This window comes from Oncorhynchus kisutch, linkage group LG1, assembly GCF_002021735.2.
Source record: "Oncorhynchus kisutch isolate 150728-3 linkage group LG1, Okis_V2, whole genome shotgun sequence".
Lineage (NCBI taxonomy): Eukaryota > Metazoa > Chordata > Actinopteri > Salmoniformes > Salmonidae > Oncorhynchus > Oncorhynchus kisutch.
The window spans coordinates 75,448,613-75,583,612 of record NC_034174.2 but is presented as its reverse complement, the minus strand read 5'-3'; the positions used below and the strand labels follow the sequence as shown (position 1 = coordinate 75,583,612).

Here is a 135,000-nt window from a genome sequence, read left to right as displayed (position 1 = left end):
TTTACATGTTGTATTAACTTTATTTTATTAACTTTATTTAAATGTTGAATTAACTTTACTTACATGTTGTATTAACTTTATTTACATGTTGTATTAACTTTACTTACATGTTGTATTAACTTTACTTACATGTTGTATTAACTTTATTTACATGTTGTATTAACTTTATTTACATGTTGTATTAACTTTATTTTATTAACTTTATTTAAATAAAGTATAAACTTGACCTAATAGTGGGACTGGTTACTAATGATCATAAGCTCTTATTTCGTTAATTTAGTCTGTCTATTAAACGTTCTACATCTCCTCCTCTTTCCAACGGTCTTTTGATGCTGGAGCAGCTAATGCCTAGATGTGTGGGGGTGTAGGGCTGTAGGCTATGGCACTTCAGCAACAAATCCTTTGATGTGTGGTCTTTCTTTCATACAACACACATTTTCATTGCTTGCCAGTAAATAAATAAATCGATCTTCTTTAAAAAGAAGGTTGAATGTTATTCAACAGCAGTCGACAAGGTTCTGGCTCTGAGGCCTATAATGCACTAATGTTGTGTCAGATGGACAATGAGCCAATCCTCTTCAACCTGGCCTGGTGTAGTTTGATACGGACTCTTTTCTTAATTAATAGCCTGATCACGCCTGGTCCTGGCCGATATGCCTCCCTGGTCCTGGCCGATATGCCTCCCTGGTCCTGGCCGATATGCCTCCCTGGTCCTGGCCGATATGCCTCCCTGGTCCTGGCCGATATGCCTCCCTGGTCCTGGCCGATATGCCTCCCTGGTCCTGGCCGATATGCCTCCCTGGTCCTGGCCGATATGCCTCCCTGGTCCTGGCCGATATGCCTCCCTAGGTGAGACAAAAAAAAGTGCCGCCCTCCTATCCCGCAAAGTAGAATAGTAGCTTAGGCTATATACAGTGTCGCCTACCGTTTGTAAAAAAGGCCACTGTTAATCCCGGTCATTTGGTTACAATCATTTCTGTTAATGCATGTATTAATTACAGTAATTTACCGTTCCCATTCTCAGAGTGGAAACAATGTTTGCAGAGTTCACAACCTGCTACGCTTGTGAGAAACAAGTTTTGGTTTATTTCATACCATCATTTACGCGTTACATGTGAGAAATGAGCATCTGGTTTCTCTGTCCTTTTAATGGTGACGGAGGGCGCATGCCTGAATCACGCGTAGAAATACCTGGTCAGCTTCTCGTAAGTCATATGTAGGTGAGTGCCCAGCTGGCCTCCTTTTTTTCTTCACCTCACACACTAAGTCAACACTTTTTTAAGTCTTTTTTTTACAACCATTCAAATTATAATAAATAATAAATAAATAGTTCCTCGCAGTATTTGATATACATTACTTCATACATTACTTGTCAATTAATTATCTTTAGCCTACTTTCAGAAAGGCTAAGGTAGGCCTAGGTTTTGTAATATGTTTTGAGAAAAATAATCATTTTTGCTCGTGTCTGAAATACGCTGGTGGCTTTAATTGACGGCTGTTTTTACGGTGTGTGAGTTCGCTAATTCTCTCTGTAGACCTATATGTGTATTTATAATGTTTCCTAAAGTAGCCTGTCTGGACGTCATCTCTTTAATGAGAATCAAACGCTCCTGTCATGATTTAATCTGTAAAAATGCCTATTTTCAGTAGTTTGGGCGACATTTCTCTCATTACGACGTCCTCTATTTGAAGGACATATGCCAATGCCATCGAATGACTGCAGTAGCAGGATTTGTGACGTTATGAGAATATTTCGGGAAAGGTGAGCGAGAACCCAATCAGACTTTGTTTGAATGGTTTTGTGTGTCGGATAAAGAATATTTACAGAAAAGCCAACAGACCAGAACAAGGAAGGCACATCTTTATTTTGACTTAATGTTGTCAATACGAAAATGTGACAGATTCCCTCCAACCTGGCATTTCTAAATGTGTTGATGAATATTTAAGTAATGACAAAATGAAATGCCATAATAATAACAAAGTGTAATGGTTTGTTTCGGGACGTTTTGTATAACTAATGGTACTGAAAATGTAAGTGTTATATAAACAAAAAGTATCTATTCAGAGAGTGTGTGTGTGTGTGTGTGTGTGTGTGTGTGTGTGTGTGTGTGTGTGTGTGTGTGTGTGTGTGTGTGTGTGTGTGTGTGTGTGTGTGTGTGTGTGTGTGTGTGTGTGTGTGTGTGTGTGTGTGTGTGTAAGGGTGTGTGTGTGTACGGGTGTGTGTGTGTGTGTACGTGTGTGTGTGTGTGTATTTTAGAGCCGAGCGAACATTAGGTTGTTTAAATATCTATGTATATTATGAGTAGTGACCTTGTGTACAGTAGTGTGTGGGCGAGGTGTGTGTGTTTCTCGACAATTTGGAGAGCTCTTACTCGGTAACAGCTGCTCAGAGCCGACAGGGGGAGGTGAAGAGAGAGAGAGATGTAAGAGAGAGAAAATAACTAAGAACATAAATATATACATTACAATTAAAGACTACTAGCACCCATTGGATTATCCAATTACATTGATTTAACTACAGGACAAAATACAAACCCTCCAACCCAAAATTGCATGTGGTTTTGATGGCATACTAAATTAAACAAAATATACACACCACAAATTCAAGTTGGCTATACTCAAACTCTTCAATATTATCCTCAGCTCTGGCATCTTACCCAAAATCTGATCACCCCAATCCACAAAAGTGGAGACAAATTTGGCCCAAATAATTAACGTGGAATCTGTGTGATTGGGAAAATCTTCTGCAGTATCAACAGAAGCCTCCAGCATTTCCAAGGGTGAAAACAATGTGCTGAGCAAATGTCAATTTGGCTTCTTACCAAAATACAGACCACATATACGCCCTAATTAACAAACAAACAAACCAAAACAAAGGCAAAGTCTTCTCATAGTTTGTTCATTTCAAAATGGCATTCGACTCAATTTGGCATGAGGGTCTGCTATACAAACTGGCATGAGGGTCTGCTATACAAACTGGCATGAGGGTCTGCTATACAAACTGGCATGAGGGTCTGCTATACAAACTGGCATGAGGGTCTGCTATACAAACTGGCATGAGGGTCTGCTATACAAACTGGCATGAGGGTCTGCTATACAAACTGGCATGAGGGTCTGCTATACAAACTGGCATGAGGGTCTGCTATACAAACTGGCATGAGGGTCTGCTATACAAACTGGCATGAGGGTCTGCTATACAAACTGGCATGAGGGTCTGCTATACAAAGCTGTGAACGAGCTGAGACAAGGCAAGAAGGGCCTTCTACGCCATCAAAAATAACATAACATTCGACATACCAATTAGGATCTGGCAAAAAAGACTTGAATCAGTTATAGAACCCATTGCCCTTTATGGAAATGCATGCAGAGCAGAATTAGGCCGATACCCGCTAAATATTAAAATCCAGAAAAGAGATGTTAAATTCTACAAACCAAATTTTCTTACTTGACACATTGGAAAGAATCAACAAAAAAACTGTGCAAACTAGAATGCTATTTGGCCCTAAACAAAGAGTACACAGTGGCAGAGTACCTGACCTTTGACTATGTACAGACTCAGTGAGCATAGCCTTGCTATTGAGAAAGGCTGCCGTAGACAGACCTGGCTCTCAAGAGAAGACAGGCTATGTGCACACTGCCCACAAAATGAGGTGGAAACTGAGCTGCACTTCCTAACCTCCTGCCCAATGTATGACCATATTAAAGACACATATTTCCCTCAGATAACACAGACTCACAAAGAATTCGAAAACAAACCCAATTTTGATAAACTCCCATATCTACTGGGTGAAATACCACAGTGTGCCATCACAGCAGCAAGATGTGTGACCTGTTGCCACAAGAAAAGGGCAACCAGTGAAGAACACTGTAAATTGTAAATACAACCCATATTTATGTTTATTAATTTCCCTTGTGTACTTTAACTATTTGCACATCATTACAACACTGTATATAGACATGATATGACATCTGTAATGTCTTTATTCTTTTGGAACTTGTTGTGTAATGAAGAGTGGTTAGTGTAATGTTTACTGTTCATTTTATATTGTTTATTTCACTGTTTATTATTTGTTTCACTTGCTTTGGCAATGTAAACATATGTTTCCATGACAATAAAGCCCCTAAAATGTAAATTGAATAGAGAGAGAGAGAGAGAGAGAGAGACTTTATTCACTTTGTATGTTGTCTACCTCACTTGCTTTGGCAATGTTAACACATGTTTCCCATGCCAATAAAGCCCTTGAATTGAATTGAATTGAATTGAATTGAATTGAGAGAGAGAGAGACACACAGAACAGGGTGAAATACCACACTGAGGTAGGTGACTGTGGAGACTTCTCGCAGACTCATGGTTGGTGACTAAGCAACGAAACACACATTCCTTGTCTCTTACTTCTTTAGATCGTCAGAGGCTGTACCTCTATACCCCCTAAAGCGCAGTGACACAACCAGGCACCAGCTCATCCAGCTCATCCACCCACCAACACACACACACCATCAGTACCCCTCATAGATGAAGAGAGGGGGTGGAGAGAGAGAGAGAAAGAGAGAGAGAGAGAGAGAGAAAGAAGCAGAGTGAATAGCTATTGAGTGAGAGAAAGCTTGTTCTGGAGCTCTTTTCACAAACAGAACCTCAGGACAGCAGCACAATCAGACCCAACAAAATCATGAGAAAACTAAAATATAGAAACTGAGAACTAGAATGCTATTTGGCCCTAAACATAGAGTACACAGTGGCAGAATACCTGACCACTGGGACTGACCCAAAATGAAGGAAAGCTTTGGCTATTTCCAGACTCAGTGAGCTTAACCTTGCTATTAAATCGAGGCCGCCAAAGGCAGACCTGGCTCTCGAAAGATGACCAGCTTTGTGGCCACTGCCCGCACAATGAGCTGCACTTCCTAACCTCCTGCCAAATGCAAGACCATATTAGAGACACATATTTCTCATAGACCACACAGACCAGCAAAGAATTAGAAAACAAATCAAACATTGATAAAGTCCTATATCTGTAAGGTGAAATACTGCAGTGTGCAGTTACAGCAGCAAGATGTGTGGCCCGTTGTCATGAGAAACGGACAACCAGTGGAGAACAAACATTATAAACACAACCTGTTTATTTATTTTCCCTTTTATACTTCAACTACTTGCACGTTGTTACAACACTGTACATAGGCAATAATATTACATTTGAAATGTCTAGATTCTTTTCAAACTTTTGTGTGTAATATTACTAATGTTTCCACTGTTTATTTCCCTTTTGTGTGTAATATTACTCATGTTTCCACTGTTTATTTCCCTTTTGTGTGTAATATTACTCATGTTTCCACTGTTTATTTCCCTTTTGTGTGTAATATTACTCATGTTTCCACTGTTTATTTCCCTTTTGTGTGTAATATTACTCATGTTTCCACTGTTTATTTCCCTTTTGGTGTGTAATATTACTCATGTTTCCACTGTTTATTTCCCTTTTGTGTGTAATATTACTCATGTTTCCACTGTTTATTTCCCTTTTGTGTGTAATATTACTCATGTTTCCACTGTTTATTTCCCTTTTGTGTGTAATATTACTCATGTTTCCACTGTTTATTTCCCTTTGGTTTATTGTCTATTCCATTGACAAAGTAAACATATGTTTCCCATGCAAACTAAGCCTTTTGAATTGAGAGAGAGAGAGAGAGAGAGAGAGAGAGAGAGCGAACCAAAGGCTTATGTCGAAGACAACTATGTTATATACCTCAGAGGTGGGAGGGGGGAGGAGAGAGGCCTGCTATTTTCACCCAGATTTCACTACCCAAAACCACTAATAGCAAAACCAACTACATGTTTATGTCACTATGCATGGGGGTTTTGTGTATCCCAAATGATATCCTAGTCCCTATGTGCACATTGGTACTGGTCAAAAGTAGTGCACTAAACAGGAAATAGGGTGCCCTTTGGTACGGAGCCGTTCACTTTTATGCTAACATTACAGTCTAAATAGGTCATGATAAATGTCTACATGAATTGTGAAACGGCGCATCAAGTCAGGTTGGATATCAAACTTGGAATGACAGCGAACCCCGACACAACACTGACTCGGTAAGTACTGCAGTTTGTGTCATGTTCATTAGGGCACAATGTTTAAAACTGTTTTGCAACAGAAAAAGACAATGAGTTGGATAAGTCCAGGTAATCACTCCCTGTTTCTGTTTTCTTTCCGTTCAGTGCTGATTGAACACGGCCCATGTTTAATTGAATTGGACACCTAATACCAGTACAGAGCTTTCAGTCAACCATTGTAGTCCACTCAGAATCCATTAGTGTCCCACTGTCAATGTCCAGTAGGACAGTCAGCCATTGAAACTGGTCTCCCACTCTCCACTTCCAACACTACACCTGGCAAAATCCCCATGTTTTGCTCTACACCCCGAAAGATATGAAATTGGCTCGGCTGTTGATCCAAAATGGCTATGTTTAATCATAACTGATTTGCAGGTGAGGACCATCACAGATCCGAATGCAACTGCTGCAGTAGAGAAAGCGAGAGAACCCTGACATAACACTGGCTGAGTAACTACTGCAGTGTTGGGTCTGGGATTCTCTGCCTCTAACCCTATTACAGGGGCTGAGTCACTGGCTTACTGGGGCTCTCTCATGCCGTCCCTGGAAGGGGTGCGTCACCTGAGTGGGTTGATTCACTGTTGTGGTCATCCTGTCTGGGTTGGCGCCCCTCCCTTGGGTTGTGCCGTGGCGGAGATCTTTGTGGGCTATACTCAGCCTTGTCTCAGGATGGTAAGTTGGTGGTTGAAGATATCCCTTTAGTGGTGTGGGGGCTGTGCTTTGGCAAAGTGGGTGGGGTTATATCCTTCCTGTTTGGCCCTGTCCGGGGGTGTCCTCGGATGGGGCCACAGTGTCTCCTGACCCCTCCTGTCTCAGCCTCCAGTATTTATGCTGCAGTAGTTTATGTGTCGGGGGGCTAGGGTCAGTTTGTTATATCTGGAGTACTTCTCCTGTCCTATTCGGTGTCCTGTGTGAATCTAAGTGTGCATTCTCTAATTCTCTCCATCTCTCTTTCTTTCTCTCTCTCGGAGGACCTGAGCCCTAGGACCATGCCCCAGGACTACCTGACATGATGACTCCTTGCTGTCCCCAGTCCACCTGGCCATGCTGCTGCTCCAGTTTCAACTGTTCTGCCTTATTATTATTCGACCATGCTGGTCATTTATGAACATTTGAACATCTTGGCCATGTTCTGTTATAATCTCCAACCGGCACAGCCAGAAGAGGACTGGCCACCCCACATAGCCTGGTTCCTCTCTAGGTTTCTTCCTAGGTTTTGGCCTTTCTAGGGAGTTTTTCCTAGCCACCTGCATTGCTTGCTGTTTGGGATTTTAGGCTGGGTTTCTGTACAGCACTTTGAGATATCAGCTGATGTACGAAGGGCTATATAAATACATTTGATTTGATTTGATTTTGGGTCGTGACTCGTGTTCATTAGGACACGTTTTAAAAAGTTTTGCAACGGAAAAAGACAGTATTTCTTATTGGATAAGTCCAGGTAATCACTCCCTGTTTCAGTCTGTTTCATTTCCGTTCGGTGCTGATTGAACACGGCCCATGTTAATTAAATAGAGCACCTAATACCAGTACCGAGCTTTCAGTCAACCATTGTAGTCCACTCAGAATCCATTAGTGTCCCACTGTCAATGTCCAGGCAGTCAGACATTAAAATCGGTTCTGCTTTTCAGCCAAAATGACATCTCTCCAGACACCCATGAAAGAAACGTATATACGACCAATGCAAAACTGCATCTTGAAACAACATTTCATCAGGGAACATCAGTCACTAACTGCCATCACTTGATCACCTTGATTGAATGAACCACTCAATATCCATTAGTGTCCCGCTCTTCCAAACACTGACATGTTTCAGACTCCACCAACCAGGGTGAAGCACACCGCTCAGTGTCTATTTCCCCTGTCAAATCCCAATGTTTAGGTGAGCACCCTGACGACTAGGAAACTGGCTCTAGTGTAGTGTTTTTGGATCCAAAATGTCCACCGTTCCATGTGTCCTCCTAGGAGCGATGTGGCTCAGTGCAGAGCCCAGGGGACTGTGCAGTCGCTGGAGTGAATAAGCCACCCCAGTGACCCACAGTAGCAGCTGGAGCCTAGCATCACCCAACCTGGCCAATGGACAGAGCACACACACTCAGAGACAGAGAGACAGAGAGAGAGAGAGAGAAGAGTAGAGGAAGAGGAGAACAAGGGAGGAGAGCGAGAGAGAGGTGAATGAGTACACACACAGAGAGAGTGAGAGAGAGAGAGAGAGAGAGAGAGAGAGAGAGAGAGAGAGAAAGAGAGAGAGAAGAGTAGAGGAAGAGGAGAACAAGGGAGGAGAGCGAGAGAGAGGTGAATGAGTACACAGAGAGAGAGAGAGAGAGAGAGAGAACAGAGGGGGAGAGAGATAGGAAGAGAGAGAGAGAGAACAAAGGGAGAGAGAGATGGGAAGAGAGAGAGAGAACAGAGGGGGAGAGAGAGATGGGAAGAGAGAGACAGAACAGAGGGAGGGAGGGAGAGAGATGGGAAGAGACAGAGAACAGAGGGGGAGAGAGAGAGATAGGAAGAGAGAGACAGAACAGAGGGGGAGAGAGAGAGATGGGAAGAGACAGAGAACAGAGGGGGAGAGAGAGAGATAGGAAGAGAGAGACATAACAGAGGGGGAGAGAGAGATAGGAAGAGAGAGACAGAACAGAGGGGGAGAGGGAGAGAGAGAGATGGGAAGAGAGATTGAACAGAGGGGGAGAGGGAGAGAGAGAGAAATGGGAAGAGAGAGAGAACAGAGAGGGGGAGAGAGAGAGATGGGAAGAGAGAGAGAGAAGAGGGGGAGAGGGAGAGATGGGAAGAGAGAGAACAGAGGGGGGAGAGAGAGAGATGGGAAGAGAGAGAGAAGAGGGGGAGAGAGACAGATTGGAAAAGAGAGAGAAGAGGGGGAGAGGGAGAGATGGGAAGAGAGAGAACAGAGGGGGGAGAGAGAGAGAGATGGGAAGAGAGAGAGAAGAGGGGGAGAGGGAGAGATGGGAAGAGAGAGAACAGAGGTGGGAGAGAGAGAGAGATGGGAAGAGAGAGAGAAGAGGGGGAGAGGGAGAGATGGGAAGAGAGAGAAGAGGGGGAGAGGGATAGATGGGAAGAGAGAGAGACAGAGAGAGAACAGAGAACAGAGGGGGAGAGAGATGAAGAAGAGGAGCAGTAGAAGAGGCTGAGGGCTCAGATGGGTCCAATAAGTACAACATTCATAGCTAAAAGAGAAAAGGGACAAACTGAGCTTGTCCCAGTAGGTAACAATGATCATTCATGTGTTCTGCTGGAACAACTTTGATCCCATTTGGCCATATTTGTTAGTGAGAGAGAGGCGGAGGGAGAGAGGAGAGGAATAGAGACCGACAGATGAGGGGGGAGAGAGGGGGGGGGGAGGAATAGAGAACGACAGATGAGGGGGAGAGAGAGAGAGAGAGAGAGAGAGAGAGAGAGAGAGAGAGAGAGGGGTGGACGACTCAGTCAGTGAGATCAATCAGTGAGTGAATACATTCAGAGAGAGAGAGAAGGAGAGATATGAAAAAGGGGGAGGAGGAGACCAGGGGTGGGGAACAGATGCAGTTGGGTCAGAAAGGGACAACCTGAGCTGGCTTATCCCTGTAGGGAGGATGATTCATACACACACACAGGGCCGGACACACTCACACCGTTTGAAGTCGTTAGATCTCATTTAGCCATAATGGACTGTGAGAGAATGAGACAGACAGACTGACGGACAGACAGTGAGTCAGTGAGTGAGAGAACAAATTCAGCGTGGATGCAGGAGAGAGAGAGAGACAGAGGGAGACAGAGAGCGCGAAAGCAAGAGCGAGAGAGAGAGAGAGAGAGAGAGAGAGAGAGAGGGCCTGAGCAGGGCATCTTCCTCTCTCTCTACCTGTCAAAACTAATACCTCTCATAAAGGCAACAGAGCTGTATATGTCAGGCCCAGTGTGTGTGTGTGTGTGTGTGTGTGTGTGTGTGTGTGTGTGTGTGTGTGTGTGTGTGTGTGTGTGTGTGTGTGTGTGTGTGTGTGTGTGTGTGTGTGTGTGTGTGTGTGTGTGTGTCTGTGTGTGTGTGTGTGTGTGTGTGTGTGTGTGTGTGTGTGTGTGTGTGTCTATGTGTGTGTCTGTGTGTGTGTGTGTGTGTATGTGTGTGTGTGTGTGTGTGTCAGGCCCAGGGCCCCAGACTGGTAAATGGGTCAGGGTCCTCCTGTGCTGCCTGTCTATCTGTCTGCCTGTTTGTCAAAACAACACTATAAATCCACCCCTAAGGCCCCTAATAGCTAGCAGCTAGTGACTGACTGTCTAGGGTCTGGTTGTCCTCGTGGACTAGACAGCAGCACACAGATGAGAGAACAGAAACATTGATTCTAGAGTTACAACTCATTGTTGAGAACATAGAGGCAGTGTTCCACAGTTCTTCTACCTGTACACTGGGTCTTCACCGGTGTACGCTACAGTAGTACACCTACCTACTGACGGCCTGGGCCAGGGTGATGATGATGATGATGAACTAGACAGCAGCACAGTACAGACGGTTACAACTCAGACGCAAGGGCATTGTGTGAGTCCCAAATGGCTCCCTATTCCCTATCTGTGTATTGTGGCAGGCAGCGAGGTGTGATGAGGTGCTAATGTACTTGGCTAAGGGGAAGAACAGCCATGCGTGAGGCAGCTCATATTTAGACATGAGGACCATGGGGTTATTAGGGGTCTGGCTGCACTTGTATATCAGCTACTGACGTACAGACAGACGGATAGACTGACTGACTGATTGGTTGGGATGACTGACTGACTGGTTGGGATGACTGACTGACTGGTTGGAACGACTAGCATCACTACTCTGGACAGTTCTGACTTGTGGACAACTACAAATACCTAGGTGTCTGGCTAGACTGTAAACTCTCCTTCCAGACTCATATCAAACATCTTCAATCCAAAATTACATCTAGAATCGGCTTCCTATTTTACAACAAAGCCTCCTTCACTCACGCTGCCAAACATACCCTCGTAAAACTGATCATCCTACCGATCCTCGACTTCGACAATGTCATTGACAAAATAGCCTCCAACACCACTCAGCAAACTGGTTGCAGTCTATCACAGTGCCATCCGTTTTGTCACCAAAGCCCCATATACTACCCACCACTGCGACCTGTATGCTCTCGTCGGCTGGCCCTCCATACATATTCGTTGCCAGACCCACTGGCTCCAGGTCATCTATAAGTCTTTGCTAAGTAAAGCACAACCTTATCTCAGCTCACTGGTCAACATAGCAACACCCACCCATAGCACGCGCTACAGCAGGTAACCAGCCAGTCCTTTGGCCGCCTTTCCTTCCAGTTCTCTGCTGCCAATGACCGATCGTTGCAGCTGTACACAGCCCATCTGTAAACTGCCCATCCAACTACCTACCTCATCCCCATATTGTTTTATTAACTTTAAAAAATATATTTTGCACACCAGTATTTCTACTTGCACATCATCATCATCATCTGCTATTTATCACTCCAGTGTTCATTTGCTAAACTGTAATTACTTCGCTACTATTGGCCTATTTATTGCCTTTCCTCCTCACGCTATTTGCACACACTGTATATAGATTTTTCTATTGTGTTATTGACTGTATGTTTGTTTATGTGTAACTCTGTGTTGTTGTTTGTGTCGCACTGCTTTGCTTTATCTTGTCCAGGTCACAGTTGTAAATGAGAACTTGTTCTCAACTGGCCCACCTGGTTAAATAAAACATAATGAATACATACAAAATGAAACAGAAAGGTGTGTGTGCATTATAGTGCAATGTATCTCAGTGATGGTGTGTCTGCCTATTGCACTGATGATTATGTATAATGTATAATTCCAGAACACTTCTACCAGAACAGTCCATCCCTCTGCATCAATAACAGGAGGCTAAATGTGTCACTCGTTCCAACACTTCCACCCAAATGATACTCCCACTGCGTCTGGCATGGGGTACAGTCTACAGCCCTCAAATTTAAATATGGACCTGGAAGCCAGATCCACTGTTGTTTTTTTTCTCTTCTCCAACCAGGGACTGATTTAGACCTGGGACAACAGGTGTGTGCTATTAATGATCAGGTAGAACAGAAAAGCTGCAGTAGTCTGGACTTCGTAGGGTCAGATCTGAAAAGCCCTGGTCTACAGTAACCACCCCAGATCATTTTCTTTAATAACTAAACCAAGGAGCTAGTAGCTAGTCGTATCACTCAGACATGTAACTACTGTCAGAACAGAAATGACAAGAGTCTGTTATAATGCTGTTATTGCATCAAATGGTTGTTTTATGCAACAGAATAAGGGGTTGTTAGAAGGCTCCTCTGTGTGTGTTCTACTGAGGATGGGCCTCTGGGAGATTTAGCATGTCTTTTGGGTGATAAAACCTAAAGAGACCACATTCCAGATGATGAGGTACTGTTTCTGTTCTATAAGGGAGAGATGACTCCAGGGCCAGACCCTGGTCTCTACACAATGACATACTGTCTGCTGCGAATTAGAAGCATCTTTCATACTAATCTTAACCTTGTGACCCATTCCATACATCTGTTGTTTGTCATGTAGGTTGAAAGGGGTGTATCTTAGCTATAACACACCTCTGTACTTTTGTCTCTGGGCTTCGTTGACCAGCCAGTATTATCGTAGAGCCCTCAATCGATTCACTTTATATATGTATGTTGTTTGACCTGCTCCCTTATTAATAAGTGAATAAAGATTTAGTTTAAGTATAACTCTGACTTGTGTGATATGTTTGTCTCTCCTCATTTGGTAGTAAAGAAATGAACCACCGCACTACACAAAACTCTCCACCAGGTCATTTAGTGATAATAGTGATAATAATCAGTGATAATAATGAATACTCAATCCTACTCCTTGCGTCAATAAATCCTTTTCATAAAACACAACTTAAATTGGTGTCAGAAGTGGGATTTAGCTATAATCATTCTGACTCCAATTTAGGTCTACTTTGTGTGTTGTGTTTTCCAAAGTTTCTCATCAAGTAACACTCCCTCCCTAGTCCCTACACTCAGTCAGTAACACTCCCTCTCTAGTCCCCACACTCAGTCAGTAACACTCCCTCCCTAGTCCCCACACTCAGTCAGTAACACTCCCTCCCTAGTCCCCACACTCAGTCAGTAACACTCACTCCCTAGTCCCTACACTCAGTCAGTAACACTCCCTCCCTAGTCCCCACACTCAGTCAGTAACACTCCCTCCCTAGTCCCTACACTCAGTCAGTAACACTCACTCCCTAGTCCCTACACTCAGTCAGTAACACTCACTCCCTAGTCCCCACACTCAGTCAGTAACACTCCCTCCCTAGTCCCTACACTCAGTCAGCAACACTCCCTCCCTAGTCCCTACACTCAGTCAGTAACACTCCCTCCCTAGTCCCTACACTCAGTCAGTAACACTCACTCCCTAGTCCCCACACTCAGTCAGTAACACTCCCTCCCTAGTCCCTACACTCAGTCAGTAACACTCCCTCCCTAGTCCCTACACTCAGTCAGTAACACTCCCTCCCTAGTCCCCACACTCAGTCAGTAACACTCCCTCCCTAGTCCCCACACTCAGTCAGTAACACTCCCTCCCTAGTCCCTACACTCAGTCAGTAACACTCCCTCCCTAGTCCCTACACTCAGTCAGTAACACTCCCTCCCTAGTCCCTACACTCAGTCAGTAACACTCCCTCCCTAGTCCCCACACTCAGTCAGTAACACTCCCTCCCTAGGCCCTACACTCAGTCAGTAACACTCCCTCCCTAGTCCCTACACTCAGTCAGTAACACTCCCTCCCTAGTCCCTACACTCAGTCAGTAACACTCCCTCCCTAGTCCCTACACTCAGTCAGTAACACTCACTCCCTAGTCCCCACACTCAGTCAGTAAACACTCCCTCCCTAGTCCCCACACTCAGTCAGTAACACTCCCTCCCTAGTCCCCACACTCAGTCAGTAACACTCACTCCCTAGTCCCCACACTCAGTCAGTAACACTCCCTCCCTAGTCCCCACACTCAGTCAGTAACACTCCCTCCCTAGTCCCTACACTCAGTCAGTAACACTCACTCCCTAGTCCCCACACTCAGTCAGTAACACTCCCTCCCTAGTCCCTACACTCAGTCAGTAACACTCCCTCCCTAGTCCCCACACTCAGTCAGTAACACTCACTCCCTAGTCCCCACACTCAGTCAGTAACACTCACTCCCTAGTCCCCACACTCAGTCAGTAACACTCACTCCCTAGTCCCCACACTCAGTCAGTAACACTCCCTCCCTAGTCCCCACACTCAGTCAGTAACACTCCCTCCCTAGTCCCCACACTCAGTCAGTAACACTCCCTCCCTAGTCCCCACACTCAGTCAGTAACACTCCCTCCCTAGTCCCTACACTCAGTCAGTAACACTCCCTCCCTAGTCCCCACACTCAGTCAGTAACACTCCCTCTCTAGTCCCCACACTCAGTCAGTAACACTCCCTCCCTAGTCCCCACACTCAGTCAGTAACACTCCCTCCCTAGTCCCTACACTCAGTCAGTAACACTCACTCCCTAGTCCCTACACTCAGTCAGTAACACTCCCTCCCTAGTCCCTACACTCAGTCAGTAACACTCCCTCCCTAGTCCCTACACTCAGTCAGTAACACTCCCTCCCTAGTCCCCACACTCAGTCAGTAACACTCCCTCCCTAGTCCCTACACTCAGTCAGTAACACTCCCTCTCTAGTCCCCACACTCAGTCAGTAACACTCCCTCCCTAGTCCCTACACTCAGTCAGTAACACTCCCTCCCTAGTCCCTACACTCAGTCAGTAACACTCCCTCCCTAGTCCCCACACTCAGTCAGTAACACTCCCTCTCTAGTCCCCACACTCAGTCAGTAACACTCCCTCCCTAGTCCCTACACTCAGTCAGTAACACTCCCTCCCTAGTCCCTACACTCAGTCAGTAACACTCCCTCCCTAGTCCCTACACTCAGTCAGTAACACTCCCTCCCTAGTCCCTACACTCAGTCAGTAACACTCCCTCCCTAGTCCCCACACTCAGTCAGTAACACTCCCTCCCTAGTCCCTACACTCAGTCAGTAACACTCCCTCCCTAGTCCCTACACTCAGTCAGTAACACTCCCTCCCTAGTCCCTACACTCAGTCAGTAACACTCCCTCCCTAGTCCCTACACTCAGTCAGTAACACTCCCTCCCTAGTCCCCACACTCAGTCAGTAACACTCCCTCCCTAGTCCCTACACTCAGTCAGTAACACTCCCTCCCTAGTCCCTACACTCAGTCAGTAACACTCCCTCCCTAGTCCCTACACTCAGTCAGTAACACTCCCTCCCTAGTCCCTACACTCAGTCAGTAACACTCCCTCCCTAGTCCCCACACTCAGTCAGTAACACTCCCTCCCTAGTCCCTACACTCAGTCAGTAACACTCCCTCCCTAGTCCCTACACTCAGTCAGTAACACTCCCTCCCTAGTCCCTACACTCAGTCAGTAACACTCCCTCCCTAGTCCCCACACTCAGTCAGTAACACTCACTCCCTAGTCCCTACACTCAGTCAGTAACACTCCCTCCCTAGTCCCCACACTCAGTCAGTAACACTCCCTCCCTAGTCCCTACACTCAGTCAGTAACACTCAGTACACAGTAATCACTCCCTCCCTAGTCCCCACACTCAGTCAGTAACACTCCCTCCCTAGTCCCTACACTCAGTCAGTAACACTCCCTCCCTAGTCCCTACACTCAGTCAGTAACACTCCCTCCCTAGTCCCTACACTCAGTCAGTAAACACTCCCTCCCTAGTCCCCACACTCAGTCAGTAACACTCCCTCCCTAGTCCCTACACTCAGTCAGTAACACTCCCTCCCTAGTCCCTACACTCAGTCAGTAACACTCCCTCCCTAGCCCCCACACTCAGTCAGTAACACTCCCTCCCTAGTCCCCACACTCAGTCAGTAACACTCCCTCCCTAGTCCCCACACTCAGTCAGTAACACTCCCTCCCTAGTCCCCACACTCAGTCAGTAACACTCCCTCCCTAGTCCCTACACTCAGTCAGTAACACTCCCTCCCTAGTCCCTACACTCAGTCAGTAACACTCCCTCCCTAGCCCCCACACTCAGTCAGTAACACTCCCTCCCTAGTCCCCACACTCAGTCAGTAACACTCCCTCCCTAGTCCCCACACTCAGTCAGTAACACTCCCTCCCTAGTCCCTACACTCAGTCAGTAACACTCCCTCCCTAGTCCCTACACTCAGTCAGTAACACTCCCTCCCTAGTCCCTACACTCAGTCAGTAAACACTCCCTCCCTAGTCCCTACACTCAGTCAGTAATAGTAATAATAATAATCATAATACTCACCCCCCATTCCTTACATTAATACTTAGTAATACACAGTAATACTTAGCAATATGCAGTAATACTCAGTAATACTCAGTAATAATACTCACTCCCACTCCTTGCGTCTGGCCTGTGGCGTGCTCTGCAGCTTGTGTGACTGGTGAGCCTTAATCACATCCCTGTGATCCACCAGTCCCCCTCGTCGCCTCACAGGGGGCGCTAACGGGTCGCCATCTGCCGCCACCAGAGCCAGTGACCCCCCGGGACCCCTCCCCGCCTTGCCGCGCCCACTGAGAAACGGGGCATCCCGGCATTTGTCGACCCGCACGTCATAGACGGCGTGGTAGTAGGTGGGGTTGGCACAGACGCTGGACCCGCTGGTGGGCGGTGGGTGGCATCGGAGTGGGCGATGGTTTTGGGAGGTGGGTGGCATACCGTCAGCTGGCCACAAGGCCGGCGCTGGTACTCTTCTCTCCACGATGACGGAGCCATCTGCATACAGCGGGGACAGCATAGAGCTGGAGGGGGGAGAGGGGGGAGGTGTAGGGGGAGAGATGATGGGGGGAGAAAAGAGATGTAGGGTGAGAGAGATGATGGGGGGAGAAAAGAGGTATAGGGGGAGAGAGATGATGGGGGAGAAAAGAGGTGTAGGGTGAGAGAGATGATGGGGGAAATAGGAGGTGCAGGGTGAGAGAGATGATGGGGGAGAAAAGAGGTGCAGGGTGAGAGAGATGATGGGGGGAGAAAAGAGATGGGGAGAGAGATGATGGGGGGAGAAAAGAGGTGTAGGGTGAGAGATGATGGGGGAGAAAAGAGGTGCAGGGTGAGAGAGATGATGGGGGAGAAAAGAGGTATAGGGGGAGAGAGATGATGGGGGGAGAAAAGAGGTATAGGGTGAGAGATGATGGGGGAGAAAAGAGGTGTAGGGTGAGAGAGATGATGGGGAGAGAAAAGAGGTGTAGGGTGAGAGAGATGATGGGGAGAAAAGAGGTGTAGGGTGAGAGAGATGATGGGGAGAGAAAAGAGGGGGTTTAAAAAAATAGGAGGTGCAGGGTGAGAGGGGGAGTAGAAGGACAGAGAATATATATTGGGTGAAGGGGAGAGGGAGGAAGAGGGGATGGGTGAGTAAGCGAGTGAGTGAGTGAGTGAGTGAGTGAGTGAGTGAGTGAGTGAGTGAGTGAGTGAGTGAGTGGGGAATATGAAGGTGAGAGATATGAACGAGGGTGTGGGGAAGGTGAAAGATAGTGAGAGGGGATAGAAAGGAGAAAGATATAGAGAGTGAGAGAGAGAGAGACAGAGAGACAGAGAGAGAGACAGACAGAGAGACAAGAGGGGGGGAGAGAGAGAGAGGGGGGGGGGGAGAAAGGGCAACAAGGCCAGAGGGGAAATGAAGAAGAAAAGAGGGTTGATGAAGGGATGGAGTCATAGAAGATTAATAGGGGTTCAAAGGAAAAGAAGGATGAAAAATGGGATGAAAAGGTAGAGGACAAACAACAATGGAATTAATGGAAGAGAGAAAGAGGGAGAGAGAAAAAACACTTCATTAAACCAGTACAGATTAGAACACAGCAACACAGCAGCAAGTAATTGAAATCAACACGGGTCGTATGTCTGTGTGTGTTCGTACCTGTGCCTTTGTGTGTGTGTGTGTGTGTGTGTGTGTACAATGTGTGGTAGTGCATTTTCCCCCACAATGATCTGCTGAGGGAGCGTTACACATGACTTCTTCCGGACATGTATTAGAGTAAACTAATTCATACAGACAAGTGAACACACACACAGAGAGAGAAAGAGACGAGGCAGAGTGCTACAGTAAGGAGTTAGTGGGCTTAGTGTGTGTGTGTGTGTGTGTGTGTGTGTGTGTGTGTGTGTGTGTGTGTGTGTGTGTGTGTGTGTGTGTGTGTGTGTGTGTGTGTGTGTGTGTGTGTGTGTGTGTGTGTGTGTGTGTGTGTGTGTGTGTGTGTGTGTGTGTGTGTGTGTGTGTGTGTGTGTGTGTGTGTGTGTGTGCGTGCGTCATGTGCCGCAGGGCCTGATAGCACAGGTCTGGTTGTATTAAAAAGATGAGGGGGATTCAGGGCAAGGACAATCTAGGGCCCTAACAAGGAGACCCAGGAGTCACACAGGGAGAGAGGGATGGAGAGAGAGAGAGACAGAGGTTAAGTGAGAAAGGAGGAGAGTGATAGTCAGGTGGTATGATACCAGCAGCATGGAAGAGAGAGCGGTGGAGCATAATGCCAAAGAAAGAGGGATGTGGAGCTAGAGAGGATGAGAGCCAGCGAAAGAGACAAGACAGTGATTGTGTAGAGACAGAACGTCTCTCTCTCTCTCTCTCTCTCTCTCTCTCTCTCTCTCTGAATTAAAGAAGAGTGCGCTCAACTGGAAAAATAGAGAACTTCTGACTCATGCAACAGCACTACAGCAGCACTTCTAAAGCTGACACACACACACACACACACACACACACACACTCACACACACACACTTGCTTTCCCTGTTTCTACTCCAACACTTACTTCTGACACTTTGTATAACAGCTCTCTGACTAGTGAAGTAGACTCCTGTATGAATTGAAGACAAAACAACATCCTCTCACACAAACAGACCTTTGAAGCTGTAACCGCTGCATGTGTTAAAGCCAGAACAACATGTTCCATCCTGTAGTCAGCCTGTGGGCCAGACTGAGGCAGCATACTGAATGGAACCCTGTCCCCTGTATAGCGCACTGTTTTTGACCATGGTCCTATGTGCCCTGTTGTAAAGTAGTGCACTGTTTTTGACCATGGTCCTATGTGCCCTGTTGTAAAGTAGTGCACTGTTTTTGACCATGGTCCTATGGGCCCTGTTGTAAAGTAGTGCACTGTTTTTGACCATGGTCCTATGGGCCCTGTTGTAACGTAGTGCACTGTTTTTGACCATGATCCCATGGGCCCTGTTATAAAGTAGTGCACTACAGAGAACAGGCTTCCATTTGAGATGCAGACTGGTAAATATGTTGAGCCTTCAGCACTATCAGGACAATGAACGATAGAACTGTCTGCCTGTCTGCCTTTCTGCCTGCCTGCCTGCCTGCCTGCCTGCCTGTCTGTCTGCCTTTCTGCCTGCCTGCCTGCCTGCCTGCCTGTCTGTCTGTCTGTCTGCCTGCCTGCCTGTCTGTCTGTCTGTCTGTCTGTCTGTCTGTCTGTCTGTCTGTCTGTCTGTCTGTCTGTCTGTCTGTCTGTCTGTCTGTCTGTCTGTCTGTCTGTCTGTCTGTCTGTCTGTCTGTCTGTCTGTCTGTCTGCACATACAAGTGCGCATGCGGGAACTCTTCCTTCCTTGTCGCATTAGTGTGTGTGTGCGCATGCGTGTGCACGTGTGTCTTTCACAGCATCATCAGTGTATTACGTATTCATAGCACAATGCCCCCAAAACGGCCATCATTTATTTACAACAACAATACTCTTCATTATTCAGGCTGGCCCAGGCCAAACACCAGGTAGGTGGCCTCAGGGCCCAGGAAGGAGAGCATCTTTAAGTAGGACGATACCAGTAGTGTCTGGTTCATACCAGTAGTGTCTGATTCATACCAGTAGGGTCTGATTCATATCAGTAGGGTCTGATTCATACCAGCAGAGTCCGATTCATACCAGTAGAGTCTGATTCATACCAGTAGAGTCTGATTCATACCAGTAGTTTTCTGATTCATACCAGTAGGGTCTGATTCATACCAGTAGGGTCTGATTCATACCAACAGAGTCTGATTCATACCAGTAGAGTCTGATTCATACCAGTAGAGTCTGATTCATACCAGTAGAGTCTGATTCATACCAGTAGAGTCTGATTCATACCAGTAGAGTCTGATTCATACCATCAAGTTTGTGATGTGTTGACACAAGGAGTTTGTGTTATTGCCTGATTCATGTGTCTGACAGGTGTCTGACGAGTGTCTGATGAGTGTCTGATAGATATCTGATGAGGATTTGAGTGTCTGATGAGGATTTGAGTGTCTGATGAGTGTCTGATTGTGGTTTTCTGTGCAGCTTATCGGGTAAGAAAGATGTCCCTCGTCAAAACAGGGCCTGGAACAGGGTTGGAGTGGAAACCTACAGGAGGGTATCTCTCCAGGAACAGGGTTGGAGTGGAAACCTACAGGAGGGTATCTCTCCAGGAACAGGGTTGGAGTGGAAACCTACAGGAGGGTATCTCTCCAGGAACAGGGTTGGAGTGGAAACCTACAGGAGGGTCTCTCTCCAGGAACAGGGTTGGAGTGGAAACCTACAGGAGGGTATCTCTCCAGGAACAGGGTTGGAGTGGAAACCTACAGGAGGGTATCTCTCCAGGAACAGGGTTGGAGTGGAAACCTACAGGAGGGTATCTCTCCAGGAACAGGGTTGGAGTGGAAACCTACAGGAGGGTATCTCTCCAGGAACAGGGTTGGAGTGGAAACATACAGGAGGGTATCTCTCCAGGAACAGGGTTGGAGTGGAAACCTACAGGAGGGTATCTCTCCAGGAACAGGGTTGGAGTGGAAACCTACAGGAGGGTATCTCTCCAGGAACAGGGTTGGAGTGGAAACCTACAGGAGGGTCTCTCTCCAGGAACAGGGTTGGAGTGAAAACCTACAGGAGGGTAGCTCTCCAGGAACAGGGTTGGAGTGGAAACCTACAGGAGGGTCTCTCTCCAGGAACAGGGTTGGAGTGGAAACCTACAGGAGGGTCTCTCTCCAGGAACAGGGTTGGAGTGGAAACCTACAGGAGGGTATCTCTCCAGGAACAGGGTCGGAGCCCTGTTTTAGGCTGATCAAAACAAGAGCTCAGGACTGAAGGAGGATGCTGGTGACTGAGGAGAGTCATCTTTAAACATCACTGCTTTAACTAGGTTTGGTCAGTATTGACTAATTTGAGTGTTTGATTTATTTTGCAGTAGAACTATAGGGATGTGAATCAGGAGATTCTCAAAGGGCTCTGTGTGACTCAACAACGATCAGTTAGATCAATTGGCCAGAGACTTCATACTAATTCAGAGATCATTTTTCAACTCGTTTTGATGAGTTTATTATTGAGTTTATTTTCATTATGACGAGTTTACATTTCAGTCGTGTGAGTCAGTCAGTGTATGTTGTTCAGCCAACCCATCTAGCCCTGTGTGTGTGTGTGGGCCGTGAGGTGAGTCTGCCACTGTCTGAGAGGACAGCTATCTACTCCTCACATATTACTGCACATCCATCCACTACTCAACACACTGCTGGTAGAATGCATCACTGCTCTGCTGCCTCTCTCTCTCTCTCTCTCTCTGTGTCTCTCAGAGTTGACATTCACTTTGGTTTCTCCCTACCACACCCTGATTGTACGCCCCAAATGGCACCCTATTCCCTATATAGTGCACTACTTCTGACCAGGGCCACATATAGTGAATTGGGTGCTATTTTGGACACACCCTGACACTCTGACTCACTTTTTCGCTCTCTCTCGACAGATGCTGTATCTCAATTTGATTATCCTGTTGTTGCAGGAAATGCAAACTTGTAGTGTATTCCGGGTTTAAAAAAGGCTTCTAAAGTTTGTAATTCCCACTTTAATATTTCAGAATTGATTTGCCCGAACAAAAAAATGATCAACCCCTACAAAAAATGTCCATTAATTTTCTATCACATTTCCTGTTAGTGCAGGATTATTTTCCTGCTGTACGAAACTGGATCAAATTAAGAGCTTACATCTGTATTTCTATCTTGCTTGCTTTTTGTATCTCTCTCTCTCTCTCTCTCACTCTCCCCGTCTATTTCTATTATGTTCTCTGTATCTGTCTCTCTATGTGTCTATAATTTATCTTTCTCATGCCTACAAATACATTCCATCTCTGCTCTCTCTTTCTTTCAAATCCTCTCCAAACACATACTCTCAAACCCCTGTCTCTCTCTCACTCTTCCCCTCTACACACTGCCTGCTACTCACACACACACTCTGTCTCTCTCTCTTCCCCTTTTCCTCTCCACACAAATAATGTCTCCCTCCCCTCCTGTAGGTTTTCACTCCAACCCTGTTCCTGGAGAGCTACCTCTCTGTCTTCCATTCTCTCCCTCTTCCTCTCTCTCCAACCCTGTTCCTCTGTCTTCCATTCTCTCCCTCTTCCGCTCTCTCCAACCCTGTTCCTCTGTCTTCCATTCTCTCCCTCTTCCGCTCTCTCCAACCCTGTTCCTCTGTCTTCCATTCTCTCCCTCTTCCTCTCTCTCCAACCCTGTTCCTCTGTCTTCCATTCTCTCCCTCTTCCTCTCTCTCCAACCCTGTTCCTCTGTCTTCCATTCTCTCCCTCTTCCTCTCTCTCCAACCCTGTTCCTCTGTCTTCCATTCTCTCCCTCTTCCTATCTCTCCAACCCTGTTCCTCTGTCTTCCATTCTCTCCCTCTTCCTCTCTCTCCAACCCTGTTCCTCTGTCTTCCATTCTCTCCCTCTTCCCCTCTCTCCAACCCTGTTCCTCTGTCTTCCATTCTCTCCCTCTTCCTCTCACTCCAACCCTGTTCCTGGAGAGCTACCTCTCTGTCTTCCATTATCTCCCTCTTCCTCTCTCTCCAACCCTGTTCCTCTGTCTTCCATTCTCTCCCTCTTCCGCTCTCTCCAACCCTGTTCCTCTGTCTTCCATTCTCTCCCTCTTCCGCTCTCTCCAACCCTGTTCCTCTGTCTTCCATTCTCTCCCTCTTCCTCTCTCTCCAACCCTGTTCCTCTGTCTTCCATTCTCTCCCTCTTCCTCTCTCTCCAACCCTGTTCCTCTGTCTTCCATTCTCTCCCTCTTCCTCTCTCTCCAACCCTGTTCCTCTGTCTTCCATTCTCTCCCTCTTCCTATCTCTCCAACCCTGTTCCTCTGTCTTCCATTCTCTCCCTCTTCCTCTCTCTCCAACCCTGTTCCTCTGTCTTCCATTCTCTCCCTCTTCCTCTCTCTCCAACCCTGTTCCTCTGTCTTCTATCCTCTCCCTCTTCCTCTCTCTCCAACCCTGTTCCTCTGTCTTCCATTCTCTCCCTCTTCCTCTCTCTCCAACCCTGTTCCTCTGTCTTCCATTCTCTCCCTCTTCCCCTCTCTCCAACCCTGTTCCTCTGTCTTCCATTCTCTCCCTCTTCCTCTCACTCCAACCCTGTTCCTGGAGAGCTACCTCTCTGTCTTCCATTCTCTCCCTCTTCCTCTCTCTCCAACCCTGTTCCTCTGTCTTCCATTCTCTCCCTCTTCCGCTCTCTCCAACCCTGTTCCTCTGTCTTCCATTCTCTCCCTCTTCTGCTCTCTCCAACCCTGTTCCTCTGTCTTCCATTCTCTCCCTCTTCCTCTCTCTCCAACCCTGTTCCTCTGTCTTCTATTCTCTCCCTCTTCCTCTCTCTCCAACCCTGTTCCTCTGTCTTCCATTCTCTCCCTCTTCCTCTCTCTCCAACCCTGTTCCTCTGTCTTCCATTCTCTCCCTCTTCCCCTCTCTCCAACCCTGTTCCTCTGTCTTCCATTCTCTCCCTCTTCCTCTCTCTCCAACCCTGTTCCTCTGTCTTCCATTCTCTCCCTCTTCCCCTCTCCAACCCTGTTCCTCTGTCTTCCATTCTCTCCCTCTTCCTCTCTCTCCAACCCTGTTCCTCTGTCTTCCATTCTCTCCCTCTTCCTATCTCTCCAACCCTGTTCCTCTGTCTGCCATTCTCTCCCTCTTCCTCTCTCACCAAACCTGTTCCTCTGTCTGCCATTCTCTCCCTCTTCCTCTCTCTCCAACCCTGTTCCTCTGTCTGCCATTCTCTCCCTCTTCCGCTCTCTCCAACCCTGTTCCTCTGTCTTCCATTCTCTCCCTCTTCCTCTCTCTCCAACCCTGTTCCTCTGTCTTCCATTCTCTCCCTCTTCCTCTCTCTCCAACCCCGTCCATCTATCAGCCTGAGAAAAAGACAGAAGATAGAGAAGAGGAAGACAAGAGACCAGAGAAATCTGCAGTCCATTAACCACACTAATGATGATTAACTCAATAGTTTATCTTTTTTTAATCGTTCTCTCCATCCCATTCCCTAACTCCTCCTCCATGTTTTCCCCTCTCTCCATCCCATTCCCTAACTCCTCCTCCATGTTTTCCCCTCTCTCCATCCCATTCCCTAACTCCTCCTCCATGTTTTCCCCTCTCTCCATCCCATTCCCTAACTCCTCCTCCATGTTTTCCCCTCTCTCATCCTATTCCCTAACTCCTCCTCCATGTTTTCCCCTCTCTCCATCCCATTCCCTAACTCCTCCTCCATGTTTTCCCCTCTCTCCATCCCATTCCCTAACTCCTCCTCCATGTTTTCCCCTCTCTCCATCCCATTCCCTAACTCCTCCTCCATGTTTTCCCCCTCTCTCCATCCCATTCCCTAACTCCTCCTCCATGTTTTCCCCTCTCTCCATCCCATTCCCTAACTCCTCCTCCATGTTTTCCCCTCTCTCCATCCCATTCCCTAACTCCTCCTCCATGTTTTCCCCTCTCTCCATCCCATTCCCTAACTCCTCCTCCATGTTTTCCCCTCTCTCCATCCCATTCCCTAACTCCTCCTCCATGTTTTCCCCTCTCTCCATCCCATTCCCTAACTCCTCCTCCATGTTTTCCCCTCTCTCCATCCCATTCCCTAACTCCTCCTCCATGTTTTCCCCTCTCTCCATCCCTCTCTTTTATTTGTCAGACTTACATTAAAATGTATGCCTCATCTAAAATGGGGGTCAGGAGAGGAGAGTCACTCCCTAAATAATACAAATCTGTCTGGTAAGTGTGTGTGTGTGTGTGTGTGTGTGTGTGTGTGTGTGTGTGTGTGTGTGTGTGTGTGTGTGTGTGTGTGTGTGTGTGTGTGTGTGTGTGTGTGTGTGTGTGTGTGTGTGTGTGTGTGTGTGTGTGTGTGTGTGTGTGACTAACCTTGTGCATTTACTTTTTCGGAGTGTAGGTTGCAATGCCCAGGGTGCGACCCAAATGGCACCCTATTCCCCGTAGAGCTCCGGTAAAAGTAGTACACTATATTAGGTCTAGGACTGCTTTCCTTGCACAATGGAGCACAGCACAGTGTGAGTGTGTCAGCAATATATGTGCGAGCGCCTAAGTTATGATTCTTTATTTATGTTACTTGTTAAAGCCACTTCAGTGTAGATGAAGGAGAGGAGACGGGTTAAAGAAGGATGTTAGAGCCTTGAGACCTGGTTTGTGTGTGTGTCCCATTCAGAGGGTGAAGTGCCTTTGAATGGGGTATGCTGGCAGGTGTCAGACACACTGGTTTGTGTCAAGAACTGCAACGTTGCTGGGTATTTCACGCTCAACATTTTCCTGTGTGTATCACGATTGTTCCACCACCCAGAGAACATCCAGCCAACTTAACACAACTGTGGGAAGCATTGGAGTCAACATGGGCCAGCATCCCTGTGGAACGCTTTCAACATCTTTGAAAAGCCCCAACAAATTGAGGCATCTACCTCCCCCTATCTATTTCTCTCTCTCTCTACCTCCCCCTATCTATTTCTCTCTCTCTACCTCCCCCCTATCCATTTCTCTCTCTCTACCTCCCCCCTATCCACTTCTCTCTCTACCTCCCCCTATCCATTTCTCTCTCTACCTCCCCCTATCTATTTCTCTCTCTCTACCTCCCCCTATCCATTTCTCTCTCTACCTCCCCCCTATCTATTTCACTCTCTCTACCTCCCCCTATCTATTTCTATCTCTACCTACCCCCTATCTATTTCTCTCTCTCTACATCCCCTATCTATTTCTCTCTCTCTACCTCCCCCCTATCTATTTCTCTCTCTCTACCTCCCCCTATCAATTTCTCTCTCTCTACCTCCCCCCTATCTATTTCTCTCTCTCTACCTCCCCCCTATCTATTTCTCTCTCTCTACCTCCCCCTATCTATTTCACTCTCTCTACCTCCCCCTATCTATTTCTCTCTCTCTCTCTCTACCTCCCCCTATCTATTTCTCTCTCTCTCTCTCTCTACCTCCCCCTATATATTTCTCTCTCTCTACCTCCCCTTATCTATTTCTCTCTCTCTCTACCTCCCCCCTATCTATTTCTCTCTCTCTCTACCTCCCCCTATCTATTTCTCTCTCTCTCTACCTCCCCCTATCTATTTCTCTCTCTCTACCTCCCCCTATCTATTTCTCTCTCTCTAACTCCCCTTATCTATTTCTCTCTCTCTCTACCTCCCCCTATCTATTTCTCTCTCTCTCTACTTTCCCCATCTATTTATCTCTCTACCCCCCATCTATTTCTCTCTCTACCCACCCTATCTATTTCTCTCTCTACCCCCCCATCTATTTCTCTCTCTACCTCCCCCCATCTATTTCTCTCTCTACCCCCCCATCTATTTCTCTCTCTACCTCCCCCCTATCTATTTCTCTCTCTACCTCCCAATATCTATTTCTCTCTCTACCTCCCCCTATCTATTTCTCTCTCTACCCCCCCTATCTATTTCTCTCTCTACCCCCCCTATCTATTTCTCTCTCTACCCCCCCCTATCTATTTCACTCTCTACCCCCCCTATCTATTTCTCTCTCTACATCCCAATATCTATTCCTCTCTCTACCTCCCCCTATCTATTTCTTTCTCTCTACCTCCCCCCATCTATTTCTCTCTATCTACCTCCCCCCTAACTATTTCTCTCTCTACCCCCCCCATTGATTTCTCTCTCTCTACCTCCCCCCTAACTATTTCTCTCTCTACCCCCCGATCTATTTACTTCTCTCTACCTCCCCCCATCTATTTCTCTCTCTCTACCTCCCCCCTAACTATTTCTCTCTCTACCCCCCCATCTATTTCTCTCTCTACCTCCCCCCTATCTATTTCTCTCTCTACCTCCCCCCTATCTATTTCTCTCTCTACCTCCCCCCTATCTATTTCTCTCTCTACCTCCCCCCTATCTATTTCTCTCTCTACCTCCCCCCTATCTATTTCTCTCTCTACCTCCCAATATCTATTTCTCTCTCTACGTCCCCCGAATCTATTTCTCTCTCTACCTCCCCCTATCTATTTCTCTCTCTCTACCTCCCCCCTATCTATTTCTTTCTCTCTACCTCCCCCCCTATCTATTTCTCTCTCTACCCCCCATCTATGTCTCTCTCTCTACCTCCCCCCTAACTATTTCTCTCTCTACCTCCCCCCCATCTATTTCTCTCTCTACCTCCCCCCATCTATTTCTCTCTCTACCCCCCATCTATTTCTCTCTCTACCCCCATCTATTTCTCTCTCTACCTCCCCCCTAACTACTTCTCTCTCTACCTCCCCCCCATCTATTTCTCTCTCTACCTCCCCCTTTTCTATTTCTCTCTCTACCCCCCCTATCTATTTCTCTCTCTCTATCTCCCCCTATCTATTTCTCTCTCTACCCTCCCATCTATTTCTCTCTCTCTACCTCCCCCTAACTATTTCTCTCTCTACCCCCCATCTATTTCTCTCTCTACCTCCCCCTATTTATTTCTCTCTCTACCTCCCCCCCATCTATTTCTCTCTCTACCTCCCCCTTTTCTATTTCTCTCTCTACCCCCCCTATCTATTTCTCTCTCTCTCTACCTCCCCCTATCTATCTCTCTCGCTACCTCCCCCCTATCTATTTCTCTCTCTACCTCCCCCCTATCTATTTCTCTCTCTCTACCTCCCCCTATCTATTTCTCTCTCTACCTCCCCCCTATTTATTTCTCTCTCTCTACCCCCTATCTATTTTGCTCTGTCCGTCCATTTCTATCTTGCTCTCTGTATCCTCTTCACTCTACCTGGCTCTTTGTATATATTCTCTCTCCCACGCTCTCTATTTCTATCTTGTTCTCTGTATCTGTCTCTCTGTCTCTCTGTCTCTCTCTCTCTCTCTCTCTGTGTCTCTCTGTGTGTCTCTCTCTGAGTTTCTCATTCTCTGTGTAGATCTATGTCTCTCTGTATGTCTCTCTGCATCTTTCTCTGTGTGTCTGTCTATCTTGTTCTCTGCATCTGTGTCGGTCTCTGTGTCTGTCACTGTATCTGTGTGTGTCTGTGTGTCTTGTGTCTCTCTGTATACCTGTCTCACTGTGTGTCTCTCTTGTTCTCTGTGTCTCTGGATCTCTCTGCATCTTTCTCTCTGTGTGTCTGTGCATCTCTCTGTGTCTGTCTCTCTGTATATCTGCATGTCTCTGTGTGTCTGTCTCTGTGTGTGTCTGTGCATCTCTCTGTATGTCTCCTACATTCTATCTCTGCCCTCTCTCTCTTTCAAATCCTCTCCAAACACTCTCTCACTCTCAAACCCACTCCGTCTCTCTCTCTCACTCTTCCCCTCTACACACTCTGCCTGCTACACACACACACACACACACAGTTCCTCTCTCACTCTCAAACCCACTCCGTCTCTCTCACTCTTCCCCTCTACACACTATGCCTGCTACACACACACACACACACACACACACACACACACACACACACACACACACACACACACACACACACAGTTCCTCTCTCACTCTCAAACCCACTCCGTCTCTCTCACTCTTCCCCTCTACACACTATGCCTGCTACACACACACACACACAGTTCCTCTCACACTCTCAAACCCGCTCAGTCTCTCCCTTTCTCTTTCCCCATCTACACACTGCCTCCACACAAATAATCTCTCTCCCCAGTCACTATTCCATTCTCTCCCTCTTCCTCTCTCTCCAACCCCGTTCCTCTGTCTTCCATTCTCTCCCTCTTCCTCTCTCTCCAACCCTGTTCCTCTGTCTTCCATTCTCTCCCTCTTCCTCTCTCTCCAACCCCGTCCATCTATCAGCTTAAGAAAAAAACAGCCGATTGAGAAGAGGAAGACCAGAGACCAGAGAAATCTGCAGTCCATCAACCACACTAATGATGATTGACTTAATCACTTCTCTCTTCTTTTTTGAAACTCTTCCTCCAGGTTTTCCCCTCTCTCCATCCCTCTCTTTTTAAGTCAGACTTACAGTAAAATGTAGTTCTCATCTAAAATGGGGGGCAGGAGAGGAGAGTTGAGTCACTCCCTGAATAATACAAACCTGTCTGGTGTGTGTGTGTGTGTGTGTGTGTGTGTGTGTGTGTGTGTGTGTGTGTGTGTGTGTGTGTGTGTGTGTGTGTGTGTGTGTGTGTGTGTGTGTGTGTGTGTGTGTGTGTGTGTGTGTGTGTCTCTGAATAATACAACTCCTGCTTAGCCAAGCTCTCTGACTGGCAATGGCCTTCACACCTTGGGGAAAAAGAGAGAAGCTATTCCTCTCCCTCCATTCCTCTTCCTTGGCAGCAGGCCAACAGCTATGGGACATTGACTCAGGTAAACTGCCCGTACGTCAACCCCAACGTTATGAGGTTCCACATGAATGATGTCATAAGTAGGATGTCTATCTTTCTATATGATCCATCTTTCTAAACGTATGACCCCCTAAGGCTTCCTGGTTGTGTGTGTGTGTGTGTGTGTGTGTGTGTGTGTGTGTGTGTGTGTGTGTGTGTGTGTGTGTGTGTGTGTGTGTGTGTGTGTGTGTGTGTGTGTGTGTGTGTGTGTGTGTGTGTGTGTGTGTGTGTGTGTGTGTGTGTGTGTGTGTGTGTGTGTGTGTGTGTGTGTGTGTGTGTGTGATTGGGTTTAGTCTTTTGTGTTTTTCATCTCGTTGCAGTTTTTATTTTTATTAATTGAGGACTCTCCGGTCCAGTCGCACATTTTTTGATTTCTGTTTATTGTCGTTTGTCTCTGATGGGGATGGACATGCACACCCACATGCTCGGACACACACGCACTGTTTGTCGTTTGTCTCTGATGGGGATGGACATGCACACCCACATGCTCGGACACACACGCACTGTTTGTCGTTTGTCTCTGATGGGGATGGACATGCACACCCACATGCTCGGACACACACGCACTGTTTGTCGTTTGTCTCTGATGGGGATGGACATGCACACCCACATGCTCGGACACACACACACTGTTTGTCGTTTGTCTCTGATGGGGATGGACATGCACACCCACATGCTCGGACACACACGCACTGTTTGTCGTTTGTCTCTGATGGGGATGGACATGCACACCCACATGCTCGGACACACACACACTGTTTGTCGTTTGTCTCTGATGGGGATGGACATGCACACCCACATGCTCGGACACACACGCACTGTTTGTCGTTTGTCTCTGATGGGGATGGACATGCACACCCACATGCTCGGACACACACGCACTGTTTGTCGTTTGTCTCTGATGGGGATGGACATGCACACCCACATGCTCGGACACACACGCACTGTTTGTCGTTTGTCTCTGATGGGGATGGACATGCACACCCACATGCTCGGACACACACACACTGTTTGTTGTTTGTCTCTGATGGGGATGGACATGCACACCCACATGCTCGGACACACACACACTGTTTGTCGTTTGTCTCTGATGGGGATGGACATGCACACCCACATGCTCGGACACACACGCACTGTTTGTCGTTTGTCTCTGATGGGGATGGACATGCACACCCACATGCTCGGACACACACGCACTGTTTGTCGTTTGTCTCTGATGGGGATGGACATGCACACCCACATGCTCGGACACACACGCACTGTTTGTCGTTTGTCTCTGATGGGGATGGACATGCACACCCACATGCTCGGACACACACACACTGTTTGTCGTTTGTCTCTGATGGGGATGGACATGCACACCCACATGCTCGGACACACACGCACTGTTTGTCGTTTGTCTCTGATGGGGATGGACATGCACACCCACATGCTCGGACACACACGCACTGTTTGTCGTTTGTCTCTGATGGGGATGGACATGCACACCCACATGCTCGGACACACACGCACTGTTTGTTGTTTGTCTCTGATGCGTATGGACGTTGACGGGCGCCACTGTTTTGTCTCATGCCAATAAGAGGCAATAAGCAGCATAAATTGAATTGACAGACTAAAGGGAAGGGATGGAGAGATTAGGGAGGAAGGGAAGGAAGGGTGGATGGATGGATGGAGGGAGGGAGGGGTGGATGGAGGGAGGAGTAGACTGAGACAGAGTTCTCCAGGGAGGAGTAGATTGAGACAGAGTTCTCCAGGGAGGAGTAGACTGAGACAGAGTTCTCCAGGGAGGAGTAGATTGAGACAGAGTTCTCCAGGGAGGAGTAGACTGAGACAGAGTTCTCCAGGGAGGAGTAGACTGAGACAGAGTTCTCCAGGGAGGAGTAGACTGAGACAGAGTTCTCCAGGGAGGAGTAGACTGAGACAGAGTTCTCCAGGGAGGAGTAGACTGAGACAGAGTTCTCCAGGGAGGAGTAGATTGAGACAGAGTTCTCCAGGGAGGAGTAGACTGAGACAGAGTTCTCCAGGGAGGAGTAGACTGAGACAGAGTTCTCCAGGGAGGAGTAGACTGAGACAGAGTTCTCCAGGGAGGAGTAGACTGAGACAGAGTTCTCCAGGGAGGAGTAGACTGAGACAGAGTTCTCCAGGGAGGAGTAGACTGAGACAGAGTTCTCCAGGGAGGAGTAGACTGAGACAGAGTTCTCCAGGGAGGAGTAGACTGAGACAGAGTTCTCCAGGGAGGAGTAGACTGAGACAGAGTTCTCCAGGGAGGAGTAGACTGAGACAGAGTTCTCCAGGGAGGAGTAGACTGAGACAGAGTTCTCCAGGGAGGAGTAGACTGAGACAGAGTTCTCCAGGGAGGAGTAGACTGAGACAGAGTTCTCCAGGGAGGAGTAGATTGAGACAGAGTTCTCCAGGGAGGAGTAGATTGAGACAGAGTTCTCCAGGGAGGAGTAGACTGAGACAGAGTTCTCCAGGGAGGAGTAGACTGAGACAGAGTTCTCCAGGGAGGAGTAGACTGAGACAGAGTTCTCCAGGGAGGAGTAGACTGAGACAGAGTTCTCCAGGGAGGAGTAGATTGAGACAGAGTTCTCCAGGGAGGAGTAGACTGAGACAGAGTTCTCCAGGGAGGAGTAGATTGAGACAGAGTTCTCCAGGGAGGAGTAGACTGAGACAGAGTTCTCCAGGGAGGAGTAGACTGAGACAGAGTTCTCCAGGGAGGAGTAGACTGAGACAGAGTTCTCCAGGGAGGAGTAGACTGAGACAGAGTTCTCCAGGGAGGAGTAGACTGAGACAGAGTTCTCCAGGGAGGAGTAGACTGAGACAGAGTTCTCCAGGGAGGAGTAGACTGAGACAGAGTTCTCCAGGGAGGAGTAGACTGAGACAGAGTTCTCCAGGGAGGAGTAGACTGAGACAGAGTTCTCCAGGGAGGAGTAGACTGAGACAGAGTTCTCCAGGGAGGAGTAGACTGAGACAGAGTTCTCCAGGGAGGAGTAGACTGAGACAGAGTTCTCCAGGGAGGAGTAGACTGAGACAGAGTTCTCCAGGGAGGAGTAGACTGAGACAGAGTTCTCCAGGGAGGAGTAGACTGAGACAGAGTTCTCCAGGGAGGAGTAGATTGAGACAGAGTTCTCCAGGGAGGAGTAGATTGAGACAGAGTTCTCCAGGGAGGAGTATCTTCTTCCCCAGCGTACTTTATGTTAATGGATGGCCTTATTTCAATGAGTACGTTTACATGCACACTAATAATTTGATATTAAACTGATTATGGCAGTAGGCTGAGTATGTCATTAGTCATGTAAACACCTTACTCTGTTTATCTTAATCGGCGTAAAGGTGATAATCAAAGTAAGCATACACTGATTAAAACATCTGGTTTTCTGAGCAATCTTTTGAATGATTAGGACGTGAACAGCTAAATCGGCGTTCCAGCGGTGCATTTGATCGGCGCATGTGCCAGTACCAGCCGAGAGCCTTCCTCATTACAGCGAATGAAGTGAGTTCGGAACAACAATGTATACGTCTTAGAAGTAGTTTTCACATAAAACTTTATATGTCCAAACTCAGAATCAAATATGCTTCCCAAAAAATAACATGTTCGCTATAGCAGAATGTGTATTTTGGTTAGCGATTTTCTGCATTTATCAGTGCCATCAGGTAACCTGATTTCAGATGTCAAACAGGATTATTAGGGGAATTGTTCTTCTTGCAAAGCATGTAAACCTTTTAATCAAACTATTATATACATCTGACTATCCACAATAATCGCATTACCGTGTGCATGTAACCCTATTCAATGTTTAGAGGCTGATGAGCCCCAAGATGGTTCAACTCGACATTTCCTTCACAACGCTAAGTTTGAAAATCACTTGGAGATAGTCAACATGATAACTTTTCAGCTGGCTAAGACATGGCAAAGTTACCAGAGAAAAGACGTCGACTTATCTGAGGACAATGACCTTGAGCCTTCTTGGAAGGCCACTGCAACTCCATGGCAGCACACAAGGGGGCAGAAGCTGCCTAGCCCTCAGAGGACTGTCCCAGTAGGTGCTGCGGTGTTGTGAGTGACATCACCCTGAGCCAGTCATGGGCAGCCAGAGAAGATGAACGACGCCAGTGAGGATGAAACAGCCGCCTTCCTCAAAGAAAATTCACCAAAACAATAATACGACAAGGAAGAGTCGCGCTGCTTTATTTACTCAAGCAACGATATTTCGTCATGCAATGCTCCTGAAGTAACGTAGCTAGCTAACTCTTTTCTTGACGGAAGGTCCCGTGACCTTCCGTCTCCCAGGGTAGGCCTGAGTACTCCATCATCACTTTCCACCAAACCCTTTCTGGAGTCAATTTCACTGGCTGGCTGTCCATCAAATGCCACTGGGAACTTCATCTACCAGGTCTTCCTCCCTGAACATAACTTAATACCTGCTCTCCTCTCCTTTTCCTGTCCAAGTTCTGTAAATGCGACCATTGGGATCTGGCACAATTACTCACGTCACAGGCCCACTCACCCTCACCGTGGGACCCAAGCACCAGGAAAGCCTTCCCTTCCTCATCATCACTGCACATGTCCACAAAGTCATCCTCGGCCTCCCGTGGCTCCAACTCCATAACCCCACCATCTCCTGGTCAAAGATGAGAATCAGCGCCTGGGGACCAAGATGCCGGAGGACCTGCTTTCCCACACACTGTGGTTCCATGTTGTTGGAGGGTCCTGTGAGTGTCCTCCAGCCCATCAAGCGGTCCTCCCATATTGTTGGCCCTGTATTTTGGGACGTAGATGTGGTAATCCACCAGGCTCTGGAGAGGGAACCCACTCCTTCCACTTGCCCTCCAGGGTGCATCTACGTCCCCACAGGGTGAGAGATCGTCTGTTTAACTGGGCACACACATCCCTCGCTGCTGGACACCAGGGTATCACCTGCACCATCCAATCCCGCTCCGATAAATACTGGTGGCCCACCATGGGCAGGACTTCGCCTACTATGTCAACATGTTCGTTATGTACTCAATCCAAATCTCCCCAGCAGGCTCCTTTCAGGTAAACTACTTCCACTTCCCGTACCTCAGCAGCCTTGGTCACATCTGTCCATAGACTTTGTAACGGATCTCCCCCTTTCTGATGGTTTTACCACTGTTCTGGCTGTTGTTGACAGATTCTCTAAATTGTACCGCTGTATCCATCTCTCTGGTCTGCCTACCACTCTACAGGTCACTGAGGCATTATTCCATTAGGTCTTCCGGCACTATGGCCTTCCGGAGGATATAGTCCCCAATTCATGGTGCGGGTTTGGAAAACCTTTATGGAGAAGCTGGTGGCCACGGTCAGCCTCACATCCGGGTACCGGCCTCAGTCTAACGGGCAGGAGGAGAGGACCAAACAGGAACTGGGGAGATTCCTAAGGAGTCAATGCCAGGACTGGCAGGGGGAGTGGGCCCGGTTCCTCCACGGGGCTGACTCCCAATGCGTCCTGGGATATCAGCCGGCCCTGGCTCCGTGGACTCCGAGCCAGACCGAGGCCCCTGCAGTTAACGAGTGGTTCAGGCATGCAAAGGAGGTGTGGAACAGTGCCCACCTGAGGCTCCAGCGCACCGTCCACCGTCAGAAGTATCAGGCGGACCACCACTGCAGTGAGGCTCCTGTGTTCCATCCGTACCTGGTGGACTGGGAGGGGTACAGGCCAGAGGAGCAGTGTTGGGTTCCGGTGGATGACATTCTAGATCCCAACATCATCCGAGATCTCTGCCTTCGCCGACCGGCCCGCTCCTTGCTCTCAGGGCCGTCCACCTGGCCGGCATCGTCCTACGGCTGGAGCCGCACGTCAGGAAGGGGGTACTGTCACATCTACTCCCACTCCGGAGCTCGACAGCACCGATTTACTAACCATCGGTCCTGGCAACCCATCATAACGCACACCTGGCAACCCTCATTATGCACACCTGCACCCCATCATGAGGCACACCTGGACTCCATCACTACCCTGATTTCTTCCCCATTATATAGCACTCCCTAGCATCACTCTTCAGGCATTATTGATTCAGTTTTCATGTCCAGGCACATCTCTTGTTTTGTAACTCTCCATGGTCGTTATTACTAAACTCACAATCTGCACCTGCTTCCTGACTCCCTGCGTCTACGTTACACTATCACACCACTCTCTAACACACTACTCAACCACAACATATCTACAATACAACACACTACTCAACCACAACATATCTACAATACAACACATTATTCTACCACAACATATCTACAATACAACACACTATTCTACCACAACATATCTACAATACAACACACTATTCTACCACAACATATCTACAATACAACACACTATTCTACCACAACATATCTGCAATACAACACACTACTCTACCACAACATATCTACAATACAACACATTATTACTCTCTACCACAACATATCTACATTATTACAGACTACTCTACCACAACATATCTACATTATTAGACTAATCTACCACAACATATCTACAATACAACACATTATTACACACTACTCTACCACAACACATCTACAACACAGTATTACACACTACTCTACCACAACGCATCTACAATACATTATTACACACTACTCTACCACAACATATCTACAACACAACACATTATTACCCACTACTCTACCACAACACATCTACAATACATTATTACCCACTACTCTACTACAACATATCTACAATACATTATTACACACTACTTTACCACAACATATCTACAATACATTATTACACACTACTCTACCACAACACATCTACAACACATTAATGCTAACACTGCATGTGTTTGCAAATGCTATGTGTCTCATCACAGTCCCCACTGTTCCATAAGGTGTAGTTTTATCTGTTTTTCAAATCTGATTTTACTGCTTGACTGAGTCACATGATGTGGAATACAGTTTCATGTAGTCATGGGTGTATGTCGTACAGTGCCTTTCCCGTAGTCGGTTCTGGACTTGGGGACAGTGACGCGCCCTCTGGTGGCATGTCTTGTGGGGTATGTCTGGGTGTCTTAGCTGTGCGCTACTCGCTTAAAACAGACAGCTTGGCGATTTCAACATGTCAATACCTCTCACAAAGACCAGCAGTGATGAAGTCAACCTCTCCTCCACCATGAATCAGGAGAGATTGACATGCATATTACCAGTGCTGGCTTTCTGTGTACATCATGCTGCTCTGTTCTGGGCCAATTGTCATTTGCAAATGTCCCTTTTTGTGGCACTGGACAGTAGTCATATGCGACAAAACTAGGACCTGCAGGACTTTTGTTGATAATGATGTCAAGAAATCAGAGCGGTGCTTTATCACAGACAGACCTCTCCCTGTCTTAGCTACCGTTGCATCAATGCATTTTGACCACTACTTGATTAATCCCCAAGAAATTGCAGAAAATGACTGAGTGAAGGAAATGTGACCTGTGTAACAGAGTACTGGTGATTGCCCTTGTTGCTACTCCAATGACTGAGTGAAGGAAATGTGACCTGTGTAACAGAGTACTGGTGATTGCCCTTGTTGCTACTCCAATGACTGAGTGAAGGAAATGTGACCTGTGTAACAGAGTACTGGTGATTGCCCTTGTTGCTACTCCAATGACTGAGTGAAGGAAATGTGACCTGTGTAACAGAGTACTGGTGATTGCCCTTGTTGCTACTCCAATGACTGAGTGAAGGAAATGTGACCTGTGTAACAGAGTACTGGTGATTGCCCTTGTTGCTACTCCAATGACTGAGTGAAGGAAATGTGACCTGTGTAACAGAGTACTGGTGATTGCCCTTGTTGCTACTCCAATGACTGAGTGAAGGAAATGTGACCTGTGTAACAGAGTACTGGTGATTGCCCTTGTTGCTACTCCAATGACTGAGTGAAGGAAATGTGACCTGTGTAACAGAGTACTGGTGATTGCCCTTGTTGCTACTCCAATGACTGAGTGAAGGAAATGTGACCTGTGTAACAGAGTACTGGTGATTGCCCTTGTTGCTACTCCAATGACTGAGTGAAGGAAATGTGACCTGTGTAACAGAGTACTGATGATTGCCCTTGTTGCTACTCCAATGACTGAGTGAAGGAAATGTGACCTGTGTAACAGAGTACTGGTGATTGCCCTTGTTGCTACTCCAATGACTGAGTGAAGGAAATGTGACCTGTGTAACAGAGTACTGGTGATTGCCCTTGTTGCTACTCCAATGACTGAGTGAAGGAAATGTGACCTGTGTAACAGAGTACTGGTGATTGCCCTTGTTGCTACTCCAATGATTGTTGGGGGTTTTGTTTTGTCTTGCTTCTACCTACTAAACATGGAATCTGACTGGCTGGTTTGCATGGCTTGCTTATGAGAGGCGTGTTTGAGTTAGAGTCGTCCCAGCCAACAAGCACCAAACCAGCCGTAAGTTAACTGTTGCAAAGCACTATACATCAAAAATGATTTTTATATTCCTAAGTGCAGAGCGGAATGTACAAGTGATATCAATGTGTTTGTAAACATAGCTGGAATATTATACGTGAGAAGTGGTGTTTCTTTTGAATATTTCTGGTGTACTTTGTTGAATATCATTTCAACTAACGCTAGCTGGTTCTTCACTGTGTCTGGGGGTGTTTGGTGTACTTTGTTGAATATCATTTCAACTAACGCTAGCTGGTTCTTCACTGTGTCTGGGGGCGTTTGGTGTATTTTGTACAGTGAACTCGTACTACAATGCATGACGTGCTATACGTACTATTTCCCTATCAGGTACATTTGTGAAATGATTAGTATATTTTGTGCATTGTAATTTTCATCTATTCTTGCAGTGGAAAACATGTATTATTGTTGGGTAACTGTGGTTACCACGGTCACAAGCGCCTAACCAGCTGTAATAAATATGTGACTGGTGCTACATGCTGGAGCCCTTGTTGAGGATCGTTCACAACACAAAGCAAGAACAGTCCTGTTACACATGTCAAACTGCTTCAGTACGACTCCACACTGAACTACAGCCAGAGGAGAGGGACATTACTACTCCACATTGAACTACAGCCAGAGGACAGGTACATTACTACTCCACACTGAACTACAGAAAGAGGACAGGTACATTACTACTCCACACTGAACTACAGCCAGAGGACAGGTACATTACTACTCCACACTGAACTACAACCAGAGGACAGGTACATTACTACTCCACACTGAACTACAGCCAGAGGATAGGTACATTACTACTCCACACTGAACTACAGCCAGAGGACAGGTACATTACTACTCCACACTGAACTACAGCCAGAGGACAGGTACATTACTACTCCACACTGAACTACAGCCAGAGGAGAGGGACATTACTACTCCACATTGAACTACAGCCAGAGGACAGGTACATTACTACTCCACAATGAACTACAGCCAGAGGACAGGTACATTACTACTCCACACTGAACTACAGCCAGAGGATGGGTACATTACTACTCCACACTGAACTACAGCCAGAGGACAGGTACATTACTACTCCACACTGAACTACAACCAGAGGACAGGTACATTACTACTCCACACTGAACTACAGCCAGAGGACAGGTACATTACTACTCCACACTGAACTACAGCCAGAGGACAGGTACATTACTACTCCACACTGAACTACAACCAGAGGACAGGTACATTACTACTCCACACTGAACTACAGCCAGAGGATAGGTACATTACTACTCCACACTGAACTACAGCCAGAGGACAGGTACATTACTACTCCACACTGAACTACAGCCAGAGGACAGGTACATTACTACTCCACACTGAACTACAGCCAGAGGACAGGTACATTACTACTCCACACTTAACTACAGCCAGAGGATAGGTATATTACTACTCCACACTGAACTACAGCCAGAGGACAGGTACATTACTACTCCACACTGAACTACAGCCAGAGGACAGGTACATTACTACTCCACACTGAACTACAGCCAGAGGACAGGTACATTACTACTCCACACTGAACTACAGCCAGAGGACAGGTACATTACTACTCCACACTGAACTACAGCCAGAGGACAGGTACATTACTACTCCACACTGAACTACAGCCAGAGGATGGGCACATTACTACTCCACACTGAACTACAGCCAGAGGATGGGTACATTACTACTCCACACTGAACTACAGCCAGAGGACGGGTACATTACTACTCCACACTGAACTACAACCAGAGGACAGGTACATTACTACTCCACACTGAACTACAACCAGTGGACAGGTACATTCCTACTCCACACTGAACTACAGCCAGAGGACAGGTACATTACTACTCCACACTGAACTACAGCCAGAGGATGGGCACATTACTACTCCACACTGAACTACAGCCAGAGGACGGGTACATTACTACTCCACACTGAACTACAGCCAGAGGACAGGTACATTACTACTCCACACTGAACTACAACCAGAGGACAGGTATATTACTACTCCACACTGAACTACAACCAGAGGACAGGTACATTACTACTCCACACTGAACTACAGCCAGAGGACAGGTACATTACTACTCCACACTGAACTACAGCCAGAGGACAGGTACATTACTACTCCACACTGAACTACAGCCAGAGAAGGGGTACATTACTACTCCACACTGAACTACAGCCAGAGGACAGGTACATTACTACTCCACACTGAACTACAGCCAGAGGACAGGTACATTACTACTCCACACTGAACTACAGCCAGAGGATGGGTACATTACTACTCCACACTGAACTACAGCCAGAGGACAGGTACATTACTACTCCACACTGAACTACAGCCAGAGGACAGGTACATTACTACTCCACACTGAACTACAACCAGAGGACAGGTACATTACTACTCCACACTGAACTACAACCAGAGGACAGGTACATTACTACTCCACACTGAACTACAGCCAGAGGACAGGTACATTACTACTCCACACTGAACTACAGCCAGAGGACAGGTACATTACTACTCCACACTGAACTACAGCCAGAGGACAGGTACATTACTACTCCACACTGAACTACAGCCAGAGGAAGGGTACATTACTACTCCACACTGAACTACAGCCAGAGGACAGGTACATTACTACTCCACACTGAACTACAGCCAGAGGATGGGCACATTACTACTCCACACTGAACTACAGCCAGAGGACGGGTACATTACTACTCCACACTGAACTACAGCCAGAGGACAGGTACATTACTACTCCACACTGAACTACAGCCAGAGGACAGGTACATTACTACTCCACACTGAACCACAACCAGAGGACAGGTACATTACTACTCCACGCTGAACTACAACCAGAGGACAGGTACATTACTACTCCACACTGAACTACAGCCAGAGGACAGGGACATTACTACTCCACACTGAACTACAGCCAGAGGACAGGTACATTACTACTCCACACTGAACTACAGCCAGAGGACAGGTACATTACTACTCCGCACTGAACTACAGCCAGAGGACAGGTACATTACTACTCCACACTGAACTACAGCCAGAGGATGGGCACATTACTACTCCACACTGAACTACAGCCAGAGGACGGGTACATTACTACTCCACACTGAACTACAGCCAGAGGACAGGTACATTACTACTCCACACTGAACTACAGCCAGAGGACAGGTACATTACTACTCCACACTGAACCACAACCAGAGGACAGGTACATTACTACTCCACGCTGAACTACAACCAGAGGACAGGTACATTACTACTCCACACTGAACTACAGCCAGAGGACAGGGACATTACTACTCCACACTGAACTACAGCCAGAGGACAGGTACATTACTACTCCACACTGAACTACAGCCAGAGGACAGGTACATTACTACTCCGCACTGAACTACAGCCAGAGGACAGGTACATTACTACTCCACACTGAACTACAGCCAGAGGACAGGTACATTACTACTCCACACTGAACTACAGCCAGAGGACAGGTACATTACTACTCCACACTGAACTACAGCCAGAGGATAGGTACATTACTACTCCACACTGAACTACAGCCAGAGGACAGGTACATTACTACTCCACACTGAACTACAGCCAGAGGACAGGTACATTACTACTCCACACTGAACTACAGCCAGAGGACAGGTACATTACTACTCCACACTGAACTACAGCCAGAGGACGGGTACATTACTACTCCACACTGAACTACAGCCAGAGGATGGGTACATTACTACTCCACACTGAACTACAGCCAGAGGACGGGTACATTACTACTCCACACTGAACTACAACCAGAGGACAGGTACATTACTACTCCACACTGAACTACAACCAGAGGACAGGTACATTACTACTCCACGCTGAACTACAACCAGAGGACAGGTACATTACTACTCCACGCTGAACTACAGCCAGAGGACAGGTACATTACTACTCCACACTGAACTACAGCCAGAGGACAGGTACATTACTACTCCACACTGAACTACAGCCAGAGGACAGGTACATTACTACTCCACACTGAACTACAACCAGAGGACAGGTACATTACTACTCCACACTGAACTACAACCAGAGGACAAGTACATTACTACTCCACACTGAACTACAGCCAGAGGACAGGTACATTACTACTCCACACTGAACTACAGTCAGAGGACAGGTACATTACTACTCCCCACTGAACTACCGCCAGAGGACAGGTACATTACTACTCCACACTGAACTACAGCCAGAGGACAGGTACATTACTACTCCACACTGAACTACAGCCAGAGGACAGGTACATTACTACTCCACACTGAACTACAGCCAGAGGACAGGTACATTACTACTCCACATTGAACTACAGCCAGAGGACAGGTACATTACTACTCCACACTGAAATACAACCAGAGGACAGGTACATTACTACTCCACACTGAACTACAACCAGAGGACAGGTACATTACTACTCCACACTGAACTACAGCCAGAGGACAGGTACATTACTACTCCACACTGAACTACAGCCAGAGGACAGGTACATTACTACTCCACACTGAACTACAGCCAGAGGACAGGTACATTACTACTCCACACTGAACTACAGCCAGAGGACGGGTACATTACTACTCCACACTGAACTACAGCCAGAGGATGGGTACATTACTACTCCACACTGAACTACAGCCAGAGGACGGGTACATTACTACTCCACACTGAACTACAACCAGAGGACAGGTACATTACTACTCCACACTGAACTACAACCAGAGGACAGGTACATTACTACTCCACGCTGAACTACAACCAGAGGACAGGTACATTACTACTCCACGCTGAACTACAGCCAGAGGACAGGTACATTACTACTCCACACTGAACTACAGCCAGAGGACAGGTACATTACTACTCCACACTGAACTACAGCCAGAGGACAGGTACATTACTACTCCACACTGAACTACAACCAGAGGACAGGTACATTACTACTCCACACTGAACTACAACCAGAGGACAAGTACATTACTACTCCACACTGAACTACAGCCAGAGGACAGGTACATTACTACTCCACACTGAACTACAACCAGAGGACAGGTACATTACTACTCCACGCTGAACTACAACCAGAGGACAGGTACATTACTACTCCACACTGAACTACAACCAGAGGACAGGTACATTACTACTCCACACTGAACTACAACCAGAGGACAGGTACATTACTACTCCACACTGAACTACAGCCAGAGGACAGGTACATTACGGGCACATTGTTGTTTTACAGTTCTCATATATTACTCATATGGTCAGCATGTATTTGTTGCAGGAGAAATCTAAGAAAAGCTATTACTGATGCCAGTACAGGCATTGTGAAAAACACTAAGCGGGGTACACTAAGTGAGGTACACTATAAGCAGGGTACACTAAGTGAGGTACACTATAAGCAGGGTACACTAAGTGAGGTACACTATAAGCAGGGTACACTAAGTGAGGTACACTCTAAGCGGGGTACACTAAGTGAGGTACACTATAAGCGGGGTACAATAAGTGAGGTACACTATAAGCGGGGTACACTAAGTGAGGTACACTCTAAGCGGGGTACACTAAGTGAGGTACACTATAAGCAGGGTACACTAAGTGAGGTACACTATAAGCGGGGTACACTAAGTGAGGTACACTATAAGCAGGGTACACTAAGTGAGGTACACTATAAGCAGGGTACACTAAGTGAGGTACACTATAAGCGGGGTACAATAAGTGAGGTACACTATAAGCAGGGTACACTAAGTGAGGTACACTATAAGCGGGGTACACTAAGTGAGGTACACTATAAGCAGGGTACACTAAGTGAGGTACACTATAAGCAGGGTACACTAAGTGAGGTACACTATAAGCGGGGTACACTAAGTGAGGTACACTATAAGCAGGGTACACTAAGTGAGGTACACTATAAGCGGGGTACACTAAGTGAGGTACACTATAAGCAGGGTACACTAAGTGAGGTACACTATAAGCGGGGTACACTAAGTGAGGTACACTATAAGCGGGGTACACTAAGTGAGGTACACTCTAAGCGGGGTACACTAAGTGAGGTACACTCTAAGCGGGGTACACTAAGTGAGGTACACTCTAAGCGGGGTACACTAAGTGAGGTACACTATAAGCAGGGTACACTAAGTGAGGTACACTCTAAGCGGGGTACACTAAGTGAGGTACACTCTAAGCGGGGTACACTAAGTGAGGTACACTCTAAGCGGGGTACACTAAGTGAGGTACACTATAAGCAGTGTACACTAAGTGAGGTACACTCTAAGCAGGGTACACTAAGTGAGTTACACTATAAGCAGGGTACACTAAGTGAGGTACACTCTAAGCGGGGTACACTAAGTGAGGTACACTCTAAGCGGGGTACACTAAGTGAGGTACACTCTAAGCGGTGTACACTCTTAGAAAAGTGTGTTCCAAAAGCGTTCTTCGGCTGTCCCCATAGGAGAACCCTTTGAATAACCCTTTTTGGTTCCAGGTATAACCCTTTTTGGTTCCAGGGAGAACCCTTCTGGGTTCCATGTCGAAACCCTCTGTGGAAAGGGTTATACCTGGAACCAGAAAGGGTTATACCTGGAACCAAAAAGGGTTATACCTGGAACCAGAAAGGGTTATACCTGGAACCAAAAAGGGTTATACCTGGAACCAAAAAGGGTTATACCTGGAACCAAAAAGGGTTATACCTGGAACCAAAAAGGGTTATACCTGGAACCAAAAAGGGTTATACCTGGAACCAAAAAGGGTTATTCAAAGGGTTCTCCTATGGGGACAGCCAAATAACCTTTTTAGGTTCTAGCTATCTCCTTTTCTAAAGTGTACTGGGATTGAGCCTAGATTGAGACAGAGTTCTCTAAGGCTGGATGGAGTGATGGTGGAGGAGAGAGGGATGATGGAGTCAAGAGAAATGGCCCCTAAGAGGTGTCCAGAGGCTAGTCTATATAAAAGGCACTTTAATGTGTGTGAGTTCAATCTCACACCTTTGAGGGGGAGAAACATAGACATACACACACAATTGAACATGTACTATATGACACACTTGTGTACACATACTGCATACGCACACAATTTGAACATACAATATGATAGACACACACAGAGGCACACACAGAGATACAGAGACACACAGAGATATAAAGACACAGAGAGAGACAAACACACACATAGACAAACACACATAGACAAACACACAGAGACAAACACATACACATGCAGAGACAAACACACACACACAGACAAACACACATAGACAAACACACACAGACACAGAGACAAACACACACAGACACAGAGACACACACACACAGACACAAACACAGACACACACAGAGACAAACACACACAGACACAGAGATGAACACACACCCACACACACAGAGAAAAACACACACACACACACAGAGGCAAACACACACAGACACAGAGACAAACACACACACACAGAGACAAACACACAGAGACACACACACACAGACAGACAAACACACACAGACAAACACACACAGAGACACACGCACAGAGACACATAGACAAACAAACACACAGACAAACACACACGCACACACAGACACATAGACAAACACACAAACACTCAGATACAGAGACAAACACACACACACACACAGAGACAAACACACAGAGACACACACACACACACACACACAGAGAGACAAACACACACACACAGACACATAGACAAACATACACACACAGACACATAGACAAACACACACAGACAAACACACACAGAGACACACACACAGAGACACATAGACAAACAAACACACAGACAAACACACACACACAAAGACACATAGACAGACAAACACAAACACACACACAGAGACAAACGCAAACGCAAACACACACACAGAGACAAACACACACACAAATAAAGACACACAGAGACAAACATTTGGGCCTGAGTTGAACAGACAAAGGAACAAACCAGAGCTTGCTGTCTTGACAAAGTAAGACCGTACTTCTTCTAGGATGACGCATGGGTTTTTACATAGCTGTCATACAATAGCTAATTAACACTCTCTCGCTTTAGACTGTGTATCATAATTATATGTGGCAGGGGAAAGCTGTGTGTCACACACTGTGCTTCAAAAAGTGAGCTGAGAGGGGGGTCTGAGGTATCGGAGTGTATGAAGAAGAATTCCCCTTTACAATAAAGCACTGCATGATCACCACTTGTACATATTGGCATGGAGCAGTATAGAGGTACTTGTACATATTGACATGGAGCAGTATAGAGGTACTTGTACATATTGACATGGAGCAGTATAGAGGTACTTGTACATATTGACATGGAGCAGTATAGAGGTACTTGTACATATTGACATGGAGCAGTATAGAGGTACTTGTACATATTGACATGGAGCAGTATAGAGGTACTTGTACATATTGACATGGAGCAGTATAGAGGCACTTGCACAATGCACACACATGGGGAACATTAGTGTAGCTGAAAGGTCAAATGTGGCCTTTTAAAATCGCATTTCATGCAATTCTACATCATTTTTTAATACGTCACAGATGATGGAAATGACAGGGTGCTTTAACACTGACAAACTGACAAACTGAGGTCAATAAAAAGGACCTTCCATCAGTAGTCTATATGTGATGACACATATTCTACAATATGAGGAGGAAATTATAGTTCTGAAAATGCTTTCCAGTTTCACCCAATGATGCACAGTTCACTCACCCGCGATGGCCGATGCGTCCTTGCCAAAAGCTTCTCTCTATCTCGCTTAACTTTGTAAAAGAATGGTGTTCGCTCAATAGGTCTATTTGTTAGTTGATAACCTACAGACAGATTAGTCTTCACTTTTCAGCAGGGTCCATTTGCTTTCCATCCTGTGTTGACCCACGATTGCATTAGAAACACTGCGAAAGGCCTGAGACATGCTGCGTGTTTCTGACCATAGACATGCCTTGTGATTGGACAACACCCATTCCACCAGCTGAATGATCAGCCTACTCCTGGTGTACCATTCACAGTGATTTCATTTACTTCGCAACACATTCTACAACTTTGGAAAATTCAAATCATCAGGGGAGATACGGCACCTCCAGAGCCCTTCCCGCGGCTGGGATTCAATTCGATAAATAAATGATGAAGTGCAAATTGGAGAGATGAGAGCTGCAGGCTCCTAAAAGGGTTCCTCAGCTGTCCCCATAGGAGAACCCTTTGAAATACTATTTTTGCTTTCAGGTAGAACCCTTATGAGTTCCATGTAGAACCCTTTCAATGCTGGGTTGCTTTCAACAGAGGGCTCTACATGGAACCCAAATGAGTTCTACCTGGAACCAAAAAAGGGTTCTCCTGTGGGGACAGCCGAAGAACCCTTTTGGAACCCTTTTTTGTAAGTGTGTATCAGAGCAAAGAGAGGTCATAGAAGATGATTGTCATCCTAGTTCTGTGACAGATACAGACTCTCTTCTCCTTCTCACCACAGTAATGGCCACACGTGGGTCTATATAGAAACCACGACCCAAACACAAATCAATTCTTAGAATATCAGTTTTCACATGACGTTGTTTAGGGGTCCGGCCAGGACAATTACAGAGGAGGCAACTTGAATTCAACTTTGCTTGCTTTTATGATCATGTTCACATGGTAACGAGATGAACCGGATCCTGGAAAATGGGTTCCTGAACCACACAGTCCAAAACTGAGAGGTGCCGGATCCTGTTCTGCCAGGATGCGGTTCAAATTAAGCACTGGTCTCTCTCTCTCTCTCTCTCTCTCTCACTCACACACACACACACACACACACACACACACACACACACACACACACACACACACACACACACACACACACACACACACACACACACACACACACACACACACACACACACACACACACACACACACACACACCTCCACAGGAAGAGGACAGCCCAGTGGCTCTCCAAACTTGACCCTAGTGGGTGGAAGAGAAATCTAGTGGGAATAAGAGCAGTAGACTAGCCTACATTGTTCTTCATGTCCTTTTCATATGCATAAAGGATACCAATCCTATCATTATTGTGTGGGTTGTAAAGGGTTGCAATCATTTAAATGGATGGTTGAGGGGACATGATATAAATATATATAAGCAGTGTGTGTGTGTGTGTGTGTGTGTGTGTGTGTGTGTGTGTGTGTGTGTGTGTGTGTGTGTGTGTGTGTGTGTGTGTGTGTGTGTGTGTGTGTGTGTGTGATGCAGTTTCAGATAACTGCTGTTGAGTTCATTCTCAAGAGGGTCTCTCTCTCTCCCCATCTCCCTCTTCCCCTCTCTCCCCGTCTCTCTCTCTCTCCCGTCTCCCTCTCTACCTCTACCTCTGTCTCACTGAATAGGTTAGCAGTCTACAGTACCTCAATTCACTCCATGCCATGTTCATTATGCACTACCAACACACCGAGGTGGCCTTGCCCTAAAACCAATCACAAGGGGTTCTGAATCGACGTGTAGCTTTTTCTTCTTTTACCGCAATATTGGTTTTGCCTATTGATGTCGAAGTACAGTCAAATGTGTATTTTGTTCCAACCTATCATCTGAAACTTGTAATAGTTTTCCCAGCCTATCGTCGTTTAAACACGTTCCAATATATCGCGTGCTACTGTCTTCTAGCCAAATCACAATTTTCACATTGAATACTTGTGTGGTCGAATCCATCAAAATGCCGTGTGACAGGCGATAGAATGGTGTCAAATTGACAATAGTGGACGGTTCGGTTCAATGTTGTGTCGTAGAATTACTGAAATGAACATTTGAATGTAATGCCTTCTTACCTTACAGTTAGTGGTTATCGTCGAACCAGAATGGAGAGTTTTGGAAGGGTCCTGACCTGACCTCGCCGCGTGGAGGAGGGGTCTACAGCAGGAAGAGCGCACCTGTGGGATAATAAATGCGGCTCGTAGCGCGGGTGGCGGGGTGCAGTTGTAACTGACCGTAGGACCTTGAGATGAACCGGAGGACGAGACGAGGAACAGCACCGTATCCACTACAGGGGAGGAAAACTCCATCTTCAAATTCCGTAACACATCCCGTAACGTGCCAGTCACTGACTCAAAGAGCAAACAACCGAGAAATTGTAATCAAAATGTTGGTAAAAATAAATAAATAAAAGGACGAGCATGTAATCAATGGGCACGCAGGCGGACCTCCGAAAATGGCTTTTAAGGCATATTTGGTCAAATGATCTCCAGTTCCCCTCTCTCTCTCTACTCTATAGTCCTCCTCTCAGTCGCTTTCTGGTCCGTGCTTCAGTGTCAGACAATTGTTCGTTCCGTCACTCTCTCGCCTCGATCTCTGGCTGGAATCGTAAGCTTGAGAGAGCCTGCAGCATGTGTGTGGTGTATGATGGAAAATGCGATGTGCGTTCACTCCTCTCTTGTTCGAGAGAAATCAACGTACGTGCTCCGGCTACCTCTCGATGCGCGTACCCGCGCCGAGTAGGAGAGACATTCACACAAGGAACAGGTTGCATAGTTCATATACCTCAGTGATTGAGCCTGGGGAGAGCACATGAAGGATTGTGTGTGTGTGTGGACGTGTTTAACCCCACAGGAATAGTAAACGAACAAAAATGGACCAACTGGGGAGATCAAGGTCAAATGCTATTTCTAGGGGGTTTAGGGTTAAGGTTAGAATTAGTGTTGGTGTTAGAATAATTTGTTTTTTTGGGGTTAAGGTTAGTCTTAAGGTTAGGGTGAGGGTTAGGTTTAGGTTAGGGAAAATGAGATGTTGAATGGGACTGAATTGTGTGTTATACAAGTGTGTATGTGCATGGGTACGTGCGCGCGTGTGTGTGTGTGTGGGGGTGTGTGTGTGAGGATGAGAGACATGAGAGAGAAATAATACAAATAGCAAGCCTGAAGAGAAAGATAGATGCAGAGAATACGAACCAGGCTAATATAACAATAACAGGCTAATGTACCAATAACAGGCTACTATACCAATAACAGGCTAATATACCAGTAACAGGCTACTATACCAATAACAGGCTAATATACCAATAACAGGCTACTATACCAATAACAGGCTACTATACCAATAACAGGCTAATATACCAATAACAGGCTACTATACCAATAACAGGCTACTATACCAATAACAGGCTAATATACCAATAACAGGCTAATATACCAGTAATAGGCTACTATACCAATAACAGGCTACTGTACCAATAACAGGCTACTATACCAATAACAGGCTACTATACCAATAACAGGCTACTATACCAATAACAGGCTACTATACCAATAACAGGCTAATATACCAATAACAGGCTAATATACCAATAACAGGCTACTATACCAATAACAGGCTACTATACCAATAACAGGCTAATATACCAATAACAGGCTACTATACCAATAACAGGCTACTATACCAATAACAGGCTACTATACCTATGGGTAATGTTTAACTATGATGGTGTATGTTGCAGTTGTTCTAGTCTAAATGTGTCCACCTTATTGCCAGTTGTTTCCATATCCACACAGTTGTTTCCATATAGACACACAGAAGGGACTCGCCCACATCCACCCTCTGTTGAATATCACACGATCAAAGACCTCCCGGAAACCCTTTAGTGTGGTATACATCCCAAATGGCACCCTATTCCATATGTAGTGCACTATTTTTGACCGGGCCCATAGGGTTGTGCACTATAGAAGCAGTGTACAAAACATTAGGAACACCTTCTCTTTCCATGACAGACTGACCAGGTGAATCCAGGTGAAAGCTGCAGTATGATCCCTTAATGATGTCACTTGTTAAATTCACTTTAATCAGTGTAGATGAAGGGGAGGATACAGGTTATAGAAGGACTGTTATGCCTTGAGACAATGGAGACATGGATTGTGTATGTGTGTTATTCAGAGAGTGAATGGACAAGACAAAATATTGAAGTGCCTTTGAACGTGGTATGGTAGTAGGTGCCAGGCGCACCGGTTTGAGTGTGTCAAGAACTGCAGCAATGCTGGGTTTTTCACACTCAGAAGTTTCCTGTGTTTATCAAGAATGGTTCACCATCCAAAGGACATCCAGCAAGTTGACGGGGGAGGGGATTGGAACTCAATATTAGGAATGTGTTCCTAATGTTTTGTACACTGTAGAATAGTGTGCCATTTGGGACACAGTGTGCTCTCTGAAGTGTTGTGATCTGTGTTGTTTGAATCACTCCATATAATCCAAGATGGCGTAGCAGTAAGTCGTCCTGTCGTGTCGTGTCCCTGTATATTTTGTTTATTTTTCGTTTTTTACATATTTTTCGTCTTTTACATAGCTATCCCTTTTTAAAAACATTTTGCTAAACCTAAGCTTCCAAATACGCTGGATCTTCACAACTAGCTATCTAGCTAAACCGCAACCCTGGACGACTACCCCTGGCTAGCGTTTCCACCCACTTAGCTTGAAGCTAGCCCGGCCTGCGCTACCACCGTAGCATACTCCTGAGCTACAATACCCGGGCCCACGACCGGTCTATCGATGTCACCGCATGAAGAGGAATAAACAGACTCACCCCATCGCGACGTCCCCCAAAGGCTAACTCTCTAGCCCTCGCTATCTCCCTGCTTGCTAATTCGGCCTGCTAACTGCTAGCCTGTCCAGCTCCGGTCCGCTAACTGCTACCTTGTCTAGCCCGGGCCTACAAACTGTTAGCTTGTTAGCACAGGCCTGCTAACCGCCTGAATCGCCGCGTCCCAAACGCCCACCGGACCCATATTTACTTTCTATCTCTTTTGACTTTTAATTTGTTTATACCTTCCGGAAACCTGCCTCACCCAATGTGATACGGAATCGCTATTATTTTTTATTTATTTTTAGAACACACTCAAGAACCTCCAGAAGCTAACCAGCTAACTAGCTACAAGCTATTTAGTCATTGTTCATTTTTTTAACCTGGATAACACTCGCCAGTCCAGCTTCCCTTCCCCATCCACCGCTGCCCCCTGGACACTGATCTCTTGGCTACATAGCTGATGCACGCTGGACTGTCCATAAATCACGGTACTCCATTCTGCTTGTTTGTTTTATCTGTCGGCCCCGTTGCCTAGTCTACGCCATTTTACCTGCTGTTGTTGTGCTAGCTGATTAGCTGTTGTCTCACCTACTGTTTTAGCTAGCTTTCCCAATTCAACACCTGTGATTACTGTATGCCTCGCTGTATGTCTCTCTCAAATGTCAATATGCCTTGTATACTGTTGTTCAGGTTAGTTATCATTGTTTTAGTTCACAATGGAGCCCCTAGTTCCACTCTTCATACCCCTGATAACTCCTTTGTCCCACCTCCCACACATGCGGTGACCTCACCCATTACTACCAGCATGTCCAGAGATACAACCTCTCTCATCATCACCCAGTGCCTGGGCTTACCTCCGCTGTACCCGCACCCCACCATACCCCTGTCTGCGCATTATGCCCTGAATATATTCTACCATGCCCAGAAACCTGCTCCTCTTATTCTCTGTCCCCAACGCTCTAGGCGACCAGTTTTGATAGCCTTTAGCCGCACCCTCATACTACTCCTTCTCTGTTCCGCGGGTGATGTGGAGGTAAACCCAGGCCCTGCATGTCCCCAGGCACCCTCATTTGTTGACTTCTGTGTTCGAAAAAGCCTTGGTTTCATGCATGTCAACATCAGAAGCCTCCTCCCTAAGTTTGTCTTACTCACTGCTTTAGCACACTCTGCTAACCCTGATGTCCTTGCTGTGTCTGAATCCTGGCTCAGGAAGGCCACCAAAAATTCAGAGATTTCCATACCCAACTATAACATCTTCCGTCAAGATAGAACTGCCAAAGGGGGAGGAGTTGCAGTTTACTGCAGAGATGGCCTGCAAAGTAATGTCATACTTTCCAGGTCCATACCCAAACAGTTCGAACTACTAATTTTGAAAATTACTCTCTCCAGAAATAAGTCTCTCACGGTTGCCGCCTGCTACCGACCCCCCTCAGCTCCCAGCTGTGCCCTGGACACCATTTGTGAATTGATCGCCCCCCATCTAGCTTCAGAGTTTGTTCTGTTAGGTGACCTAAACTGGGATATGCTTAACACCCCGCCAGTCCTACAATCTAAGCTAGATGCCCTCAATCTCACACAAATCATCAAGGAACCCACCAGGTACAACCCTAACTCTGTAAACAAGGGCACCCTCATAGACGTCATCCTGACCAACTGGCCCTCCAAATACACCTCCGCTGTCTTCAACCAGGATCTCAGCGATCACTGCCTCATTGCCTGTATCCGCTACGGAGCCGCAGTCAAACGACCACCCCTCATCACTGTCAAACGCTCCCTAAAACACTTCTGTGAGCAGGCCTTTCTAATCGACCTGGCCCGGGTATCCTGGAAGGACATTGACCTCATCCCGTCAGTTGAGGATGCCTGGTCATTCTTTAAAAGTAACTTCCTCACCATTTTAGATAAGCATGCTCCGTTCAAAAAATGCAGAACTAAGAACAGATACAGCCCTTGGTTCACCCCAGACCTGACTGCCCTCGACCAGCACAAAAACATCCTGTGGCGGACTGCAATAGCATCGAATAGTCCCCGTGATATGCAACTGTTCAGGGAAGTCCGGAACCAATACACGCAGTCAGTCAGGAAAGCTAAGGCCAGCTTCTTCAGGCAGAAGTTTGCATCCTGTAGCTCCAACTCCAAAAAGTTCTGGGACACTGTGAAGTCCATGGAGAACAAGAGCACCTCCTCCCAGCTGCCCACTGCACTGAGGCTAGGTAACACGGTCACCACTGATAAATCCATGATTATCGAAAACTTCAATAAGCATTTCTCAACGGCTGGCCATGCCTTCCGCCTGGCTACTTCAACCTCGGCCAACAGCTCCGCCCCCCCCGCAGCTCCTCGCCCAAGCCTCTCCAGGTTCTCCTTTACCCAAATCCAGATAGCAGATGTTCTGAAAGAGCTGCAAAACCTGGACCCGTACAAATCAGCTGGGCTTGACAATCTGGACCCTCTATTTCTGAAACTATCTGCCACCATTGTCGCAACCCCTATTACCAGCCTGTTCAACCTCTCTTTCATCTCGTCTGAGATCCCCAAGGATTGGAAAGCTGCCGCAGTCATCCCCCTCTTCAAAGGGGGAGACACCCTGGACCCAAACTGTTACAGACCTATATCCATCCTGCCCTGCCTATCTAAGGTCTTCGAAAGCCAAGTCAACAAACAGGTCACTGACCATCTCGAATCCCACCGTACCTTCTCCGCTGTGCAATCTGGTTTCCGAGCCGGTCATGGGTGCACCTCAGCCACACTCAAGGTACTAAACGACATCATAACCGCCATCGATAAAAGACAGTACTGTGCAGCCGTCTTCATCGACCTCGCCAAGGCTTTCGACTCTGTCAATCACCATATTCTTATCGGCAGACTCAGTAGCCTCGGTTTTTCGGATGACTGCCTTGCCTGGTTCACCAATTACTTTGCAGACAGAGTTCAGTGTGTCAAATCGGAGGGCATGCTGTCCGGTCCTCTGGCAGTCTCTATGGGGGTGCCACAGGGTTCAATTCTCGGGCCGACTCTTTTCTCTGTGTATATCAATGATGTTGCTCTTGCTGCGGGCGATTCCCTGATCCACCTCTACGCAGACGACACCATTCTATATACTTTCGGCCCGTCTTTGGACACTGTGCTATCTAACCTCCAAACAAGCTTCAATGCCATACAACACTCCTTCCGTGGCCTCCAACTGCTCTTAAACGCTAGTAAAACCAAATGCATGCTTTTCAACCGGTCGCTGCCTGCACCTGCATGCCCGACTAGCATCACCACCCTGGATGGTTCCGACCTAGAATATGTGGACGTCTATAAGTACCTAGGTGTCTGGCTAGACTGCAAACTCTCCTTCCAGACTCATATCAAACATCTCCAATCGAAAATCAAATCAAGAGTCGGCTTTCTATTCCGCAACAAAGCCTCCTTCACTCAAGCCGCCAAGCTTACCCTAGTAAAACTGACTATCCTACCGATCCTCGACTTCGGCGATGTCATCTACAAAATGGCTTCCAACACTCTACTCAGCAAACTGGATGCAGTCTATCACAGTGCCATCCGTTTTGTCACTAAAGCACCTTATACTACCCACCACTGCGACTTGTATGCTCTAGTCGGCTGGCCCTCGCTACATATTCGTCGCCAGACCCACTGGCTCCAGGTCATCTACAAGTCTATGCTAGGTAAAGCTCCGCCTTATCTCAGCTCACTGGTCACGATGGCAACACCCATCCGTAGCACGCGCTCCAGCAGGTGTATCTCACTGATCATCCCTAAAGCCAACACCTCATTTGGCCGCCTTTCGTTCCAGTACTCTGCTGCCTGTGACTGGAACGAATTGCAAAAATCGCTGAAGTTGGAGACTTTTATCTCCCTCACCAACTTCAAACATCAGCTATCTGAGCAGCTAACCGATCGCTGCAGCTGTACATAGTCTATTGGTAAATAGCCCACCCTTTTCACCTACCTCATCCCCGTACTGTTTCTATTTATTTACTTTTCTGCTCTTCTGCACACCAATATCTCTACCTGTACATGACCATCTGATCTTTTATCACTCCAGTGTTAATCTGCAAAATTGTAATTATTTGCCTACCTCCTCATGCCTTTTGCACACATTGTATATAGACCCCCCCTTCGTTTTCTACTGTGTTATTGACTTGTTAATTGTTTACTCCATGTGTAACTCTTTGTTGTATGCTCACACTGCTATGCTTTATCTTGGCCAGGTCGCAGTTGCAAATGAGAACTTGTTCTCAACTAGCCTACCTGGTTAAATAAAGGTGTTCTCAACTAGCCTACCTGGTTAAATAAAGGTGTTCTCAACTAGCCTACCTGGTTAAATAAAGGTGTTCTCAACTAGCCTACCTGGTTAAATAAAGGTGTTCTCAACTAGCCTACCTGGTTAAATAAAGGTGTTCTCAACTAGCCTACCTGGTTAAATAAAGGTGTTCTCAACTAGCCTACCTGGTTAAATAAAGGTGTTCTCAACTAGCCTACCTGGTTAAATAAAGGTTAAATAAAATAAAAAAATAAAAATATATATATAAAAAAAAATATATTAAATAAAAATATGAATCTCTCTATATGAACCACTCTATATGAACCACTCTATATGAATCACTCTACATGAATCATTCTATATGAATCATTCTATATGAACCACTCTATATGAATCACTCCATATGAACCACTCTACATGAATCACGCTATATGAATCATTCTATATGAATCATTCTATATGAACCACTCTATATGAATCACTCTACATGAATCATTCTACATGAATCATTCTATATGAACCCCTCTATATGACAAGAGCAAGATAAGATCAATTGGATAAACAGAGGGGAAGAGGGAAAGAGTGTGTGTGTTTTATGTGAGTGTGTGTGTCGTTACATCTAGTGTGTGTGTATGGCCCACATAGCTAATTTCCAGAGTGGAGGTTACATCTCTGCCCTGCTGGCAGTGAGCGGAGCGGCAGAGGGGGTGTGTGTGTGTCGGCAAGACGCTGAGTCAGGCTCTCCTCGTCATCAGCCCTGTCACCAATCACTCACCCTGTAAGGGCCCTCTGACACACGGACACACACGACCAGTAGTTTACGGGCCTATTTAGATGATGTACGTAAGTGGGCCGTGTCCCACAATAGGATCCATTAGGGGGACCAAGAGAAAAGAGTGCCAGAACACGAATTTAAGACAAATATCACGATTCACCTTCATTCATTCTTCCTCTGTGGTCACATCCCTAATGGCACCCTATTCCCCTACGGGCCCTGGTCAACAGTGGTGCACTGTGTAGGGAATAGGATGCTATTTGGGACAAACCCTGTGTCAGTCTGACTCATCAGTCTCTCTTTGGAGCAAAGAGAGAGATGAGAAGAGAATGAGAGATAAAGAGAGTATTGTATGGTTTGATAAAAGAAGGTGAAGCAGAACGGTGGTATTGCATGTACCTGTTACTACACCGTAACCTTCAGTAGGACTCTATAATGTACGCGAGAGAGAGAGAGAGAGAGAGAGAGAGAGAGAGAGAGAGAGAGAGAGAGAGAGAGAGAGCAGAAACAGTGATAGGGAGAGACAGAGAGAGAGAGAAAGAGAGAGAGAGAGAGAGAATGAGAGTGTAGACAAAGAGAGAAAGAGCAGAAACAGCAAGAGGGAGACAGCAAGAGAGAGAATGAGAGAGAGAGGGGATAGAGGGAGAAAGCAAGAGAGAGAATGAGAGAGAGAGGGGATAGAGGGAGACAGCAAGAGAGAGAATGAGAGAGAGAGGGGATAGAGGGAGACAGCAAGAGAGAGAATGAGAGAGAGAGGGGATAGAGGGAGACAGCAAGAGAGAGAATGAGAGACAGAGAGGGGATAGAGGGAGACAGCAAGAGAGAGAATGAGAGAGAGAGGGGATAGAGGGAGACAGCAAGAGAGAGAATGAGAGAGAGAGGGGATAGAGGGAGACAGCAAGAGAGAGAATGAGAGAGAGAGGGGATAGAGGGAGACAGCAAGAGAGAGAATGAGAGAGAGAGGGGATAGAGGGAGACAGCAAGAGAGAGAATGAGAGAGAGAGGGGATAGAGGGAGACAGCAAGAGAGAGAATGAGAGACAGAGAGGGGATAGAGGGAGACAGCAAGAGAGAGAATGAGAGACAGAGAGGGGATAGAGGGAGACAGCAAGAGAGAGAATGAGAGACAGAGAGGGGATAGAGGGAGACAGCAAGAGAGAGAATGAGAGACAGAGGGGATAGAGGGAGACAGCAAGAGAGAGAATGAGAGACAGAGAGGGGATAGAGGGAGACAGCAAGGGAGAGAATGAGAGAGAGGGGATAGAGGGAGACAGCAAGAGAGAGAATGAGAGAGAGAGGGGATATAGGGAGACAGCAAGAGAGAGAATGAGAGAGAGTGGGGATAGAGGGAGACAGCAAGAGAGAGAATGAGAGACAGAGAGGGGATAGAGGGAGACAGCAAGAGAGAGAATGAGAGACAGAGAGGGGATAGAGGGAGACAGCAAGAGAGAGAATGAGAGAGAGAGGGGATAGAGGGAGACAGCAAGGGAGAGAATGAGAGAGAGAGGGGATAGAGGGAGACAGCAAGAGAGAGAATGAGAGAGAGAGGGGATAGAGGGAGACAGCAAGAGAGAGAATGAGAGAGAGAGGGGATAGAGGGAGACAGCAAGAGAGAGAATGAGAGACAGAGAGGGGATAGAGGGAGACAGCAAGAGAAAGAATGAGAGACAGAGAGGGGATAGAGGGAGACAGCAAGAGAGAGAATGAGAGACAGAGGGGATAGAGGGAGACAGCAAGAGAAAGAATGAGAGACAGAGAGGGGATAGAGGGAGACAGCAAGAGAGAGAATGAGAGACAGAGAGGGGATAGAGGGAGACAGCAAGAGAGAGAATGAGAGACAGAGAGGGGATAGAGGAAGACAGCAAGAGAGAGAATGGGAGAGAGAGGGGATAGAGGGAGACAGCAAGAGAGAGAATGAGAGAGAGAGAGGGGATAGAGGGAGACAGCAAGAGAGAGAATGAGAGAGAGAGGGGATAGAGGGAGACAGCAAGAGAGAGAATGAGAGACAGAGAGGGGAGAGGGAGACAGCAAGAGAGAGAATGAGAGACAGAGAGGGGATAGAGGGAGACAGCAAGAGAGAGAATGAGAGACAGAGAGGAGATAGAGGGAGATAGCAAGAGAGAGAATGAGAGACAGAGAGGGGATAGAGGGAGACAGCAAGAGAGAGAATGAGAGACAGAGAGGGGATAGAGGGAGACAGCAAGAGAGAGAATGAGAGACAGAGAGGGGATAGAGGAAGACAGCAAGAGAGAGAATGGGAGAGAGGGGGGATAGAGGGAGACAGCAAGAGAGAGAATGAGAGAGAGAGAGGGGATAGAGGGAGACAGCAAGAGAGAGAATGAGAGAGAGAGAGAGAGGGGATAGAGGGAGACAGCAAGGGAGAGAATGAGAGACAGAGAGGGGATAGAGGGAGACAGCAAGAGAGAGAATGAGAGAGAGAGGGGATAGAGGGAGACAGCAAGAGAGAGAATGAGAGACAGAGAGGGGATAGAGGGAGACAGCAAGAGAGAGAATGAGAGACAGAGAGGGGATAGAGGGAGACAGCAAGAGAGAGAATGAGAGACAGCGAGGGGATAGAGGGAGACAGCAAGAGAGAGAATGAGAGAGAGAAGGGATAGAGGGAGACAGCAAGGGAGAGAATGAGAGACAGAGAGGGGATAGAGGGAGACAGCAAGAGAGAGAATGAGAGAGAGAGGGGATAGAGGGAGACAGCAAGAGAGAGAATGAGAGAGAGAGGGGATAGAGGGAGAGAGATAGAAAGAAAAAGCAGAAACAGAAAGAGAGGAGACAGAGGGAGAAAGAAAAGAGCTGAAACAGAGACAACGAGAGAGAAAAAGAGAAAGTGCAGAAACAGCAAGAGAATGAAAGAGAAAAGAGAGAGAGGAAGAGAGAGAAAAGAGTGGAGACAGCAAGAGAAAGAGTTATGTGCTAGGAGTTTTGCGTGTTTTAATCCATACTGTCTGAGATCAGTACTAAAGTGAGCCAGTTCCTTCATCAAGGATTTGTCCCCAATAGCACCCTATTCCTTACATAGTGCACTACTGGACTGGTCAAAAGTGGTGCACTATATAGGGAATAGAATGTAATTTGGGATGAAGCCAGACCATGAGATGCACATTGCTTACTAATTTGTAAAGCAACTCCTCCCTCTAGTGGTCAATGGTAATCAACCATCATTGTTTTCCAACACATCTCCAATCAGGCAAGATTAGGCAGAGGAGATAGGCCTACAGCAGTAGCACAAGTGGTCATTTGGAGCATATTCAGTGTGCGGGCCTTTCTGTTCTATTCAAGATTTTAATAACCCAAAAAATACACCCACCCCACTGATCAAACAAGGAGATAACTGCAGATGCAACAAATTCAAAATCTTCTCTTTCTTCTGTCGGGGCAGCAGGTAGCCTAGTGGTTAGAGCGTTGGGCCAACAACCGGAAGGTTGATGAATCGAATCCCTGAGCTGACAAGGTAAAAATCTGTTGTTCTGCACCTGAGCGAGGCAGTTAACCCACTGGTCCCTGTAAGCTGTGGATGTTGAGTAAGGCAGCACCTCTCTAATTCAGAGGTGTTGGGATAATGCAGTTGGACAACTGAATTTGATACAATAAACAAGATTGGGAAAGTCAGAGAAATAGTTAGTTAAAGTACCTTCCAAAAACAGTCCAATTTGTGTTTTGAAAGCCCACATGGGAACAACAAGGGGCGATAACAGCAATGAACTACCAAAGCAGAAAAACTCATTTACTCCCTTTCAAAAAGGTGCCTGTTGGCATTTCTATCCCCCCACCAAGTCAGTGCAAAATCAGGAGAAAAATTCAGTGGAGTTTGTTGAAACCGGTTGTCTCTGGCGCGTGTCCCGAACACAGAAGTGCCCACAACACAGAAGTGCCCACTCTGCTGGGGCTGATCCGCCTTAGGCTGGTCGGACGTGAGTTATAAGTCCACTAAATCAGCTCCAGATCCGGCTGACTCCCCACTCTGCCTTTCCCTCTGCTCTGTCATTAGCAGGCACACACACACAGTCTGGAGGCAGAGAGCGTGTGGTGGAGAGCAGTGCCTAGATAGTGATTAGACAGGGACAGACTGAGGGCTTGAGTGAGGGTTTATGTTCTGTGTGTGAGTGTGGTGGGGGGGGGGGACCTTTTAGGACTGAGGTAGCTATTCCCAGAGCTAAACTGCAGAGTGAGATTTTTACACATTACTGACTGCCTAGAGAGGCACACAGTCACTTTCATAACAGTTGCTCAATGTAAGCTCTTGGGTCAGATATTGGAAGGCAGTGGTGTTTGGGCCTAAAGATCCAAGACGTTATCAGAACATGCATGTGTAACAGACCTGAATTGGTTAAACTCCTCAGCTTGGAATACGAATCCAACTTGTACCTTTTCGGTGGCACAGCTGGCTAAAGGTGTTTCATGAGGGTGGTCACGGTACAGCTAAGCACAGTGACCCCCGTCACATGTAACAGGACAAACAAAACACAGTGCCTTCATAAAACCTTCCATCTTTATTTCCAACTAACAGACCTCAGCTTACAGCGGGTGAATCAGACAATTCAATAGAAAACCTGCAATATCTCCAGGAAGAGAGAGATTTTGGAGAATAACCAGGACCACCTGGTCTTCTTGTTCTTGCCTCATGTCCACCATTGTGTTTCCTCTCAATACATCCATCTTTATCCCTCCTCCCTCTCTTTCTCCATCCATCCATCCATCCATCCCTCTCTCTCTCTCCCAGATGGTCAGTGGGCGAGTCAGGAGTCAGTCTCCCACTCTCAGTCTGGAACCGCCCCTCTCCTGCAAGGCCCCCCTGCCATTGGTCCTTGGTTACCACGGTGGCGACATGGGCTGGGGGTTCTGGAGGTATGACATCACCACGGCTGAGATGGACAGCCTGATCGAAAGAAGAGATTGAAGAAAAAAAAAGGATGAGAGAAAATAAAAATTAATTAGCAATAAATATTGAAGAGATTGCTCAGCAGAAGCATCAGTGCCTTCAGGTTCGGTGGTTACAGTGTCCTCTTTTTCACAGATCTAAGATCAGCTTACCATCCCTTAGGTCTTAACCTTCACTATAAAAGAAAAACCAAACCGACCTTGGATCAGTGTGTGTGTAATATATATATACATACACACACACAATAAAAACAGTAGGGACTCGCCCACATCCATTGTGATTAGGCCTATATCGCAGTTGCTGCATATAACACTTCAACATTTTGCTGATCCACACAGTTTGTGTTACCAGCCAGGACGGCATAGAGACAATCTTTAATAAAAAACTAATCTAGGTGATGGACTGAGAGGCATCTCCTACTGATGTCCTGACACACTCTACTTTACCTGCAGAGCCACACACACTACTTTTCCTGGAAAAATGCCACACAGACACACACGCTCCCACAAAGTAAGTGGTATTATCTGCTGTAGTTAATTGTTATGGGTAAATGCAACACCTGGAGGTCAATGTTAAAAGCTTTTGGCCATTAAAGCTGAGCCCATCGCATGTCACAATGCCAGGTAGAGCCGAGCATTGCCAAACTAACTTCCGGTGTCTTTAGTTTTATTGCCAGGAGTGCATTCATTAGCGCAACCCGTAGCAAAACATTTAGCAATGAAAAGTGTTTTTTTATTGGACACATTCCGGTTAGTCCCTCCTCCGTTTGGTTCCTAGGGAATTACACCCCAGGCAGAATAAGAGCTGCCAAACTAACTTCCTGCTGCGTCCTGGTATTACAGTTAACACATTAACAGTGAGCCATTATGAGACAGATAATAGATAACTCTGCATTTTGGCATAATAGCAGACACTTTTTACACTTTTCTTTCACTCGCCCTCATAGTCGCATACAGACCCTGGGTAGGTTACCTGGGTAGGTTGGAAATATGAGACTTGATAAAAGAGACAGAACACATACACACACAGACAGAGAGACACAGAGAGAGAGAGACACACACACATTTGTTCTACTCACATAAAGCTGCTCATCATCTGTTTGGTGTCTTCGGAGCTGCGTGAGTTAGCGAAGCTGATGAAGGAGCAGTACACTGCTATCCACGCACACCACTTTAACTGAAACACACAACACAGAAGGTTAAGGACCACAGAATGACCCACATACTATACTTTATAATGCGCTGTGTGTGTGTCAGCTTTTCTGCATGAGGCTGTAGAAGTGCTGTGGCATAGCCAGACAGTTACTAATGTATGGGGTGTAAGATAATGTGCCTACGTGTAACAGGTTAAGATCATACTGCAATTTCAATCCACTGCTTGAAATGTCACCATTAGCATTGCTGAATATGTGCCTTTTTCGATGGCGCAACTGGCTAGTATGTTGTCAAGCGGGCGGTCATGTGTGTTTGAGAAGCAGAGGATCACTAGTTTGAGCTCAGTAAGACGACAGGGAGAGTGAAGGAAGATACGTTGCTATGCTAGCACAGGGACACCGGTGCCCTACATAACATTTTAGGACTGATTTCAGGGGCAGCAGAGGGAAAGGTGTTGATTAAAAGAGCCATTAAATAGTTGGTAGCGTCAAGGTTACCGGTGTGCTGGACTTTTCATCAACTCCATTATCGGACGTAGTGACAATTCATCCAATCGTAGAGTAGTAGACCGTCACATTACCTAGGTGGGTGTAACGGTGTATCACCCAGCACCACACACAGTCAATTAGGGATATGTGACAGAAAGTACTGGCTCCAGTTGATTTGGGGGCACACACCCTTCTAGGATAAACCACTCAGTTGAAAGGTTGGAGTTGGTCCCCAAGTGGTAGACTTTAGTCCCGTAAATGGGAACACAGTGGGGCAACTTCTCCTTTGGGAGGTTCTCTCTCTCACACACACACACACACACACACACACACACACACAATGGGGGAGGGGCGAGGTCGTCTGTGTGTGTGTGTGTGTCAGTGTGGTAAAAACAGATGTCTCTGGGTCACCTTCAGCATCAGGCCACACATGCTGAAGATCATGCCGAGTAGGTTCATGTAGTCTGGAGTCGGGTCTTCCAGGGTGGGGTTTGCTTCCGTGCTGGGGGGCTTGTATCTGTAACAACAACAACCAAGATATGAATGACCCTACCACAAATAACGCAACTAGCTACCTTACTTAGCTATACGTCAGTGTAACAACAGCTTCTCCAAGGTGGCATAGCAGTTCAGACGTCTTTTGTCCTCGTCTTGTCGTGTCCTGTATATATATATATTTACAACTTTTTCACATACATTTTATTTTTATTTTCCATCAACTCATCTTCAAAACACTCTCCTGCAACCCGCCTCACCAATGTATATTTATAAAAAAGTATTATTTACCTCAGATCTGTAATCCTCCAAGAAGCTAGCCAGAAACTCCAAGAAGCTAGCCTGAAACTAGCCAGAAGCTAATCCAGAAGCTAGTTCAGAAGCTAGTTAGCTCCTTTACTGGCAAATCGTTAATATTCAGCTAACCACGGTTTGTGGTCATCAGCTATCCTTTAGCTCGAAAATCTATCGCCAGTTCTGTACGGCGCAGCGCGGCTCGGAACGGAACATACCGGACCAATTTTTCTCTCCATGTCCCTGGACATTCATACCCGGATCTCACAGCTAGCTAGCTGCTATCCGTGTGACCATCGGAGCTAGCAAGCTCCGTCAATCACTCCTGAGTTCCATCAATCACACCTGGGCTGCAGTCACCTATCCGGACCCGTTTTACTGCCTTCGCGGAGCCCCACCGGGCCTTCACAACTGGACTGCCGACGTTATCTACCCGAAGGAGTTATTCGGCCGGCTCCTCCGTCGCGACGTTACCTGAACGCCCATCTGCGGCCTGCTAACCGTTAGCTGTCTTACCGGCTGCTATCTGAATAGACAATCGGACAATTTTTTTATTATTATTTTTTTTAAATTATTTTTTTAATTATTATTATTATATTTTCTTCTTGGGCCTCTATAACTATATCTATTGTTTTTATTTTTGTTGTTGTTGTGTGATTTGGATTAATCCCCTCTACCACACGGAACCCCACTAATCTACTGACGGAACGTAAGGGGTGGCTAACAGACTTCCATCCTATGCTAGCTTGCTACCGATGCCCTGGCTAGCTGTCTAAATCACCAACCAACCTCTCCACTCACCGGACCCTTTTGATCACTCGACTAAGCATGCCTATCCTTAATGTCAATATGTCTTGTCCATTTCTGTTCTGGTTAGTGTTTATTGGCTTATTTCACTGTAGAGCCTCTAGTCCTGCTCACTATACCTTATCCAACCTATTAGTTCCACCACCCACACATGCAATGACATCTCCTGGTTTCAACGATGTTTCTAGAGACAATATCTCTCTCTTCATCACTCAATACCTAGGTTTACCTCCACTGTATTCACATCCTGCCATACATTTGTCTGTACATTATACCTTGATGCTATTTTATCGCCCCCAGAAACCTCCTTTTACTCTATGTTCCAGACGTTCTAGACGACCAATTCTCATAGCTTTTAGCCGTACCCTTATTCTACTCCTCCTATGTTCCTCTGGCGATGTAGAGGTGAATCCAGGCCCTGCAGTGCCTAGCTCCACTCCTATTCCCCAGGCGCTCTCTTTTGACGACTTCTGTAACCGTAATAGCCTTGGTTTCATGCATGTTAACATTAGAAGCCTCCTCCCTAAGTTTGTTCTATTCACTGCTTTAGCACACTCTGCCAACCCGGATGTTCTAGCTGTGTCTGAATCCTGGCTTAGGAAGACCACCAAAAATTCTGAAGTTTTAATTCCAAACTACAACATTTTCAGACAAGATAGAACTGCCAAAGGGGGCGGTGTTGCAATCTACTGCAAAGATAGCCTGCAGAGTTCTGTCCTACTATCCAGGTCTGTACCCAAACAATTTGAACTTCTACTTTTAAAAATCCACCTCTCTAAAAACAAGTCTCTCACCGTTGCCGCCTGCTATAGACCACCCTCTGCCCCCAGCTGTGCTCTGGACACCATATGTGAACTGATTGCCCCCCATCTATCTTCAGAGTTCGTGCTGCTAGGCGACCTAAACTGGAACATGCTTAACACCCCAGCCATCCTACAATCTAAACTTGATGCCCTCAATCTCACACAAATAATCAATGAACCTACCAGGTACCTCCCCAAAACCTTAAACACGGGCACCCTCATAGATATCATCCTAACCAACTTCCCCTCTAAATACACCTCTGCTGTCTTCAACCAAGATCTCAGCGATCACTGCCTCATTGCCTGCATCCGTAATGGGTCAGCGGTCAAACGACCTCCACTCATCACTGTAAAACGCTCCCTGAAACACTTCTGCGAGCAGGCCTTTCTAATCGACCTGGCCGGGGTATCCTGGAAGGATATTGATCTCATCCCGTCAGTAGAGGATGCCTGGATATTTTTTAAAAATGCCTTCCTAACCATCTTAAATAAACATGCCCCATTCAAGAAATTTAGAACCAGGAACAGATATAGCCCTTGGTTCTCCCCAGACCTGACTGCCCTTAACCAACACAAAAACATCCTATGGCGTTCTGCATTAGCATCGAACAGCCCCCGTGATATGCAGCTGTTCAGGGAAGCTAGAAATCATTATACACAGGCAGTTAGAAAAGCCAAGGCTAGCTTTTTCAAGCAGAAATTTGCTTCCTGCAACACTAACTCAAAAAAGTTCTGGGACACTGTAAAGTCCATGGAGAATAAGAACACCTCCTCCCAGCTGCCCACTGCACTGAAGATAGGAAACACTGTCACCACTGATAAATCCACCATAATTGAGAATTTCAATAAGCATTTTTCTACGGCTGGCCATGCTTTCCACCTGGCTACTCCTACCCCGGACAACAGCACTGCACCCCCAACAGCAACTCGCCCAAGCCTTCCCCATTTCTCCTTCTCCCAAATCCATTCAGCTGATGTTCTGAAAGAGCTGCAAAATCTGGACCCCTACAAATCAGCCGGGCTAGACAATCTGGACCCTTTCTTTCTAAAATTATCTGCCGAAATTGTTGCCACCCCTATTACTAGCCTGTTCAACCTCTCTTTCGTGTCGTCTGAGATTCCCAAAGATTGGAAAGCAGCTGCGGTCATCCCCCTCTTCAAAGGGGGGGACACTCTTGACCCAAACTGCTACAGACCTATATCTATCCTACCGTGCCTTTCTAAGGTCTTCGAAAGCCAAGTCAACAAACAGATTACCGACCATTTCGAATCTCACCATACCTTCTCTGCTATGCAATCTGGTTTCAGAGCTGGTCATGGGTGCACCTCAGCCACGCTCAAGGTCCTAAACGATATCTTAACCGCCATCGATAAGAAACATTACTGTGCAGCCGTATTCATTGATCTGGCCAAGGCTTTCGACTCTGTCAATCACCACATCCTCATCGGCAGACTCGACAGCCTTGGTTTCTCAAATGATTGCCTCGCCTGGTTCACCAACTACTTCTCTGATAGAGTTCAGTGTGTCAAGTCGGAGGGTCTGCTGTCCGGACCTCTGGCAGTCTCTATGGGGGTGCCACAGGGTTCAATTCTTGGACCGACTCTCTTCTCTGTATACATCAATGAGGTCGCTCTTGCTGCTGGTGAGTCCCTGATCCACCTCTACGCAGACGACACCATTCTGTATACTTCCGGCCCTTCTTTGGACACTGTGTTAACAACCCTCCAGGCAAGCTTCAATGCCATACAACTCTCCTTCCGTGGCCTCCAATTGCTCTTAAATACAAGTAAAACTAAATGCATGCTCTTCAACCGATCGCTACCTGCACCTACCCGCCTGTCCAACATCACTACTCTGGACGGCTCTGACTTAGAATACGTGGACAACTACAAATACTTAGGTGTCTGGTTAGACTGTAAACTCTCCTTCCAGACCCATATCAAACATCTCCAATCCAAAGTTAAATCTAGAATTGGCTTCCTATTTCGCAACAAAGCATCCTTCACTCATGCTGCCAAACATACCCTTGTAAAACTGACCATCCTACCAATCCTCGACTTTGGCGATGTCATTTACAAAATAGCCTCCAATACCCTACTCAACAAATTGGATGCAGTCTATCACAGTGCAATCCGTTTTATCACCAAAGCCCCATATACTACCCACCATTGCGACCTGTACGCTCTCGTTGGCTGGCCCTCGCTTCATACTCGTCGCCAAACCCACTGGCTCCATGTCATCTACAAGACCCTGCTAGGTAAAGTCCCCCCTTATCTCAGCTCGCTGGTCACCATAGCATCTCCCACCTGTAGCACACGCTCCAGCAGGTATATCTCTCTAGTCACCCCCAAGACCAATTCTTTCTTTGGCCGCCTCTCCTTCCAGTTCTCTGCTGCCAATGACTGGAACGAACTACAAAAATCTCTGAAACTGGAAACACTTATCTCCCTCACTAGCTTTAAGCACCAACTGTCAGAGCAGCTCACAGATTACTGCACCTGTACATAGCCCACCTAAAATTTAGCCCAAACAACTACCTCTTTCCCAACTGTATTTAATTTTTATTTATTTATTTATTTTGCTCCTTTGCACCCCATTATTTTTTTATTTCTACTTTGCACATTCTTCCATTGCAAAACTACCATTCCAGTATTTTACTTGCTATATTGTATTTACTTTGCCATCATGGCCTTTTTTTGCCTTTACCTCCCTTCTCACCTCATTTGCTCACATTGTATATAGACTTGTTTATACTGCATTATTGACTGTATGTTTGTTTTTACTCCATGTGTAACTCTGTGTCGTTTTATCTGTCGAACTGCTTTGCTTTATCTTGGCCAGGTCGCAATTGTAAATGAGAACTTGTTCTCAACTTGCCTACCTGGTTAAATAAAGGTAAAATAAAATAAATAAATAAAAATCTAGTTAGTTCACAAAATGACAGGCGTTCTAGCTAGCTTGTTAGCTAGTCTATAATCGCGTTAGAATAGTGCTGAAGACGTGTGATTTAGCTAAGTAGCTATCTCGTTAGCGCGCAAACCCAACCACATTTACTCAATTGTACTCACCGGATAATTTTGTTTACCCTTTGTGGGCCTGACATGTTGTTTGCGGACATAATGTCCTTCTTGTTGAGATATTTTTAAGGATTAATTTAGTGGCAAAACGGTGTTGAGCGGGACCCGTCAGCTAGCTCGGCGAATGAAGGGGCGGGGCCTATAATTTCCGCCGTGCGATGGATGTATTTCAAAATAAATGCTTTAAAGGACGCGAAGGACTCTATCAATGCGGAGGGAGAATGTTCGGACTTTTATTTTGACACAAATACTTTTACCCGGAACGAAACGATTATCACAGACAGGAAGTAAACCACACATTTGCAAAAATATTAACATTCTGGAGCATAAACTGTAGGGGGAAAAAAGTACGTTCGTTTGCTGTTAGCTAACAGAAATCAATATGAGTCAGTTAATGATTGCTCTCTCATCAAACTAAAGCGAACAAGCAAGGTATTTCAGGTAGATATCATTCCAAGTTCCATAATGCTCTTTCCATAGCACTTGCTCTTTCCACTACTAACGTTAGCGTAGTTGATGCTCAAGTCAGGAGAAAAATAATAGCCAAATGTTTCAACCTCTCTTTCTACAGGCAGAAGTGTGAAATGTCGTTTCCCCAGCCCAAACCTGAGGTCCCTCAGCTCCCCCAAAACCTTCTCAGGACCATAGACTGCCAACAAGGGGCTGTAAGAGCTGTGCGATTCAATGGTGAGAACTCAAACAAACACCCATACCGTGAGGTATGACTGTTGCTCTACTTGGAGCTGCTTGTGTATCTACATAACGCGTTTCAGGTGTTTTTCATCCTCTCATTTTCTCTCGACCCACCTCTCTCCCCCACCCCTCTCCCTCTCTTTCTCAGCTGATGGTAACTACCTGCTGTCTTGCGGCAGTGACAAGTCTCTGAAGTTGTGGAGTGTAAGTCGAGGGACACTGCTGAAGACGTACAGTGGCCATGGATACGAGGTTCTAGATGCTGATGGGTCAGTGTCTGTATTATTACACAAACCTATATCAGAAAGTAAGCTGGCCCTCTTTGAAGTCTTGTAGATCGATGCATTGCGCTCTTTTTGGTTGTAAAGCCCTCTTGCATAAACTTAACTACGTTACTTAATTGTTAACCTGCAGAGGTACGAGTTACCAGACCCAGTCTCAGGGATGGCTTACTCTGGAGATCCCTTTCATCTCCACTGAGTTAGGTACAGTTTTTAATCTGATTTAACCAAAAAGGGTGTAAAACGTGATGATTTGGTGTCTACAGCAGGGGTCTCCAACCTTTTCTGTCACGAGACCTGCAACTCTTCCCGGGGTCCTAGGTGTTCAACAGATGTGTTTTATGTCAATATACCTCGTAAAATCATTTTTAAAACTACTCTCAATATTACAATTATTCAAAGAGAAACATCGTAAATTGATGTTTTGAGTCCATGTCAGTGCTTAAATCACATCTGAAGAAAAGAATTGGTCTGAAAAAAAAACAATTAATTTAAACGTTTTAGTGAAGAGGGGAATGTGTCAGTTGAGCAATGTTTCTGCTGAGACAACTGCTGCAGCACGTCATGGCAGGGTTTGCAAAACAATCGCCACCCAATTGATACAAATAATCAAAATATAGTTCTGTCAGGTAAGCCTACTTTGCACTTAACATTTAATTGAGAAGGTTTTGGGGGAAAGTCTTTCTGTCTACCCACAAGACGGTTATCATCATTGCTAACTTTCCTGCAAACAGAGTGATAGATAAACACGTGCACTAAACAGACAGCAATATTGCTGGAAATGAATTGTCAGATATTGTGCTACGTTTGGATTTTGAAGGAAGTGGTGGCTAACCAGGAGAGGGATAATGTCACTGTGGATTTGATTGGATAGTAGCAGGGAGCTTTATGTCTAGGACCGTTTGCGATGGAACACATTTAAAAAATGCACTTTCAGAACTGATTGGCGAGCTACTCACAGGTGGGCTGAGAGCTACTGGTAGATCTGCCTGATGGAGACCCTTGCTCTAGAGCAATACAGACAGCTGATTGAGGAACACTTTATTGAAGAATGTGTTTGGTAAAGGCCAAATTTGGGTTAAATAAAGCTGATCCTAGATCTGATTGAGTGGGAAGCACTTAACTTCACTAAGCGTTCTCTTTCAGTGTGATAGCTAGCTTATATGCAGACGCCAAAGCCTGTATGTTCCCCTATATGAAGTAGGAGATATGCATTAGAAATGATACATACGGTATAGTTGATAGATAAGAAGCAGCACATTTTTTACTCATTCAGTATTCTTGTTTAAGTTCCCCTATCCATCCATCTGCCTTCTGTGTCCATTACTCTCTGTCTGTCTTGCCTCTGCTGGTCATTCTCTATGTGATCAATCTGCTTGCTTGTGTAGTCTTCCTCTCTCCATCTGCCTGCTTTGTCCTTCACTGTCTCCCTGCTGCCTCTGGGCCCCTGGGGGAATATGATCTGAGGTAGTGGTGTGTGTCTTACCATTGATTCCTTCCCTAGTTCCTATGACAACAGCCAGCTGTGTTCCTGCAGCTCGGACAAGACGGTGATCCTCTGGGACGTCGCCACGGGACAGGTCACCCGGAAACTCAGGGGTCACGCTGGGGTGAGAGAAAACAATACAACTATATTTTCCTGTGTCACAGAGAGAGAGATGGAGTTTTAGAGAAAGAGGGGAGGGGGAAAGAGGCGGGTAGGAGAGGTCAGGTGGGTCAGAAAAAAATATAGAAAGAGAAGTTGAGATGTTGAAGGAATAGAGACAGGAAAGAATACAACAACTAAACCTCTAACTGGAGCCATTTATTAACATGGATATGGCTCTGCCTCTGGTCTGTCTCTCTGTTTGCAGAAAGTCAACTGTGTCCAGTTCAATGAAGAAGCTACAGTCATTTTATCTGGTGAGTTTTCTCGTTCCTCCGTCCTTCCTCAGCAAAGTGCATCTCAGTCACCTCTACAACCAGGTTTGTGGCTTCAGCATTGTCCTGCTCATCCACAACAGGACCCACCTCAAGTGTGTGTGTGTGTGTGTGTGTGTGTGTGTGTGTGTGTGTGTGTGTGTGTGTGTGTGTGTGTGTGTGTGTGTGTGTGTGTGTGTGTGTGTGTACTCGTGTCGGTCTCTAGGCTCCATAGATGGTACAGTGCGCTGCTGGGACACCAGGTCCAGAAAATTTGACCCCATCCAGATTCTGGACGAGGCTCAGGATGGTGTCAGCAGTCTGAAGGTGTCTGAACACGAGCTGCTCACTGGGTCAGTACCAAGTCTGAACCTTTCTGTTCATTTCAGTTTGATTCTTATAGAAGAGTCCTCTAAGCATCTTTTCTATCTCATGTCTTTCTCCAGGTCAGTGGACGGGAGAGTGAGACGGTATGACCTGCGGATGGGCCAGCTGCATGTGGACTTCATCAACAGTCAGTATCTAGTCTTACCAACTAGTTGTTGTACTAAATATCACTAACTTCTGTACCTAAACCACGCTGAGTCGCATTGATTTGTTATGTGTTTGTCTCTGTGTTCCAGGCCCCATCACGTGTGTGTGTTTCAGTGCGGACGGCCAGTGCACTCTGACCTCCAGCCTGGACTCCACCGTGCGTCTACTGGACAAGAGCACAGGGGAGATGCTGGGAGAGTACACAGGACACAAGATGAAGGGCTACAAGCTGGACTGCTGTCTGTCTAGTAAGGATACTCACGTCCTGAGCTGCTCTGAAGACGGACACGTGTACTGCTGGGACCTGGTAGAGGTACGAGGGATGGATGATTTGTTCATCTAATAGATAGTTCCACTACCTATCAAAATGAATTGATTTGATTGGTTGATTTTGCTAACTGGATGCGTATTTGAAACGGAATAGCACAGCAGTATCTGTAAATGTCAACAGCTGCAGATTCAAGGACTTGGTATGTGTGTCTATTGGTGTTAGATTCTTTCCCTCTTTGAACATCTCTTGTTTCTCTCTCAGGGTTCTCTGATGCTGAAGCTGCCAGTCGGGAAGGCTGTCGTCCAATCGCTGTCTTTCCATCCCTCGGAGACCCGCCTCCTCACAGCCATGGAGGGGCGTGTCCAGGTGTGGGGGGCGGAGCCAGAGGAAACTGAAGAGGAGGTGGTGGTTGTTCAACAGGAAAAAGCATAGTAATCATTAGGTGGACATGACAGAAAGGACAAGAGTCATGATATCGTCAGAACTGATGAGTACTACTGTACTGAACTGCCTGTTCTTCACTAAGGGTTAGGGATCGGATTTTGGTTCAGGGAAATGGTTGTGTGGTTGAAAAGTGCCGTTGCTTCCATGGCTAAAATATGGAATAAATCAATGAAAGTACTGCTGATGTCCCAGCATTATCAATAATGTTTTTTAAAATATTCATTGTAAATATTTTGTAAATGATGAGTTTTGAATAAACCCTTTGTATTTTCCAAATGAACCATAGGCTCTAATATATATTTCTTAGTAGCCATGAGGGAAAATGTAATTTCACTCACCAACATTGGTCATAAAACATGTAGATATGGTTGTCTTTATTACGAGTTGTACATATGAATGTGGCACATGGACAAAATAAATTAAGTAGCATCATACAGTTAACATCTCAAATAAATAAATAATTTATTTTACATAAATACCTTGTTGGTTTGCTGAGGACCTTTTTTCGAATTGTAACAGTTTTACTCAACAATCAACCATAGTGTTAACCACTATTCATTTAATCTATGCAGCAAAATAAGATCCATTCAACGTCATTGGTATAATAAAAAAACTCCCCCAAAGCAACTTTAAATAAATATAAATATATACATACGCAAAATGAATGCATTTCTTTCTAGCAAATTATAGCTACATCTGTAATCTCTTTCCTCCTGATTCTCCTTTTGTACAGCCTGAGCCTCTATGCCGCTCCCATTGCATTCTGAACAGCCAATGGCCACGGCCCAAAAGTCAATGTTCAGGCCCTCCCCCTTCACGTCCAGCTCCTCCCCATTAACCCACACAGGTACACCCTGCAGCCGACAGCTTCTCCACCTTGTGCCAGCGATGGGTGTTATCCAAAAAGGCTAGATCTTCGTGGTGGGTGGGCCTGCAGCATGGTCCATTCTGCCACGGCTCTCCATTCTGCTCGGGCAGGGCCCCCCTCAGGAGCAGGTTGGTCAGGGTCAGATCATGGTTGGAGCGGACACGGGGACAGTCTCCGCTGCAGTACTTGAAGAGGACGGTCTCGTCCGCGTCGTAGCCCAGACCCAGCTCTCGTACCTGGAGGAGGATGGAGCGGAGACGACATTGGGTTGAAGAGCGGCGGGACCGGATTGGGATGATTGGGGATGGGACGGAACCCCTTTGGTCTTCTACTGCATATCCGGAACCTTCTGTGTTCTTATTGTTGTTGTTCCCTTTGTTGGATTCTCCTCCTCCACCTCTCCTCTCCTCCTCTGATGGGGAGGATGATGCTTGCCCTCGCTGCTCTGAAAGATGGTGATAAAGAGAGAGGGTTATTAAAAAACTCATCACACCAGCTTGGACCAGATGGCATTACACTCTAGACTGCAGTAGACTGATAGTCAGTGCTACCCTACAGAAAAACTCCAGAACAGAAATCACACAATATGCTCTCAAAATTCTCCAGTGACTGTGTATGCCTTGTCACTCAAGTCCCAGTGTCAAACATCATCCTGATGTAAACCAATCTCAAAGTACACAACAATATCTAGACACATATAACCCAGTACAAAACTGAAGAAAATAGGAAGAAATTCTATCCTGTCCCATCTCCAATGTCGAAGGTCGTGAGTCGTGACCCCCATCCATCCTTACCGAGTAGTGAGCGCAGCCAGTGTCCCTCTCCTCTCTGGACACAGAACAGCAGAACAAACAGCTTCAGTAGAGACCTCATATCTCCCCTCTTCTCTTATGTTGATCCCTCTTCCTCTCTAAGTAAACGATTGAACAGTGGATGAGTGTCTACGAGTGATGCTGAGATGCAACAGAGTCCCAACCTCCATTATATATCCCTCCGAAAAGAAGGGGGGATGAGACAGGATGTGGGGGGCGGTGAAACGGAGGGGGGGGGGGGGGGGGGGGGGGGGGGTACACTAACCCGTTCCTCGCCAAAGCGCCAAGCCCGTAGACTCACTTGAGTTTTGACGGTTAGCGGTTTGATTGTTGGATGGGTGTTTGACCAAGAAATGTGTCATATTGGGATTATATTTAACAGGTATAAATTGCATTCTGAGGGCCCAGGTGTTTTCCGATGGATGCAAAGGCTGCTTCATGGGAAAAATGAAATCTGGAGGCTAATAACTTAAAGCTGTTTTGAAGTTGAATGGCGGGCCAGGCTGGTCAGAGGTTGAGCTGGTTGGCAATTGATGCTAGGCAGAACTACCACTTGAACAGTTGAAGAAAGAGAGAGAGAGAGGGAGCGAGAGGGGGGGGTGTAATATAAACAAAGACCTGGGGGATTGACACTGACTTGAGGACATAGAGACAGTTAAAGTCAAAAGTCCACCAGGTCAATGTTCAAATGAGACAGAAAGCGAAGAATGCGTTTCTGTCTCTTTCGGGCCAGTAAAGAAAGAGTTGAAATAAAAGAGGGAAGGGATGGTCGTAATTAAAAAAGAGAAGAAGGAAAAAAACACGACAGGAGATATTTTAATGGACATTCCGAGACTGGCGACTGACATTCCCAGATCTTCAGTAACTTCTTCCATAAATTCAGGGATTTGGTTGGAAATGTGGGCTTGTCAGGTCACATTATCAGACCAAATAATTTAACTGGGCTTGATTGAGATTGCCAATGGAATAGCCCCATAACCCTGCCCATCTGGCCCTCTAACACACACACACACACACACACACACACACACACACACACACACACACACACACACACACACACACACACACACACACACACACACACACACACACACACACACACACACACCTACCCATAGAGCTCTCTCTCTCTGCTTGTGTGGGTGGGTGGGTGGGTGGGTGGGTGAGTGAGTGAGTGAGTGAGTGAGTGAGTGAGTGAGTGAGTGAGTGAGTGAGTGAGTGAGTGAGTGAGTGAGTGTGTGTGTGTGTGTGTGTGTGTGTGTGGGTGTGTGAGTGAGTGTGTGTCAGTCAGTATCTGTAACATGGAAAAACACTGGGCGCCCAAACCGTCTTTTCACAATCACAACCAAATAAGCCCATGGGCGGAAGAAAGCATGTAGTCTAGGCCTAATATGACACTGTATCAAGATGACATCAGCTATCATTCCTTCATTCCTTCTCTTTTGTGTGTGTGTGTGTGTGTGTGTGTGTGTATGTGTGTGTCCACGAGGGATATTGAGAAACAGCTCACCTGCCAATACAGCTCTCTCTCTGCTTGTATGTGTGTGTGTGTGTGTGTGTGTGTGTGTGTGTGTGTGTGTGTGTGTGTGTGTGTGTGTGTGTGTGTGTGTGTGTGTGTGTGTGTGTGTGTGTGTGTGTGTGTGTGTGTCAGACTGCATTGATTCAGAGGGTTTATTCAGTGACCAATTCAGACAATAATCTTCCAGACTGTTAAGAGTTTTCATGAATGCTTTGATGCTGCTGACCATCATGTGATGACTGTGACACAAACCACATCTAACTGGTGACTAACCCTCCTGGTGGGAAAGTGAAGCTAATGATGTTTGAGGATATGCGTTCAAGTCTCTTGTCTAAACTCTCAATGACGTCTTTAAGCCCTCACGGACCGTATGACTGGACATTTCTCACTAGGTGAACATCCTGATCATCAACAGTGACAAGACGACTGAGTCGATTCCACTCTCTACTACTTTTGCTCTTCACTTTTTCTCTCCTTCCATCATCAGCCATCACTTTACCCAGAATACCTGTCCCTGCATCTCTGTGCACCATTCATGTACTGTCTCCATGATGACATACTGTACATACTCCAGGCCTGATGCAGCTCTAAGCCCTCTCCTGCCTCTGAAGAGAGAGACAGACTGTTTAAGGTTTAAACATAGCTCCTGTAAAACCTACACATTATACACATTCTGTTTTTTTACATCAGTCATCTCCGCTCCACGTCTCTCCATCCTCCTCTACCCGGAGAAGTTCTTTCTGTGATTTAAGGCAAGGTAAATACACGCTACGCAATTAGTAAGAACCCTAATTACCGAAAACTGACTTTAGGACAACACCATGTAAGAAATTGAATGAATTGGGCTTCTAACGTGTGATGGTAGGTCTATGTAGTGAAGCACTAGGTCAGGGGGGGAGAATACCTCAGTAACAGCTAAGGTGTGATGGTAGGTCTATGTAGTGTAGCACTAGGCCAGGGGAGGGAGAATACCTCAGTAACAGCTAAGGTGTGATGGTAGGTCTATGTAGTGTAGCACTAGGTCAGGGGAGGGAGAATACCTCAGTAACAGCTAAGGTGTGATGGTAGGTCTATGTAGTGAAGCACTAGGTCAGGGGGGGAGAATACCTCAGTAACAGCTAAGGTGTGATGGTAGGTCTATGTAGTGAAGCACTAGGTCAGGGGGGGAGAATACCTCAGTAACAGCTAAGGTGTGATGGTAGGTCTATGTAGTGAAGCACTAGGCCAGGGGAGGGAGAATACCTCAGTAACAGCTAAGGTGTGATGGTAGGTCTATGTAGTGTAGCACTAGGTCAGGGGATGGAGAATACCTCAGTAACAGCTAAGGTGTGATGGTAGGTCTATGTAGTGAAGCACTAGGTCAGGGGGGGAGAATACCTCAGTAACAGCTAAGGTGTGATGGTAGGTCTATGTAGTGTAGCACTAGGCCAGGGGAGGGAGAATACCTCAGTAACAGCTAAAGTAAGGCAGAAAATCCGAAGTACGATCAGATACAATCTGGTGTATTTATGTTACTGTCTGGAATCAGTGACGACAGAATTAGGAAGATTTGAGAGGCTTTGGGATTGAACATGCTGACCGTGCAGGAATGTGTAAATGCCCACAGCTACAGAATGGTACATGGTGTAGACAGTGACTTAGCCTACAACTCAGAGGGAAATATGATGTGAGTAAGCATGGTTACGGAAAACCATGTGTCCAATGTTCTATACTGAGAAGGAGCACAGACACAGACAACACCCATAGACATTGTCGTCCGCTGGTTGGTGTCTTTCTGCCTTTTGGTATTCAAACAAGCAGCCAAGACATTTGTCAATCAAACCTAGCTGACTCTATGGCCTTGCTGGGCTAAAAGTGATCATTTCCAAATACCCTATGCGAAACATGAAGTGCAATATACATTTGTTTCATACTATATGCATGATACACCATTGTCTGTATAGGCCTAAATGAGTTATTTTTTCCTGACATGACACTGTTGTCAGATTCTTCTCATTCCTCTCTACCTGAGACATCTTTAAATTCCAGACCATATCTTCAAGAGAAATACCAAGGGGATTGTTCTATCACTGTATCCCTCCTCCTCCTTCTCCTCCCTCTTTCTCTCTCCATCTTCATCCTTTCTCCGGGCGCGGAGGTGGAAGGAATGTGTCAGGCCCTTTGCCCTCTCACGCTCCATGTTTTCCGAGAGGATTAACCGGAAGATGAATGTGTATTGAGAGCTTCTTTCTGTATTCCGTCTCTTACCCGGAGTGCTGATGTCTCACCTGGAGAGAAAGCTCTGAGTTAAACGGCGGTCATCCCGATTCGATATGATGCCTTCATCACAAAAGCATCTTGGACGGCCAGTCACTGCAGTGTCAAATCCTTACTCCTTACACCGAGCCAATGGTTGATGGTGTTACTAATTGTGCACTGTAGTAATGATAACAATGTTGAGCATTGCTTATTGGCTACCTTGTGTCCAGCCTCTACCTTACGCAGCTGATCTACTGTGAAGGTGACTTGTTTATAGGGGATCTACAGACCTTTCAATATCAGATAATGCCACTCTGGATCAGTCTCACTCTGCCAAACCATAACCATTAACCTCAGAGAAACATACTTCAACTGATCTTAGAGCAGTCTTTCTCCCTGCAACTACCAGACTGCTTGGCCCAGGTTCAAAACACAACTGGATCAGGCCCTGTAGGGATCAGTGGAAACACATTTGTTTCAAATCTCTTCTCCTAACGTTTGGTGTAGAGCAGTAAATAAAGATAAACTCTCTTGGAAGGGTTCAGAGTCTGCCTGTCTGTGTCTGATGGGCTTACAGTGTTGTTTGATGGTGTAACAGGCTCTCTAAGCACAGTTCTAGGACCAACTGAGCTAACGTCCCCCCAACATGGCCTGCTAACTTGAACCATTAAGGGAGAAAGGTGCAAAACTGACCATGACTAGGGGGAACTTATCCTATTCGCTAAGGGCATCTACTGGTTTAAGAGATCCTGAGGTTGCTGTCTGTAAATTCCTGGCAATAGACATATCACTCTCTGAGATGTCCCATTGATAGACTGATAGGCCCATTTAGGCCTAGAGTAGGAGGGATCCTTTCTATCAGACTGATAGAATTATAGAGTAATCTAGGCCTAGATCGCGGAGGGATCCACTGGACAGACTGATAGAGTGATAGAGACATGTACTGATGGAGGGATGAAGGGATGGATCCATGGTACTAACAGACTGATAGACAGATAGGTCAGATCGATGTCTCTTCCTGAGCATTGCTGGCTTGTGCATTCCTGGTGGTGGTTGGACCGCGGAGAGGGCTCGTCTCTCTGGGTCAGCCCAAATAGGGCTTGTCTGTCTGTGCCGGGCAGGAATGTTAGATGGGAGCAACGTTCCTGTAATGGGAAGCATTCTAAGGGGATTTATCCACGGAATGTCAAACTCAATGCCACAGCATATCAAACTTCGGAATGCTGTTTACAACGTAAATCTGGATCAGATAGACACCTGCACTGAGAATCTCTTTCTCTCTATCCCTCCATCTGTCTCCATTCCCCCCTCCATCCACCCTGAGCATCTCTTTCTCCATCCATCCTTTTTGAGTTTCGCCCTATCCCTGATCCCTCCCTACTTCCACCTACAACATCTCCATCTCCCTCTCACTTTATCCCTCCCTCCCTCCCTCCATCCTTCTTGCTGTATCCCTGACCTCTCCCTTCCATTCCTTACCCTGCATCCCTCCCTCCCTCCATCCTTCTTGCTGTTTCCCTGACCTCTCCCTTCCATTCCTTACCCTGCATCCCTCCCTCCCTCCATCCTTCTTGCTGTATCCCTGACCTCTCCCTTCCATTCCTTACCCTGCACCCCTCCCTCCATCCCTCCATCCTTCTTGCTGTTTCCCTGACCTCTCCCTTCCATTCCTTACCCTGCATCCCTCCCTCCATCCTTCTTGCTGTATCCCTGACCTCTCCCTTCCATTCCTTACCCTGCATCCCTCCCTCCCTCCCTCCATCCTTCTTGCTGTATCCCTGACCTCTCCCTTCCATTCCTTAACCTGCATCCCTCCCTCCATCCTTCTTGCTGTTTCCCTGACCTCTCCCTTCCATTCCTTACCCTGCATCCCTCCCTCCCTCCATCCTTCTTGCTGTATCCCTGACCTCTCCCTTCCATTCCTTACCCTGCACCCCTCCCTCCATCCCTCCATCCTTCTTGCTGTTTCCCTGACCTCTCCCTTCCATTCCTTACCCTGCATCCCTCCCTCCATCCTTCTTGCTGTATCCCTGACCTCTCCCTTCCATTCCTTACCCTGCACCCCTCCCTCCCTCCCTCCATCCTTCTTGCTGTATCCCTGACCTCTCCCTTCCATTCCTTACCCTGCATCCCTCCCTCCATCCATCCTTCTTGCTGTATCCCTGATCTCTCCCTTCCATTCCTTACCCTGCACCCCTCCCTCCCTCCATCCTTCTTGCTGTATCCCTGATCTCTCCCTTCCATTCCTTACCCTGCACCCCTCCCTCCCTCCCTCCATCCTTCTTGCTGTATCCCTGATCTCTCCCTTCCATTCCTTACCCTGCACCCCTCCCTCCCTCCCTCCATCCTTCTTGCTGTATCCCTGATCTCTCCCTTCCATTCCTTACCCTGCACCCCTCCCTCCCTCCCTCCATCCTTCTTGCTGTATCCCTGACCTCTCCCTTCCATTCCTTACCCTGCATCCCTCCCTCCATCCATCCGTCTTGCTGTATCCCTGATCTCTCCCTTCCATTCCTTACCCTGCACCCCTCCCTCCCTCCCTCCATCCTTCTTGCTGTATCCCTGACCTCTCCCTTCCATTCCTTACCCTGCATCCCTCCCTCCCTCCCTCCATCCTTCTTGCTGTTTCCCTGACCTCTCCCTTCCATTCCTTACCCTGCATCCCTCCCTCCCTCCATCCTTCTTGCTGTATCCCTGATCTCTCCCTTCCATTCCTTACCCTGCACCCCTCCCTCCCTCCCTCCATCCTTCTTGCTGTATCCCTGACCTCTCCCTTCCATTCCTTACCCTGCATCCCTCCCTCCATCCATCCTTCTTGCTGTATCCCTGATCTCTCCCTTCCATTCCTTACCCTGCATCCCTCCCTCCCTCCCTCCATCCTTCTTGCTGTATCCCTGACCTCTCCCTTCCATTCCTTACCCTGCATCCCTCCCTCCCTCCATCCTTCTTGCTGTATCCCTGATCTCTCCCTTCCATTCCTTACCCTGCATCCCTCCCTCCCTCCATCCTTCTTGCTGTATCCCTGACCTCTCCCTTCCATTCCTTACCCTGCATCCCTCCCTCCCTCCATCCTTCTTGCTGTATCCCTGATCTCTCCCTTCCATTCCTTACCCTGCATCCCTCCCTCCATCCATCCTTCTTGCTGTATCCCTGATCTCTCCCTTCCATTCCTTACCCTGCATCCCTCCCTCCAGTCCTAATCACCTGATCCTTGATAGACAGTAGCCCATCATTTCCCCAGACCTCTTCTCTGGCCACGCCTCTTTTCTTCCAATGTAGTCATTGCTTTTATTAAAAAGGAAAACAGTGAGAGTGAGGGGCAGATACAAATTGACATAGAAGTCAGTAGCCTAAAAAGCTACTTTTGTAATCTTTTTTTGGTGGGGGAAACATTTTCATATTCAGAGATATGTGAAATTCGAAGAAAAAAAATCATTTCATAGCTGGAGAGACAGTCTTGTTCTATCATAGGCCTAGGCCTAATTGACATACTGTATTGACCCAGGTCAGACCAACATCCAGAATAGAATGATTATGGAGATAATATATTTTCCCACTCTCAGTCATTACCTGCCAGACTTTCTTCTCTCTGTTAAGGGAGACACCTGTAGTGGGAATCCCTCACGTCTCTGGCACATCCACCAGGTCAAAACTAACCCCCCTGGCAGACACACACAGTCTGAGGTTTCTCCAGAGTCCAGTGCCTATGCTAACTGAGTTATGTTGATATTATCCAGGAGTTTTGGCCTGTCTCCTGACTGCCCATCTCCCTTCACTTTGATGGACGCTCTGGTTTCCATCATAACAACTTACAACAGAGGAGGGAGGTAAAAAGGTGAATTGTCATAGTTGTGGACTTTTCCAATGGGTCTTGGGGTACAAAAATAAGTATACGAAAATATATTCACAAAAAGAAGAAGTCTTTGTGCAGGCACAATTAATCAGAGACGATTAAAAAAAGCAGACACCAATGTGTGACGTTTCTCACAAAACGGAAGTGACGTTTTTGTGTATGCACTGTTGTCGATTTTGTTCTGCTAGCTAATGCTTTGGAAAACCGTAAGGAGCACGCTACTTTGTGATATCTCAGTTGTTTTTCTTCGAAATCAGTTATGTTTTGGTTACTGTTCGTGTTAATTATGGGCCCACATCTCCTGTTACATTCCTAAAACGGTTGTTTGGCTTATTATTCAAGATGGTAGCGTGAGCTAGTTAGCTATGCTAGCGGTTGTGCTTGTAAATAAGCAATCTTATTTCGAACGTCTAAGTTAGATGGCTAACTTGAAGCTGTGCAAACATTTGTAAACACAAAAACGAAGCTATGACCCTGTGTTTTCTCCCCTAGGTGACAACGGCTATCTTCTAGTGCGCTGTACAAGCTAACAACATGGTAAGTTGCCAGGCCACATCAAAATGTGTTCAACACACTAGTAGCGAACATTAGTGTCCTTGTAAATGAGCTCTTTTAGTATTTGTCCACCGCTGGTGGCACCAGGTTTCCTCGGCGAAGAAGCCCCACTGGTGGCACCAGGTTTCCTCGGTGAGGAAGCCCTCTGGTGGCACCAGGTTTCCTCGGCGAAGAAGCCCCACTGGTGGCACCAGGTTTCCTCGGTGAGGAAGCCCCACTGGTGGCACCAGGTTTCCTCGGTGAGGAAGCCCCACTGGTGGCACCAGGTTTCATGGTGCACCGGTTTCCTCGGTGGAGGAGCCCCACTGTGGCACCAGGTTTCCTCGGGGAGGAAGCCCACTGTGGCACCCAGTTTTCCTCGTGAGGAAGCCCCACTGGTGTGCACCAGGTTCCTCGGTGAGGAAGCCCCGTAACTGGTGGCACAGGTTTCCTCGGTAAGGAAGCCCCCAACTTATGGCCACAGGTTTTCCTCGGTTAGAAGCCCCCCTGGTGGCACCAGGTTTCCTCGGGTGAGGAAGCCCCACTGGAGCGGCAGGGTTAGCCTTGCGGATTAAGAGCGTTGGGCCAGCAACCGAAAGTCGCTGTTTCGAATCGCCGAGCCGGTAAGGTGGAAAAATCTGCCGTTCTGCCCTTGAGCAAGGCAGCTAACCCCCAACAACAACTGCTCACCGGGTCCCGTGACGAGGATGTTGATTTAAAGGCAGTACCTATCTGATTCAGAAAGGTTGGGTTAAATGCGGGAGTTGTACAACTGACTAGTTATTCCCCCTTCCCCTTATCCATGTAGAGAGGATCTGGTGCCACCAGCTGGACAAAAGAGCACTGTTAACTACTAGTGTGTTGAATACTGACTAGGTGTTCACACTTTCCTCCTTTTCCATGTCTCCTTTCTCAGGGTGAGAGGAAAGGACAAAACCATTACTACCCTCCGGACTTCGACCCACAGAAGGTAAATATGACTACTGACCATCATCACATATAATAGATGCGCGATAGGTTAATGGGTTTAAGTAATCAGTCTACACGTGAGCCTCTTTTAACCTGTTCTCACTCTGACTCTTTTCTCTTTTCCCCCTTTCCATTTCTCCCCCTCCCTCTCTCTAGCATGGCTCCCTCAATGGTTACCATGGAACCCATGCTCTACGAGAGAGGGCCAGGAAACTGTCCCAGGGTATCCTCATCATCCGGTCAGTAACACAAACATCAAATTCAGTGGTTACAGGAGGGTTACAGGAAACTGACTCTTGTCTATGTATTTTCACAGGTTTGAGATGCCCTATAATATCTGGTGTGATGGCTGCAAGAATCACATCGGCATGGGTAAGCTCTCTCTTCCATTCTCAGTTTTCCAGCAAGTTGCTATACGTTTTCCTTTTTCAGAAACATAATCAATAACGGCCATTTCTTATCATACATTTGTGTCACTCAGGTGTACGTTATAACGCTGAGAAGAAGAAAGTGGGGAACTACTACACCACGCCAATCTACAGGTGAGACCAGACACATCTCAATCTCACACACACACACACACACACACACACTGAAGGCCAATACATACATCTGTGTTGGTTTACCTGTGTGCTCCTCTTCAGGTTCCGGATGAAGTGTCACCTGTGTGTGAACTACATTGAGATGCAGACAGACCCGGCCACCTGTGATTACGTCATCGTGTGCGGCGCGCAGCGGAAGGAGGAGAGATGGGACATGGCTGACAATGAACAGATCCTCACTACAGGTAACTCATTTCTCCTCGTTGACCTTTACATTCTGTTAGGTGTGTGAGAGGAAGGATGGGATATGGCCGACAACGAACATCCTCATCCCTGACATTTGGCCTCTCAGCCACCTTTTAGTCCCGACCTCTTATTCTTTAATACGTCAAACCCCAAAACAGAATTGACTCCGATTTTCTTCCAATAATGGCACTATTGATATCAGTTCCTTTATTCCTCAATTTCTGTGTCTTATCTGCTCATTTCTTAGGCCTCCTTGTCTTCCCTTTATCTCTCATGTGCTCTCTTCTTTTCTCACCTACCCCACTTATTTCCCTCTCTCTACCACCCGCCAATACCCTCCCCTCCTTTCCTGTCCTGCTCCCTCTGTGTGTCTCCCCAGAGCGTAGTGAGAAGGAGAAGTTAGAGACAGACCCCATGTATAAGCTGGACCATGGTGGTAAGGACAAGGAGAAACTGAGGAAGGCTCTTCCCTCTCTATCTGAGCTACAGGATCATCAGGCTGGATGGAAGGACGACTTCATACTCAACAGCAAGCTCCGCAGGAAGTTCAGGGTAAATGCACTGGATTCAGATCATAACTGTTTATTTCACCTTTATTTAACCAGGTAGGCTAGTTGAGTACAAGTTCTCATTTACCACTGCGACCTGGCCAAGATAAAGCATAGCAGTGTGAACAGACAACACAGAGTTACACATGGGATAAACAAGCGCACAGTCAATAACACAATAGAAAAAAAAGGAAGTCTATATACAGTGTGTGCAAATGGCATTAGGTGGTAGGGCAATAAATAGGCCATAGTTGCGAAGTAATTACAATTTACAATGCACTCGAGGCCACATTTAGATTCTCTACCCTTCTCCTGAAGTGTACACTTGTTCGCCTCCCTCTAGTCTAGCCATGCCTACACCAATCCAATGCTTTTACATTCGTGGGGAGTAGTGAACGAGTGCACACTTCAGGAGGAAAGAGAGAGGATTGGGATTCGCCCATGGAATTACTTGGACTCTTTGTCAAATAGTTTTTCCTTGATTCCTCGTATCCTATGTCCTTGCCTCCTTAAAACGCAGTGGAGAAGTAGGTCCGTGTGGAGGGACCTTGGGAGTTTTTCCTACAGTATGGTTCAAAAGGCGGCGAGGATGCGAGAAGCCCCTTGTAAAGGAGATGTATCTCAATGGGACGTTGTGTAAAAAGGGTGGATAGGTGTAGGTCTGCTGACTTAACTGTTCATCTTCACTGATCTAATACGCAGACTGAGAAGAAAGTGATGGCGGAGGAGGAGGAGAAAGACAACGCCGTGAGAAAGAGGACAAATCTGTCCATCCCTCTGCTGCCTGAGAAAGAGGAGGACAAGAAACTAGCAGCACTGCTCACCTACACAGCTCCTGACTGTAAGTGGGCATGTACAACACACACAGAGAATAATAATGCACTCTAAACCAGACTCTCTCAATCACACACTGTTCATACACACTATATCACAGGCAAGCGCGCACACACTACTTTTTCATAAAAGAACACCATCCTCTCCTCATCCCCTTCCTCTAGCCTACGATGACAGGCAGAACTACAAGCGGAAGGAGATCTCTAGCCGCTCCTGGTTCAGTTCCCCCACTCTGCCACCAGGTAGCGCTGCAGGCAGCCTACTTCAGAAGCTGGGCCTACAGGGGAAAGGTGCTGCTGTGGCCAAAGCCCTGGGTCCCCAAGTCTCCTCCCCTAACCCACACAGTCTCATAAGGAGGTAGGTCAATGAATGGGTGAATTAGAATTTCCCTATTTGCTGATGCCAATGACGACAGATAATCTTCCTTGGGCCCAACGCACAACTAGTCAAAAGACTTTACAATTTACATGAATGTTAGTGGATCTATCAACATTATTATGTATGAATCAGTTTTCCCTTCTAGATCATAATGAATAAGATTACATGGACAGGAGGGAGCTGACCCTAGATCAGTACTTCTACTCTGAAACGCTTTGTGAAAACAGGCCCAGTAATGTTCATGTAACCTAAGCCACCTTTTTGTTGTGCTAACCTGTTGCAGTTGGTTCACCATATTTGCTACACAGTTGATTGATAGTGTGTGTGTGTGGTTATCCACAGGAGGACCGAGGGCTCTGGGAACAAACCAGAGGCCTACGCTACAGTCACACGCAGGAAATCAGACCCAGGAACCAATGATCTGGGAAACAGTCTCTCGCCGGAGGGGAAGGAGTTACAGGTTGCACAAACACAAAGGACTGGGGGGACAGATTTGGGAGTTGCACAGCCTGAGCAGAGACAAGAAATGGTTGAAACTCACATGAGATCTCTGGAGATGCAGATTCTTAACACCACCACAGAAGAAGAGGACAGAGGACGATCGAAAGGAGAGGATTGTGGGACAGTACTGGAGGACCATGACAGTGGTTGCTCTGGGGTGTTGAGGACGTCACTGGTTGCAGACTACAGTGACTCCTCCGACTCCGACCCCGGGGTGTAGGGTGAAGTTTCCCCTAGATGCTGATCTTGAGTCAGTTTTGACTTTCCTCCACTAAATAGTTACGGTTGGGGGAGGGGAATCTGATCCTAGATCTGTAGCTATGGTAAACATCACCCTGAAGCCAGACCTAGGAGTATGAGGATGGACTGTTGACTTTGTGTTAGACAAACCAGACCTTTAGCCTGGTTAAAACAGACTGAATGCTGAGCTCAATATGCTTGGAAAGTAGAGATGTCATAGAACCCGCCGCAGTGTTTGCTAGCAAAAGAGATTTTGCGGTGGCTAATTAACAGTACATTTGCGAATTGTTTTGCCCCATAGTTAGCCAAAATGATAAGCTAGCCTGCTAAAATGGTTTAGTCACTGCGACACTATTTTGCTAGGTACAGTAGCGCTTCTGTGTCAATAGAATGTATTCAAAATGACTAAGTTGTCTCCTGTTTGGTTTACATTTTATCATTGTGATGTGCATCCACTTTCTATGTGTATTGAAACAATGGTGAGCGCTGCATTCAGTCTGGTGTAAACCGGCTACGAGACAGTTTGCTCTATGGCCAAAATGTTTGTGTGTGTGTGAGAGACTGGGACTGAAGGTACAGTATGTGTTTGACAACGGGATCTTTTCACCCTAAATAACCATGGATGAGAGGTTGTTTTCCAGTTGTATTGATTTGTGTAGAAGTCGTGTATTATACAGTGGAGTGATGATACGAATGTCATTGAAAACAGTTGTCCTTTGATATGCAGTGTATGTCCACATTGCTCTTGGTAATGCATGTACATTTCATTTAATCTGATAAATATCCGGGCCTTTGCGGCTCTCCCTGTATATCAATGTCGTTTTTGTATTTTATTTATAGAAACTATAAGCCATGATCAAGATAATTTAGAACATAATGCACAGCCATGGATCCCAGTGATGTATGATTCATATTGGGAATATCAAATGTTCTGTCTTTGCTACACACACACACACGCAGAGGAGGCACACTATTTGGGGTATGTTACATGATTACAAAAGCAACTGACCGCTTAGCATATTTGAAGCTAAGCTGCATTTGGTCACCAATTTAAAAAGGGATAGGTATTGCTTGAATATAGTCTGCCAAAATATCACACTCTTTGGGGGCTGGGCTCTGGGGGGGGGTGTTGTCTCTGTGTGAAAGAGTTCTGTCCCCAGTGTCGTGAGAGTTTAGTTCCATACACTGTCAGAATGGCAGGGGGAACACTGCTCCACATTTTGTTGCTTTGTGTTTTCTGTAGCTGTTGCGCCCAAGTATTCAACAACCCAGACCGAGAACGGTAAGTTTTCCTTTCTCAACTTTTCATTTTGCTGCCGTAGAACGTACTACGTTTTGGCTCTCTACTAAAAGCGCTATTTCTTAAACTTGACTGCTGACAGGTGCGATTTCTTGGGGTTGTATATTACACAGTGGGCTAATCAAAATACTAAAATAGTTATTTTTTACTTGTTTCTGGGCTGTTTTAAACTGTACTCCCTGACTGTCACATTTTTAACAGATGTATTTCTCAACTTTTTAGGATGCGACTGAGTCCATGGAGTCTCCGCCGGTATGGTCTATGATTAGTATCTCTTCTATTTATTCTAATTCAGACCAAATCTAAATATTCCCTATATTCCTAATTCCCAATAACACGTAACTGCAATAAGTAATCATAATGATCAATAATGTATTATTAGTAATATCAGTCTAAGAACAATGCAGTTCTCTGAAATGTATACAACACTCAATGTGCCCATTCAGATTTGAACATATGGACCTTGACATTTATTTTGATCTTCATGAGTGAGTACAGAATCTTCTACCTTGTTGAACCCTCATGTCGCACTACCAAATGTTGGCATTAAAGGAAAAAACAATGCTTCATTTATTTACAGTAGAAGAAATCCAAAAGACCACACCAGTCTGGAACCAAGGTACAGTGCTCCCAAAAGTATCTTTATAAACACAAAAGGCAATCCTTTCGGTTACTAAAATACTACTCTACTGTATGCATGTCAAAGTTTGCCAAATGGGTAAGATTATAAAATAAAGTGATCTTCTCACTCTCTCTTCCTCTCCCTCCTTAATCCTCTCCCTGTTCTCCCACTCATCCCTTCTCCTCTCTCTTGTACCTCCACCGTCGCCTCCTCTCTTGTCCCCCTCACCCCAGGTTCATCCTCCTAGCCCCTAACATTCTGAGAACAGACAGTGAGGAGTCAATCTATTTAGAATCCCATGGCCTTAACAGCCCTGTCACCGTCACCATAACAGTCCATAACTACCCGGAGAGGAGGTACCAGCTCCTGCAGGACACCGTCACACTCGGCCCGGCGAACAGCTACCACACCCTCAAGATCATAAAGGTGATTCCATTAGATTCAGTTCAATACACCACAACCTCAAGATCATACAGGTGATTCCATTAGATTCAGTTCAATTCACCACACCCTCAAGACCATACAGGTGATTCCATTAGATTCAGTTCAATTCACCTCACCCTCAAGATCATACAGGTGATTCCATTAGATTCAGTTCAATTCACCACACCCTCAAGACCATACAGGTGATTCCATTAGATTCAGTTCAATTCACCTCACCCTCAAGATCATACAGGTGATTCCATTAGATTCAGTTCAATTCACCTCCCCCTCAAGACTAGACCATACAGGTGATTAAGACTTGTCATGAGTATGTATGTCCCCCGTATAATGCCTTATTATACTGTCTTTATGATCCAGAATAAATAACTGCCATTTTGACTGAACCTCCAAGACATTATAAATGCTAATATCTGCTTATAAAATACTTCTTCTTCCCCTCCCAGCTCCCCTCAGAGCGTCTGGACAAGGGGAATGAGGAGTCCTCCAGGAACCAGTATGTGTATGTGAAAGCAGAGTTTGGGGGCTACCACGAAGCTGAACAGGTTGTTATGGTCTCCTTCCACTCTGGATACATCTTCATCCAGACAGACAAGCCCCTCTACAAACCTGGAGACACTGGTGAGGGGGATGAGGGAGAGAGGGATGTTCTCAATGACATGTTAGGTTCATGTGAATGATGAATGGCGTCTCACTCTTTGTCTGTCTGATCTCTCTCTCTCCCTCTCTCTCTCTCTTTTTGCAGTACTATGCAGGGCCTTTGTGTCTACACCTACCTTCCAGGCCTTCAACAGCTCCATCACCATTGAATTCCAGGTGGCTAAAAGTTCATCACATGCCCTTTAGCCTACATGTCTTAAATTATAGAAAGTAACACTTCATTATGTTTTAGAAATACAAATATTTCATACGATTTAAGGTGTGTGTGTGTGTGTGTGTCAGAATTCAGACGGCGTCGTAGTGAAACAGACCTCCAGGACCAGAGCTAACAATGGAATCTTTGCTGATACTCACGTTCTACCTGACATAGTCAAGTAAGTCAGGAACATCATGACGTTTCTAGACTGGTATGAGGATTCTAGCCTGATATGAGGATTCTAGCCTGGTTTTCAAATATGTAACACTTTGCTTTATAAATCATTATGCCGCCTGGTCATAATGCTCTATGAATGTAGTCGTTATGAGCAGTTATAACTCATATGCCGTTATAAATGTGCTTGGAATACTGTATGAAGAGGATGTCCATACAAAGTGTTACCACTATCCTACTGCCATTTACTAATGCTAATACGTGTGTGTGTGTGTTTGTGTGTGTCTGTCATAGTGAGGGAACGTGGAAGATCATTGCAAAATTTGACAACTGGCAACAGAACAAGTTCAGTAGTGAGTTTGAGGTGAAGAAATACGGTAGGTGGAAGAGCTTTGTAAATATGTGTGCACGTGCCTGTATGTCAACGTGGTTCCCTCTCCATATTATTACTCGTTGAGCTAAAGCCTGGGCAGAAGCTTGGGGAGCTAACACAATGCTCTGTTGCAGTGCTGCCTGCTTTCAATGTCACACTGACTCCCAAGAAACCCTTCCTCCGTCTGGATGATACTGAGCTGGTGGTGGAGATCACAGCCAGGTTAGTAACACTAAAGTAGTCCTACTGTATTGCTTATTAATGTGTTATGTATGGGTTATGAAACCCTTATGTAGGTCCCCTTCAGACAAAGTGTTACTAATGCCGGGTTCATGACATTTCAGATACTCAGCACCTCAAGAGTTCAAATTAGCCTAAGTTATTTGCGGAGAGCTTCCTGTTGGTTGATTCTGATACTTCCCAAGTGGGAAACTCTGATATCATCGTTCTACAATGAGTAAGCAAGTCGGAAATATCAGTTTCCCGACAGGACGTGAAAGCGACATTAACACTGTAATAATAGTTGTGATAATGGATAATTGTCACAAAAATAGCTCACCCATCATAGAACGACTGTTGACTTGAATGGAAATGTCTGTTCCAGTAATTCTAGCTCTATGGTAACAGCTGCCTGTTTGGTGAGGCCGTTCTAGTAATTGTATTTCTATGGTCACAGCTACCTGTATGGTGAGGCTCTTCTAGTAATTGTATTTCTATGGTCACAGCTACCTGTATGGTGAGGCTCTTCTAGTAATTGTATTTCTATGGTCACAGCTACCTGTATGGTGAGGCCGTTATAGTAATTGTATTTCTATGGTCACAGCTACCTGTATGGTGAGTCCGTTCTAGTAATTGTATTTCTATGGTCACAGCTACCTGTATGGTGAGGCCGTTCTAGTAATTGTATTTATATGGTCACAGCTACCTGTATGGTGAGGCTGTTCTAGTAATTGTATTTCTATGATCACAGATACCTGTATGGTGAAGATGTCCAGGGAACGGCCTACGTGATGTTTGGGGTGGAGGTGAACAAGGAGAAGAGGAGGTTACCATCGATCAAGCAGGTCACCAATGTGAGTACTGGTAGTACACTACATTATGAAGTGCTAGACCCTTTCCACAACTTAAAGTCATACACACCTCACACATCAAAGGAAGATCAATTCAGCGTGAAGTGTAAACATACAACAACAACTGCCATTTTCCTTCCTTCATTTCAGCTGCAGCATGGCACCGCTACATTGACCATGGCGGAGATCAGGAAGGCCTACCCCGACCTCAGCTCCCTGGTTGGAAGCTCTATTTACGTCAAGGCCTCAGTGCTGACCAAATCAGGTAAGGTCAATCAAGTTTTATAGAATTAAGTTGAGTTTAATTCAATTACAATGGACCTTCGAATGAAAAAGGTCAGATGCATGCTATCCAAAACCTGATGACTTACGTTAGCTTCCCAAGCTAATGCCTAGGTTAGAACCCAGTCGATCAAACCATGGTAGGATTGATTTGAAACCTTGCTTGAGACCTAAAGACTTGTGGTAGCTCCCCAAGCTAATGCCTAAACTTTGACTCAGCGGGCTAACACAGTGTTGTATCTTTCTACTCCTCTATAGGCAGTGATCTGGTGGAGGCAGAGAAGTCTGGTATTAAGATAGTGAAGTCCCCTTACGTCCTCTCCTTCATAGAAACACCAAAGTACTACAAGCCTGGCTTGCCCTTCGACATCATGGTAAACTCACAACATCAACGCCTGATAGACAGAAAGGATCCACCTTATGGGAATGAATTATAAGTCGTTGGAGATAAGAGCCATAGAGATGCAATATAATAATATCATTCTGAGATAAGAGAGTCTGGTTCAGATCCAGGTATAAAGTGTTTTATATCTCTAACAGGTTCTTCTAACTAGCCTCGTTCTACCATCCTCATCTCACAAGCTTACATTCTGTTAAAAGAAACCAGAGCGCAGTGGTCAGGATGGTGGATCAGGTTACCTTCTAACGGGTTCTAACGGTGTTCTTCAGATCCAGGTGAGTTTCCAGGATGGTTCCCCGGCTCATAACGTCCCGGTCCAGGTGAGCCTCCTGGCCAACCCAATCACCAGCCACCGTGGCACCATCAGGACCGCCATCAACATGCCTGCTGAGCTAGGCCCTCAGATCATCACTGTGAGTACCGCTAACAGGGCTTATAACCAGCTATAACCTGCTATAACCACCCTCAATAGAGCTAATGGTGCTTATAACCAGCTATAAGTGCTTATAACCAGTTATAATAACATGCTTACTGAGATACACCCGCAGACCATCACTGTAAGTACCCCTAACAGAGCTTATAACCAGCTATAACCTGCTATAACCTTCTATAATCAAACTGCTTATAATCAAGTATAACCAGCTATATCCACCCTCAGTAATGCCCTAAGCAGTTATAACAACTATTGGTTCTTAGTGTTCATAAGCAAAACTTTGCCTGTCTGTTTCTGTGTACGTGTGTGTATCTGTGTATGGCTGTGCGAGCGTGTGTGTGTGTGTGTGTGTCTTGGTTTTCATGTGTGTGTCCTGTAAATCCTAAACACACAGGCTGAGACCAAACAGACGGGCCTACAGCCAGAGCAGCAGGCCAGACAGCAGATGACCCTTCACCCCTACACACCCTTTGACCGACAGAGACAGAACTACCTGTATATCTCCACTGGGACCACCACAGTCTCTCTGGGGCAGAGCCTTGGCCTCAGTCTACACATCAACACTGCCGACAAGGCCCACAGGGAACTCATCACTCACCTCACATACCTGGTGAGTGGATATAGTGGAATGGAGTAGCATACAATTGAATGGAACAGCTGGTGAGTGGATATAGTGGAATGGAGTAGCATATAATTGAATGGAACAGCTGGTGAGTGGATATAGTGGAATGGAGTAGCATATAATTGAATGGAACAGCTGGTGAGTGGATATAGTGGAATGGAGTAGCATATAATTGAATGGAACAGCTGGTGAGTGGATATAGTGGAATGGAGTAGCATATAATTGAATGGAACAGCTGGTGAGTGGATATAGTGGAATGGAGTAGCATATAATTGAATGGAACAGCTGGTGAGTGGATATAGTGGAATGGAGTAGCATATAATTGAATGGAACAGCTGGTGAGTGGATATAGTGGAATGGAGTAGCATATAATTGAATGGAACAGCTGGTGAGTGGATATAGTGGAATGGAGTAGCATATAATTGAATGGAACAGCTGGTGAGTGGATATAGTGGAATGGAGTAGCATATAATTGAATGGAACAGCTGGTGAGTGGATATAGTGGAATGGAGTAGCATATAATTGAATGGAACAGCTGGTGAGTGGATATAGTGGAATGGAGTAGCATACAATTGAATGGAACAGCTGGTGAGTGGATATAGTGGAATGGAGTAGCATATAATTGAATGGAACAGCTGGTGAGTGGATATAGTGGAATGGAGTAGCATATAATTGAATGGAACAGCTGGTGAGTGGATATAGTGGAATGGAGTAGCATACAATTGAATGGAACAGCTGGTGAGTGGATATAGTGGAATGGAGTAGCATATAATTGAATGGAACAGCTGGTGAGTGGATATAGTGGAATGGAGTGGCATATAATTGAATGGAACAGCTGGTGAGTGCAAACTGAAATGGACCAGATTTTTTACAATCCAAAATCAAGTCTTTTCAAGTTACTCCTGTATATTTATATTTTCAACCATATGTTGGTACCGTATATATCTTAAACATTTACATACAGTGGGGAGAACAAGTATTTGATACACTGCCGATTTAGCAGGTTTTCCTGCTTACAAAGCATGTAGAGGTCTGTCATTTCTTATCATAGGTACACTTCAACAATCCAGAAAATTACATTGTATGATTTTTAAGTAATTCATTTGCATTTTATTGCATGACATAAGTATTTGATCACCTACCAACCAGTAAGAATTCCGGCTCTCACATACCTGTTAGTTTTTCTTTAAGAAGCCCTCCTGTTCTCCACTCATTACCTGTATTAACTGCACCTGTTTGAACTCGTTACCTGTATAAAAGACACCTGTCCATACACTCAATCAAACAGACTCCAACCTCTCCACAATGGCCAAGACCAGGGAGCTGTGTAAGGACATCAGGGATAAAATTGTAGACCTGCACAAGGCTGGGATGGGCTACAGGAGCAATTATTAGAAAATGGAAAAATTTCAAGATGAAGGTCAATCACCCTCGGTCTGGGGCTCCATGCAAGATCTCACCTCGTGGGGCATCAATGATGATGAGGAAGGTGAGGGATCAGCCCAGAACCACACGGCAGGACCTGGTCAATGACCTGAAGAGAGCTGGGACCACAGTCTCAAAGAAAACCATTAGTAACACACTACGCCGTCATGGATTAAAATCCTGCAGCGCACGCAAGGTCCCCCTCCTCAAGCCAGCGCATGTCCAGGCCCGTCTGAAGTTTGCCAATGACCATCTGGATGATCCAGAGGAGGAATGGGAGAAGGTCATGTGGTCTGATGAGACAAAAATAGAGCTTTTTGGTCTAAACTCCACTCGCTGTGTTTGGAGGAAGTAGAAGGATGAGTACAACCCCAAGGACACCATCCCAACCGTTAAGCATGGAGGTGGAAACATCATTCTTTGGGGATGCTTTTCTGCAAAATGGACAGGACGACTGCACCGTATTGAGGGGAGGATGTATGGGGCCATGTATCGCGAGATCTTGGCCAACAACCTCCTTCCCTCAGTAAGAGCATTGAAGATGGGTTGTGGCTGGGTCTTCCAGCATGACAACGACCCGAAACACACAGCCAGGGCAACTAAGGAGTGGCTCCGTAAGAAGCATCTCAAGGTCCTGGAGTGGCCTAGCCAGTCTCCAGACCTGAACCCAATAGAACATCTTTGGAGGGAGCTGAAAGTCTGAAATTGCCCAGCGACAGCCCCGAAACCTGAAGGATCTGGAGAAGGTCTGTATGGAGGAGTGGGCCAAAATCCCTGCTGCAGTGTGTGCAAACCTGGTCAAGAACTACAGGACGTGTATGATCTCTGTAATTGCAAACAAAGGTTTCTGTACCAAATATTAAGTTCTGCTTTTCTGATGTATCAAATACTTATGTCATGCAATAAAATGCTAATTAATTACTTAAAAATCATACAATGTGATTTTCTGGATTGTTGTTTTAGATTCCGTCTCTCACAGTTGAAGTGTACCTAGGATAAAAATTACAGACCTCTACATGCTTTGTAAGTAGGAAAACCTGCAAAATCGGCAGTGTATCAAATACTTGTTCTCCCCACTGTAGTTGTAGCTCTGTCTTCAAAATGTACCTTTGTCTGTCCCCAAAGGAAATATTTAGTGAACAAATGAAGTGTGTCTCAAACTCCTCCTACAGGTGTTGAACAAGGGCAAAATCATCATTGCCAAGAGACTAGAGGTCGGAGGTCAGGACATGACCAACGTTCTGTTGACCGTTACCAAGGAGATGATGCCCTCATTTCGCGTTGTGGCATTCTACATGCTGCCGTGGGCGGGGACTTCGGAGGTGGTGGCTGATTCTGTGTGGGTGGATGTGGAGGATGCCTGTGTTGGGGCGGTGAGTGGACTGGACAACCCAGGGAAAGGGTTCAACTACCAGCTTCTCATCTTCCACTCTCTTTCCTCTCATTTCAATTCAATTCAATTTAAGGGCTTTAATTGGCATGGGAAACATATGTCAACATCGCCAAAGCAAGTGATGTAGATAACAAACAAAAGTGAAATAAACAATACAAATTAACAGTAAACATTACACTCACAGAAGTTCCAAATGAATAAAGACAATTCAAATATCATCCCCCCCCCAGTTGAGTGTTGGTCCAGCTGGCTCCAGGCCCTTAGAGTACTACCACCCAGGGAGAGGGTTCAATTTCCAGGTGAGAGGAGACCCAGGAGCCATGGTCAGTCTGGTGGTGGTGGACAACGCTGTGTTCCTGCTCAACAGACAGAGGCTCACACAGAGGAAGGTGAGGGAGACTGTGTGGGTCTGTGGAAATCAATAGACAGAGACACAGAGAGGAGAGTAATGGGGACAGTGGAGGGGTCAGTCGATCAGCCTATCATCTGAAGCCACCATCTGGATAACACACCTCTGACTCCTCTCCTCTGACTCCTCTCCTCTGACTCCTCTCCTCTGACCCCTCTCCTCTGACCCCTCTTTCTCTGACTCCTCTGACCCCTCTTCTCTGACTCTTCTGACCCCTCTTCTCTGACTCCTCTGACCCCTCTCCTCTGACCCCTCTCCTCTGACTCTTCTGACCCCTCTTCTCTGACTCCTCTGACCCCTCTTCTCTGACTCCTCTGACCCCTCTCCTCTGACCCCTCTCCTCTGACTCTTCTCCTCTGACTCCTCTGTGCCCCCATCAGATCTGGCAGGTGGTGGAGGGGGGGGACATAGGCTGTACCCACGGTGGGGGCAGCAACAGCATGGGTGTCTTCACTGACGCTGGACTACTGTTTTACTCCAACACTGGTGGAGCCACCTCTTCTAGACAAGGTAACAGACAGACAGACAGAGCCACCTCTTCTAGACAAGGTAACACACAGACAGACACTGGTGGAGCCACCTCTTCTAGACAAGGTAACAGACAGACAGACAGAGCCACCTCTTCTAGACAAGGTAACAGACAGACAGACAGACAGAGCCACCTCTTCTAGACAAGGTAACAGACAGACAGACAGACAGAGCCACCTCTTCTAGACAAGGTAACAGACAGACAGACAGACAGAGCCACCTCTTCTAGACAAGGTAACAGACAGACAGACAGAGCCACCTCTTCTAGACAAGGTAACAGACAGACAGACAGACAGAGCCACCTCTTCTAGACAAGGTAGCAGACAGACAGACAGACAGACAGAGCCACCTCTTCTAGACAAGTTAGCACACAGACAGACAGAGCCACCTCTTCTAGACAAGGTAACAGACAGACAGACAGACAGAGCCACCTCTTCTAGACAAGGTAGCAAATCAAATCAAATCAAATTTATTTATATAGCCCTTCGTACATCAGCTGATATCTCAAAGTGCTGTACAGAAACCCAGCCTAAAACCCCAAACAGCAAGCAATGCAGGTGTAGAAGCACGGTGGCTAGGAAAAACTCCCTAGAAAGGCCAATACCTAGGAAGAAACCTAGAGAGGAACCAGGCTATGTGGGGTGGCCAGTCCTCTTCTGGCTGTGCCGGGTGGAGATTATAACAGAACATGGCCAAGATGTTCAAATGTTCATAAATGACCAGCATGGTCGAATAATAATAAGGCAGAACAGTTGAAACTGGAGCAGCAGCACAGTCAGGTGGAAGTTGAAACTGGAGCAGCAGCATGGCCAGGTGGACTGGGGACAGCAAGGAGTCATCATGTCAGGTAGTCCTGGGGCATGGTCCTAGGGCTCAGGTCAGTTGAAACTGGAACAGCAGCATGGCCAGGTGGACTGGGGACAGCAAGGAGTCATCATGTCAGGTAGTCCTGGGGCATGGTCCTAGGGCTCAGGTCCTCAGAGAGAGAGAGAAAGAAAGAGAGAAGGAGAGAATTAGAGAACGCACACTTAGATTCACACAGGACACCGAATAGGACAGGAGAAGTACTCCAGATATAACAAACTGACCCCAGCCCGCCGACACATAAACTACTGCAGCATAAATACTGGAGGCTGAGACAGGAGGGGTCAGGAGACACTGTGGCCCCATCAGAGGACACCCCCGGACAGGGCCAAACAGGAAGGATATAACCCCACCCACTTTGCCAAAGCACAGCCCCCACACCACTAGAGGGATATCTTCAACCACCAACTTACCATCCTGAGACAAGGCTGAGTATAGCCCACAAAGATCTCCGCCACGGCACAACCCAAGGGGGGGGCGCCAACCCAGACAGGATGACCACAACAGTGAATCAACCCACTCAGGTGACGCACCCCCTCCAGGGACGGCATGAGAGAGCCCCAGCAAGCCAGTGACTCAGCCCCTGTAATAGGGTTAGAGGCAGAGAATCCCAGTGGAAAGAGGGGAACCGGCCAGGCAGAGACAGCAAGGGCGGTTCGTTGCTCCAGAGCCTTTCCGTTCACCTTCCCACTCCTGGGCCAGACTACACTCAATCATATGACCCACTGAAGAGATGAGTCTTCAGTAAAGACTTAAAGGTTGAGACCGAGTTTGCGTCTCTGACATGGGTAGGCAGACCGTTCCATAAAAATGGAGCTCTATAGGAGAAAGCCCTGCCTCCAGCTGTTTGCTTAGACACACAGACAGACAGACAGACAGACAGACAGACAGACAGACAGACAGACAGACAGACAGACAGACAGACAGACAGAGCCACCTCTTCTAGACAAGGTAACAGACAGACAGACAGACAGGGCCACCTCTTCTAGACAAGGTAACAGACAGACAGACAGACAGAGCCACCTCTTCTAGGCAAGGTAGCACACAACGCAGGCGCACAGACACAGACAGACAGACAGACAGACAGACAGACAGACAGACAGACAGACACAGGAAGAGCCACCTTCTTTTGATTAATACGATGAAAGAGGGTAACATCAGTCCTCTGATGGTTAATATGAGGAAAGAGGGTAACATCAGTCCTCTGATGGTTAATATGAGGAAAGAGGGTAACATCAGTCCTCTGATTGTTAATACGAGGAAAGAGGGTAACATCAGTCCTCTGATTGTTAGTACGAGGAAAGAGGGTAACATCAGTCCTCTGATGGTTAATACGATGAAAGAGGGTAACATCAGTCCTCTGATGGTTAATATGAGGAAAGAGGGTAACATCAGTCCTCTGATGGTTAATATGAGGAAAGAGGGTAACATCAGTCCTCTGATGGTTAATACGATGAAAGAGGGTAACATCAGTCCTCTGATGGTTAATACGAGGAAAGAGGCTCCCACGCTGAGGTCTGTCCAACGCTGGTCCGACCAAGCTGACTCCACACTCCAAGACTGCTTCCATCACGTGGACTGGGATATGTTTCGTATTGCGTCAGATAACAATATTGACGAATACGCTGATTCGGTGTGCGAGTTCATTAGAACGTGCGTTGAAGATGTCATTCCCATAGCAACGATTAAAACATTCCCTAACCAGAAACCGTGGATTGATGGCAGCATTCGCGTGAAACTGAAAGCGCGAACCACTGCTTTTAATCAGGGCAAGGTGACTTGTAACATGACCGAATACAAACAGTGCAGCTATTCCCTCCGCAAGGCTATCAAACAAGCTAAGCGTCAGTACAGAGACAAAGTAGAATCTCAATTCAATGGCTCAGACACAAGAGGCATGTGGCAGGGTCTACAGTCAATCACGGACTACAGGAAGAAATCCAGCCCAGTCACGGACCAGGATGTCTTGCTCCCAGGCAGACTAAATAACTTTTTTGCCCGCTTTGAGGACAATACAGTGCCACTGACACGGCCTGCAATGAAAACATGCGGTCTCTCCTTCACTGCAGCCGAGGTGAGTAAGACATTTAAACGTGTTAACCCTCGCAAGGCTGCAGGCCCAGACGGCATCCCCAGCCGCGCCCTCAGAGCATGTGCAGACCAGCTGGCCGGTGTGTTTACGGACATATTCAATCAATCCCTATACCAGTCTGCTGTTCCCACATGCTTCAAGAGGGCCACCATTGTTCCTGTTCCCAAGAAAGCTAAGGTAACTGAGCTAAACGACTACCGCCCCGTAGCACTCACTTCCGTCATCATGAAGTGCTTTGAGAGACTAGTCAAGGACCATATCACCTCCACCCTACCTGACACCCTAGACCCACTCCAATTTGCTTACCGCCCAAATAGGTCCACAGACGATGCAATCTCAACCACACTGCACACTGCCCTAACCCATCTGGACAAGAGGAATACCTATGTGAGAATGCTGTTCATCGACTACAGCTCGGCATTCAACACCATAATACCCTCCAAGCTCGTCATCAAGCTCGAGACCCTGGGTCTCGACCCCGCCCTGTGCAACTGGGTACTGGACTTCCTGACGGGCCGCCCCCAGGTGGTGAGGGTAGGCAACAACATCTCCTCCCCGCTGATCCTCAACACTGGGGCCCCACAAGGGTGCGTTCTGAGCCCTCTCCAGTACTCCCTGTTCACCCACGACTGCGTGGCCACGCACGCCTCCAACTCAATCATCAAGTTTGCGGACGACACAACAGTGGTAGGCTTGATTACCAACAACGACGAGACGGCCTACAGGGAGGAGGTGAGGGCCCTCGGAGTGTGGTGTCAGGAAAATAACCTCACACTCAACGTCAACAAAACTAAGGAGATGATTGTGGACTTCAGGAAACAGCAGAGGGAACACCCCGCTATCCACATCGATGGAACAGTAGTGGAGAGGGTAGCAAGTTTTAAGTTCCTCGGCATACACATCACAGACAATCTGAATTGGTCCACTCACACAGACAGCATCGTGAAGAAGGCGCAGCAGCGCCTCTTCAACCTCAGGAGGCTGAAGAAATTTGGCTTGTCACCAAAAGCACTCACAAACTTCTGCAGATGCACAATCGAGAGCATCCTGGCGGGCTGTATCACCGCCTGGTACGGCAACTGCTCCGCCCTCAACCGTAAGGCTCTCCAGAGGGTAGTGAGGTCTGCACAACGCATCACCGGGGGCAAACTACCTGCCCTCCAGGACACCTACACCACCCGATGTTACAGGAAGGCCATAAAGATCATCAAGGACATCAACCACCCGAGCCACTGCCTGTTCACCCCGCTATCATCCAGAAGGCGAGGTCAGTACAGGTGCATCAAAGCTGGGACCGAGAGACTGAAAAACAGCTTCTATCTCAAGGCCATCAGACTGTTAAACAGCCACCACTAACATTGAGTGGCTGCTGCCAACACACTGACACTGACACTGACTCAACTCCAGCCACTTTAATAATGGGAATTGATGGGAAATGATGTAAATATATCACTAGCCACTTTAAACAATGCTACCTTATATAATGTTACTTACCCTACATTATTCATCTCATATGCATACGTATATACTGTACTCTATATCATCGACTGCATCCTTATGTAATACATGTATCACTAGCCACTTTAACTATGCCACTTTGTTTACATACTCATCTCATATGTATATACTGTACTCGATACCATCTACTGTATCTTGCCTATGCTGCTCTGTACCATCACTCATTCATATATCCTTATGTACATATTCTTTATCCCCTTACACTGTGTATAAGACAGTAGTTTTGGAATTGTTAGTTAGATTACTTGTTGGTTATTACTGCATTGTCGGAAGTAGAAGCACAAGCATTTCTCTACACTCGCATTAACATCTGCTAAGCATGTGTATGTGACAAATAAAATTTGATTTGATTTGAAGAGGGTAACATCAGTCCTCTGATGGTTAATACGATGAAAGAGGGTAACATCAGTCCTCTGATGGTTAATATGATGAAAGAGGGTAACATCAGTCCTCTGATGGTTAATACGAGGAAAGAGGGTAACATCAGTCCTCTGATGGTTAATACGATGAAAGAGGGTAACATCAGTCCTCTAATGGTTAATACGATGAAAGAGAGTAACATCAGTCCTCTGATGGTTAATACGATGAAAGAGGGTAACATCAGTCCTCTAATGGTTAATACGATGAAAGAGAGTAACATCAGTCCTCTGATGGTTAATACGATGAAAGAGGGTAACATCAGTCCTCTAATGGTTAATACGAGGAAAGAGGGTAACATCAGTCCTCTGATGGTTAATACGATGAAAGAGGGTAACATCAGTCCTCTGATGGTTAATATGAGGAAAGAGGGTAACATCAGTCCTCTGATGGTTAATTCGATGAAAGAGGGTAACATCAGTCCTTTGATGTCTCTCTTTATGTAGTGTTGTGTTGTCTCTCTTTATGTAGTGTTATGTTGTCTCTCTTTATGTAGTGTTATGTTGTCTCTCTTTATGTAGTGATATGTTGTCTCTCTTTATGTAGTGTTGTGTTGTCTCTCTTTTAATCCCCGCTCCCACAGGAGGCCTTTTGCCTTTTGGTAGGCCGTCATTGTAAATAAGAATTTGTTCTTAACTGACTTGCCTAGTTAAATTAAGGTTACATGGCCTTTGCAGGCATCCAAAGGCCATGTTTGCAATGTTCTGTTTGTTTACTGTGAGCTTGCAGAGAAGATTAGTTAAAGCAAAACATTCCAGAGTCGCCCAATCATGAGTTTGAGTAAGACAGACCAGTGGGCTTGTATAGACATCTGTGTTTCTTGGTTTGTAGAACAGTTTCATTTCATTGTTTGCCATTCCTGTGGTTCCCTCCCCTCCATCTCTTCTGCAGGCATGCAGTGCCCAGGGAGGTCCAGAAGGAGGCGCTCTGCTGAGATGTTGCAACGCAGAACTCTACTGGGTCAGTGACAGAAAAAGTGCTATGTTCATTTTTGGTTGATGTATGGAATGATTCATTGATTGAGTGGGGGACTGAATTATTGACGGAAAGGTGGATCGATAGATTGATTGATAGATTGATGGTTCTGAGCTCTCTCTCTTCCCCACAGAGAACCACTACAGAGAGAAGCTGTTGCGTCAGTGTTGTAAGGATGGCCTGAGAGAGATCCCCATGCCTTACTCCTGCACCCGACGCTCCCTCTACATCACTGAGGGATGGGAATGCATCAAGGCCTTCAGGTACTGAGTTGAGTTCAATTGAGCTGAGCTGAGTTGAATTGAGTTGTTGAGTTGAGCTGAATTGAAGTGAAGTGCACTGAACAGAAATGTTTGGCACTTTCAGATACTGCTGCTCCAAGTACAGGGGAGAGGAGTTTGACACCAGACTACCCCCTACCACCACCATACCGCCTACCACCACCATACCGCCTACCACCACAGATCTACTCAGGTTGACCCTGGACAGACACATTTTCACCGAGATGCATAGTAAACAATTTTTCAATTATGGGATTTCAAGAGGTAACATTGATGATGATGGACTAGCTGGTTAATGAATTGTTAGGTGTTTGTGGCAGCAGTGTTGTAGTACTCGTATCCGGTCTCGAGATACATGGTGAGTGTATCAGTCTTGTCTCGGTGTCAGGTACATTTTTACTCAGAAACAATGAGGACTCATCATTTCTTCCCGAGACCAGCTGAAACCAGCGGAGTAACAAAAGGAATATTTGTCAGCAGTGGTAGCGCTCGTGGTGGGATGTTCAACTCTTTTAACTGACTCTGATCTTTCCCACTTATTCAGTCAAAAATAACTCATCTTTCTACTAATTTTGTTCATTTGCGTCACTGTTAGAGCCTCACAGTGGCGGTGTCATATTACCCATAAAACCTAGCTGACAAAAAGGGAAACGGTTCCAATCGTTTCTCCACCATTCATTTTCACCACAGGGGATTTCAGAAACACTTCAAATAAGGGCTGCGTTTACTGTAGTCTTACCCTGATTTAATGTTTTGATAACCATGTAGATCTCTCTCGGACAAGGTGACTTTTATCAATGTATTCGGCTCTATTTACTTTACAGCTAATTGGCATCCAATTAGCAAAACTTCAAATCCCTGCAAGTCATCTCTAGCTGACACCTTTGCTAACATTATCAATTTATTAATTACTACATTTAGCTAATCCAGAGATTCTAACCTTTGCCTCGTTTCGTCAGTCTTGTCCAGATCATCATGGCATGTGTAGTTCCTTATGATAGCCATGTTAGTTTCACCTAGTCGGCTTGGGGATTCAAACGGGTGACCTTTGTTCCTGGCCCAATGTTCTTAACTGCTAGGCTATCTGCTGCCCCATTTCATTCACCAAAGGGGGCTTATTGGAGCTGACATTTGTGACAGACTTGTAAACGTGTGCTTTAAGCAATGTACATTTGTTGATTGCTAGGCATACAAATCAGATGATTTTATTGGTACATTTGAGATCTAGTTGTGACCGTCCCGGGCTAGATTGTGAACAACTCTTGGCGGAATGCATTGCGTGACTACCATGGGGGTGATAAGCGCAGTCGTTTGCAAACTGCAGCACCCAAAAGATTCGTTCTCAAGTTTGAGTTTGTTGAGCAGTCCGTGTGTTTTGATTCTACAAAGCTGCGTCCATAACATTCAATAATCAATGAATTGCACTTATTCTTACACCATGTGATTCATTATCATCACCGTGTGATTCATTATCATCACCATGTGATTCATTATCATCACCATGTGATTCATTATCAGTTCTAATCATGTATTTTTCTTCTCTATGCTCATGATCTATTTTCCTGCACCATATGACAGACAGTTAGTTGGTGGTCAAAGCACTTCTCTGGAGCCACCGAGCCTGAAGAGTGTGTCTTAACCCTGCTGTAGGGTTCATTGCTGCCAACATTAGCAGGTCAAACAAACGACTAAAATGAACGAATCATGACTCTCGAGTCAGTCAAAAGAGTCGTTCAAAAATAATGAATTGTTCGCAAACTGCACATCACCAGTCAGCACGTAAAACAGCTTCGCCATGCCAAATATCCACACTCCTTTCATGACACATGAATATCTGATCCACTATTGAAACCTGGGGTTCCTACTTTACTTGTAAAATGACTGTCCATTACTTTCACTACAAGGTTTGAGGATATTTTTCAGTGCTCAGCAGGATTTCCTTGATTTGCTGGTAGGAACTAGTGTGGGAAATTGCTTGAAAGTTGTATGCTAACTATTAGTAAAGGGAGACGAGGGTAAACTTGTCTTATTATGGACCTGTTTGGATGAGTGATAACTTCTGTCCTCAGCATTTATCACCATTCTGAATGTCTAAAGAATGTCCTTCTGAAATCTGAACACAGAAATACTGGACTTTTTCAACTCTTATTATGGTGGATTTGCATTTTTATGGTCTCCCCTCGCCCCCCTTCCGGTCTTAGTCTTGGACCCCTCGACCCCTCCCGGTCTTAGTCTTGGACCCCTCGCCCCCCTCCCGGTCTTAGTCTTGGACCCCTCGCCCCCCTCCCGGTCTTAGTCTTGGACCCCTCGACCCCCTCCCGGTCTTAGTCTTGGACCCCTCGGCCCCATCCCGGTCTTAGTCTTGGACCCCTCGCCCCCCCTCCCGGTCTTAGTCTTGGACCCCTCGCCCCCATCCCGGTCTTAGTCCTGGACACCTCGCCCCCCTCCCGGTCTTAGTCTTGGACCCCTCGCCCCCCCTCCCGGTCTTAGTCTTGGACCCCTCGTATGTTACAGCAGAGAACTGAGCTCAAAATGATTGATTGCTCAATTAATCCAATCAATCGATTCATCCACCCATCCATCAAATAGAGTTGAAACATGTTTATTTTTTGGCATTAGGTGAAATAAGTTATATCCTGGAATCCAAACATTTCATGGATGAAGAGAGAGTGTATTTTGCTAAGGAAGAGGAGGAGGAGGAAGAGGAGGATGACTTTATGGAGGCGAGTGAGGTGATAGTAAGGTCTAAGTTCTATGAGTCATGGCTGTGGAGAGACCTGACGCTGCCCAGTGTGCCTGAGGACAGCAGAGACGGGTGAGTGAATGTGTGTCTGTCCTCTCACCCCCTTATAGAAAGGGACAGCAGTTGCCCTACTCATAGGCTAAGACTTGGTTTGAAACTGTGCTGAACTGTGCGTACTACAGGCTACTTCCTATGAGTAGGGCCAGGGGTTTTTCCTAACCACATGACCTGTCCAGGGAAAACTCTTTCTATGAGGGGTTGACCAGTTTTGTGATCCCAGTCGAAAGGGGAATAGGCCAAGCCACACCCCTCTCACCCTTAAAGGGATACTGCAAGGTTCTGGCAATTAAGCTAGTGTACCTGTAGACTTACAGTCATCATTGGCTTGCTAAAATACCTATTTATTTGTATTTTTTTTATTTGACCTTTATTTAACTAGGCAAGTCAGTTAAGAACAAATTCTTATTTTCAATGACGGGAACAGTGGGTTAACTGCCTTGTGTCAGCTCGGGGATTTGATCTAGCTTTCGGTTACTAGTCCAACGCTCTAACCACTAGGCTACCTGCCGCTCTGGTAGCCACCTATAACTTCCTTCATACTGCACATAGAGACACAGAAATGGTATCCACGAGTTCATTAGACTCTGGAGAAGTAGAAAAGGGCAAATTGACAGAATCTCGCAGTATCCCTTTGAAATGAAACAACCTACTCTGTAAATCCCCAGAGTTGCACCACAGTGGACTGGAGGTCACATTGAGACTGGCTGGGTTAACAGATCAGAAACAGCCTGGCCTTTTTTCATTCCCCCCCAAAAATAAACACTGTTGCACCATTGTGTACTGTCCCAGGGATATATATTTGTGTGTGTGTGTGTGTGTGTGTGTGTGTGTGTGTGTGTGTGTGTGTGTGTGTGTGTGTGTGTGTGTGTGTGTGTGTGTGTGTGTGTGTGTGTTTGTGTGTATTTGTGCGCGTGCGTGTCACTGTTAGCATTGCATTAGGCAACGGCATCAATCGATCACAATCCACCAGTCTCTCTCTCTATTTATCTTCAAGATAATGTTTTACTGTGCTCATGCCACAAGCTGAGCTTACAAGAGGTCAACTCAATGGGATTCATTAGTTTGGGTCTGTTCCTTACAGGTTGGCAACGCTGCATGTGGAATCCATCTTCCCAGACACTATCACCCAGTGGGGGGTACTAGCCATCAGCTCCTCACCTGTAACAGGTAGACCCTTCCCTTCCCCTGGGGTAGCCATGGTCCCAGTCCCTAAGTGCCACGCCCTTGTTGGCAAGGTGAAACACCAATCAGAGGGCAAGGTGGAACTGTTACCATATCACTAACACCTGTCATGTCCAATCAGATCACCACATGTGCATAGGGTTTAGGATTTAAGGGGTCTATTTGGGATTGGGCCTAATTCTCAGTGGTCTAAATTGGCTTCCTCTCACTGTACCCATATTCAGTCATTTCCCAGGAGGAGTCCAGGTAGTATGCTAGTGGGGATACTGGTGCCATATGAGGAATACAACATATTGCTGTACAATTCTAGCATTCTAACTAAAGCATGAAGTCCTCAACCACCTGCTGTTGTTTGTTTATTTGAATCATTTTGTTTTTATTCCAGGTTTCTGCGTAGCCGAGCCATGGAACGTGCGTGCGTGGAAGCGTTTCTTCGTGGACCTGAAGCTGCCGTACTCAGTGGCGAGGAACGAACACGTGGAGATCAAAGCTGTGCTCCATAACTATGGCGACGAGGACATGGAGGCAAGCTCACCTCTGGCCTCTCACCCATGACTTCTATCTAATTCTCAAGCCTTACCTTAACCATCAGGCTGATTAATTAATATCTGAGGAAACCTCTATCTACCTACTACTCCCTCTACTCCCACCTGCTAGCTCCCCTCTGATCCCTTCCTGTCAGCCATTTTGTGTCTTAACCCTCCTAACCCTCCCATTAATGTCAGCCATTTTGTGTCTTGACCGTCCCAGTTTCCTCCTCATTTCAGCTTACCTAGAATCAATGGTGCTACTGAAGACGGAGGACATGTGCTGTGTGGCGTTCAATGAGAAATCCACCCAGTTCTGCTCACTTCCTCTCAGCCATTTTGTGTCTCCGTTTCCTCCTCTACTCAACCCAGGTTAAGGTGGTGCTACTGAAGACAGAGGACATGTGCAGTGTGGCGTTCAATGAGAAATCCACCCAGTTCTGCTCACTTCCTCTCAGCCATTTTGTGTCTCCGTTTCCTCTTCTACTCAACCCAGGTTAAGGTGGTGCTACTGAAGACAGAGGACATGTGCAGTGTGGCGTTCAATGAGAAACACACCCAGGAGGTGAGGTTGAAGGCCAGCTCGTCCCTGGTGGTTCCCTACACCATCATACCGCTCAAGGCCGGAGAGATGCTACTGGAGGTCCTTGCCATGGCCAAAGGGTTTATGGGTAGCGACGGGGTCAAGAAGAAGCTACGCGTGGTGGTGGGTGACTATTTCAGATGTTAGTTGAAAAAAATAATAATAATAATAATAAAATAATATATATATAGCGACTGTGAATCAGTGTCCTTACCTAAGATAAGAGGACCGGTAACTCAAAGCTGTTTTCAAAACCCTGTAACAGGTGGAAGGAGTGCAGAAGACTAAAGTGCAGAGTTTTGTATTGAATCCTTCTGCCAAGGGAGGGAACGGTGAGCAGAACTAAGACACTCATCATCTCTAACCCTAATGCTTACCATTACCATGTCCCCTTTAGAAACAACCTTTACTAAGGCTTCTTACTATGTTTCCCCCCAGATGGGAGGCAGGTAGTGGAGGTGAACAAAGTGGACCTGGGCTCCCTGGTTCCAAACTCTCAACCAGAGACATTCATCAACATCAGGGGTAGGCCTAACTGAGAAACGAGGTTTACGTTATTAGACAGAAATGGTGGCTGGCGGGTGCCTCTAAGCCTTTGGGTTGGTTATGGGCATTGTGAAGCCTAAGCAGCTGTGTGGACATATAACCTATTCTATTCCATTCCTTCCATTCTATTCTCTATTCTGCTCTCTCCACTCTCTACTCTATTCTGCTCTCTCCACTCTCTACTCTACTCTGCTCTGCTCTACTCTACTCTACTCTGCTCTCTCCACTCTCTACTCTACTCTGCTCTGCTCTACTCTACTCTACTCTACTCTACTCTGCTCTCTCCACTCTCTACTCTACTCTGCTCTGCTCTGCTCTACTCTGCTCTACTCTACTCTGCTCTACTCTGCTCTACTCTATTCTGCTCTCTCCACTCTCTACTCTGCTCTACTCTACTCTATTCTGCTCTCTCCACTCTCTACTCTACTCTACTCTACTCTACTCTACTCTACTCTACTCTACTCTACTCTACTCTACTCTGCTCTGCTCTGCTCTGCTCTACTCTACTCTGCTCTACTCTGCTCTGCTCTACTCTGCTCTGCTCCTCCCACCAGGTAACCTGTTGGCTGATACCATAGACAACAGTATCAGCGGTGACTCTCTGGCCTCTTTGATCCGTATGCCTGGTGGCTGTGTGGAACAGAACCTAGCCAGCATCACCCTGCCTCTTATAGCCACTGTCTACCTGGACCATTCCAACGACTGGGAGGCTGTAGGGGTGCAACGCAGGGTGGAGGCCATGAACTACATACAGAAAGGCTACCAGAAGCAGCTGGTGTATAAGAAGAAAGATGACTCTTACCCCCCCTACAGGAATGAAGGCACAAGCACATGGTATTGTTCAAATACATAGAAGAAGAAGAAGAATGTATCAATCACAGAGTAATCTAAATAATACAATGGATTGTATTTGTAACCCTCACAGCCTCTCTCTCTACCTCTCCCCTTTTCTCTCTCTCTTTCTGTTTCCCTCTCCTCTCCCTCCCCCTGCACCTCCCTCCCTTCCCCTCTACCTTCTATTTCCCCGCCTCGACCTCTCCCTCGCCCCCTTCCTCCACCCTCTCCTACCTCTCCCTCCACCTCTCTCCCTTCCCCCAACCCTCATTCTCTCCCTGCCCGCCCTCTCTTTCTCCCCCTCTCTCTCCACCTCTCTCCCTTCCCCCACCCTCTCTTTCTCCCCCTCTCCCTCCACCTCTCTCCCTTCCCCCCACCCTCTCTTTCTACCCTCTCCCTCCACCCCTCTCCCTTCCCCCCACCCTCTCTTTCTCCCCCTCTCCCTTCCCCACCACCCTCATTCTCTCCCTCTCCCTGCCCACCATCTCTTTCTCCCCCTCTCTCCCCTATCCATTATAGGATCACAGCGTATGTAGTGAAGGTGTTCTCTATGGCTCGTCAGCTGGTAGGAGTGAGTGAACAGGACGTGTGTGGTCCTCTCCTCTACCTGCTCAACAACAAACAGCAGACCACTGGATCTTTCAGAGAGGACAACCCTGTCTACACTACTACTATGACAGTAAGAAGAGACACACACACACACGGGTGGATGCAGAAGCACGTGCGCACAAATACACACATGGACTGATGTGTGCACACATTCACACTCTAACAGACAGGGAGAGATCTGGGACTGGAGTCTTATAACAGCTTCTCTCTTCTCCAGGGTGGAGTACAAGGTGCAGAGTCTCAGTCCACTCTGACAGACAGGGACTTATAACAGCTTCTCTCTTCTCCAGGGTGGAGTACAAGGTGCAGAGTCTCAGTCCACTCTGACAGACAGGGACTTATAACAGCTTCTCTCTTCTCCAGGGTGGAGTACAAGGTGCGGAGTCTCAGTCCACTCTCACAGCCTTTGTCCTGATAGCCATGACTGAAGCCACCAAGGGTACAGAACTCAACTGCAATGGAGCTGGCCACACCATCAAGGTAAGCTGGCCACACCATCAAGGTAAGCCGGCCACACCATCAAGGTAAGCTGGCCACACCATCAAGGTAAGCTGGCCACACCATCAAGGTAAGCTGGCCACACCATCAAGGTAAGCTGGCCACACCATCAAGGTAAGCTGGCCACACCATCAAGGTAAGCTGGCCACACCATCAAGGTAAGCTGGCCACACCATCAAGGTAAGCTGGCCACACCATCAAGGTAAGCCGGCCACACCATCAAGGTAAGCCGGTCACACCATCAAGGTAAGCTGGCCACACCATCAAGGTAAGCTGGCCACACCATCAAGGTAAGCTGGCCACACCATCAAGGTAAGCTGGCCACACCATCAAGGTAAGCCGGCCACACCATCAAGGTAAGCCGGTCACACCATCAAGGTAAGCTGGCCACACCATCAAGGTAAGCTGGCCACACCATCAAGGTAAGCTGGCCACACCATCAAGGTAAGCTGGCCACACCATCAAGGTAAGCTGGCCACACCATCAAGGTAAGCTGGCCACACCATCAAGGTAAGCTGGCCACACCATCAAGGTAAGCTGGCCACACCATCAAGGTAAGCTGGCCACACCATCAAGGTAAGCCGGCCACACCATCAAGGTAAGCCGGTCACACCATCAAGGTAAGCTGGCCACACCATCAAGGTAAGCTGGCCACACCATCAAGGTAAGCTGGCCACACCATCAAGGTAAGCTGGCCACACCATCAAGGTAACCCGGTCACACCATCAAGGTAAGCCGGCCACACCATCAAGGTAAGCCGGTCACACCATCAAGGTAAGCCGGTCACACCATCAAGGTAAGCCGGTCACACCATCAAGGTAAGCCGGTCACACCATCAAGGTAAGCCGGCCACACCATCAAGGTAAGCAGGCCACACCATCAAGGTAAGCCGGCCACACCATCAAGGTAAGCCGGCCACACCATCAAGGTAAGCCGGTCACACCATCAAGGTAAGCCGGTCACACCATCAAGGTAAGCCGGCCACACCATCAAGGTAAGCAGGCCACACCATCAAGGTAAGCCGGCCACACCATCAAGGTAAGCAGGCCACACCATCAAGGTAAGCCGGCCACACCATCAAGGTAAGCCGGCCACACCATCAAGGTAAGCCGGCCACACCATCAAGGTAAGCCGGCCACACCATCAAGGTAAGCCGGCCACACCATCAAGGTAAGCCGGTCACAGAACCAGCAGAAACTCTTATATTGGGACGGGAGATAAGTCAGTTATTTATTTTTATTTATTTAACCTTTATTTAACTAGGCAAGTCAAATAAGAACAAATTCTTATTTACAATGTGGGTTGTTCAGGGGCAAAACGACCGATATTTGTTTTGTTTTTTGTTGTTGACTTTTTACCCCTTTTTCTCCCCAATTTCGTGGTATCCAATTGTTTAGTAGCTACTATCTTGTCTCATCGCTACAACTCCCATACGGGCTTGGGAGAGAGTCATGCGTCCTCCGATACACAACCCAACCAAGCCGCACTGCTTCTTAACACAGCGTGCATCCAACCCGGAAGCCACCCGCACCAATGTGTCGGAGGAAACACAGTGCACTTGGCAACCTTGGTTAGCGTGCACTGCACCAGTCCCGCCACAGGAGTCGCTGGTGCGTGACAAGGATATCCCTACCGGCCAAACCCTCCCTAACTTGGACGACGCTAGGCCAATTGTGCGCGAACCCAGAGTCTCTGGTGGCACAGCTGGCGCTGCAGTACAGCGCCCTTAACCACTGGGCCACCCGGGAGGCCCTAAGACCAAATTGTTGTTCAGGGGCAAAATGACCTTGTCAGCTGGGGGATTCGATCTAGCAACCTTTGGGTTACTGGCCCAACACTCTAACCACTAGGCTACCTGATGCCCCAGTTAGAAGTAAGTTAGTCATCTGTGAGTAGGATGCCTTTTTACCTGCCTCCCCTGGTGAATCTTGGATTTTGTTGTCCGACCTGTTATCACGCTGCGTTTGCATGCGCCATGGCTGACCATTAATCCAACCGGTGTAAATGGCGGTGTTGGGAAATGGGGCTTTTCTGCCGACTCTTTTGTGTTCAAATTCAGGTTTATTCTTTATCCCTCTGCTCATATAAGAATGGAATTAATAAGCCACCAAACTAATGGATAGACAGTGAAGATGTATTCTACTGTATTGTATTAGAATGGGATCCAGAATGCTGCCAACTATCTGAGGAGCACGTATGGTAGTCTGAAGAGGCCCTACTCTCTGGCCATCTCTGCCTACGCTCTGTCTCTGGTTGACGAGACACCTTCACTGTTCTTAAAAACCCTGCTACTCAAAGCTGCCTCTCCAGGTAGGGAAATGTCTGTCTATCTCTGTTTCTCTCTCTCTCCCCCTCTCTATTCTCTGCTGTGCTTCACTGTTATTCTCTCCCCCTCTCCTCCCTCTCTCCTTCCTCCCTCTCTCCCTTCCTCCCTCTCTCCCTCTCCTCCCTCCCTCCTTCCTCCCTCTCTCCCCTCCTCCAGACGGTACCCATTGGCCAGACAGTGAGAACCGCCTGTTCACTCTGGAAGCGACGGGCTACGCCCTGCTAGCCCTGGTGAAGAGTCATCACATGACTGAAGCCGCCGCACCTTTCGAGTGGCTCAATGAGCAGCGCCGCAGGGGCGGGGGCTACGGATCCACCCAGGTACTGAGTGACATCATTGGAAACGAGTATTGCATGATGTCAGTGAGCTGAGTTTATGTCAACAGTGTTATTGCAGGTTGTCACTAACCAGTCCAGTTTGTTGCCCTCCGTCATTTGGATCTCCACACAATCCAGTACATATTTTATAATAATCTCTCTGCTTCCTCTCTCTCCCCCAGCCCACCATGGTTGTTCTGCAGGGTCTGTCTGGGTACCTGATGAAGAAACCTCCCAATGACCTGAGTCTCCAGGTGGACCTGAGCATCCAGGGCCGCAGCGACCAGCGCTACCACTTCGACCCCAGGACCTCCTACGTGGCACGCTCCTCCAGGGTAGGAGGGATGCTGTTCTCTCTTCCTCTCTCTCTCTTTCACCATTTCTTCTCTCCCAACCTACCTGTATCTTATGTCAAATATGTGGCCTAGGTTTAGGAACCATGATGTATCATGTTCCTCTTTCACCATCTCCCCTCTTCTGTGGGGTTTTCACTCAGGCTCCTATAGACCAGGGATTCAGAGTGGAGGCCAAAGGGAAGGGGCAAGGTATACTAGAGGTATGACCACAACACATGTCTATGGCCATTAGTCGATGCATGATAGTAGAGCTTGTCTATGATCATCTTGTCACATTGATGTATGACGTCATATTTGTTTGTGTTGTCACTTCCTGGTCTAATGACCTCTGACCTAGGTGGTGACCTACTACAACGAGCTCCCTGAGGTGCATGAGAAGAGCAGCTGCAAGAACTTTGATTTGGACGTGACCATCGCAGAATCTAGTGGTAGGTTAATCCAGCTCTCAATCTCCATTTGTATCTTAATCTTAATCTCAATCTTAGTCTCAATCCCAGTCTTTTTTAACCCCGTTGACAGAAAAGCCTCCACCAGATGCAGAGAAGTCCTACAGGATCACTATTAATGTCAGGTGAGATTATACAGTACTATGTTGAATGTCTAGGCTACCTGTCTTTTCATACTCTCCTTTGGTCCCCTCTCTGAAATACACTAGGGGACTTACTGCTATTGGATAACACTCTACTTTTTCATTCCATCTTCTTCTTCATTCTACTATTCTCTCTTTCTCTTTCCTTCCTCCAGGGCACTGGGACTAAGGGAGGTCAGGATGGTTGTTCTGGACATCAGTCTTCCTACTGGGTTCGTGCCAGAGAATGAAGACCTGGAGATGGTACTGGAACCCGCGTTAAAGGGACAGTTCACCCCAATTACTAAGTTACACCTTGGTTTCCTTACCCTGTCAGCCGTCTATGGACAAGTTATGACAGCAATCATGCTTTGGTTTTATTTCCCTGGCACTGTTTCCAGATGCTAACGTTTTAGCAGGTGTAGCACAAGTCCAATTCAAGTCATGGGACCGATATGTTTTATTTGTTTTGCACATCGTATCCAAATCATCGGAAAGTATCTAACACTTATTGTGAAGCTCAACAAAGTCACTTACAGATGATTTGAACAAGATGCCCAAAATTGCTAATATCGGACCCATTACTTTAATGAGATTTGCGCCACAAATGCTAAACGTTAAATGGGATTTGTGCCACATATGCATTTGGAAACAATGTCAGGGAAACTAAATCAAAGCATGGATTGCTGTCATACCTTGTCCATAGACTGCTTACAGGGTAAGGAAACAGATATGTAACTAAGGAGAATTATCCCTTTAATCAACTTGTAATGTTCATCTGTCTCCACTAGATGGCTGTCTAACTACATGTCTGGTCTTTGACTCCATGTCCAACTTGATTTCGACTGCGTGTGTTTAAGTGTAGCTTATTGTGACCGTGTTGCATATTGAAAATGTTTGTTTGTTTTTGTTTGCCTCCAGCTGACCAACTCAGTGGACCGTTACATCAACAACTTCCAGATAGTGGACAACCTGAGTGACAGAGGCTCCCTCATCATCCACCTCTTCAAGGTACCAGAACAGATCCAGGATCAGCTTATCCTCCCAGAAATCCTAACTTTTTAGGTGGGATCTTAGATCAGTGTCAAGGGGTAACTTGCTTTTCATCATTCACCTGTTCAAGATACTGGAACCATAGAAATAGAATCTCAATAGAATCTTATTCTATTTCTATGACCTGAACGTAGAGAGACCAGCGTTACCATGTCAACCCTAGAAGTTGATTGGTCATACTTTTTTTCCGCTCTGTCTGGGTTGAGGTTGCCTGTGGCCTGTAGGCACAGATCTTGGATCAGCTTTCCCTCCCCAAATCTTAAAGGTAAAAGGCAAAATATTAACTCAAAACTGGCCTTAGATCAGTGTCCGGAAGTAGCTTCATTGTGCTCTTCTGTGGTCTACCTGTGCTACCAGGTGTCCAACAAGGAGACTGAGACCATCATCTTCCGACTGCAGCAGACGTTCAAAGTGGGACTCCTCCAACCTTCATCTGTCACTGTCTATGAGTACTACAACCCAGGTAGATACTGTTACTGTCTATGAGTACTACAACCCAGATAGATACTGTCACTGTCTACGAGTACTACAACCAGGTAGATACTGTTACTGTCTACGAGTACTACAACCCAGGTAGATACTGTCTACGAGTACTACAACCCAGGTAGATACTGTCACTGTCTACGAGTACTACAACCAGGTAGATACTGTTACTGTCTACGAGTACTACAACCAGGTAGATACTGTTACTGTCTACGAATACTACAACCCAGGTAGATACTGTCTACGAGTACTACAACCCAGATAGATACTGTCACTGTCTACGAGTACTACAACCAGGTAGATACTGTTACTGTCTACGAGTACTACAACCAGGTAGATACTGTTACTGTCTACGAATACTACAACCCAGGTAGATACTGTCTACGAGTACTACAACCCAGGTAGATACTGTCACTGTCTACGAGTACTACAACCAGGTAAATACTGTTACTGTCTACGAGTACTATAACCCAGGTAGATACTGTCTACGAGTACTACAACCCAGGTAGATACTGTCACTGTCTACGAGTACTACAACCAGGTAGATACTGTTACTGTCTACGAGTACTACAACCCAGGTAGATACTGTCTACGAGTACTACAACCCAGGTAGATACTGTCACTGTCTACGAGTACTACAACCAGGTAGATACTGTTACTGTCTACGAGTACTACAACCAGGTAGATACTGTTACTGTCTACGAATACTACAACCCAGGTAGATACTGTCTACGAGTACTACAACCCAGATAGATACTGTCACTGTCTACGAGTACTACAACCAGGTAGATACTGTTACTGTCTACGAGTACTACAACCAGGTAGATACTGTTACTGTCTACGAATACTACAACCCAGGTAGATACTGTCTACGAGTACTACAACCCAGGTAGATACTGTCACTCTCTACGAGTACTACAACCAGGTAAATACTGTTACTGTCTACGAGTACTATAACCCAGGTAGATACTGTCTACGAGTACTACAACCCAGGTAGATACTGTCACTGTCTACGAGTACTACAACCAGGTAGATACGGTTACTGTCTACGAATACTACAACCCAGGTAGATACTGTCTACGAGTACTACAACCCAGGTAGATACTATCATTGTCTACGAGTACTACAACCCAGGTAGATACTGTCTACGAGTACTACAACCCAGGTAGATACTGTCACTGTCTACGAAGTACTACAACCCAGGTAGATACTCTCACTGTCAACGAGTACTACAACCCAGGTAGATACTGCTACTGTCAATGAGTACTACAACCCAGGTAGATACTGCTACTGTCTATGAGTACTACAACCCAGGTAGATTCTGCTACGTCTATGAGTACTACAACCCAGGTAGATACTGTCACTGTCTATGAGTACTAAAACCAGGTAGATACTGTTACTGTCTACGAATACTACAACCAGGTAGATACTGTTACTGTCTACGAGTACTACAACCAGGTAGATACTGTTACTGTCTATGAGTACTACAACCCAGATAGATACTGTCACTGTCTACGAGTACTACAACCAGGTAGATACTGTTACTGTCTACGAGTACTACAACCCAGGTAGATACTGTCACTGTCTACGAGTACTACAACCAGGTAGATACTGTTACTGTCTACGAGTACTACAACCAGGTAGATACTGTTACTGTCTACGAATACTACAACCCAGGTAGATACTGTCTACGAGTACTACAACCCAGATAGATACTGTCACTGTCTACGAGTACTACAACCAGGTAGATACTGTTACTGTCTACGAGTACTACAACCAGGTAGATACTGTTACTGTCTACGAATACTACAACCCAGGTAGATACTGTCTACGAGTACTACAACCCAGATAGATACTGTCACTGTCTACGAGTACTACAACCAGGTAGATACTGTTACTGTCTACGAGTACTACAACCAGGTAGATACTGTTACTGTCTACGAATACTACAACCCAGGTAGATACTGTCTACGAGTACTACAACCCAGGTAGATACTGTCACTGTCTACGAGTACTACAACCAGGTAAATACTGTTACTGTCTACGAGTACTATAACCCAGGTAGATACTGTCTACGAGTACTACAACCCAGGTAGATACTGTCACTGTCTACGAGTACTACAACCAGGTAGATACGGTTACTGTCTACGAATACTACAACCCAGGTAGATACTGTCTACGAGTACTACAACCCAGGTAGATACTATCATTGTCTACGAGTACTACAACCCAGGTAGATACTGTCTACGAGTACTACAACCCAGGTAGATACTGTCACTGTCTACGAAGTACTACAACCCAGGTAGATACTCTCACTGTCAACGAGTACTACAACCCAGGTAGATACTGCTACTGTCAATGAGTACTACAACCCAGGTAGATACTGCTACTGTCTATGAGTACTACAACCCAGGTAGATTCTGCTATGTCTATGAGTACTACAACCCAGGTAGATACTGTCACTGTCTATGAGTACTAAAACCAGGTAGATACTGTTACTGTCTACGAATACTACAACCAGGTAGATACTGTTACTGTCTACGAATACTACAACCCAGGTAGATACTGTCTATGAGTACTACAACCCAGGTAGATACTGTCACTGTGTACGAGTACTACAACCCAGGTAGATACTGTCTACAAGTACTACAACCCAGGTAGATACTGTCACTGTCTACGAGTACTACAACCAGGTAGATACTGTCACTGTGTACGAGTACTACAACCCAGGTAGATACTGTCTACAAGTACTACAACCCAGGTAGATACTGTCACTGTCTACGAGTACTACAACCAGGTAGATACTGTCTACGAATACTACAACCAGGTAGATACTGTCTACGAGTACTACAACCCAGGTAGATACTGTCACTGTCTACGAGTACTACAACCCAGTTAGATACTGTCTATGAGTACTACAACCAGGTAGATACTGTTACTGTCTACGAATACTACAACCCAGGTAGATACTGTCACTGTCTAAGAGTACTACCACCCAGGTAGATACTGTCACTGTCTACGAGTACTACAACCAGGTAGATACTGTTACTGTCTACGAATACTACAACCCAGGTAGATACTGTCTATGAGTACTACAACCCAGGTAGATACTGTCACTGTGTACGAGTACTACAACCCAGGTAGATACTGTCTACAAGTACTACAACCCAGGTAGATACTGTCACTGTCTACGAGTACTACAACCAGGTAGATACTGTCACTGTGTACGAGTACTACAACCCAGGTAGATACTGTCTACAAGTACTACAACCCAGGTAGATACTGTCTATGAGTACTACAACCAGGTAGATACTGTTACTGTCTACGAATACTACAACCCAGGTAGATACTGTCACTGTCTAAGAGTACTACCACCCAGGTAGATACTGTCTATGAGTACTACCACCCAGGTATATACTGTCACTGTCTACGAGTACTACAACCCAGGTAGATACTGTCACTGTCTACGAGTACTACAACCAGGTAGATACTGTCACTGTGTACGAGTACTACAACCCAGGTAGATACTGTCTACAAGTACTACAACCCAGGTAGATACTGTCACTGTCTACGAGTACTACAACCAGGTAGATACTGTCTACGAATACTACAACCCAGGTAGATACTGTCTACGAGTACTACAACCCAGGTAGATACTGTCACTGTCTACGAATACTACAACCCAGGTAGATACTGCCTACGAATACTACAACCCAGGTAGATACTGTCTACGAGTACTACAACCCAGGTAGATACTGCTACTGTCTATGAGTACTGCAACCCAGGTAGATACTGCTACTGTCTATGAGTACTGCAACCCAGGTAGATACTGCTACTGTCTATGAGTACTACAACCCAGGTAGATACTGCTACTGTCTATGAGTACTACAACCCAGGTAGATACTGTCACTGTCTATGAGTACTACAACCCAGGTAGATACTGTCACTGTCTATGAGTACTACAACCCAGGTAGATACTGCTACTGTCTATGAGTACTACAACCCAGGTAGATACTGTCACTGTCTATGAGTAATACAACCCAGGTAGATAATGCTACTGTCTATGAGTACTACAACCCAGGTAGGTACTGCTACTGTCTATGAGTACTACAACCCAGGTAGATACTGTCACTGTCTATGAGTACTACAACCCAGGTAGATACTGTCACTGTCTATGAGTACTACAACCCAGGTAGATACTGTCACTGTCTATGAGTACTACAACCCAGGTAGATACTGCTACTGTCTATGAGTACTACAACCCAGGTAGGACTATGGTTTGTTTTGACCATATTTCATATGCCCTCGAACAAGAGAAGCTATTGTAAACATTGCAGTTGATCATTTCTCTCTGTCTGGTGGAGAAATGTTAACATAGCGTGTCTCTCTATCAGACCACCGCTGCAGTCGCTTCTACAGCCCCAAAGAGGACAAGGACGAACTCTCACAGATCTGCAGGAACAATATATGTCGCTGTACACAGGGTGAGTGTGTGTTTGTGTGTATCTGTGTGTGGTTGTGTGTGTGTGTGTTTATGTGTGTGCCATACATGAGTGTGTGTGATGATGTGTGTCTCTCTCCTATTAGGTGATTGCTGTGTGTCTAAGTCCCTAACCGATCCAGTCCCCTATGGAGCACGAGAGGACCACGCATGCAAAGGATTATACCACGGTATGCTATATCTGTTTTCACTATAGAATATAACACACATGTTATAGACATTATATACATGTTGTAGATATTATAGGCATGTTATATGTATTATGTACATGTTATAGGCATGTTATAAACATGTTATATGAATGTTATAGGCATTATAGACATGTTATAGAGATTATAGACATCTTATAGGCATTATAGGCATGTTATAGGCATTATAGACATGTTATAGAGATTATAGACATGTTATAGACATGTTATAGGGATATTATAGGCATTATAGACATGTTATAGGCATTATAGACATGTTATAGGCATGTTAGAGGCATTATAGACATGTTATAGGCATGTTATAGGCATTATAGACATGTTGTAGGAATATTATAGGCATGTTATAGACAGACATGTTATAGGCATTACAGACATGTTATAGGCATTATAGACATGTTATAGATGTGTTATATACATAGACATGTTATATACGTTATAGACATGTTATAGGCATTATAGACCTGTTATAGACATTTATAGACATCTTATAGGAATATTATAGGCATTATAGACATGTTATAGATGTGTTATATACATAGACATGTTATATACGTTATAGACATGTTGTAGGCATTAGACATGTTATAGACATAGACATGTTATATACGTTATAGACATGTCATAGGCATTACAGACATGTTATAGGCATTATAGACATGTTATAGATGTGTTATATACATAGACATGTTATATACGTTATAGACATGTTATAGGCATTATAGACCTGTTATAGACATTTATAGACATCTTATAGGAATATTATAGGCATTATAGACATGTTATAGATGTGTTATATACATAGACATGTTATATACGTTATAGACATGTTATAGGCATTAGACATGTTATAGACATAGACATGTTATATACGTTATAGACATGTCATAGGCATTATAGACATGTTATAGATGTGTTATAGGCATTGTATGCATGGTATAGACCTTATAGACATGTTATAGTCATTGTAGACACGTTATAGGCATAGACATGTTATATGCATGTAAGAGATTATAGACATGTTATAGGCTTTATAGACATGCTAGAAACTTTAGACATGTTATAGGCATTATAGACATGTTATAGATGTGTTATAGACATAGACATGTTATATACATTATAGACATGTCATAGGCATTATAGACATGTTATGGGCATTATAGATATGTTATAGGCATTATAGACATGTCATAGGCATTATAGATATGTTATAGGCATTATAGACATGTCATAGGCATTATAGATATGTTATAGGCATTATAGACATGTCATAGGCATTATAGATATGTTATAGGCATTATAGACATGTCATAGGCATTATAGATATGTTATAGGCATTATAGACATGTCATAGGCATTATAGATATGTTATAGGCATTATAGACATGTCATAGGCATTATAGATATGTTATAGGCATTATAGACATGTCATAGGCATTATAGATATGTCATAGGCATTATAGATATGTTATAGGCATTATAGACATGTCATAGGCATTATAGACATGTCATAGGCATTATAGATATGTTATAGGCATTATAGACATGTCATAGGCATTATAGACATGTCATAGGCATTATAGATATGTTATAGGCATTATAGACATTATAAACATTTTAGACGTGTTATAGGCATTATAGACATGTTATAGATATGTTCTGAAGATTATAGACATGTTATAGACGTGTTATATGCATTGTATGCATGTTATATACATTATAGACATGTTATAGACGTTATAGCTATGTTCTGAATGTTATAGACAGGCTATATAAATTATAGACATGTTATAGGCACTGTATACATCTTATAGACAGACATGTTATAAGCATTTATAGACATGTTATAGGCACTATATACATCTTATAGACATGTTATAAGCATTATAGACATGTAATAGGCATGTTATAGACATTATAGGCATTATAGACACAGGCATGTTATAGAGATTATAGACATGTTATAGGCATTATAGACATATAGGCATGTTATAGAGATTATAGACATGTTATAGGCATTATAGACATATAGGCATTATAGACATATAGGCATGTTATAGAGATTATAGACATGTTATAGGCATTATAGACATATAGGCATTATAGACATATAGGCATGTTATAGAGATTATAGACATGTTATAGGCATTATAGACATATAGGCATGCTATAGAGATTATAGACATATAGGCATTATAGACATATAGGCATGCTATAGGCATTATAGACATATAGGCATGTTATAGAGATTATATACATGTTATAGGCATTATAGACATATAGGCATGTTATAGGCATTATAGACATATAGGCATGTTATAGGCATTATAGACATATAGGCGTGTTATAGGCATTATAGACATATAGGCATGTTATAGAGATTATAGACATGTTATAGGCATTATAGACACATAGGCATGCTATAGAGATTATAGACATGTTATAGGCACGTTATAGACATGTTATAGGCATTATAGACATATTGGCATGTTATAGAGATAATAGACATGTTATAGACATTAGACATGTTATAGACATAGACATGTTATAGGCATTAGACATGTTATAGGCATTAGACATGTTATAGGCATTAGACATGTTATAGACATTAGACATGTTATAGACATAGACATGTTATAGACAATAGACATGTTATAGACATAGACATGTTATAGACAATAGACATGTTATAGGCATTATAGACATTTAGGCATGCTATAGAGATTATAGACATGTTATAGGCATTATAGACATATAGGCATTATAGACATTTAGGCATGCTATAGAGATTATAGACATGTTATAGGCATTATAGACATATAGGCATGCTATAGAGATTATAGACATATAGGCATTATAGACATATAGGCATTATAGACATTTAGGCATGCTATAGAGATTATAGACATGTTATAGGCATTATAGACATATAGGCATGCTATAGAGATTATAGACATATAGGCATTATAGACATATAGGCATTATAGACATATAGGCGTGTTATAGGCATTATAGACATATAGGCATTATAGACATAGGCATGCTATAGAGATTATAGACATGTTATAGGCATTATAGACATATAGGCATGCTATAGAGATTATAGACATATAGGCATTATAGACATATAGGCATTATAGACATATAGGCGTGTTATAGGCATTATAGACATATAGACATTATAGACACATAGGCATTATAGACATATAGGCATTATAGACATATAGGCATTATAGACACATAGGCATTATAGACATATAGGCATTATAGACACATAGGCATGCTATAGAGATTATAGACATGTTATAGGCATTATAGACATATAGGCATGCTATAGAGATTATAGACATATAGGCATGCTATAGGCATTATAGACATATAGGCATGTTATAGAGATTATATACATGTTATAGGCATTATAGACATATAGGCATGTTATAGGCATTATAGACATATAGGCGTGTTATAGGCATTATAGACATATAGGCATGTTATAGAGATTATAGGCATGCTATAGAGATTATAGACATATAGGTATTATAGACATATAGGCATGCTATAGAGATTATAGACATGTTATAGGCATTATAGACATATAGGCATGTTATAGAGATTATAGACATATAGGCATTATAGACACATAGGCATGTTATAGAGATTATAGACATGTTATAGGCATTATAGACATATAGGCGTGTTATAGAGATTATAGACATATAGGCATTATAGACATATAGGCATGTTATAGAGATTATGGACATGTTATAGGCATTATAGACACATAGGCATGCTATAGAGATTATAGACATATAGGCATTATAGACATATAGGCATTATAGACATGTAAATCTGTCACACTGAGACAATGCTATACCATGTACAGTATATGGTACAGCTATAAATGTTATAGGCATTATAGATGTGTAAATCTGTCACACTGAGACAATACTATACCATGTACAGTATATGGTACAGCTATAAATGTTATAGGCATTATAGATGTGTAAATCTGTCACACTGAGACAATACTATACCATGTACAGTATATGGTACAGCTATAAATGAATGTTGTCCGTCAGAGGTAAAACTATCATCTAACGCTTCTTTAATTGTCTGTCAAATTGTTCCTTGGGGACAGTCAAGTGTATCATATCATTGATTGAGTCGAGTGTATTTTGCTGTTTTCTGATGCTTCTCACGCGTCTGTCCTCCAGTGTACAAGGCCAAGGTCCTGAGTGTCAGCCAGAGTCAGTACGACAGATATGAGATGAAGATCACACAGGTTATAAAAATAGGTAAGCATCTTATGTCATCTAGTCCTTCTCTGTCCTCTACCCATCTCTCCTTACCCTCTTTGTTTCAGAATGTGATGCTGAGTTAGTTCAAACATGGTTAACTCTGTTTCTCCCTCCCTCCCTCCCTCCCTCCCTCCCTCCCTCCCTCCCTCCCTCCCTCCCTCCCTCCCTCCCTCCCTCCCTCCCTCCCTCCCTCCCTCCCTCCCTCCCTCCCCTCTCTCTCTAGGAGTGGAGGAGGGGGTCAGTGTGGGTGACACTAAGGTCTTCCTGTCCCATGCTGGCTGTAGAGGAGATCTGGACCTGAAGGAGGGTACAGACTACCTCATCACGGGGCCAAAAACTGACCTCTGGTACAAGGACAGCTCCACCAACAGGTGGGGAGAGGCAGTGACATGTTATAATGCACTTATAGTACTGACAAGACAAAGCAAGTCAGAGCAATAAAGTTCATGTTAATATCTGCCTAAAGGGGTTATTTTCTCTCTTCTTTCCCTCTTCTTTCTCTCTCTCAGTGCCACATACATGCTCGGCAAGGATGCCTGGGTAGAGCGTTGGCCCACCTCAACAGAGTGTGCTAGTGATGCCAAACTCAAGGCCAGGTGCACAGAGCTGGACAACTTCAGCAAGGACCTCTCAGAGAAGGGATGTCGGTTTAAATAGACTCACTCACTCATTCACTCACTCACTCACTCACTCACTCACTCACTCACTCACTCACTCACACTTTGCCTATGAGCTGCCATGTAGCTTTATACCTGGATGCACTGGTTCAGCAGAAACTGTCACCATTTGAGCCATGCAGTCGACATATACTACTCTGTTGTATAATCACCATGGTAACCATTAGAGGAAAATGGACATTAGAATTAGAAAGCGTAAAAACATGACAGACTGGTGTTAAGCCTGGGTGGGTCTAGGATTGTGTTACTGGGAGCTCAGCGATTCGTCACAGCCAGGGCTACTTGATATGGCATACAATCACAACACACACACTCACACGATGGGAACTCACTCAGGTGGCACTTGGTGCAGTGGAATATTGTCTCACTACTGTGTAGAATGCATTAGTGTTCCACATAGAGAGAATAACAGAATACAGAACACCAGGGAGATTCTCAGTACAATAACAGAATACAGAACACCAGGGAGATTCTCAGTACAAACCCTGTATTGAGTTGTGATTATTCACAGCCGTCTCTTTCTCATTCAGTTTGATTACTTGCCCATGTTGTAGATTGCAGTACTTTATTCCCATCGTTGCCACAGATTTGCAAACATAATGATCAACCCATATTCTGCTCTAAGAAAATAAATGGATGTGTTGTGGTTGGGTTGATTGAAGTATTCTTGGGGTATTATATTGTAAATAATGCTGCTATAGTTCTTGCACTCTCACACACTCACTCTCTCTCACACACAGGAACACATGCAGGTCAAGTACTAATATCAATGACATATAGGTAGGCCAACAGTATGTAAACTAACTTCAAATAACAGAATATCAGTCTACTTTTGAAATGTTATCGCCATAGCAATGACTCATGATTTCCATGGGATTTTCTGCTGCCTCTAAAATGTGTGTGTGCCCTACATAATCTAAAGAGGAAGGTCTGGTAATGGGCAGCTGGTCACACAGCTGGTCACAAATGTTGGTATAGCGTTGGTAGTGTACACACACGCACACACACTGGCATTGCATGCGTAGTGGGTACACACAGAGTGACTTACACACAGTAGCATTTGCTCAGGGGGATATTTCACTGCTTCTGTATCAGATAATGGGATGTAGTCCTGCATTGAGAAAGGGAGAGAAAAAGGCCTACAATTGGAGAGAGAGAGATGGAGAGTGATAAATACAATGAGAGAGATTGTGAGAAATACAATGAGAGAGATGGAGAGAAATACAATGAGAGATTTAGAGAAATACAATGAGAGAGATTGAGAGAAATACAATGAGAGAGATGGAGAGAAATACAATGAGAGAGATGGAGAGAAATACAATGAGAGAGATTGAGAGAAATACAATGAGAGAGATGGAGAGAAATACAATGAGAGAGATGGAGAGAAATACAATGAGAGAGATGGAGAGAAATACAATGAGAGAGATGGAGAGAAATACAATGAGGGAGATGGAGAGTGATAAATACAATGAGAGAGATGGAGAGAAATACAATGAGAGAGATGGAGAGAAATACAATGAGAGAGATGGAGAGAAATACAATGAGAGAGATGGAGAGAAATACAAAGAGAGATGGAGAGAAATACAAAGAGAGATGGAGAGAAATACAATAAGGGAGATGGAGAGTGATAAATACAATGAGAGAGATGGAGAGAAATACAATGAGAGAGATGGAGAGAAATACAATGAGAGAGATGGAGAGAAATACAATGAGAGAGATGGAGAGAAATACAATGAGAGAGATGGAGAGAAATACAATGAGAGAGATTGAGATAAATACAATGAGAGAGATTGAGAGAAATACAATGAGAGAGATGGAGAGAAATACAATGAGAGAAATACAATGAGAGAGATGGAGAGAAATACAATAAGAGAGATGGAGAGAAATACAATGAGAGATGGAGAGAAATATAATGAGAGAAATACAATGAGAGAGATGGAGAGAAATACAATGAGAGAGATGGAGAGAAATACAATGAGAGAGAAATACAAAGGGAGAGAGAAATACAATAAGAGAGATGGAGAGAAATACAATGAGAGAGATGGAGAGAAATACAATGAGAGAGATGGAGAGAAATACAATAAGAGAGATGGAGAGAAATACAATGAGAGAGATGGAGAGAAATACAATGAGAGAGAAATACAAAGGGAGAGAGAAATACAATGAGAGAGATGGAGAGAAATACAATGAGAGAGATGGAGAGAAATACAATGAGAGAGATGGAGAGAAATACAATGAGAGAGATGGAGAGAAATACAATGAGAGAGAAATACAAAGGGAGAGAGAAATACAATGAGAGAGATGGAGAGAAATACAATGAGAGAGATGGAGAGAAATACAATGAGAGAGATGGAGAGAAATACAATGAGAGAGATGGAGAGAAATACAATGAGAGAGAAATACAATGAGAGAGATGGAGAGAAATACAATGAGAGAGATGGAGAGAAATACAATGAGAGAGATGGAGAGAAATACAATGAGAGAAATACAAAGGGAGAGATAGGGAAATAAAATGAGATGGAGAGAGATAAATACAATGAGATAAAGATAAGCAAATTTGTCTCTTAATCCTCGGGCCAAACAGAGTTTAGTTACTGCTTAGTTACTGTAGGCTACATTAGCACGCTAACTTCCTGCTCTGCACTGATACTGGAGATCACAGAACAGCAGCTACTGTGGGACAGTTTCTTCTCCTGAAGTGTGTGCGCTTATACTCCCTGTCATGATTTTAAAAAGAATGGACTGGTGTAAGGGAACTCACACTAGCCATGCTTGCACCTTTCCAATGCTTTTAAATGCATAAGGGGGAGTGATCGAAAGCACAACTCTGGGTGAAGGGTAAAGAATCAGAACTCAGCTTCTGGGTGCAACGGCAGATTCCTCGTGTCCTCTCTTCTCCTTCTCAAAACGGCACAGGAAAGCGTGGAGAGTGTTGGAGGACAAGACCCTAGGTTCCTTCTTCTCCAATCCTTGATTGTTCCTACTGAAGTGAGGAGAGAGGAACATGAGGAATTTGAGACTTACTGACACAGCAGTTGTTTCGTATCTCTCTCACACACAAGAGGAAGTCACACTCTCTCCTTTGTCTTGAGCTATTACCCTCATCTTAGTATTATACATGTGGTGAAACAGACATATTTGTAAATCAACATGATTTAATAGTGAAACATTTATGTTCGATAAGAGTTTGAAATGTCAGTGTTGATAACATTTCAAATTCTGTCGGTGAGATCTTCAAGTGTATGATAACGGAGAAGGACAAACCCCTCCAAATTAAAAGCCTTACGAAGCAGAATCCTGAGAGGGATTGTTATGGGAACAAGTTGTTTTGGAGCCAGACTAGTTCACCTATGCTTTGGCCTCTGTCTGTGTGTGTGTGTGTGTGTGCTGCTCCTTTTAGCCCAAAGTAAAAAGCATGGAACACTGCCTGAATTCTGACCATGTAGGTTTTAGAACATAAGCCAGCCAATCAGTGCTCCATTCTCCTTGAGACAACACCCAGGGGAACAGATGTGGCCCAGGAAATGAAGAGGATCGGCATCATGGGTATTCACACACAAACCTCCACTCTCTCTAGTAAATCTTGAAGACGCACACACACAAGACGTCACACACAACATCCTGACTTAATTTCCTGTGTTGTGACATGAAATACACAAGATGACAATCTTGAGACAGTCTCTCCTTTTTTCCTAATCTCTATACTGTCCGTGCTTCTATATCATCATTTATAGGGGGCGCAGTATGTGTGTTGAAGGCATGACGGAGCCCAGAAACAGGATCTGTTATCTGGATAACACTGTCTGCAGTCTCCAGTGGGAAACTACAGTTGAAGTCAGAAGTTTACATACACCTCAGCCAAATCCAGTTTTTCACTATTCCTGACATTTAATCCTAGTAAAAATTCCCTGTCTGAGGTCAGTTAGGATCACCACTTTATTTTAACACTGTGAAATGTCAGAATAATAGTAGAGATAATTATTTATTTCAGCTTTTATTTCTTTCATCACATTCCCAGTGGGTCAGAAGTTTGCATACACTCAATTAGTATTTGGTAGCATTGCCTTTAAATTGTTTAACTTGGGTCAAACATTTCGGGGAGCCTTCCGCAAGCTTCCCACAATAAGTTGGGTGAATTTTGGCCCATTCCTCCTGACAGAGCTGGTGTAACGGAATCCGGTTTGTAAGCCTCCTTGCTTGCACACGCTTTTTCAGTTCTGCCCACAAATGTTCTATAAGATTGAGGTCAGGGCTTTGTGACGGCCACTCCCATACCTTGACGTTGTTGCCACAACAAGTATGCTTGGAGTCATTGTCCATTTGGAAGACCCATTTGCGACCAAGCTTTAACTTCCTGACTGATGTCTTGAGATGTTGCTCCAATATATCCACATAATTTTCCTTTCTCATGAGGCGATCTATTTTGTGAAGTGCACCAGTCCCTCCTGCAGCAAAGCAACCCCACAACATGATGCTGCCACCCCCATGCTTCACGATTGGGATGGTGTTCTTTGGCTTGAAGCCTCTCCCTTTTCCTCCAAACATAACAATGTTCATTATGGCCAAACAGTTCTATTTTTGTTTCATCAGACCAGAGGACATTTCTCCAAAAAGTACGATCTTTGTCCCAATGTGCAGTTGCAAACTGTAGTCTGGCTTTTAATGGCGGTTTTGTATCAGTTGCTTCTTCCTTGCTGAGGGGCCTTTCAGGTTATGTTGATTTTGGACTCGTTGTATTGTGGATATTGATACTTTTGTACCTGTTTCCTCCAGAATCTTCCAGGTCCTTTGCTGTTGTTCTGGGATTGATTTGCACTTTTAACTCCAAAGTACATTCATCTCTAGGAGACAGAATGCGTCTCTTTCCTGAGCGGTATGACGGCTGTGTGGTCCCATAGTGTTTATACTTGCGTGTTTGTACAGATGAACGTGGTACCTTCAGGCGTTTGGAAATTGCTCCCAAGGATGAACCAGACTTGTGGACGTCTACAATTGTTTTCTGAGGTCTTGGCTGATTTCTTGGGATTTTCCCATGATGTCAAGCAAAGAGGCACTGAGTTTGAAGGTAGGCCTTGAAATACATCCAATTGTACACCTCCAATTTACTCAAATGATGTAAATTAGCCTATCAGAAGCTTCTAAAGCCATGACATAATTTTCTGGTATTTTCCAACCTGCTTAAAGGCAGTCAACGGTCCTCAGATGGAGCCACAGTGTCTTCTGACCCCTCCTGTCTCAGCCTCCAGTATTTATGCTGCAGTAGTTTATGTGTCGGGGGGCTAGGGTCAGTTTGTTATATCTGGAGTACTTCTCCTGTCCTATCCGGTGTCCTGTGTGAATTTAAGTATGCTCTCTCTAATTCTCTTTCTCTCTTTCTTTCTCTCTCTCGGAGGACCTGAGCCTTAGGACCATGCATCAGGACTACCTGTCACGTTCTGACCATCATTCATATGTGTTTTCTTTGTTTTAGTGTTGGTCAGGACGTGAGCTGGGCGGGCATTCTATGTTGTGTGTCTGGTTTGTCTATTTCTATGTTTGGCCTTGATATGGTTCTCAATCAGAGGCAGGTGTTAGTCATTGTCTCTGATTGGGAACCATATTTAGGTAGCCTGTTTTGTGTTGGGTTTTGTGGGTGATTGTCCTTAGTGTCTTTGTTCCTTGTTCTGTGTGTATGTGCACCAGTATTAGGCTGTTTCGGTTTTCGTTACGTTTATTGTTTTGTAGGTTTTGTATTTAGATTCGTGTTACATTTGTTCATTAAACATGGATCGCAATCTACATGCTGCATTTTGGTCCGACTCTCCTTCACACCTAGAAAACCCTTACACTACCTGACATGATGACTCCTGCTGTCCCCAGTCCACCTGGCTGTGCTGCTGCTCCAGTTTCAACTGTTCTGCCTGTGATTATTATTATTTGACCATGCTGGTCATTTATGAACATTTGAACATCTTGGCCATGTTCTGTTATAATCTCCACCCGGCACAGCCAGAAGAGGACTGGCCACCCCACATAGCCTGGTTCCTCTCTAGGTTTCTTCCTAGGTTTTGGCCTTTCTAGGGAGTTTTTCCTAGCCACCGTGCTTCTACACCACCTGCATTGCTTGCTGTTTGGGGTTTTAGGCTGGGTTTCTGTACAGCACTTTGAGATATCAGCTGATGTACGAAGGGCTATATAAATACATTTGATTTGATTTGAACTTAGTGTATGTAAACTTCTGACCCTCTGGAATTGTGATATAGTGAATTATAACAGTGAATTATATGTGAAATAATCTGTCTGTAAACAATTGTATGAAAAATGACTTGTGTCATGCACAAAGTAGATGTCCTGCCCGAAAACTATAGTTTGTTAACAAGAAATTTGTGGAGTGGTTGAAAAATGAGTTTTAATGACTCCAACCTGAGTGTATGTAAACTTCCGACTTCAACTGTACATTAAGACAAGGGAAGTGCTTCAGTCAGAGCTAGGCTGTGTATTAAATGGCATACCTATTTCCTAAATAGTGCACTACTTTTGACCAGAGCCCTGTGGACCCTGGGCAAAAGTAGTTCACTATAGGGAGCAGAGTGCCATTTGGGGAGCAACCGTATAGTCCACTTGATCCTCTTGTTTTCATTTCTGACTGTTGATTAATGTGGAAAGAGAAGATGTGAGATGAACGCTGACGCCCATGGCAGGTGCAGAGTGTGTGTGTATGAGAGAGAGGGTTGGTTGCCTGGAACCGACCGGGGCTGACACTGTGGGAGGGGGACTATGGGAAAAGAACCCTGGAACCGACCGGGGCTGACACTGAGGGAGGGGGACTGTGGGAAAAGAACCCTGGGACCGACCGGGGCTGACACTGAGGGAGGGGGACTGTGGGAAAAGAACCCTGGAACCGACCGGGGCTGACACTGAGGGAGGGGGACTGTGGGAAAAGAACCCTGGAACCGACCGGGGCTGACACTGAGGGAGGGGGACTGTGGGAAAAGAACCCTGGGACCGACCGGGGCTGACACTGAGGGAGGGGGACTGTGGGAAAAGAACCCTGGAACCGACCGGGGCTGACACTGAGGGAGGGGGACTGTGGGAAAAGAACCCTGGGACCGACCGGGGCTGACACTGAGGGAGGGGGACTGTGTGAAAAGAACCCTGGAACCGACCGGGGCTGACACTGAGGGAGGGGGACTGTGGGAAAAGAACCCAGGAACCGACCGGGGCTGACACTGAGGGAGGGGGACTGTGGGAAAAGAGCCATGGTACCGACCGGGGCTGACACTGAGGGAGGGGGACTGTGGGAAAAGAACCCTGGAACCGACCAGGGCTGACACTGAGGGAGGGGGACTGTGGGAAAAGAACCCAGGAACCGACCGGGGCTGACACTGAGGGAGGGGGACTGTGGGAAAAGAGCCCTGGGACCGACCAGGGCTGACACTGAAGGAGGGGGACTGTGGGAAAAGAACCCAGGAACCGACCGGGGCTGACACTGAGGGAGGGGGACAGTGGGAAAAGAGCCCTGGGACTGACCAGGGCTGACACTGAGGGAGGGGGACTGTGGGAAAAGAACCCAGGAACCGACCGGGGCTGACACTGAGGGAGGGGAACTGTGGGAAAAGAACCCTGGAACCGACCGGGGCTGACACTGAGGGAGGGGGACTGTGGGAAAAGAACCCTGGGACCGACCGGGGCTGACACTGAGGGAGGGGGACTGTGGGAAAAGAACCCTGGAACCGACCGGGGCTGACACTGAGGGAGGGGGACTGTGGGAAAAGAGCCCTGGGACTGACCGGGGCTGACACTGAGGGAGGGGGACTGTGGGAAAAGAACCCTGGGAGCCTGAGGCCCAGTCATAATAACACAGTGAGGAAACAGTAATGCAAAGCTCACACAGAGAGAACCAAGGCCACAGTATGTGTGTGAGAGAGAGTGATGGGAAGCATAGAACTGGAGCTTTTAAGAAGATTAGTGCTATATCAGCTGGAATGGTATATGTTTTATTGTGCTAAGCCTGCTACTGTTTAGACATTACGCTACCACTACTGCCTTTCATCCTGCTACTGTTTAGACTAACTATACCACTACTGCCTTTCATCCTGCTATTGTTTAGACATTACTATACCACTACTGCCTTTCAGTCTGCTACTGTTTAGACTATACTATACAACTAATGCCTTTCATCCTGCTATTGTTTAGACATTACACTACCACTACTGTCTTTCATCCTGCTACTGTTTAGACTATACTATACCACTACTGCCTATCATCCTGCTACTGTTTAGACTATACTATACCACTACTGCCTTTCAGTCTGCTACTGTTTAGACTATACTATACCACTACTGCCTATCATCCTGCTACTGTTTAGACTATTCTATACCACTACTGCCTTTCAGTCTGCTACTGTTTAGACTATACTACTACTGCCTTTCATCCTGCTACTGTTTAGACATTACGCTACTACTAGTGCCTTTCAGCCTGCTACTGTTTAGACTATACTACTACAGCCTTTCAGTCTGCCACTGTTTAGACTATACTATACTACACTACTACTGCCTTTCATCCTGCTACTGTTTAGACTATACTATACTACTACTGCCTTTCAGTCTGCTACTGTTTAGATATTACGCTACTACTAGTGCCTTTCAGCCTGCTACTGTTTAGACTATACTACTACAGCCTTTCATCCTGCTACTGTTTAGACATTACACTACCACTACTGCCTTTCATCCTGCTACTGTTTAGACATTACACTACCACTACTGCCTTTCATCCTGCTACTATTTAGACTATACTATACTACTACTGCCTTTCATCCTGCTACTGTTTAGACTAAACTATACTACTACTGCCTTTCATCCTGCTACTGTTTAGACTATACTATACTACTACTGCCTTTCATCCTGCTACTGTTTAGACTAAACTATACTACTACTGCCTTTCATCCTGCTACTGTTTAGACTATACTATACTACTACTGCCTTTCAGTCTGCTCCCGGTTAGACTATACTATACTACTACTGCCTTTCATCCTGCTACTGTTTAGACATTACTCTACTAATACTGCCTTTCATCCTGCTACTGTTTAGACATTACTCTACTAATACTGCCTTTCATCCTGCTACTGTTTAGACATTACTATACTACTGCAGCAGGGTTCCCCAACTAGCGGCCTGGGGGTGATTTTATTTCCCCCCCCCCCATCCCTAAGTTTTCGGACCAAAAGA

General features: G+C 45.8%; 5 protein-coding genes across 12 annotated transcripts; 3 read left to right on the top strand and 2 right to left on the bottom strand.

The window, feature by feature from the left end:
• Positions 1-61,217: 61,217 nt before the first annotated feature.
• LOC109876030 (protein Asterix) lies at positions 61,218-68,900 on the bottom strand. Its single transcript, XM_020468513.2, has 4 exons — positions 68,737-68,900; positions 63,680-63,785; positions 62,705-62,802; positions 61,218-61,623 (listed from the first exon to the last, which is right to left on the bottom strand). The coding sequence occupies exons 1-4, from the start codon at positions 68,784-68,786 to the stop codon at positions 61,557-61,559; spliced, it is 321 nt and encodes a 106-aa protein (XP_020324102.1). The 5' UTR covers positions 68,787-68,900; the 3' UTR covers positions 61,218-61,556.
• A 107-nt stretch (positions 68,901-69,007) lies between these two features.
• LOC109876029 (WD repeat domain-containing protein 83) lies at positions 69,008-73,147 on the top strand. Of its 4 annotated transcripts, none has more exons than XM_031833403.1 (10): positions 69,008-69,177; positions 69,317-69,432; positions 69,587-69,707; positions 69,853-69,918; positions 71,224-71,329; positions 71,573-71,621; positions 71,845-71,971; positions 72,065-72,132; positions 72,242-72,465; positions 72,685-73,147. In XM_031833403.1, the coding sequence occupies exons 2-10, from the start codon at positions 69,330-69,332 to the stop codon at positions 72,853-72,855; spliced, it is 1,035 nt and encodes a 344-aa protein (XP_031689263.1). In that variant the 5' UTR covers positions 69,008-69,177; positions 69,317-69,329; the 3' UTR covers positions 72,856-73,147. The 4 variants fall into 4 exon arrangements, with proteins under 4 accessions (XP_031689263.1, XP_031689259.1, XP_020324101.1 ...); XM_031833399.1 differs by having other exon boundaries at positions 69,010-69,186; XM_020468512.2 differs by lacking the exon at positions 69,853-69,918 and having other exon boundaries at positions 69,017-69,177.
• A 554-nt stretch (positions 73,148-73,701) lies between these two features.
• LOC116376237 (persephin-like) lies at positions 73,702-74,608 on the bottom strand. Its single transcript, XM_031835833.1, has 2 exons — positions 74,530-74,608; positions 73,702-74,180 (listed from the first exon to the last, which is right to left on the bottom strand). The coding sequence occupies exons 1-2, from the start codon at positions 74,606-74,608 to the stop codon at positions 73,702-73,704; spliced, it is 558 nt and encodes a 185-aa protein (XP_031691693.1).
• A 7,647-nt stretch (positions 74,609-82,255) lies between these two features.
• Positions 82,256-87,767, top strand: yju2b (YJU2 splicing factor homolog B). 4 transcript variants are annotated; one of them, XM_031833375.1, is made up of 11 exons: positions 82,256-82,366; positions 82,653-82,697; positions 83,611-83,664; positions 83,820-83,902; positions 83,980-84,035; positions 84,145-84,205; positions 84,308-84,450; positions 84,699-85,003; positions 85,702-85,840; positions 85,998-86,190; positions 86,554-87,767. In XM_031833375.1, the coding sequence occupies exons 2-11, from the start codon at positions 82,695-82,697 to the stop codon at positions 86,930-86,932; spliced, it is 1,416 nt and encodes a 471-aa protein (XP_031689235.1). In that variant the 5' UTR covers positions 82,256-82,366; positions 82,653-82,694; the 3' UTR covers positions 86,933-87,767. The 4 variants fall into 4 exon arrangements, with proteins under 4 accessions (XP_031689235.1, XP_031689242.1, XP_031689252.1 ...); XM_031833382.1 differs by having other exon boundaries at positions 82,269-82,366; positions 84,831-85,003; XM_031833392.1 differs by having other exon boundaries at positions 82,359-82,416; positions 84,831-85,003.
• A 340-nt stretch (positions 87,768-88,107) lies between these two features.
• Positions 88,108-126,458, top strand: LOC109876033 (complement C3). Of its 2 annotated transcripts, none has more exons than XM_031833368.1 (44): positions 88,108-88,234; positions 88,475-88,504; positions 88,699-88,740; positions 88,836-88,871; positions 89,108-89,300; positions 89,762-89,936; positions 90,061-90,131; positions 90,258-90,349; positions 90,640-90,722; positions 90,853-90,940; positions 91,689-91,791; positions 91,939-92,053; positions 92,329-92,444; positions 92,740-92,883; positions 93,298-93,513; positions 96,123-96,323; positions 96,574-96,732; positions 97,133-97,262; positions 103,063-103,131; positions 103,280-103,409; positions 103,513-103,658; positions 106,047-106,242; positions 107,312-107,397; positions 107,798-107,937; positions 108,436-108,645; positions 108,788-108,854; positions 108,961-109,047; positions 109,623-109,902; positions 110,422-110,581; positions 110,875-110,991; positions 113,166-113,319; positions 113,492-113,655; positions 113,835-113,987; positions 114,149-114,208; positions 114,346-114,436; positions 114,528-114,579; positions 114,753-114,840; positions 115,498-115,587; positions 115,987-116,092; positions 120,507-120,596; positions 120,700-120,783; positions 125,034-125,114; positions 125,341-125,488; positions 125,627-126,458. In XM_031833368.1, the coding sequence occupies exons 1-44, from the start codon at positions 88,146-88,148 to the stop codon at positions 125,772-125,774; spliced, it is 5,280 nt and encodes a 1,759-aa protein (XP_031689228.1). In that variant the 5' UTR covers positions 88,108-88,145; the 3' UTR covers positions 125,775-126,458. The 2 variants fall into 2 exon arrangements, with proteins under 2 accessions (XP_031689228.1, XP_031689222.1); XM_031833362.1 differs by having other exon boundaries at positions 88,833-88,871.
• The last annotated feature ends 8,542 nt before the right edge of the window (positions 126,459-135,000 follow it).

Coding starts and splice junctions, on each gene's coding strand:
- LOC109876030 (XM_020468513.2), bottom strand. CDS start 68,786: ATGTCCGCAAACAACATGTCAGGCCCACAAAGGGTAAACAAAATTATC. Junction 63,786..68,736: donor AGGGTAAACAAAATTATCCG/GTGAGTACAATT, acceptor TTGTTGTTACAG/ATACAAGCCCCCCAGCACGG. Junction 61,624..62,704: donor CAGATGATGAGCAGCTTTAT/GTGAGTAGAACA, acceptor TCTTTCGATCAG/GCTGTCCATCTCAGCCGTGG.
- LOC109876029 (XM_031833403.1), top strand. CDS start 69,330: ATGTCGTTTCCCCAGCCCAAACCTGAGGTCCCTCAGCTCCCCCAAAAC. Junction 71,622..71,844: donor AGCTACAGTCATTTTATCTG/GTGAGTTTTCTC, acceptor GTCGGTCTCTAG/GCTCCATAGATGGTACAGTG. Junction 72,133..72,241: donor GCATGTGGACTTCATCAACA/GTCAGTATCTAG, acceptor TCTGTGTTCCAG/GCCCCATCACGTGTGTGTGT.
- LOC116376237 (XM_031835833.1), bottom strand. CDS start 74,608: ATGAGGTCTCTACTGAAGCTGTTTGTTCTGCTGTTCTGTGTCCAGAGA. Junction 74,181..74,529: donor CTGGCTGCGCTCACTACTCG/GTAAGGATGGAT, acceptor ACCATCTTTCAG/AGCAGCGAGGGCAAGCATCA.
- yju2b (XM_031833375.1), top strand. Junction 83,665..83,819: donor CGGACTTCGACCCACAGAAG/GTAAATATGACT, acceptor CCCTCTCTCTAG/CATGGCTCCCTCAATGGTTA. Junction 83,903..83,979: donor CAGGGTATCCTCATCATCCG/GTCAGTAACACA, acceptor GTATTTTCACAG/GTTTGAGATGCCCTATAATA.
- LOC109876033 (XM_031833362.1), top strand. CDS start 88,146: ATGGCAGGGGGAACACTGCTCCACATTTTGTTGCTTTGTGTTTTCTGT. Junction 96,733..97,132: donor AGAGGCTCACACAGAGGAAG/GTGAGGGAGACT, acceptor TGCCCCCATCAG/ATCTGGCAGGTGGTGGAGGG. Junction 97,263..103,062: donor AGCCACCTCTTCTAGACAAG/GTAACAGACAGA, acceptor TCTCTTCTGCAG/GCATGCAGTGCCCAGGGAGG.